Source organism: Archocentrus centrarchus, chromosome 9 (assembly GCF_007364275.1).
Source record: "Archocentrus centrarchus isolate MPI-CPG fArcCen1 chromosome 9, fArcCen1, whole genome shotgun sequence".
Classification (NCBI taxonomy): domain Eukaryota; kingdom Metazoa; phylum Chordata; class Actinopteri; order Cichliformes; family Cichlidae; genus Archocentrus; species Archocentrus centrarchus.
This window is the reverse complement of record NC_044354.1, coordinates 5518372-5638517: the sequence shown is the minus strand read 5'-3', so window position 1 is coordinate 5638517 and position 120146 is coordinate 5518372. Positions and strand designations below refer to the sequence as shown.

The window sequence follows — 120146 nt, the reverse complement described above, 5'->3', positions numbered from 1 at the left end:
CAATAGCTTTCATATGCAGTGCATTATGAACGAGTCTCAGCGTTAAATAACTCACAGCAGCCTATACTGGCTGTGTGTGTGTGTGTGTGTGTGTGTGTGGCAGGTATGTAGGAAGGGTAGGGCAGTTGTCTTTAAAAAGTGGGCTGAAACGTAACAAAGGTGTCATCACATAAAGAAAAAGGAGAAAAAGGGAAATTATTTATAACTTTTAGACATTCGCTCCACTGAAGAGCTAAAAACAAATCCTTCAGTGGCCACCATTAATTGTCCTTTTGAAGGAATGCAACACCTTCTCTTTGACTGACATTTGCTTTTAGCAGCTCTGGTGGGATGGGGCAGTGGGCTAGTGGAAGGGGATAGTGAAGGGTGGGGTGGGGGGAGATCCTCTGGAGATAAACCACCATGCCCCCTGTCCCTCAGACAACAAAGAAAGTGAGTGATGTTTGTCTGAAAACCAAGAGCCGCAATCCCTCGTTTTGATGTGTGGGCCACCTGGGATGCGGGTCTCCATCAGCACTCGGGCCAAGGAGAGAGGAAGAGAAACAGGACTCACACAGATCTTGTCCTCAGGACAAACAATCTCAGTGACAAGCCTGCTGCAATCCCACGGAAGTCACCCAACAGATGAGGCATTCAAACACACAGAAAAAACAAGGAGCGCTTAGGTGGCCACAAAAGGACTGGAGCAGCACAGCGTGGTTTCCTCAAAACTTCAAAGTTTGATCCCTGCATGAAACAAATTAATTTAATCTTATCTAAAACTCACAAATAGCACTGACCGTGCAGTTAGTGGTATCATTCTATGCATGTTAAGTTGGTAAACAGCATTTTACTGTTTAATGACTAATGTGGGACCATACATGAATCACTACAGTGACCTACAAAAACTACAGCTTTGCAAATTTGTGATCCTGCGTGAGACATCACATTCCCTCACACCGGCCTGCTCTGGAGAGCCTTTTCTGATTTAAGGATAACAATCTGTGAAGATCCCGGTTCATAAATCTGAAGCAGGGGATCACGTTTGAGGCGCTTCACAAATCGGCTTCTGAAACAGACAAATTTATGAGGCTTTTTGCATTTCCGCATTGCAGAAAAAAATTAAGAGATAATGAGGAAGTCTGATTCGCCAGTCATCCTAAACTAATGTGAATAAAGGCTTCCTTCTTCCAATAGGATTAACTGGAAAGAAATGACTGTGGCAGCTGTCTGGTTTGGTTCCCAAGAGCCTCAATTTCCACTTGATTAACTGACATGATCAAATTACACGTAGACATTTAGACTAATTTAATATTCTCTAATGTTCATGTGTTTTTCGTTGTTGTCTTTTTGTTCATCGGGTAAAACAAAACAGTTAAATTCAAGTTTAAAAAGAGCAAACACTCGAATGACTCATAAAGAGCACCATAACGATCACGGCATGTCGCTGCAAAGTGCGAGTGCACTCACTCTGCTTGGCAGGGGTGTAACTCGTTAAGATTCTATCAGGCCTGAGCTGTTCGTTAGTCTTACGGCTCGAATGCAAACCCTTGAAGGTCTACACAGGAGGGATTTCTCTGCCTTCACATTCGGTGTCAGGAGGGTCAACTCTGAGAAATCTGGAAACACAAGGATGATTAAAAAGAAGTAAATTATTGAGAAATCACATTTAAAAACAATATTTGTATATATAAAACTTCTTTTTTCCTTTGCTGAGATGAATAAAGTCCATATTACCTTCTCTAATGAGAGAATATGATATTTATTTTCCCTGTCTTCTACCCTAAAAGCAACTTAAAATGAAATAGACATAGTTAACAAACATAATATGTCAAATAACCCAAAAACTTTAACTTGAATGGAAAATCTTAACATGATGCTGAAATTTGTGCCACAATTGTGGTTTATCTGCAGCTGCTTTTGCATTCATCTTCGGATTAACCACATGAGATTTACACCTTCGGGGTAAACCAAACTACCACAAATAAATTAAAACTGGTGGCATGACACCAGTCAGAATGACACAGTGTGCCAAATTTCTGGACTCCATGTCACAGATCTGGAAACAATTATTTTGTCCAGAGTACATTTTGTCAGCAGCTTACATCATTTCAATGTGTTTCCTTCATTTGTGTTTGTTGTTCAAAGGGGCGTGAGAGCGCTGAAGCAAAGAGGAAACACCCCAAATAAACTCAGAGGTCCTGCTTGATAACAGGCTGGTATCCCTCTCATGAGTATCATGATGAGTGAAAGCTGCATCAAGGGTGATTTCTATGCAGCGTCACTGCATGAGGATCCTGACAGAGGAGAGCCCCCCCCCCCCGCTGCGCACTATGAGGGTCAGAGAATGGTGAGTGTCCTGCACTGAGCATCGCCTGTGGGAGGCAGAGTCGGGGTACAGGGCCCAGATGGATGTCAGGGAAACATCTGTTCCACCTCCTGGCTGGATCTTATCAGGAGAAATGCTGCCACACACACTGGATGGGAGAGGATGGAGAGAAAGCGGCATTCTTTTGAGAGTTTAAGAAAACATGCCAGCTTTTGTTTGTCCTGTAAACGAAAGTTAGGTTCCCTGTCAGGTCACACATTTGCATTTCACAAAGCTCACAGGCTTCATTTTGTGGTGCGTGATAGCGTTTGTTTATACCTCTGGTAGCATTTGCTTATGCTTGTGCTGTATGAGGTGCACTCCTGTCCCTATACATTTAGCAGCAGTTGCCAAAATATGAACATAATCCAACTAATTTCCAATAAAATAAGATTTTTCAGCCAAATATTCAAAAGCTAAACTGCTTTATGTAATAATCATCTAACCATCTGGCAAGAATGCTTCGGCTGTTTGTTGAATGCTGTCATGTAACATGTGAGCCAACTCTGCATGTATTTTTGAGCATATCTAATGTTTTTGGCAGACATTCAAGGACTTATCAGCACTGTATGCTGTTCTTCTCTTTGGTTTTCCTTCACAGAAACAAACTGAAATACAGATAGCATATATTCCATAATCTATTCTTTATTTTTAAACAAACCCTTTCAATTGTTTTTCAGTCACTGTGGGAGAGAAAGTAGTGAGTGAAAACACACCCAGGCAGTGCTGACATCACTCTGAGTCACAATGCAGTTTTGTTGAAAAAGATTAAATGCTGCAAACGTGAAATTATTACTGTACAAACCCACACGGCTTCCTCTGTCTGCTCCCAACAATGTTAAATATCCTGGCGTATCCTAAAAAGCTGAACACCACCCCTGTTTGAACCCCACCTGATGGAAGATTTCCTGTTGACTGCAGTGTGCGTACTCAACACACTGTAACCAAGTTGTAAATGTGAAAGAAAAAAAAAAAAAAAAAAAAAAAGCTCTGATAATGACGTGAATGCAGCACTCTTGATGTCAGAAAATCAAAACCAAAAAAGACAAACGATAAACTGAGGTGAAGGCTGCAGCTTCGCACGGCGGATAATTGCTTGTGGTTGGCAGCTTTGAACTGTGTTGCGTAAGTTCAGTGAGCTTCTGTGCAGCGTCAGCCTCCGTCCTCCTCTCTACGGGGCATTTTTCCCTGTTTCATCTTTTTGTTACAAATCACACCTTCACTTTATGTTGCTGCCAATAATTAGGCTTGCCACAGATTTTTAGATTTCTTTGCATCTTCCTCCCTTCCTGTCAACGATTAATCATTTCTCCTGAATTATAAGATCAACTTGCAGAGACTTGAATGTTATTTGAGACACTGTATCCATCACAGTAAACATCCAGTTTCGGTTATTGTTGCTAGGTAATGCCCTGTGAGCGCAGACTGCCTAGAACAGTCTTGACACACAACAGTAGTTTAACTTTGCAGCTTCATGCTGAGGGTCTGCTGCCAATAAGAGCGAGACACTCCCTGAACGCCGTAGCCAGATAACCGGCATTAAATGAGCAGAGCAGGTGAAGGGTTAGTGACAAGACTGCATCTTTTTCAGGGGAATTAAATCACCTTTACAGATGGAGAGACAGAGTGGGGAGAAGTGGATGAGCGAGAGTTCCCCTGCATCTCTTCTTTCTCCTGGGAAGGCTGCTTCTCTGAGGTCCTGGCCTCTTCCCTTCCTCTGGGCACTCGGCATGCCCATGCTGAGGGAGGGCTACTTTGGTGTGACCGAAGGGAAGCAGAGCGATCAAGAGTGAGACAGAGAGATGGAAAAAAATCTGAGCAAAGAAAAAAAAAAATATATAAGGAGAGGGAGAAAGAAGGACTTAAAATAGAAAGTGAGAGCGACAGGAAGAAAAAAGGGGGAGCGAGACGAGCGCAGCAGCCCATGGTTTGTCTCAGGGCTGCAGGAGCTTCCAGAGCTGGTGTGCAGCAGACTGAAGAGAAGCACGTCTGCCCCAGAGGCAGAGACTGGAAAACAGGATCAAAGAGTCGCCAGGGCAACCTGCATGACACACATTGTATTAAAGCCACACGGTTAATTTGAAAGAGAGGGAAGAAGGGCAAAAGGAGAAGAAAGGGGGAGGCAGAGGTAGCACAGAGTAGAGTATATTTATCAGGAACTCCTGTCTCACTCGGTTAACTTTCCACTCAGAACTTTCTTCAGCTGCTCCACTTTGACTCTCTCTCTCTTTTTTTAACCTCTGGCTCAAACTCCACCGGGTCATCTGCATTTTTCTGCTTATCTTCCAGCAGCTCAGGTTTCCACAGGTCACCCTAAATCACAAATCAGAGGTACTGTGAAGAAAATATTTCTACAAACACACGAAAACTTTAAACTCTTTAAATAATTTGTGCTAAAGTGTGAAACGCAAATAATACATTATACAAATAATTTTCCCATTCATACCTGTTTTGACTGAAGTTCTGCTTGCACAGAACTGAATGACATGAACATTATTCTGTGAATGCAGAAAATATTTATACTGTTTATCAAACCTAGAAACTGTCTATCCTTATTCCCATTATACTATTATGCATTTAGGTCTTAACAGCATTTAATGTAACAGCAAGAGGATCAATATATCAAACTCTACTTCAACAGTTTAAGAAGCAAAAGCAAACCAGGACAGTTTTTTTGCTACAACTTTAATCACCATTGTAGACAAAAAGCAAGATGAGACAATAAAATAACAACGACAAGAAAAAAACTGCTGTGTTTTATATTGTTTGTGAAATGAAATGAAAAGCCCAACACTGGTATAATCCCTAGTCAACAGATTTATTTTGCTTTCAAGCAAACAAATGCATCATTCACATCAGGTACAAAAAGTAGTTAAATCTCTAAAAACCTGACATATACGCTGATCAAAGAAGACCAAAAACAGAGTACGCAGCGAGAAGGCGGTTTGGACATAATTCATAAGCACATCTTGGGGACAACCACACACCTGTGGCACAACGAACATGAGTCATTTTTAAGAGATGTGGCGTCCACCTGAGGGCAGACGCACTGAAACTGGCTCATCTAGGACGAAAACCCCATCAAGCAGTAATGGAGACAGGGAGCGGAGCTGAAGTGGAGGGGTAGTGTTGGCTTGGGTGAAGCGGGGCAGGGGTACGTGATAAACAGCAGACAGGAAGGGGTCTTCAGACAGTTGGAAGGCATTAGAGTGTCGGACAGGGACTTGTCAGATGCAGCTGTTGCTGTGGCTGATTGATAGTTTGTATTTCACCCCGATGGGAGTCTGCAGTCACGAGCCAATGCTGAGAGGGATCATATCAAATTCAAAAGAAAAAAAATACTGTAAAAAAACAAAACAAAACAAAAAAAGAACCAAAAGGTGACATTTTTAGTGTTGAGCAACAACAACAAAATAAAGTTCATTACATTTCTCGACTTTCAGTCTTTGATTTGAAAAAATTCCTAAGTGTGACTTAATGTGTGTGTATGACATATAAAAAATCTGAATGTAGCTCTCAGAGGTTAACATACAGAGCTATAAAATATATCCTAAGTTGCACATTTACAAAAGCATTCAGACTCATTCCCGCTTTCTTCAAAAGAACTAATGTCTCCATAAAGTCACCTAACACTAGTCACATGATTAGTAGTACTCATGTATGGCTGCACAGAAGGGTACACAGCAATATACTTGTCTGCATGTACGTACAATACTCCATGAGATACTCAGACTACACTATTTGGATTAGATATTCAGACACGGTGTCAACACACCGATATGTAACTACCGTTCATAACACAAGGCTTTGGACTATGTACTCCAATCACATGACGGCGTTCGCTGTTGCCGAGTCAAAAGGAGAAGCACACTTGACAGCCATACAGTAGTTCTCAGTGGAAAGAACTTCAACCATGCCCACCCAACATCCTGCAAAGTAATTAGTGGAGATGTTAAACATATCTACAGACAACCTAGGCTCCACTCTGTGTGTGTGTGTGTGTGTGTGTGTGTGTGTGTGTGTGTGTGTGTGTGTGTGTGTGTGTGTTAGGGTTCAATAATGACCAAAGGAATGCAGTACATTCCAAATGCCACTGATTTGATCACAATGGCACAAACAGTAGTAAATAAGATTTCCATTGTCGGCAAAGTTCAGTGATTTCTCTCGACACGCGGCTTTACGCTGGGTGGGTTTAACGGTGGCTCTCCTCTGTCAGGCTGTAGTGGTTGACTGTTGCTTGTGCTCTTCCAATTTGAGAAATGAGACCGTAGTGAAGGGAGGATAACATACAATACACATCTCACAGAGAGAGAGCTCAACATCTGCTGTATTTCTGTGTGCGTGTGTGTACGTGTGTGTGTTTGTGTGTACATGGGCACTGGCTGGATGTGGTGGTATTTAGCCGCTAATGTCTCTTAGCATTAGCAGCTTTAGCATCATATCCTTGCAGGCTCTGTGTCTTTGTCCTCCAACAGGCTAATGAACTGACCAAAGCTCTCCTTCACTGCCTCCATGTTGTCAGTGGTGCTGCCCTCCAGGATCCAGCGCTTTCCTCGGGCCAGCGGTTCCAGCTCAAAGTACTTCTTGATCTGCAGCCAAAAACAATGCAATCAGTTAAAAAAAAAAAAAAAAAAAAAAAAGCTCATATTTTGCATCTAAGAAAAAAAAAAAACCAGCTCCTGCTTTTAATACAAATCAAAAATATTAATATCATCAGTTAAAATTTCCTGTAGAACATCTTTGATCAAATTCAAAGTACGAAATTTTGAAATAAAAGCAAAAACAATCCTCAAACTATAGCCGTCAAGGGCATGTAAGCTGGCACAGATAAAGTAGCTTATAACCCTTGTGATTTAGCAACACGTAGGATTGAAAACCTGGTAAGGCTTCAGCGTTTTTAGACCAGCATCACTTCACGTCTGCTGTTCTATCTTGAACAAAGGGTTAATTATTAAACAAAATAAGGAAAGTTAAATTAAAAAAAAAAAAAAAGCAGCCTCTTGATCTGAGAAATAAAAGGCTTGGCACTGCTCTTCGTAACAGTTATTATAAAGTTCATATGTTGGCTTTTGGCTGCTCTTGACAGTGGGGGTGCTGCGAGGTTTGGGGGAGAACCAGAACCAGCTGTTACGTAAAAACAAATCTCAGCAGAGGGAAACAATGTCTTAGACCTCCACTGAAGGTACTGCAGGTTGTTAGGGTTTCTGACATTTTCAAGCTGAGAGAAATGGAAACAATTTTTTTTGCCTGATGTGAACCCAGTTCAGCCATCTCCTCCTGTTTGTCTGATAGCCAGTGAAGAATGCACACGACCAAATGTGTACTGTCAGCAGCTCTCGGGGAAAAAAAAAAAAAAATCCAATGCTTCAAATGTAACAGATGCAATAAAAACACAATTTCCTACCTTTTAGCTAATTTAGTCAGTTACATGCTCAGTTTGACAGGGGGGGGTATAGGCTTGAAGGAATGCACACAATGTGTACAGATGCTGGCATTATATGACTATTTCTCAGTCATCGCTGTTTGTTAAAAGATGATGCTACAAACTAGGACAGGCTGGAAAGAGGACACTGCATTACAAACCTATGCCGTGAAGCCATTTTAAAACATCACATTAACTATTCTATTATGAATGAATTCATCTTTTTAGTGCTCATTTCTACACATTTCTGCAAATATTAAACCAAGATTGATGACTGTGGATAATGTCAGTAAACTGAATTATACAAGAAAACAGGGAGATATGTGCAGTGAATAAACACCACGAAATCCACAAGGATCGCCACACAGTCAAATTACTTTTCAACTTCAAGTGAAATTGCTTTTGTCTAGACCATGCTGGGCTGTCTAGCTGTGCCATGGTGTGTGGCATGAAGAGGATGGAGAGGAGGAGGAGGAGGGGGTGCGCACTCTTTGTGTCTGCTCAAACCCAGCCAGCCATGCCAGCGAGTGGGAGAGTGAGTGCCGTCTCTGCCCCCCTGAGCCGAGTCTCTGTCCGGGTGTAATGTGAGTTTAATGACAGATTAAGTCACCTCAGCCGCGTTTGGCTCAGAGGCCTGGCTAGAAAGCCGAGTGGACCCAAACAGTGTTAACAAATCTGTCTGGGTAACTTGAGCTGCCCTAGTCCAGGCTCTAGCCCCAGACCTAGACTGTAGACGATGTGGCTGGCTGCCTGTCTGGCTGGCTTACTTGTCTGTCTGTAGCCAAGGCCCTCTTCTGGAAGACTTTGGCCCCTGCACTGGCAGACAGTCAAAAGTCCAGAAGTGACCTCTGTGCAAGTGCAGACAGGCTCAAGCTTCTCTCACTTCCCCTCACGGGCCAACAGAACACACCCAGGGGGATCTCATAGTGTGACAAATACCTTCTTTAGCACTATGCAACAGATGAGCAATTTTACCAACGACAGCAGATGACTTTCCAAGTTTTGGTGCAGCTTTACACGTATGTATAACACCAGTCATCTGTGATATCAAAGAATCCCAGTTTTACCTAACAGCCAGCTGATATGAACAGCATCTTATGGGCCACATTTCATCGACACTGCATTATCGAATCCAGAGATTTTAATCACACGAGGCGGATATTATTTGCTGCTAAAAACACCGTCTCAGTATTACATGACTGAAGGATCCCCATGACCTCCCACGGGGTGCATCTGTACTGGCAGTCACCATTGTGGCCCAAACCAGTTTCCCTGAGATTAAGTCCTCCTAAGCACACTTATGCTTGCTTAAGGAATTGCGTGAGGCAGTGGTATGGGTAAGCCACACAAGACGTGGATTGCCAGATGGCCCCAAGGATGACCACTGGGTCATCCAGTCTAGCTTCTTCTAGGTCATACAGACTGGGGGCCTTGCCTTGTGCAAGTGAGAAAGCAGCTTATACATGCATGAGGGTGTCAAAAATTCTTTAATCACTTGTGTCTGTGTCAGCTGAGTTCCTGCTGCTTGGATCTGGTCATGTCAGCCAACACTCTGCACTCTTAGGAGGACAGACATAAAACCTAGAAAGGGAGAACTCATTGGTAACAGCCCTGAATAAAACAGTGTTAAAATATGAGTTTTGGCCACTGAATGCGGGAAAGGTGTTGGAGAATTGCCCGTGTTGGTGAAGTGTTTAAAGGTTCACTCCACAAAATATTAATTTGGATATTAATTTTGGCAAAAAGCCTACTCTGGAAATATATTTATAGCTGGCATTAGAAATTCCACATTTTGAATAAAAAAGGCAATTAAGAGATTACTTTCTGGAATATGCACATGGATTTAAAAAAAAAATAAAGCCACTTCATTAAAGATGTATTTTTAGGTTGTATAATTTGTGACCCAGTGTCGGCAGGGAGTGGCTATACCTCGTCAGCTAAGCTTAAGCTCCAACCCTGGCAAGCCTGCTTCGGGCTACTTAAGACAGCCAATGGGCATGTATGGCACGTGCATCCAGCTGCTCCCTGACCTGTGCCAGATTACTGCATGTATGGTCACTCTCGGCATCATGCCATGTCAAGAGGATCTCCTGGCAGAGTAAAAGAGGTTTAATGAGCACTGCTCTGGCCTCTTGACCAACTAAACAAACCATGGAGCCACATAAAGCGGAAAAAAAGGGGCAGGGCAGCTATGTAGATACCTGATATTGCTGGCTGATACTACATGTGAGGAAAAAAAAACCCTTACACATTTATGGCCTTCACAAATTTATATCCTCTCTTCTGCAGTTGTCTTCACCTTCTAAAAAAGTAGAGAAGGGTGCAGTGTGCGCAGATGTCTATATTTTCAGTCATAAAGCACCAAAAAACAAAGACAAACAACTACAAAAATAATCTTTTTTTTTTTTAAGATTATTTAGGTACACTGGTAGAGCTTCAGCTTATCCCAGGGTACACTGTATAACAGATGTCCAAATCCACACAGAATTTAAAAGAAAAAAAAAAAAGCTTATATTTATACAGACGTACCCACTCAACCCAGACTGACACTGAGCTTCTCTGTCACGCTGTCCAAAATTTCACATACTGAAAGTACACAATATAGGAATTTAGTTACCTGTTGAGTCTTGTACCACTAGCATCAAGGAAAAACAAAAAAAACCCCAGCTCCTAATAATAATAATAATAATACAACTTTTTCCTAAATATATTAAAAACATCAGATTGCTGAGAGAAATTGGCACTGTGCAAACAGTACCACAGACTACACAGGGAACCCATACATAAGTAAGTTGTATGCAACCTAATGTGACTCACTTTGTTGTAATGTTTCGACACAGGCACTTATCTTCAAAAAGTCAATTTCATGCATCATTTTCATCATTTTATTGGTACACAGAGTTCCAAATAGTTATTTCTGCAATTGAGTTTGTGCTTTGTGGTAAGTGCCTTTTCAACAGTTCGATGGCAGAGGTCCAAGGTACCAGGGTGACATTAACATGTTTAGGATCTTTCTGATAAAGACGTACTGTGGTTCAGAGGGTTTGTGCTATGTACTTGTATTTAAGAAATCAAAAGTCTTTTTTAACAGCCTTGCAACAAGGCCAGATGAAACAGATTTAGATGTGTTGGATAGATTGTAAAAGAAAGTTAAACGACCTCTGCTGTAAGCGTTTGGATTTCTCATCTAAGGTTAAGTTAGTTTGTTGAACCTGACTCTTGCACTTGCCCCGGGTTCTAAAACTCTGAGAAAAATAATTAAATTAAATTGCATAATATCAAATAATACTAATAACATCTTCCTGTTTAAGTAATAAGATCATAAATGGAACAGGACAGAATGTTAATCTGAGAAGAGTTTGCCTTTCAGTCATGTTTAAAAAGAAAGAAAAAGCTTAGACGTAAAGAAAAGCTGCTAAAAAAAGAGTCACTCAGTCAGATAAGTTATCCTTTCCTCCAGGCAACTATTAAAACTCATTCTGTGACTCAAGGAGAGCTTTACTCAATAAACTCATTGGAGAACAATGGGTTTGTTGCCTAGAGCTTTTCATTTGGCTAAACTCTAGCAGGGACCCATTTTCAGCAAAAATAGCATCACTTATGCTTATCAGTCCTATGAGTCCGTAAAGTGACCTATATGAAAGGAAACAGAAAGTGAGCAAAACACATCTTCTTATAATAAATGCAAATAAATGGAAAATATGGCCTCCAATGCCCTTCTCCTAATATTTACCATGACAACATATCTATGAAGCGTCACTGTCACATGTCAAAACCTCACCACACGACCAGGCGCATAACTGGAGAAGGAAGCAATGGGGGGTCTCTTAACCAGGGAAAGTGGCAGACTCAAATATCCAAGACAATCAATTACACCATCCCTTGACATGTTGGCCCCTGTGAAGATATCAGTCACTTGGAAAATGGCCCACACTGGCGACTGCATTGAAATGGGAGGGTAATGTGAGATCCACTCACCATATTATAGATATGCCTTTGTTTGCTTTTCCGGCTTACCTAAAGAGCCTTAAAGACATGAGAAAGCCTGGAGGTCCCCAAGAGAGGAACACTTGGGAAGCCTGTGAATAAACAAACACTGTGCCTCAAATTGAGGGAGGTGTGAAACGAAACAGCCCACTGGCCAGTAACTAAACCCAAAGCCTATGTAAGCACCTATTTAAAGCTGTAACACTTTCAGTAATGGACTGAAGATTTTGCATCCGAGGTGGACAAGACAAGGTGGATCAGGACCCGCTCAGTTCTTTGGTAAAAGTACTAGCTGTAAGTAGGGCATGAAGTGAGTACTGCAGGACCCCTCTCTGAATTTTGTCAGGACAGCTAGCAGCTGGCACAGCACAGAGAAAAGACAATAATAGGGCTCAACAGGATCTCCATACCAAACCCTTTCCTATTGTGTGCGCACAGCAATTTATATACCAAGGCGTCCCCCAACCAAAGACTTTCCCAGCAATTAGTTACGTAGTCGTTGCATGTTCATGATAATTATTAAATAATTTAACTATATTTTGTGGATTCTTCAGAAAATGGTTCAAGTTCCTGGGGTCAGAAGGGCTGTTACAGGTAACACTGTTGACACTTTGCTAGATTACACAGAACATGTCACCTTCTTGGGGTTGTCCCTCTCCAAATGATCCAAAACTTTAAATTTCCTATAAAACATAAATAATTATTCTTGTATATGTAGACTTGCATATGTTAAAGTTGCCACATCATGGGAAGCTCAAGGTTTTTGTGTGCATCTGTGACTAAGAATCTTTTCAGAATCAGAATCAGAATCAGAATCAGAAGGTTTTATTGCCATATGGGTGAACAGGTTCACAGCATTAGGAAATTGCTGCGGTACTTCGTGCTTACAGAAAAAAAACAAATAAGTATAAAAACTATAAGACAATATACAAGTATACAAATTGCAAATATACAGAGATATTAGAGCTATAACTATAGCACAATATTACAAAATTACAAAATATACAGTGCAGAGACTAATTAAAAGATAAAAAAAAATGTAGACTATATTCCACTAATATGTACATCAGTGCAGTCAGACAGGTGCATAAACATCGACTAACCTTGGGTCAGGTTTTAGGGGGCAGCCATATCATTTACATACTTGCAATGTCATGTGTGCAGGAGCTGTCATTACTGTCTGACACTGTAGGCGGTGCTGTAGATAGATCTATGACAAGTACACAGGAAGGTTGCTCTCAAAGTCAACAAAAGCCTGAACATATGAATAACTCCAAGTGCAACAATGTCTACATGCTACCATTGTACAGCAGAATAACAGCTTTGCCTTTAGATGCATTTTGTTCAACTTTGTGTACATACGATATATTAAAGTGCCCCAGTGGACCGACTGATGGTTTGACTTCTGGGCAGTGGACCTTTGCTGCCTTACCCTAAACTCTCCTTACTGTATGATGGCTGTCTAACTCTACACTGACTGACAGACAGAGGTGAAATGCCAAATACACAAAAACACATTAGCTATCTGGTAGCCATTACATTTTTGAAGGATACAGAAATGGAAACAATCAGCTTTTGGATACTACAGACCAAAGCAATCATCAATAAGGAGTGCAGTGCACAGCTGAAGACCTTGATGTTAAAAAACTACAGTAGACTGAGGGCGCACTCAGGAATGCAAAGAACCATGAAGGAACATACAGCTGGGCTTCGAAGAAAAAAAAAAAAAAAAAAAGTGCATGCAGGGGGTTAAAAACACACCAATGGTGTCAAAAAGACATATTAGAAAGAATATAAACTTGAAGCCTGAGCATCATAGCAGTAAGTGGGAAAAACAAAGATGTGGACTTTGAGTTAAGTCCTTTCATTTGCTGTGGAAACAATCCAGGTCTAGCTAGCACGTAAAAGCACTGAGGCCACCCTGGAACCAACCCAGAGTTGTAGAACTGTTGGCGCAGGCAAAAAATTGTCTGAAGTCCCAATGTCACAATGTAAAACCTGAGCAGCCTTTAGATTTACTGTCCTGTTGCACTCAGGTGAGACCGCAGGGCTTCCCCTGGGCTCAGCTCAGTGCGGGTTCAAAGTGATTCACTTGCAGTACACTTTTCTTCAAAGCCAACTGACCACTGCCAGATCAGAGTTATCCTCAGAGGCTCTGTAAATCAAGGATGCACAGGGGACATTCTTACAGACTCCTTCACTGTGCTCCTTGGAACAATGCTATTGCTTTTAAGAGGTTACACGGTGATAATGTTTTTTCCATATAGGCATTTTGAAAATTTATCTAAAAGATGTGCATGAGAAAATTCCCATTTGGACAATGAGCAGGTAGATCTTTCTTTTTTTTTTTGCTTTGTTTTTAAAAGCACAGAGGCATTTACTTTTATTTTTCTTGCAGCAAGTCAGATAACTTCCAAAAAGTCTGGCGTCCTCATGGGTAAATGATCTATGTCTCAAGTTTGTTAGTGGCAACATGAGATGCAGTGTGCTTCTGCAGAGTCCTCACTTACCTGCATATATGCCTGCACAGGGTGACAGAAAAAAAACATGTTTTGTTTTTTTTAACCATAGCATTACCATGGCATAGTGAGACAAGGGTCTAAAGGATAGACTAAAAAATATATATAATTGAAGCCAACTGACTAACAGAATAATGAATGACAGCTCAGTCACACTAGAGTAGAAACAGGAAGGCAAACTTCTTGTAACAAGGAAAAACTGTTGGTTGGCCAATGAATGCAATGAAATTCTTTCACATTCAGTGACTAACTGGCCTCCTGGGGGGAGAAAACCCGTTTCCAAATAATCGCAGTCCAACTCTGACTGATTGCAGTCACTCTCAGACAAATTGGCAAAGGTTTGCAAATTCATTTCTAATTTCTATTTCTAATCTAATAACTCCAGGAGGGAGATGTTATCTTTTTTTTTAAAGGGTAATGCATAACACTGAAACACTGCTTTTTTCACTGCTTAGCAGTGCACCATGTGAAAAGCAGAAAGTCTCTTTCAGAATGTAATAAGCTGATGTAGTAACACTACATGGGCAGTTAGTGGCTTTGAAGCTGTGGCTGATTAGTGTAGGTACTAACATTGGTACCAAGATCTCCAGAAGAACAGTTGAGGTAGAAATAAATGACATGCTAAAGCATACCTGAAAAACCAGGCAAACCTAATTTTATATGTTTCTGATGCATCATAACATCTAAATATAAATTCCCCTATTGGGTGTGGTCCCTGGCATATATCATTAAGTGAAGCTTAGAAATGTAGTGATCTTGCAGGCCAGAAGCATGAATGGCATTTTCTATAGAGTGCGAGCTGGGGGCAAAGGGGAAGGAAAACATCCGCCCTCTTATGTAGGCTGGAGAATAATTGGCAGGTTCAGTAGGTGGAACATGGCCCCTTCACCAGGGTTTGACCTGCAGGACACTAAGAAAAATCTGCGAGGGATGAATATCTGGGATGTGGGTGCAGGGGGGTGATGGGGTGTGCGTGTTTGCCTTGCCTTATTAAAGATTTACAGTATCTCAATTTATTAAAGGCCAAGAGCTCCCTGACAAGGAACATCTGGTCTATGGGACTTAAACGGGTGAGCTGGCGTCCTGCCCATGCTCCCTGCTGCAGGGGCCAATGTGCCAGCACCTTCCTTTAAGCCCGCCCTTTCTCTCTGCTTCTTGTGAAGGGGGCTGCCTTGGTGTAGCAGCCCACACAGAGGGTTCTCAAAGCCCAGGAGGTCTGTCCCAAGCCACCCCTCCTTCTCCAGGACCCCCCTAGTGGGACCGTCCACCCCTTTCACTCTGAGGCCCCCCTTTCACGCTCCAGTCCTGACAGTTAACCAGCTTGAAAGCTGCAGCAGGCCCCCGCTTCAGCACGCAGCACGCGGCATTACAATCAAAAGTACTCCCCTTCTGCAAAAGATTTAAACCATGCGTCAAGTTGGAGTCTGTACACAGACTCACACACAGCAACTCTCTCACAAAAACAGACGTGCAATCAAAGGCTATAAAATTTTTTAATTCAAGATTGCAGAGCTTTCATACTTATTTTTTTGCTTTGGATACCTTCTTGTATTTGTAATCGCAATCGCATATTTAAAGGTTTCACGTGTACATGTTTGTGTCTGATGTGTAAACTAATCACAGCAAGGCTCTTTTTTAAAAAAACACAACCAAATGGTAGACAAATGGGACAAAAGACTAATGAGAAAACAAAGGCTATGATGAAACTGTTTAAAACACACATTTCACGACGTGTTCCAGCTGCATTAAGCAACTTTTACTAATTAAAGTGCATATCAATCTACGAAACCAACATTCGGGAAATTTACACATCGGCCGTGTCTCTGTGGAGGGCTGCAGTGTTCTCTGGGCTCATCATCAAAAGTGAGGTTTGATGTAGTTCGAGAAATGTGTTTATTTTTCATGCACGGTTCAATTCCCTTTGTTCAAGAACTGCTTCTGTCTGGTTTTAATCTCCACCAGGAAATCATAAGAAATCAGTAGTATACCCGAGGCTGCGGACCAGTACAAAAACAAGAGAAGCCATAGCCACACATGAACATTTTCATACCACAACAGGCAAGGATGAACGCTGACTCTGCTCTCTTTGTTGGTATCAGTTAATTATCAATAAACCGAATAATGGCCATTAACACTAAAGCATTTAAGAAGTTAAGAACAGAGCCTGGATATAAATCTACCAGGAGTCCCACGTTTTTGAAACTGTGCTATACCCATCAAACTTTTAGAAAAGTTGTGAAAAAGGGTACATTTCAATGGATGAAAAACTCAATGGAAGAGCACCCCCCCCTCCAGAGATTCCCAGCGTTTGATCCATGTGAGTCAGCAAGGGAACCTGGGGGTCAAATCGCATACTGAATAGGCTTTTCGGAAGTCTTGTCCTGGCTTGTGGCGGCCAGTCGTCCGACCCTGCTTGACCAGAAAACAAAGGGAGGGCCACTGACCACAATTGGGAAAGAGGGGGGTTCTTTTCTCCTACAGAGGAAAGTAAGGTCCTGAATAGGGTCTGGCTGTCTGAATTGCGCTCCAAACAGATTCTGAGAGTGAGGACCCACTGGGGTCAGGGTTCAGCAGCATTTGACGTGGGCTATGGGAAAAGGCGCACACAGTGCCCACACAAACTGCCAACTGCCCTCTCACCCACAGTGCCCCTTAACCTCCCAGAGGGACAGACCACCTGCCCAGGGATGACAGGATGAGAAAGGCGGTATGGGTGGGAAAAGGAAAGAAAGCAGAGATGAAGGTGGGCGGGAAGGCTGCACTGGTAAGCTAGACAAAGATGTAAGCGAGATAAAACATCAAAGAAACAAGACGTTTCTAAGTAACTTCACATATTGGTCTTCCCAGGTTTAGCACACATTCTCCAGAGGGTAATCAATATGTGCTGCATGACTGATTTTCCAACTTTCACCTCCCAAGGTGGGCTGCATGAAGCACTGGTTACATGTCTGTAAGATCTCTTTTGACATCTGCAGTGCTTTTCTTTTAGTAATCACTCACACACTGCACATGAAAACAGAGGTCAATAGCACGATGGAAATGTATGTTACAGTACCCCTAAAAGTGGCCCATCATTTATCAAAGGCTCAGGTATATTTACAAGCTAAAACATCTGGACTCAACTCTACCCTTCTCAGGAGTACAGTCACATATGGGACCACCAAGCAAGAGAGTATGGAAGCATACAGAATTTATCAGCCAAATATGTTTTGAGTATTTTTTTTTTTTTTTTTTTTGAGAGCACTTTCTGGTCATCACTGTCAGGAGTGACAACATCCTAGGTCTTTTCCACTAACCGTAAGAGGATATGACCAAGCGAGAGCCAGGAACAGCGTAACACATGCAAAATGCAAATGGGACAGTCACTCTGGTGCCATCACCGAGGATAAATTCTTTTGTCCTGTTGTTAAGAAACAAAATTATTTCTTATTTCACAACCCCGGCTTATTACTGTCACCAATAAATATTAACGAATAATTAATCTCTATGTGCGTTTAGGGGAGTTCAAATGAATCAGTCCAAAGTGTAAAAAAAGAAAAATAAACAAAAACCTGACACGTTTGTTGAGCTCTAATAATGTTAAACATCTCTGCATTAAGTTACAATACTAACTGATTGAACTGCAAAAGTGAGAGCACAGACTGATTAATTGTAACAGAAGATGGAAAGGCAGACACTGACATTTACAGACAGCTTAATTGCAAGAGTCTGTTGGAAAATCAAGCTGTCAACGCCGTGTTTTACCAGAGAAGATAGAGTCGTCTAACTGCACATGGTGGGGCCACTGGCTGGCTGGAGACACCTCTTAAAAAACTATCACGCGCTGCTTTACATGGAATGTCACACTTCGGGGTGCCATACGGTTCACCTAATCAACTGTCGGGACGGGAACTGAGCTCAGAAACTACACCGGATCTTCTGCGGCTTGTGTAAAGTGTTGGCAAGCATATCTGTGTGAGATAAAATCCTCCATTTAGTGCATGTTGTAGAGTTTCATCATCACTATTCACAGTTTAGAAAACACCATTCTAATGTTTCGGAGTTACTAAAACATTAAGGAGTGCTGTACGGTAATCTTTTTTCCATCAGCTCATTCACACTGCAGGTTTCCCAAACAAATGATTTGTTTGTACACTGTAAAACAGCTTGGACCACATTTATGACAGGCATGTATAAGTAAATAAGTTTGTTGCTACTCTCATCTGTAAGAGGAAGTTAAATATTACTCATAAACTGAACATCAAAAGAGTAACAGCCAGCATAGTGGCAGGGTGAGACGCCTTTAACAACACCTTTAAAAAAAAAATACACACTGGATGGACTCTAATTATAATTAATGTAAACAATAGATCACTGACACATCTTTTATGTAAATGCGATGAAAATACTATATTTCATTGTCTGTTCATATTTCAGAGATAATTGCAACAAAAGAAAATGCTGTCAGCGTGTCCGGGGGCCTAAGTCAAGCTTGGCTTTCAGGACTTTGCTACATTGTGGTCAATATGTTTATTTTACACTTTGCAAGAAATGAGGGACAGAGATCAGCAGGGGCACCTGCTCCTCATCCATTTTTTCCTCTGTAACCAGCAACACAACTCTGGGGTTGGAGAGAGGGAGTTGGGGGTGGGGAGCGCTGGTTGCTGACCGGCTTCAGTCTAGACGGCTCAATACGCAGTTGACTTTTTAAACCCGCTTGTCTGGAAAAAGAGCAGACGTGAGGTAAGAGGGGGGGTGAGCTGCAGCAGAGAGGTGGTGGTGGTGGTGCATTTTGGCTGCCATAGCCAGCGGGCTAGACTCACTAGGAGCAAGCAAGAGGGAGAGAGAGAGGGGGGGGGGGGGGGGTGAAAGAAAAAAGGGAACGAGAGGAAGAGAGAGAGGAAAAGAAACAGTGAAAGAAAAGCAGACAGAGTGGCAGAGAGAGAGAGAGAGAGAGAGAGAGAGACACTATCAGAGAGAGCTATCAGAGCCAGTGGCTGGGGCTCCATTGTCAAGGTCAGTGAGCGGCGGAGTAAAAAGTCACATCACCTGACCCCCACCCCCACCCCCACCTCTGCTGCCTGTCTGCTTTCCTGCTGTTCATCCCCTGTCCTCCTGCTCAGTACCTCCATCAGTCTTGTCTGCTCACTCAGCATACAGCAAGGAAATCTGATCTAAGTGGCTGCAAAATATATTCTATAGTGAAGCTGTCATTACACAAGAGGTATTTTACTATTCCTTTCTTTACTTAGTTTGATAGGGTGAATGCAGCACAGCAAAAACAGCTGTATATGATTTTGTTTAACATCTGTATGCATTCCTTTCTCTCATGAAATAGACTGTTGATTCTCCAGATCTATGAACACTATGGTGGTCTCCCTGCTGATGCCGTTTTTAACTCTGCACCAGAAATTTTTATGCAACAGCTGGACCTTTTAAGTTCGGAGCACATTCATCTTCATTTGGCATCACGGAGAAAGGCTTTATTGGGAAATTAGTAGAATTCAAAAAGAATGTCTGTTAGAAATGCTGACTGCACTTGAGCTGCAGTTTTCATTAGTCCCAATCTTTGGCAGTCAAGCTGATAAAAATTATTTGACATTGCACAATGATCTCATCTTTACAAGACTGGCAAGGAGCCCGTTTGGAATTTGTCTTAATTATTATTCTGCAGAGAGAAGGAGAAAGATGAAATTGGCTCACTTTTACTTTTGCAACATTACTTAACTCTCTTAAGGCAAAAGCAAACCACTGAAGAATACCGACATCTGCTGAATCATTTGACGAGGCTGCAGCACTCCTTTACCGATGCATGTGATTAAATCTAGATGAAAAAACACTAAGACAGGTCATAGCTCGCAGACTGCCCTTGCGGTGATTAAGCACTGACCGAAGCCTTTTCTGCCCATGAGGTATGTGCAAAAACAAAGGGCAAGCCACGCAGCAGAGACACGCTGTGCTGCGTTAAGCACAGCATCACTTCTGTCGTGAGCATCAGTGCTTACAAACGAGCTGAGTTGAGCAAACAGTCCTTTCAATATCACCGGCCCTTCCTTTCCCATCAAAGGCAAATTGAGAGAGGACATCTGTTAGGATGCATCACAGATTTAAAGTCAGTCAGTAAAGAGACAATCAACATCATCATATAAATAAATAGCACAGCACACTTGTGATTAGATCAAAGTTTCCTTTTCAAAGTCCTGTGTCTGGGTAGAAGAAGCTGTTACAAGTTCTGTGAAAACAACATTAATGGTGTGAGACGGGCAGTAAACTAGTTACTTTATTTCCCCACTCATTCACACCAAATCTCACTGATTTTGTTATCAGCCGTGTTTTTTCAGAAGTTATCTTCAAAGAAATCAAACTGATACTTCCTTTCAAGCGCAAGACCACGTTTTAACTAAACATGACTGCATTCTGCAAAGTGATCGAGACTTTAATGCTCTGCTGCCCGAATGACTAATCTAACATTTTACTGAAGGACATTTTTAAGGTCAGCCTATCACATTTTTTTTTTTTTTTTAAATTTTGCACCTTTTTAAAGATGTAATTGCAAGTGTTTCTGTGTGATTGTTTGTGTTTTGTGTGTCTTTTTCCTCCTTTCCTCAGGTCACTCCTGCAAAAGAGCTCTTAACACTGAATGCACTAACTACCTAAAAGTAGTAAAAGCATTCTCCTTTTTGCTTGTGATAAGAACAGAGTGTTTTTCAGAGGACAAAAAGGAGGAGGGGGGAAAAAAAGGCTGGTACGAGCAGCCTTTGTAAGCTCCAGTTTAATAGATTAACAGAGGGGAGGACTTGCAAAAATACTTGGAAAAAAAAATAACAAAATTATCACCTTACATTATGACTTGTGACGTATATGATGTACAACTTTTATCCTGATGATTATTCTAAATGAGCTGGCAATTATTAGACATTTCCACTCAGTAATGACGCAAGTGCAAGGTATTATAAGAGTGATCTTAACAAGTTAGTTAGAGCCATTTGGTAAAGGAGTTGCTCACTCTGTGTTGTTTCCTTCTTAAGGTTCATTGATTGGCCCTTACCTGTGCCTCATCTTGCACACAACCAATCAGGAGCCACTGGGGAATTTTGAGCCACCAGCGTCACAGTCCACAATGACACACACGCCATGTGCCAGACGTTTGACGAAAGTTTCAGACACTGGGCGCCACATGAGTCACTGAGCACAGCCACCACCCAATGTGTGCCAAGACCTGCAAGTTCACCATGTGCAAAATGTGACAGAGGACAGTGGTTGACTAGCCACTTCCGTCTGGACTATTCCCAACACAGTTTGATCAAAAGTTATGAGAGGACTTTCTGCAATGTTAAATTACTCTCATGGACACTGAAGAAAAAAAAAAAATACTGTTCCAGACACAGAAGAGATCTATAGGATTTGTTTAGGACTGTGAGGGTCTTATACGATCAAAATGATATTCTGAGCCTGAACACAGACAATTTTAACAAATTGCCTGTTCTGATCATAACTGCCAGATCACATGCCAACACAAATTATTAGGAACCTCCTTACATTTGGATCACATTAATGCACTGCATATTCAAATAGCAAAGAGAAGGCAAGATTCAGCACCTGCAGGGCAGAAATGCATTACTAACGCGGCAGTGCACCTACGTACGTGCTACATGCTGAGATAACTTATGAACTAATTAATGGCTAAAAACAAGTGATCAACTGGATGCAACATTCAAGTAGCCATCTGCATGTCTACCACCTGTCGAGGGTGACTAAGAGCATTATGTGGCTAGGAAGAGATGTGTCATATTTCAAATAACAAGTCAGTTGATTTTACAAACTTTGTCCATTACTACAATTGTTAAAGGGCTTTTTTTTTTAATTAACTGATCAAGCCAGTAATTTACTCAAGAATCCCTTTACCTATCGATCATCTATGTCTCTCTGAACTTTCAATTGTAATCTCAGATTTTGCAGTGTGACACATTCACGTAATTCACGTGCATTCAATCCTGATTTAAACCTATATCCTGTGCTAACAGGTATAGATTGCAAACAAGGTCACATACTAAATTGTGGACTTTTCTATAGGTAAAAGAATTGATCAATATATTTCAGACAAAGCACACAGTTGAGTGTCCAGAATGAATATCTTTTACTGTCTGTGTTTTCTTTGTGTGAGCAGTAAAGACAGATTTGACTTGTGCTATCCCACAGAAATAGACAGATAACCAGAGGTGGCAGGAGTACAGATATTCAGTACTTAAGTAGAAGTACAAGTACTTGTGTTAAAAAAAATACTCTGGTAAAAGTTGAAGCACTGGTTCAACTTCTTTACTCAAGTAAAAGTAAAAAAAAAAAGTACAGGCTCTGACATATACTCAAAGTAAATAAGTAAAAGTAGCTCTCTGGAGGACGTTTCTAACAGTTATTTTTTGTGTAAAGCTAACTGAACCTCATTATATATTATTGTAATAATATAAAATAATACATCAGAATAGAAATGTTATTCCAATCTAAATTTTAATTCTAATGAATGTACTCAGCTTGAATCTGTCATGCAGGACAGAAGCTGTGAAAGGGAATTTAAAAACAGCTCTATTCTCTGTCCTACATTGTAGAGAGTGACTGTGCCTCCACCTAAACACAAAAATGAGGATACTCAGGGGTTAAAGTGGGATTCAGAAGGTGTGAGCTCCACTAAATGATGTTGGTGTGCAGGCTGTGATCAGCTGACCTGCTGCTGCTGCTCTGAGGTTTACTGCTCTGTGTGGATGAACGGAATTCACAAAGATGTAAGCCAGTATTTCACAGCTATATGAGCTGATCTCCATCCCCTACACTGACAGCATACAGGCTGTATACACGTTGAATTCAGTGAATGAATCTCAGCATCAGCAGCTTTGATTCAAACTCATCTCTGCTGCACTGATCTAACCTGTAACTCTGACCATGAACACAGACACCAGTCCAACACACAGCTTTACTGTAAATACAGTACAACAAGATGACCTGTTTATCATGCACTAAACTGCAGAGTATTTTCATACAATCTTTGAAGTACACAAAGTTAGCATACCTCAGTTTGTTTTGCAGTCCTTACCTTTAAATCTAACCTCTCTCCTTCCTCTCCTGTCCTCTTTCTTACATCTCTGAGTGAACTTCTCTCTCATTCTTTTCTCTCCCTGGAAATACAGCAGCCAGACCTTTAGCTAGCAGACACACTGTGTGACAAACTGCAAACACTTTTTGTGTTTTTGCTGATATTTGTTGAGCATTTAGAAACACTGCATTTAAAATTACCTGCCACACATTACTCCCTTAATGCTAGCTGCTTTTCAGCAGTGCTAGCTAAGATGCTGGAAGTACCGCAAGCACAACTAGACTCGGTCCGGCCCCCTGTAACCCCTGATTATAGCACTATAAATGATAAATTATATGGTTTTGCCTCTTTAATCTCTTTGTATGCGATAAACCTCGGCGATGGAGGATACGCCAGTAGGATCATCTCTTATGTGTTATTCTGGAACTTAGACGCAGATCACTTTGATTTTTGACAGCGCACTGACCAGAAATGCAAACTTCTCTCAGACACCTTAAACCTAAAGTAACGAACCTGTTTTGAAAATGTAAGAAGTAGAAAGTACAGATATTTGTGTAAAAATGTGGGGAGTAAAAGTAAAAAGTAGTCAGAAAAATAAATACTCAAGTAAAGTACAGATACCTGAAAAATCTACTTACAGTAACAGTAACAAAGTGTTTGTACTTCGTTACTTCCCACCTCTGCGGATAATGCATAAAATAAAACTAAAGTAATTATCATAAAGTGTTAGAATGCCTGCTAAGAACACATTACTCCATTATAACTACCAGATCACATGCCAGCATCACATCATCACACCACTAATCTACAGTAAAGACAGTTCAGGAGTTTCTGTGGCCTAAAGCTGGAAAACAGATCGAAAATAAGAACTGAATAAAAATAAAATAAAAACGAGATGTCTTTTAAACATGCACATGGGCATTGTTTTGTTTCATTTACTGTGTGAGATGAACAACATAAAATGTGTCTGGTGGTAAAACAACATCTGATTGCAATTCACTTTAACTCATTTAGCATGCCTGGTTCACAGAAATGGAGACAAATGTGATGGGAGTACACACAGTCAAGAGAGTCATCATTATCATAACGATAGGCAATGAACAACCACATAAAAATAAATAAATCACTGAAAGGTGAAGTGAGTAACACTGCTTTGTAATGTGATGATCAATGACTGGCTGGGGAACTTTTTTCCTTTCTGCAAATTTCTGCAAACATTTATATGCATCCTCTATATTGCAAAAGCTGTTCGAAAAGCATCACAAAGAGCCCAAGGCTTTGATCTAACCCGTACATTTCCCAGATGCACTGGAACAAATCTAATCCCTGAAGGTCCCATCACACTTCCCACAGCACCTGAAAACACCAGTGCCAGACACCACTGGACTCCCCAGAATTCTGGTGCCTAATGGGTGTTGAGTCTTGGCATCTTATGCTGTTTTTGGCAGCATAAGGAGGACCTACACAATACAAGGCAGGTGGTTCTAACGTCTGTGTATGTTACAAGCAAAGGTGACAAGGTATGAGTATTCCAGTAATTCAGATACTAAGAAATGCTGGTCTATGTGTGTTCTACTTGCAGACAGAACCAAGCTCAGGACAAATAAAAAACATTGTAGTCTGGGTCTTATATAATGGTGAGAATGAGTTTGTAGTGAAGGTGTCACCTCATTTTTTAAATTTCATGTATTTCATAAAGTAATGCATATTTTGTAGTGCAGCATGACTGATCCACACTAAAGAAATCCCTAAAATGCTCTGAAAGGCTAGCAGACATTCAGATGATGACAGAAAGGGAAGCCTCCACTGAGTAAGTGAGTCAAAGAAACATCTAAAAGGTAATTTATTATCTAAAGGTTACCAATGGAGAGAATTTGTTTTTCCAAAAAGAAAAAAAGGATATATCAATATTGTAGGATAATATATAATATGGTTATCAAATAACTTATCATATCAAGCAGACATTAATGAAAGTAACTAATAACCTCTGCCCTGATGATAACCTCTGCCCTGATGACAGCCTAGAGAATAGCTCTTCTCTGTAGAGTTATAAGCGATTTAACTTTGAGTGACTTACGTGAAACCTTCACCAGAGGGAGTGAACTGTACATTTCAGATGACATAAGTAAAAACTAAGAGCTTGCTGAGTGAGCAACTCTTGTGGCACTTGGATCACCTTCAAAACCTGATATTAACTTATTTATTTCCACAAAGATGTCTTCATTTTCATTTTCATTGTCTGGCTGTCTTTCCAAAGCTTTCATCTTTATTTATTGTGACCCTTTGGGTCTGTCTGTTCGGGCGAGTTGGTCTGTACAGAAGTACTAGAGGGGTATCACCTGCACCAGGTTAACAGCCACAAACACAGCTGAAAATAAGGTTGAGAAAGATACATTGTGAATAGGTGACTCCAGTTGAGGTGTCAGCTCTACTGTTTGGTGTGCGTGTCAGGTAAACAATAACATCCCTTAACACCCATGGATTACTTTAAAAAGCATCAATTATGAGAGATTATTTCAACGCATCCGTTAAGCACGCCATTATCCGGATGTATGCACATTTCAAAAATAATTGTGAGAGTTGGAATCCCATCCTCTCTATTGTCAATGACTAAGTTCATTTTCACAGATGATAAACAGATTCCATCTGTCTACAGGCTAGGATTATTACAGAAAAAGGGGAATAATATCATAAATGTTTTGCAGAAAGCTCGTTCTGCACAACACATGCTAATGAAGTCCTTTTAAAAGAACAGGAAGGAAAATGAAAGGTTTTTGGCTTTTAGCCAGTTTAACAGCACATGACATGCATCCAGTTTGTACTTCCACATCCACAGAAAGCTGAGCCTTCATCTGGAAGCTGACACCCAACATCATTTGATTCACTTTCAGACAGTTAGTGCCCTTAACGATTCATCAGAAACACAGTGTTCTGAGTGGATGTTGGCACTGAGGACTGGTCATGCCGCAGCCCACGTAGAGTTACTCTGGTCATATGGTCACTGGAGACCTTTAACATTTCACTATTAGCTCCCATTATGGGGTTTAGTCACATCCTTAGACATTCTGTTTATTCTCTCACAATTACTGGTTAACCCTGAGGGGTAGTGCCTAGGCTTTATGATTGACATTTCGTGCCACATGCAAGCAGACAGCATGGAGTCATACAGATTCACTGATGTAATGTTTCTTTAATATGATTAACAAAAAAAAAAAAAGAGAGAGATAGAAGAATCTTTGTTAAAAATTAATAAAGTTAACAGTTTTGTGTGTCTGCCTCCACTCTGCCAACCAACACCAAAAACAAGCCATGTTACCAGCCCACCATTCCTTCATGGTATAATGCAACATGGCACACTGACGGAAATGCTTTAAATTTGTGCTCACATAACCGTAATGATTACAAAAAACAAACAGGTCTGCTTGCAAATCTGGTACATGCTGATGGTACAGAGACAAATATGTGCTATGCCCACAGTTTAGGAGGCAAATTGAAAACAATTACCACCGCCCACTTTGGGACTGGAAATAATGCTGTTCTGTGTGGGAAATGAAAAAGATTTTCTTCTATATTTGTATTTAATAACAGGAGAAATGGCATCGTGATGCTTCGACTCTGATGTACACTACGGTGGCCAGCAATACTTTGATAACACTTTAGGTGTGAGAACCCAACTTAAAACCTCACTTAATACTTCAAACAGCAATGCATGGAAAACACTGGTAAAACGTGCACATTCCCAACTGTTTAGAAGAGTAATTTTATTTAATCAATAAAGACCAATCACCTTCATATCTTTATTTTGATCCCTTCTGAACAAGGAAACATTTTACAGCTGATGCAACATTGTTAATTTTAGCACGTGATGTTAATTTTGTTTTGTTTATTTTTTGACAACAAGAAGGCGGCAGCTGGGGAGAGGGGGGAGGGGGGGGGGTGTCTGGGCATCTCAGCTTAGACTGCTGCTCCCTGCGATCTGGACCAGTGACAGAAAATGGATGGATCTGTGGTATTTTCAGATGTTTTTTTTATTTTACTCAACAAAAACCCACAGACATTTTAGGCTACTGTTTGATAGTAAGATTAAAGTCTTATTTGGTGTTTTTAATTTTTATAACTTCTAAACATCTTGTGGTTTTAAAGCTACTGCCATCTGGGCATCAGAATTGTAGGCTGGCAACATTAATAGAAATGTCTCAGACTCCATGTCCCTCTGCTCTGCAGTGATGCTAAATGGACTGGTTCTTATTTTCTGCCCTACTTGAGGACTCAAAACACTTTATACAACATGCCTAATTCACCAATCCATGAAAGCAATTTTCTTTTTTTTTTTACACCTAAGTGTCTTCTATCCACTGTGAATGTTCACACTCCAATGAACACGTCGGACAACTTGGGGTTCAGTAGCTTGCCTAGGAGACTTTGGCATGAAGACTGGAGCAGCCAGGGATCGAATCACCGACCTTCCGATTAGTAGATGACCTGCTCTACCTCCTGAGCTACAGCCACCCCAATAGATACAATAGATGCAACAGAGCCTCGCTAAATCAGTTAACGTTACCAATTAAAAACTATGATTAAACAGAACCCTAATCAGAGTCATCTACTGTATTAGCATTTATCTGTTTGTATCTGTCTGATGTTGTACATGTTTGTACTGTTGGTCTTTGAGGGGGAGTGAATCCAAGTGTTTAAAAACTGCAGTCATTGTCTGTGTTCGCAGCTGTGAGACAAACATGGGACCATAACTCTGGCTTATGATGGGACACCACATTAATCCTGAAACGACCTTATTCCTTCTGACTGAAACATGAAAAATATCAATACTGTACATCTGATTCTGTGCTGATTTGCTGCAGCCTGACTTGTACCTTCCCACAAATTTAACTACCTGTCACTGCAGACTGAAATAACTGACTGTTGCTGTTTCATTCCTTCAGGTTTACACCGGTATCACAGACAACCTGTTGGGAATCTACCTGATGGATATTGATTGAAAAGATGGAGAACTACAAAATCCTGGTTTCTTGATTATCCTTTTGAATTATTATTGCAGTATTAAACAAGGTGGATCACAGGATTTGGTGTATTTGGGTAAACAAGTAGAAAAGAAACACATATTCATGACTGGGCTACTTTTCCAGAGTGCTTTTTGTTTGACTCAGAAGATGTTTGCATTTAAGAGTTTCACCGAGGTTCAGGTGTAGGCCCCGAGGCCTGACTAATCCTACTTGAAGTGCCAGTCCCATTAGACCATGTAATCAGGAATGCACTGCAAAGCAGGTGTGTTAATAATACTTATTAAACTAACGCCCATTTACTGCTGTCTGCTTTGGATACCTGATGTTTGTGATGTCATGACAGACACGGGATGGGAGGGGGAGACGAGGAGGTAAGGTTAGTGAGGAGTATTTTCACAGCCTGGCAAGTCCAGACAGAGAGGCAGAGCGAAAATAGCTCAAGGGGCAAACAAGGTAACCTTTTTTCAAAAGACGCTTCAGGGGGTGTCTGCCAAGTCCCACACAATACTGTCTGCAGTGAACATCTTTGTTGCAGTTGTATTGCGCTGCCGAACAAAATATCTTAAAACGTCTGGGTGCATCTTCTTAAGGCAGATCAAATCCACTGAAACAGCACCAAACTGCTCATCTAAATGCCAAAAATGCATCACCACCTGCAAAATTATCAGTTTTCTCTGCACCCCCCCCCCCCCCCCCCCCCCCCCAATATACCTAACCTCTTTATTATTGTCTAAATGAAAATAATTTAAGTACAAAATGCAACAGTTTCACCACAACTATTACAAATTTTTAGACATAAAAAGCTAAGTGCACGAAGTACATAGCATTGCTTTTATACCTTGAAACCACATTTTTTTCCAGGTTGACTAATGCAGAAAATTATGACTGTATAGGAAAAAAAACTACTTTAGAGTGAGAGAACAATGTTCAACTGCATGCACTTAGAGATTACAAGAGAAAAAGATCAAAGTACCTTATAGATTAAGTTTTAACTCTGTGATTATTGAGCGTTAACCACAACATTTATTTCTCTTACTGCACTCGTGTTTGATCACAACTACTGCTGTCTCTTTTTCCCCACCTGATCTACAGAAGTTTGGGACATTTTTTACCAACTGCAATGATACACACATTACACTGTGGAATGCAGACCTAGTCTCCCCACTGGTACCGTGGATTAAGCCAGGCACATAAACATGCTCCACTGAGGTCATGGATATCTCCTGTGTTCATGATATCATAACCACAGAATAAGCCGGCAACCCCTAGGATGTGACTATAATCAGAAGTCTTACATGGTAACTGCTGTCAAGAATAAGACCCAGAAAATAATACTGGCTAAATCACTTGAAAGATGAGCATATCCTTTCTAAGAAATCTCCATGATTCACAGGGAGGGAGGAGGTGGTGGTGGTGGGGACATGTACGACAAGTCTGGGCATATCCATGCCAGCCAGGACATCCCCATTAAGGGGCCGCTTGCTTCTAAAAGTGGAGAGAGATGGGGCATGTGGATCAGATGGCCAGTTGTTTACAAGGTGTGTTCCCACCAACATGGATAAGAACTGACAAGAAAACAGGTGATGCTTGACCTTCCTCTGACTCCAGGATCAGAGGAAGAAAAAGAAAAGGTGAACACGAAGCCCTGTTTTCACAAGTGTTGGGAATAAAAACAGAACGTCACCCCCTGAAAGAAGCACAAAGACAAATATTGAATAGTGATTACTAAATAAAATATCTGTTATATCTAATATGTGCTCATTTTCAATTTGATCCCAAAAGCACTTTAAAAAAAAAAAAAAACTACCTTGTTTTTTTTTGTTTGTTTTTTTTTAAAGAATATCCCATCTATCAGAAACAAAAAATGGAAAGGGGGTTGTCAATATTTGATGGACTCATTGGATTCTGTTTTTAGGCTTTCTAAGTGCTAGAAATATAACATTACCTTTAGTTGTAAAGAATGCATAAACCATATCCCTAACCTTATCTCAATTTCAATTTAAGCTTGTAATTTGCATTGCAATGTATAAGTACCTTGGACTTGTTGATTATGTGATGTCGTTCCAAAATACAAATGGACAAAAAAAGCCCAGAAATAACTCAAGTGAAGGGAATCTGAATTTAAGCTTTACAGAGTTATTGGCCATATTTTCTCTTGTGTTCTCTTAGACTGGCGGGTGCATCCTCTATCAGTTTACCAATGTCCTCTGGCCTCATTCATGGGTAATGTAACAGACAGAGAAGAATACTGCTTTTTTTTTTTTATTCTCTCTGCCCCGCCAAGGAAGTTCTCCCTGCCCATGTCTTTTTGCCAACTTTCAGTCAAGCTGACAGGGACACCAGTAGTAAATCTGGAAAGCCCTACCATGTTGTTCACAAAGCCCAAATAGGTCCATGCAACTCAACCCATTGCTTCAGAAATGAGAAGTAAACAGCCTTGGATTAAATTAAACAGGATAGAAACAATTTCAGTTGCTTATTTGTTCTTGTTCCATAAATCCTGCCCACCGTTTCTTTTGATTGAACAATTCAGCCACAGGGACTGTTTGAAGTGATGGTTACGACTGGATTTCTGTGAGTGATTGCTGTCAGCAACCTGTGTTTTCTTAAGTCCTTCAAGAGCGAACTGAAGAGTTCCACACTGGTTCTGCGTGATGAGAAGTGCTGGAACCCTATGCAGTGTTTACATACACTCACTCATCCATCTCTCACACAACAGTGACTGAGGAGTGTTGGGCAATGAGGCATTCAGATCTTCTCCATGGTCTATTTGTCTCCAACGAGCAGTGGCTTTTTAAATGCAAATAGCTGAAAATATAGTCATGTTTCCTGGCTACCACAGGTAAGGTGTAACGCACTAAAAATAAATAAAAAAATAAATGTGTCTTGTCTATAATAACTTGTACAATAAAATAAATGAAACTGCATACTATGAAAATAGTGATATAAGACAAACCACTAAAGACTGACCAGGTAAAAAGGAAAACTCGCATACTTTCTCTTCACTGTCTGTGTATAGTTATATTCAGACGTGGTTCAAGAGTTTAACAGTGTTTTCTTGAATTAGAAAGCATTCATTTTCCTACATTAAATCATTTTCTGAATACAATGGCATATACAGGCAGATTCTACTTTGACACGTACCACCCACCTAAACAATTTTGGCAGCACTCTCATCCAGCATGATAATGCACCACGCCACACTGCAAGAAAAAAAAAAGCTTGGGAACAGCTCAAGGAGCACGACAAAGACCTTAAGGCGCAATTTGGCCTCCAAACTCCCAGGATATGGCATAACACATCGGACCCGAGGGATCCACTGCCAACATCCAACGTAGTGCCAAACACTACGGGACATCTTCAGAGCGTCTGTGTCCATGCCCTGACAGGTCAGGACTGTTTTAGTGGCATGAGGGAGACCTAAACAACATTAGGCAGCTGGTTTTAATGTTGCAGCTAATATTTTTACTGTGATGAAATTAAAAACAACAACAACAACATCAGAGTAAAACTAATCTACAACAAACAAATCCTTTCTTGTGGTGTAACTCGCTCATGTCTAAATCACATTCTATTCTATCAGTTTTGACTGAGGTAGGAGCCACGTGGATTGTCCCTTCTCAGGACCCTTTACCAGTGACTTAGACCCCGACGGTGTCATGTACTCAGACAGACACAGTAAAAGAAAAGAAGGAGAAAGAGAAGAGCTGGCACAGGAGTATAGGCCACAGGTCTGGCATCCACTGTGGCTGGCAGAAACATAACTAGAGATGGCTGAGTGCATTCCCAGCCCTGGCAGAACAAATGGAGCTGTTGTTTGGGTTCAGAGGAGTTGGCCATCAGAAAGAACTCTTCAGGAGGGAAGTGGCAGGGTCGGCAAACCAGACAGGGACAGACGAGGACACGGGAGCTGGGCGGCAGGGTTGGATCGCTCACACCACCCACATCAGCTCCAACAAACAGCATCGAACTGTTCCCGGAGGGGAAAGTTTGTGAAGAAAACAACATAAAGGGTCAAACTGAAATGCAACAGATATTGTACCGCATATGAGGAATGTGATTTGCAAAAAAACTTTGAATGCAGTACAAAAATTAAGGAGTTACAAATAAGATGAAGAAGCACGTCGTGACATGCTACTTTCTCTAGGCATTTAAACTGTATAATCAAAGCCTTTTATGTTGACATTTTCTGAGTGGTAATGACTGCGAAGCAGTCTTTTGAATCAATGTTAAGACAATATTTAACCTCAAATTGTCCGTTAGGATAAAACTGTCAGAAATTTCCTGTCTTCTTTTGCTTTCAAGCACTTTAGGAGGGTAATCCAGATCACAACAAGCTGAGGAGGACCGTCTCATGTGGCACAGACAGCCCAGGGTGATTCATCTGTCATCAGGTGCGATTAAGACATAAACTGAGCTGGAACAGTAATACTGCCCAATGCACACACTACAAATTGTGACAATAAGATCTTTAGATTGCGTGTGGAGGTGATGGATTCTAGCTGACTTGAGGTAGTAGTTTAGGAGGAAAACAGTTACAGCTGGTCAGAGGCTTCAAGGACTTTCTGGTCCAAACAGTTTAAGTAACCGAAGTTGCTTCACAACAAGAATGAAAGAACACAATGTGTTTGCTTGAGAAGTAAAATTTTCATGCCAAACTAACGCAATCACAGTTTACTGTTAAGTGACTCCACGCTGGAAACTAAACACAAAACAACATCCAAATAGTAATACTGAAATATTCAGAACAATTGTGAAACTGTATCCAGAGTTATATTTTTAGGGTGCTGATAGCCACATGCAAATCATATTTAATCTCATAACTGCGTAGGGTCGGTGGATACTGACTGAAGAAAATCTAAAACACATGTGAGCAGACCACAATGATATTCTCTCTATCCATAAGAGCATTATAATTATTTCTAATCAGATGTACATGATGCAACAGCCCAGCCTGCTCACTAACTGGAAGTGATGTAGGAACTGTTTAATGGCGTACAGATTTGGTAAGTACAAAGCAGTCAGTATGGTTCAGTAACCCTTTTAGCGTGATATGCTATCTTGCGCGAAGAATGTTTGAGATAATGCTGCAGCTTTAATCATACCCAGGCAGGCTTGTGGCGCTCACAACACCTGGCTTCCAAATCCTGTCCGTCACATCTCCATTTTTGGTAGACATTTTTCAGAGACATTAAGAATACCTCAGCGTACGTCTGCAGACAGGGTGGCTATGGCTGTTTACCAGCTTTGGCACTAAAGCCGAAGACAGGATTTTATTACAACTCATCTTAGAGTCTGCATCTTTTTTTTTTTTTTTTAGGTTTATGAATTTTAAAACAGAGTTTTTTCTTTTTGCAAAATTGAGAGGAAAAATCCAGGCATGACTCACTAACTAATCTGCTCAGTTTTTTCTGTGCTCTTTTTTTGATGTGTAATGTAACTATGTGTAAAAGAGTTACACACAGCAAAAGTTACTGATGCTCATCATAACTAAATTTTTAGTGTATCTTCAATAACATGAGGTATTCCCATGTTATGGAAAAAAGAATATGTGGATCATCTTGAGTTTAACAGCTTCAGAAAAAACTGATCTAAAACAAATAATAATATATATCTTTTTTTTTTTTTTTTTTTTTTTTTAAATCAGCAACTAGACTTTAAGAAAGTGATATTTAACTCCAAGTTGCCCAACAGGTTCTCAGCTACTGTGAGGAGGTTGCGTAGCCCTAATGCAAAACATTTTGACAGATGTGCACAGACCTTTGTCAATTCCAAAAACGTACAGGTGTGCAAAGCTTAACACACAAGCACAAAAGCTCGTTTCCACACCCGACATCACAAATCTGTTCTCTCTTTGACAGCTACAACAGGTAAGGCCATATACTGTTTACATGAAAGATGGTGCTTGCTGATGCAGATGAGCACCTCCCACGCAGCTACCTCACTCCCCACCTCCCTCTTGGCAGAGCATACCAATTTCCACCTGGATGGTCTTCAACTATGTGCCAAGAGGATATCACGGCAGCTCCATATCCTCTGTGTGACAGTGTAATTCCCTCTGCCCTGCAGCCATGTCTGCTAAACTCAGACAGTTTACATGTTCATGTAGCTACATTGCACTGTGGAAGAATGAATTGCCAAATATTCTGTGCATTCATTTGACTTCTGGCACTCACCGTTTAACCCCTCCAACATGAGCTGTCACAAGCAAAGTCAAAGGGGAAGTGTGTTTATTCGTTTTCAGTTCAGAATATAAACAAATCCAAAACTTCAGAGTGATTAATGAATCTTCTGCTTTGTTACATTTTATTGTATAATTGTATTCTGTGATTGAAAATTTGTAAATATTTCAATTCAATGGAAAACTGCAGAGAAATGAATGTAATACATGACTGAATGGCTATGCAGTGCAGAGATGTATCAAATTCCATAATAATTAGGTAATATCGCATTTCACACTCCATCACAGTACAAAGGAAACTAGTTATATACATTTCAATCACCTAGCATCAACATTTAATTAAACCTTCCAAAACATGCCAAAAGCCTCAGATAACTGACAGCTGAGGTTTTTTGTTTTTTTAAGCTGTGATGAAATATGACGTGGTTTCAGTTTAACACAGTAAAGTATCAAAACCACATCATTCATTTTGAAGATTGCAAAAGCTCTGGCTTAGTTCCAGTAATTTACAGTAACTAAAAGTGTAATCCCACCTACACTGCACAAGTTAAAATAAAGTTTAGCTACAGTTGAATAAAGGTGCTGCAGAAAAGACAGCAGAGTAGTTACTGTAGGTGAATTGCTCCTTAACAGAGAAGAGGTCAGATATTAAAGGGGACCTATTATACTTTTCACTGTTTCCTGTCATATATACTGTTATGCTCATAGATGCTTATATTTAACAAGGCCAGAGTTTCAAATAATGAGGTTAACATATGAGCAAGAAATCCCTATGACCCAGAAGCTCAGGCTGCAGACTGCTCCAAAAGCTCAGTTACCCACCCCCCACTCATGGCTCTGTATGATGTCAAAGACAGTTGATATCCCTAATATGCCAAGCAGAGGAGATAGTTCCCACATGCATTAGGTTCTGCTGGCAGAAACTAGGCAAAGCCAATTAGAAGAAAGTTGCCTTAAAGGGAGGGTGAACTTAAAGGCAAGGGAGCTAAAGTGGCTTGATTCACTGAGCGTCAGCATCAGGGCTTGGTATAAAATAAATTGTTATGAATTGTGAGTAATGCTCAGCTATTCCATTAGGGTTAGGGTTAGAGTCCAAGAAGAAAAATAACAAACTGAAATAATAGGTCCACAAAATTAATTTACATCTCCAAATAGCGCCCAGACAATCAACTCAGAGAAGCAACTTATCATTTTGCCAGCCAGGATAATTTGTCCCTAAAAATGGTGACGAAGTGATGAGACAAACAGAAAAGGAAGTATATGTGTATTTTCTGTAATGCCTTTCCTACATAAATAATGAGTGCCAATTACATTATCACTAAAAAATTACCACCTTGCAGCTAGAAAGTCAAGATTCAGGGTTATCCATGCCGTAGAGACACTGAAGGAGTTTAACTGGTAGGCACCAATACTCTTGAGTAACTTGTTTCTATGCCATTTGAAAAACTGCCAGAAACATGTTCTTATAGAACATTATGAACTCATAGTAAAGTTGACCTACAAACTTTTGGATATAAAATATCATCACTTCATTATTTTTTCGTACTAGACAGTTGTGTAAAATGCTGTCATAATTGCTAAATTAATTATTGTGTTCTGGCCAAAAGTGTGTTTTGTGAGGTCAGTGTTCCTGACACTTGATGACCAAAGTCACATTTGCAGCTCATGTAAGAATGGGACCGACATGACGTTGTAGAGTCCCTCACCTTTGAGAAAGAAAGAAAGAAAAAATATCAGTTCTTCCTCAAAGCTTCAAGAGATGCAAATATAAAACCCAAAAATATAATGCCTCCAGCTACAGCTGTGGAGACATAAAAGTCTCACCTGATGTCAAGCATGACTTAACAAGCTCTGAATCATAATGCCACTGACCTTTAAATTTACAGCCTTTTTCAGATGCATTATATTCTTAAATGATTCACAGTGAAGAGAGAATGTAGCCTGACATTTGAAATAGTATTGTAAACATAACCTGTATTTTGGAATAACTGGATATTGACCAGTGTAAATGTAAATAGACATTGTTGATCACATACACTATACTGTCAAAAGTATTCGCTTAATCTTATTCTTAATCCATAGGGTTTAATATGATGTCAGCCCTCCCTCTGCAGCTGTAACAGCTTCAACTCTTCTGTGAAGGATTTCCACAACAACCCCACACCATAATCTCCCCTCCACCAAACTTTATACTTGGCACAATGCAGTCAGACAGGTACCGTTCCCCTGGCAGAGTCCAGTGGCAGTGTGCTTTATGCTGCTGCATCCAACACCTTGCCTTGGGCTTGGTGATGTAAGGCTTGGATGCAGCTGCTCAGCCATGGAAACCCTGTCATTTTACGTCGCCTACCACTTCGTGTCTGAGCTGCTGTCTTTCCCACCCTGCTTCCACCTTGGTCCATTCTTTCACAAATGTTTGTAGAAGCAGTCTGCATATCTAGGTGCTTGGTCTATACACCTGTGGCCATGGAAGTGATTGAAACACCTGAATTCAATGATTTGGATGGAGGAGTGAATACTTTTGGCAATATAGTGCATGAGTTATATGCCGATAATGAGTTGAGGTGGTTTGGGTATCTGATTAGGATGTCTCCTGAGCGCCTCCCTTTCCCATTTTCTGGGCACGCTCAACTGGGAAGAGGCCCTGTGGTAGACCCAGAACCTGTTGGAGCAATTATCTATCTCATTTGTCCTGGGAACGCTTAACAATCCCCAGGACGAACTACGGAGGAGGACGTCTGGGTCTTTTAAAAAAAAAAAAAAAAAAAAAATGTAGACTGGTGTCTGTCACTGTCAACCTCACTTTCCAATCATATCTACATTTAGTAAACAGCCAATTGGATGTCTTCAGACTTCTTTTGTGCTTAGATACTTTGACACTTACTCTTATCCTTGACAGGTTCCCAGACGGTATGAAAATTGGCTAAAGAATTTTTGTAAATAGGATGTTACACCCACTTGAAATAGCTTGAGACAGTAACAAGCAGAAAGGAACAAACAGAGGTATATGTTCATCAGTTTTTTAAACCGATTCTCTATCGTAGACAGCATCCAATATCCCCCACCCTCCACTTCGAGCTAAGGCTATCAGACAACTAAAGCTGCAAAAGTAAAATGACCTGGTGACTGTTAAAGCCCTTGAGAGAGTTTCTGTCTGGTTTCTGGGCTCATCCATCAATCCTTAGACTAGCTTATATATACACTGTTCCACGGAGTAAAAGAAAGGACTGACTTCTGCTGCACAGAGCTCAAAGCATGACATAATTTGATTTTGAGAAAGAAAAAAAAAAAAAAAGCTTTCTGGTTAGTGCTGATTGCTGATTTTATGCATTTGAGTAAACGTTACCAAAAATCCAGCCATGAATGAGCAACAGATGGAGAAAACACAACCAAATAAACCTGAAGAAGGATACATCACCATATTTCTGTGTTAAATCTATACATCTTTACCCTGATGTCTGGGAACACGCGCTGGGTTCATGTCCCTGTCTACTTCTATCTCTACACACACAGGCTACCAACAGCATTGTGGTCCTGCCCTTGTGGCCTTCAAGTCAGCGGACGTGCTGATTACCCACAAGACCTTGACACAAGACAAATCTTAGCGCTTTCATCTGTGTCGGTGGGTCACCTCGCAAAGCCTTGTTACAGGATTGGTGCTCGCCAATTAGCACAATTAGCTTCTGGCAAGCTGCCGAAGGCATCACATGGCACCAGCTTTGCACTGATGGTACCTGACAAGCCCGCAGAGCTGTCATGGTTGTTGGATGGACAGGAAAACAAAGAGAAAACAGACAGACTGTGTCGTGTGTACCTGTCAGTGACAGAATAAGCACACAAATTTTGGTGAAAGAGTCCAAAGCACAGTGGAAAAAAAGTCCTTTAGACCACTACTAGTTACAAACTGAAGCAGTATCAGGCAGTCTAAGATCAGTAAAAAACATTGCTTGCACTACAATAACGATATTACGGTACAGGTAACAGTCCTGAGGAAGCTTTGGTTGTGCAATGGACTCGTTAAGTTTTACTCTCGGTTTTTATAAAACTGCACAGTCATATATCCTTAGCTGTCATTTGCCTTTTAAGAGAGGGAGAGATTTTTTTTTTCAGGCCTAGTTCTCTTAATGTTTTATCCAGAATGCTCAGCTGAGGGGCTCCCACGTCTCAAGTCTTCTGTGGAGATAGCAAAACACAAAGCTTTGGAAAGTGCAGCAAATCATATCAATGTGATTAAATCTGCAACAGCAATATAGAAAAAAAAAAATCAGCTATCAAAGTCACTTTGTGGTCATAAACTCTCACACCAATTACACATACTTAAAAAAAAAAAAAGGGTCAAGTGGATGATAATCCTGAACCAGATGGCTGCCTAAGCAAAAAAGCCACTATACTGTTTATGTTAAGATTAGCTACATACACACACACACACACACACACACACACACACACAAAAAAAAGGGCTGCCATTTTCTACATAATCCAGCATACCGATCACTTTGTGCTACATAAAAACTGTGCAAAACTGTGGCCTGGATACAATTGTGTGCTGAAAAGAAAAAAAAAGAGCCCCAGACGATGGGCAGAGAGATAAGCAGAAGGGGAGGTCTGGGGCACTGACGTTCTGCCACAGAGCCGTTCTCATTTGCAGCTTTGTGTTTCCTTAGCCCTCTCGCTTTCCTTTAGCCCAGTCAGTGTAAACGCTGTGCTTGGCTACAATGAATATCTTAGGTAACACTGCTTGAGATCAGTATCTCCTCTCAAAACAAGAAGCCAGGAAGTGTTCCGTCTGTCTTTATCACAATTCACCCAGCACTGTGGTTTTCCTCTTCACATCAAATCCACTCTTTATGGTTTCCTTCTTTGTGTGAGTTACTGTAGTTTTTTAAACCTTTCCAGCTGAGAACAGTAAAGGAGAGCAGGACCACAGTGTCTGCGTGTGTGGGTATCTACTTGTGGTTTATTCAGAGTGCAGCTACATTCCTGAGGGTGAGCAGTGAATTGACCACATAACATTGTGGTGTGTGTGTCTGTGTGTGTGTATAACACAATGAGGAAGGAGATTATATTGAAAAAGACTGTTGATGTAAAACTGTTTGATTTCCACGGGTGCATGCTTGCATGCATAAATGAGTACATCCGCACAGCTGCTCATGGATGGGCGTGTTGCAACACACCTTGTCTGACAACACTCAGACGCATCTGGAGGTCTTGAAGGAGAGACAAGTTAAAAGGAGGACTTAATTATCTGGCCTGAATACCAAAGAAAATCTAATGAAAACATTCCCATCTCCTCCTCTCCTGCTCTTCCTGTCATGTCACTTCACTGTGAAACAAGTAGATGTTTGCTATCCACATTAAAGTCTCGAAATAAAGAGCGCCCCGAAACACCTTATCATCAGCTGTTAATTGCACTGGGAAAGAGCCTTTACAAAGAAACGAAAAACAGTGACCTCAGTAAACTGTACTGCAAAACTGTGATTTATGTCAGTGAAACAATAATCAAAGAGAGGAAGCTGAAAATGCAACCTTTTCTCATTATGTCATTATGTCCAAAACTGGTTTCAAAACAACTCTGTGAGATTTTTACACTCTGTAATCACATCAAATGGACCACCTGAAACAGTTGCTCCATACCTCGGGTGTTTTGGGGTGTCCTGAAATAATCTGACATGAGATACTGTTAATTCAAGTAGTTCCTGATAGTTCAGAAGGCTTTACATGAATTAATGAATATATCAATTCACATTAAATCATCTAGCTTTTCTGTAAAGGGTTGATTATGAATTTAAACTAGGCAGACTGTGTTGGCAATAGACAAATATTGCTCTTAACCAGTGTCTGTTTTAGTAAAATGTACTGTACTACAGCAGAAGTTGTGCACTATCCCACAATAATTAACATTAGACTGAGATAAAGGCAAAACGTTTAGGTTGATAGCATTCCTCTTATTCATATTTGAATATTTATTTACAGTGCTGCAGCTGCATCATATGCCTCTTCTCCTGTTACCCCATATTAGGTGACTGTTTGGATTAAGCTTATTTAAGCTGACAAAGATGTTGAAACAGCATCACTCTACTGATGTTGATTGCATGGTGAATGAAAAAGGCAAAACTACTTTTTGCATCCAGTGCCTAGAGCACACTGAGAACTGCTATACGATCTATTTAAAAAACAAGGCACCTAAAAGCACTACAGTGGCAGAATTAGTGAATTCTGGTGTGGTCAATAAGTCCAGCCTGACGCAATGCCATTAATGCATCTGTCTTATTCTAAGACACACACAACATCTGATCGTTACTCCTCCCACAGTGGATGTAAAAGGTTTGTAAAAATAGTCACTTACTATCTGATTTTTAAAAATATATTCATGATCTGCCTCGTCTGTCCTCAAAAAAAAAAAAAAAAAAAAAAAAGCAGCTGGAGTTAAACTTGAGGTCTTACATGGGTGGTGCAGCTGACCAACACCTCAACAGCTCAACTGTTTCTTCCAAATTGTGGTGCTGTGCATTTGTCATCTGAAAGTAAGTGTACCAAAGACAGTTTTATGACTGTGAAGCTTAACAATGAATAATTCCAAGTGTTGTTTCACAAACTGTTACAAGTTACTGTGCAACAATAGTAACACGTATGCATGTCAGCACCTGAATGTGTGGTTTGTTTTATCCGGATCAGTCAGTGAAGAGCAGTTTAAACGGTGGTCTGTTGGCTTTGCATCATCCTGCTTTATCACTTCACTAAGTCCCTTAAAAAGACAGTGATCCCACAGCTATCATCCCAGAATGCTGCTGCCTCATTTCCTTCCTGTCTCTAGCTCTTTGTCATTAGTCATAACACCTAATTTATTTGCAGCCAAAAGAGATAAACTATTAACAACACAGATAATCATCTATTTCTTTGTGACATCTTTGAACCACCAGAGAAAATAAACATGATGACTAGAAAAGAAAAATCTTTCTTGCCCAAAAAGTCAAAACTTGCTGACAATTCAGGTTAAAAAAAAAAAAAGTCAGGAAACTACAGTAATACATATTTAGAGTCTTTAAATCATTCTTAAGAAATTAAATGGAGAGTTGTTGCTAACTTGTAAAAAACAAAACAACACAACACAAACTTATCGAGGCAGTTTTCCACCAAGATGCCACATATTTGTGAAAGGGTGTAGTCTGGGTCTCGTTCCAACATTTAGTTTGAGCCCTGGAGACAGAGAGCATTGTTCTTACTGTCAATGAATGTAGTGCCTTGAAAACTTGGTGCATAAAGACTAAAAGAAATCTTTGGGCAGTGAATTATAATTCAAATATCATCTTTATAAAAATAAGGATATCACTGACTGCACTGGTGGAAATTTTCTATGCCCTTCTGAATAATAAGGATGCACACACTTTGACTAATGGAAATAACAGAGTTCAAATGAAAGAAAGCATATTGGTACAAAAATGTACAGATACAGTTCAGTCCATACCAAATGCAAGCAAAAATGCCCCGTACAGAAAAGGCATGCTTGTACTACTACTACTACAAAAAAACTTGTTTGCACCTGCTTGAATGTGAGTGAGCCAGCCTTACATTTTCATTTTTAAGATTTGCATATAGTGCATGTGCACACGTGTGAATCAGCACATCTTTCAGATTTGCTGCACCGCTCTACCTCCACTCAAGTGGAAAAGCACCCTCCACCCCCCCACTTTCCCTACAGCATATCCACTCTCTTGATAGTTCCCAGTCAAGATCCACCCCTGAAGCCCTTCCTAAAAAAAAATCCTTCAGGAGGTCAACAGAGAGATTAAGACCCTTCAAATGGGGTCATGGAGATCAATGATCAAACAGAATGCCAGGGACAGACCCCATACCCCCACTCCACCCACTTTATTTCAGAAAGCCTGATAATAGAGACAAAAAGGCTGGCTAACAATTACTTCCCTACACCGTGACCCAGCCACCCTCTTAATCTCTGGCAATGGCCTCACCTATAGCTGTCACTGAAAGTTCCACCAATCAGGGATTGGAACATGTCTATTTGGTGTGAGTCTCAAATATGAGCTAAAAAAATGCAAGTGAGTGCAAAGAAGATGGGATCAAACAGTAAGAAATACAATTTTTTAGCATAAAATTTTTAAATAAACTAATGCAATTCAGCAAAATGCAAAAAAGGGCTTTTTCAAAATGAGCTTTCCACAAACCTCTTTACATGGGAAGAAAAATTTGTTGGTTGTGGGGTTTCTATCATTGTGTGAGCCACATTCCTGGGGACCACAGGAGAATAGAAACTGGCTGCGAAGAACCCCACTCAGCTGTGGGGTTGCTGAGGATGTTCCCTGCAGAAAACTTGCCTCCCACTGAGTTATAGCTTTTCACATACTGGAGTGGGTTCAACATTTTTAGGAGGAGAAGTAGCATACTTGGATTGTAAAAGCAAGGAAAAGAAGACATCAAATAATAAATGACCCAAGGTTTAGCAGACCATAAGACTTACCCAATGGTTGCATCTTTTACCAAACGGCAAGGTTTGCATAAAACTGCAGGTGAGTAGAAAGTCCACTGCTATAGATTTCTAAATGAATTTTGCCAGTTAAGCTTTGACAGTTTATTAAATGATTAAAAGTAAAAGAAGTTTCAGCAGAAGTTTAGCAATAAAGCTAAGAAACAAATTTCCACTGTGAGCGATAAACCAGTAAAGATCCAAATATATTTTGATTTTGATTTTATCTCCTTTAATAGCTGGAATCCCTCTAAAGACTTGGAATTTCTTAAAAAAAGAAAAGAAAAAAAAAAGGTGAAAATCTATGCAATGCATATGTAAAGTCTCACTTGAATACTCATCAGATGGCATTTCACAATGTGTTAATTTTTTTTAGTCACCCCCTTGCAGCGTGTCTCTCATTTATACATAAGTTACAATGTAGACTACAGATGCAAAAAAAAAAAATATGGGGCCACAATGCCCAATGGCAAAGTAGGATTTCCACTTTTTCCCATTAGCTTACTGCAAAACTCATCCAGTCGACAACTTTTCTATCAAGTTGTAATTCGGACAAGCGAATCAAAGAAACTGAATGTGTCTGGATAGGTTTATGGTTACAGTACCATGTTAGCAAAAATAGGAACATTTGTGGGGAAGCATACTGGTTAACAGGAGACGTCACTCTGTGAGAGGGTTTCCCCTTGAACTATAAAAGCCAAACACGCACATCCAGCAGCTGAAGGGGTGCAGGAACAAAGACGACATCCATGGAAAAAGACAGTCCGCACACCGGCACGCTCCTAGAAAAATATTTAATTGCATTCAAGGTGAAGTAACATTTCGGGCATGGATGCCCGAAAATATTTTTCTAGGAGCGTTCCGGTGTGCGGACTGTCTTTTTCCAGGGTTTCCCCTTGACCCACTGTAGAAAAAAGAAAGCATGTTTATATAGGTCTTGAGCGGCAGCCAAAAGAAAATATTCTTTCAGTGAAATGTACTCCTTTTAGGCTCAGCTGAAGGCAGAAAACATGGCACATATAATGCAATGTCTGCGTCAGCGTGCCCGCCGGTGTCTCGGTGTATGTGTATGTCTGCCAGCCTGTTTCTGTCAAAACACGGCCAATTGATGATTAATGATTGTTTGCATGCTGGTTGGTGAAGAATCTGTCAGTGTCTGCGTCCTCCTTCGTACAGTTTTAATCTTCTAGAAAGAAAGGCAGGTTGGAGGAATTTTTTTTTTAAATTAATAATTAAAAAAAGGTCGAAAATTTTACTTTTTTCCATTACAAAATGCCCTTCAGTCGCACAGTATGATGCTTGTGCAATTGATGTCTGTGCAGTGTAACTGTGTAAACGCAACATCAGATTTAGCATGGTACACTTAAAACAGATGTGCTCCAATTCATACCAGGCCACAACGGGCTCAGAATGAAGACAAGAATAATGGACTCTTCAGGTTTGGATTCACTTGGAGTTTGAGTGTATGAGCGTGAGTGAGTGAGTAAATAAGGAGGGATTAAGAGTGTGAAAAAGAGAAAGAAAGAAAGAAAGAAAGAAAGAGGACAGGAAAGAAAATGAAAAAGACTTTATGGTGTGTGTATGTGTTTGTGTTGTGGGGGTTCCTATTCAATCATCTGGGAAAGTCGAGTCCAATGTTTCAGCGCCTCTGTCTTCAATCCTGCAGGGGAACCTTTCTCATAGCTCCCAAAGTCGGATATTGCAGCCTGCTCCTTCTTCCTCTGTTTACCAGATTTTTTGTGTTAGTTCCCACACCAGGCATCATGACTTAGTCCAGACCTCCACTGGTTTTCCCCACTCTTCATGTGCTGTATCATTGGTTTTTATTCCTACTTCTGTCTCTTCTTCAGAATGGGACCAAAAAACACCAATATCCACAACACGGATAGCATTTTCTAAAACAACAGCACCTCGTGGATGCATTCCATTACACCCTGCCATCCAAACAGGCCTGCTTTGTTGAGGTGTTATATCAACAGGGTGACCTCCCCTCTACACCTCCCTAGCTTCCTTGGGCCCCCCAATGGCAGGAGATTGATGTCAACAAGGAATTTTATCCCATGTTTCCTTCTGCCTCCTCCAGACCCACCCTGCTCCCAAAAACACTTGCTCCAGCACAGAGGCCCTCAGTCAGGCCTTAACAGGCTGGCTAAGCTATATTACCCCATTGCCACCTTCTCTCACCCCTTGCTCCAGCAGTGTCAGAAACACCCTTAGTCACTAATGTGAAACCATAAACAAGGAGTGCCCCAGAAAACAACACTAACAAATGCAAGCATGTGTGTGTGTTAAGGAAATGATCCTTGCTCTGTCAACAGTGTGGTTGCTGTGAGAAAAGGGTCAACATGGAGACGTCATTTGTGTATAGTGTCATCGCCAGAAAAGCTGCCAATAGAATTCAGACCGACTACATTTGAAACTGTTTCATGGGTGGTGCTTGTCAAACATTCACAAGAAGCAAGAATCTGCAATGCAGCTGCTGTCTTTGGAGGTTTGTAGCGTTCAAATGGAAACCTGCTGCAGGAGTAAGGGGTCTGCAATAGGACATTTACAAAATCCAATACATGGCCCAATATAAATCTGCAAAATTACTTAATTTTATTCATCTGTGGCCCTAATCCAATATTGCAATCTAGATCACAGACCTGCAATGACAGATACATGATACTGTTTTCTCTACAGGCTTCAAACAACAGCTGTAACATCATGAAATATACACTCACAGGCCACTAGGTTAGTTACACCTGTTCAACTGACTGTTAACACAAACATCTAAATCAACCAATGACATTGCAGCAGCTCAATGCATATAAGCATGAAGATGGCCTACTGAACTTCAATCAGAGCATCAGAATGAGGAAGAAAAGTGATTTAAGTGACTCTGAATGTGGCATGGTTTTTGGTGGCAGATAGACTGGTCAGCGTATTTCAGGAACTGCTGATCTACTGGGATTTTACCGCACAACTGCTAGTGTATACGGAGAACATCCCGGAAAAAAGAAAATATCCAGTGAGCAGCAGTTCTTACAGAAAAAATGCCTCGTTGTTGTCAGCGGTCAGAAGAAAATGGCCAGACTGCTTCGAGCTGATAGGAAGGCAACAGCAAGTCAAACAGCCGCTTGTTTCAGCCAAGGTATGCAGAAGAGCATCTCTGAAAACGCAACACATCAAACTTTGAAGCAGATGAGCTACAGCAGCAGAAAACCACACCAGGTGCCACTCCTGTCCGCTAACAACAGGAAACTGAGGCTACAACTCGCACAGGCTAACCAAACTTGGACAACAGAAGACTGGAAAATGTTGCCTGGTCTGGTGGGTCTAAATTTCTGCTGTGATGGTAAGGTCAGAATCTGAGATAAAACTTGAAAGACTGGAGCTATGCCTTGAATGACCGGTTCAGGCTGGTGGTTGTGCTACACTGGTGTGGGGGGATATTTTCTCGGCACACTTGCAGCTCCTTAGCACCAATTGAGCATCGTTTAAACACCACAGTTTACCTGAGTTTTGCTGCTTACTATATCCAGCCCTTTATGACCACAGTGTCCCCATCTTTTGATGGGTGCTTCTAGCAGAAAAATGCACCATGTCACAAAGCTCAGATCACCTAGAACTGATTTCTTGAACATGACAAGTTCACTGTGTTCAAATGGCCTCCACAGGAAGCAGATCTCAATTCAACAGAGCACCTTTGGGATGCAGTAGGATGGAATGGGAGGGCAGCATCGTGGTTGCGCAGCTGACAAATCTGTCATCACAACTGTGTGATGCTATCATGTCGACATGGACCAAAATCTCTGAGGGATGTTTCCAGTATCTTGTTGAATATGTGTCACACAGAATTAAAGCATTTCTGAAAGCAAAAGGGGGTACAGCAGCCACTTTATTAAGTACACACTAGGGTTTAATCCCGGGATCCGGGATTCCCGGGAAATGCGATCAGAACCATTTCCCGTTTCCCGGGAAACGTTAGACGGGAAACCGGGAAAAAAGTCGCGCGCGTCGATTTGACTTTCAGAAAGAAAAGAAAGCTTCAGAATGTTAAATTTATGGAAATATTGAGAGAAGGGTTCGTTTAATGCGAAAAGCATTACTCTTCATTTCAGGCACGTTCAGCCTCCGTTTAAGGCTTCAGCCTCTTCATCTCAAGCGTTTTAATAGAGATATTACACAGTTGTACTTTTTTCCTCTTTAATTTGTTAAAATCGTAGGCAATGTGTTTACCCTAAGGTATTTTGTATTATATAATTTTATATTATTATATATTGTTATATTGCATTATATAGCCTATAAAATATGCCTGCCCTGAACAATAAAGAAATATCTGTTTAACTTCGAGTGTTTCTTTTCCTCGTTTGCAGCCGCTTACTAACAATCATGAATTAGGATACGGGCCTAATGTGTGAAGAAATTATCATGAAATAGATTGCTTTAACATATTTCACTTTTAAAATGGAGTTGAGTAAAATGTATATTTTTTAGGCTATAAGGATTGGCCAGTTTTTCAAAAGACGATTCACAGCGAACCTACTTTAACCCTCAGACACGGTGTTATAAATTTGCTGTTGCCAGAATGGCAATGACCAAGTCGTAGTGCATTACTCAAGGCCCTGTGTTATGACATATTATAGTGTAGTAGGTAGTTAACTTTTCAATGACTATTACAGCGTTCCACTGGTGGAGATATAGCGCAACAGATGTCGCCACGACAGCGTGGCTGAGCCTTTATCAATGCTGTGGAGATGAACCGTATTGTTTTGCACCAGCAGTTGTAAAATATCTTGGTATAATTCCATGTACAATGGAGGAATATTCGAATTATATTTGTTAAGGGAGTGTTGAGGAACGATACAACACCGCATAGCTCGAGCACTCCAATGTCCAGATGTAGGTTTTATTGCATTAATCAAGCCGACGTTACCCCTACTGGGCATAACAGGACATAGCTGGAAAGCTACCTCTACAATATCACAATAGGTTAAGGCCGACACAGGCTACAGAAGGCCTAATTAAAATAAATAAATAAATAAACTTTTTCCCGGGATTCCCGGGAAATGGCTCGTCATTTCCCGGGATTTGATTCATGTCATTTTCGGGAAAAATATTAAACCCTAGTACACACAAAGCCTTTGACATGAATATGGGTCATGGGCACCAAAGGCTCGCTGCCTGGCACAGGGCATGACTGCTGGCCCATGTGATCTGATTACACATAAGAGGTGAGACAGCACAATTACCTGAAAATCTTAATTTTGGATATGACTACAGTCCAGTGAGGGTGAATCTGTCCACTGCTTGAGGTGCCTATGACAGGCATATAAGCATCAGAACTGGACCACGGTTCACCCTTCAGGTTCTATACTTACTTTTCACTTGCATCAGAATGCTTAATAAATAATGATTTATCACAGAAAATATATCTCACTTCAGTCTTAAAATATGCTTCCATATCCATTTACTGATGAAGATCCACTGACTAAAACCAATACTGTGGGACCCTTGGGAGAAATGGAAAAACTCCAGGAAGAGACTCCTGTGGATGCTGAACGAATGTTTAGTTAACTGAGTTTTTCCTCTCGGGGTTTCTTTTTCCACAATTTTTCCATTATGTTGTCAAAGATCTTTAGCTTCATATATAAAACAGAGAGAGAGAAAAAAAAAAAAATAATCTTTAACAGTTGGTCTAAAATTTTGCTTTGTTTTACGCAGAGATTATTTATGAGTCACTGAACATTAAGCTCCTTCAGTGACAAGGCATGAGTCAGATATGTGCACACAGGCATGGTAACACTCATAATGACCACAGAAATACAAACACATATAGAGACTACAATGAATGCAAACACACACACACAAAATCGCACATACATTTTTTTTTTTTGGTATACAAACTGGATTAACTGCTATGAAAAAAGTATATTATCAAACCATGAGAATAATTCAAGTGAATATTATCTGTCATCAGTGACAGCAGATTCCAGTACTTGACATTAATCACTAACCTGTCACATTTACTAAACAGGATGTACAAATACATCAGCATCTGTATGTTAAACAGATGTTTCCCTACTACAGCAGTGAGTTAAACAATTGGGTTTTCTTGTAATATGTAATTAACTGAAGTGCATGCACAACAAAGGCAGACACAGTGTGACAAATACACACAGAACAGCAGCATGGAAAATGTTCAAATTCCCAGTGACATAGTATCAAAACAACTGCATCAATACTAACACCAGCTTCCTCAGCCAACCCTGAACAACTAGTTTTATGTAATTCATTCACGATGAACTAAAATAGCCCTTCCAACAGGGTGCAAAAAAGGCCTTTAGGCGACTTTTATCCAACCCCTCCATCCCCATAAGTCAGTCTCACGTGTCATCAGTGTTTGCAAACAGTTCAGCAAAATCAGAAACTGATGACTGACTGATGAGGACACATCACGCTAAGACCGTTCGGAGAATATGGAAAGGCCACAGGCTTAATTAATCTGATATGTTATTAGGGTCAACAAAGGGACCAGTGTTGCTGAGCTTAAAGCAAGCAGTAGCCATTTAATTTATCAATAAGTTGAGTGGGTTTCCGTGACTATAGTGGCTCATGGTCAAGTGCATCCAATCCATACTAATTAGTTACATTAAGTTAAACCGATTCAGGTGGAGCTGGGCTCCAGAGTGCAACCAAAAATCTGTACTGTGTCTAAAGGTTTTCATTAGTTGCCTGACATGTAGCAGGTCTGCTTGTATAGCTTTTTTTGTGTGAGTGTTCCATTGCAGACCGCTAAATGTTTGCTCTATGCGTTGCTGCAGCTCATTCTTTCATTCCTTTCTGCTGCTCAGGGCGCTGCGAACACCCGCTCGCTGCTCTGTTAAACTGAACTCCTGTTTCATGCACTTTGACTCATAGGTGTTTTAAAAATTGAATCATTGCAGTTTGGTGTTCGATTCCTGCGTCACGATGCTGAGTACTGATTGCATTTGTGACGTTTGTTCGCGGTGGCTTAGCCAAGCCTTTTTAAAAACCATGCATCTAATTAGAGACAGCGCGTGTGTGTTTTTGGATGTTCTATTGTTGTTCATGAACAATGCAGATGTGACTCCATCTGGAAGTGGAAAACCAGTTGCAAAATAAATCTCCCTGCTGCTTGATCAGAGGTCATTGCCTGGGTTCAAATTAAACACCTGTAAGGGATCACTATGTCTCAAATCATCGCCCTCATAACAGCACAACACAAAGGTCTACTGGTTACACTTATTACTGTGGCACCAAAAGCTATACTTTGTTTCTCAAATTACCTGCTGGTGCACCTAAATGAAAAATTTCTGCTGCACAAGTTCTGAGCCCAGCAGAGTGACACCTTTGCTTCAATTACAATTACTTCGGGTCACAGAATCCACCTTAGAGCTTATCCCCCTTTTTCATTTCCCACAACAGATTTCAATCACTGACAAGCAGCAACACCAGATTTTAAAAATATATGGTACTGGTACTTGTACACTGCTTTTCTACTCTAACTGAGCACTCCAAGCACTTTTTACTACAAGCCTCATTTACCCAATCAGACACACACAATCATACAAGTGTTTTTTTCTATACCTAAGCACCCTGTCTAACATTTGCACACACACTTTCACTCTGATGGATGCGTCGGGGGCAACTCGGGGTTCAGCATCTTACCCAAGGAAATGTCAACATGCAACTAGAGTAGCCTGGGTATCAAACCACTGACCTTCCAATTGGTGGACGATCCGCTCTACCTCCTGAGCCACAGCCTCCCCACATATGTAGTGAACACTGCTAGCTATGACATCCTACATCCTACTCTAAGGCTCCTTCTGTGAGGGAAGGAGAGCAAGAGGAAGGCAAAGATATGGAAAAACACTGAGAGGGAGAGGTGAATTAGAATTTCCTGATTGTTTTGTATTTTATCCCTGACTCGCAAGCAGTGATCAGCTTCGTCCCAAGGTGAGGCAGTCACTAGGGCTGTACTGGGTTAAATTAAAATCATTATTGTGCGATATATAATACATTTAGTCTCCCTCGCTCTAGTTTCATTTCACAGCTTCATATACAACCAACACTTACAGCACAGACATATCTGGGTGTGAGTGTGCACACGCACACACAAGTTCATGCTCGGACTTCGGCATGCTTTGAAATTAAATTTAACAGAAGGATATTTCTGACTGTTGGACTGATTTTTAAATCAGAGCGTAATGTGACTGCACATTTGGAAAGCTGTAAGTTTATCTCATCTCCTTAATTTCTTTCCCAAACAGAAACGTGAAAAAAGGATGGCACGATGAAGAGTAAGGAAGAGGCAGGTAAAGTTCTGGGGTTTTTTTACGTTTAGGCCACACATTGTGCTTTGTGGTGGGCGGACTTTTTAATTCCAGATGATTCTTTTTTTTTTTTTTTCCGGCCACAAAACTGAGTCTAGCCTTTCACTGGGGACCAAACTGCCTTGGGAGATCAAACCTCAGGTGCTGTCTTCAACAAAGCTCCATGAGCCAACACTCCACCACCAAAATAAATAAATAAACAAAACCAAAATACACAGCAATTCCATAATTATTGTTGTTTTACAGTTTTCAATATATGACAATATGTTAACATGCCAAGAGTCATAATGTTGAACTACCCCAATGGGCCTATTGTATAGTAGAAAGTAAGTTATTTCAGCATAAAAAGAAAAGGCTGACCCATGTACATGAAAATTATTTATATATGAGTGTGTGAATGTGTATAATGAATTATGCAAAATGATGTTTTTCCTGATCAAGCCAGATGTGCAAAGGGCAGTGTTTATATGTGCACGACAAACTGAACTTTAAGAGAAACATGTGAGGGAATAATTAACAACAGCACTGAAACCAAACTGACTCACCTGGTTTGGTGTTCTTGCTGCAGGCTTATCCTGGTGATTGGCAAGGATGAGAAAAGGCAGTGTGCAGAGCTGTGGGTGCTGCAGGGCTGAGTGGAGCTCATTACGCGCTGCCTCAAGATCCTCATCTGATGATGCACTATCCAGTACAAAGACTACACCCTGTGATCCTTGATAGTAGCGACTCCAATACTTCTTGATGTTGTCAGCTCCTGTAGACAGATGTGACGGTATTGAATGTAGTCACTGTGAGAACTCTATATTAAAAAGTACAACACTTATAACTGTTACCTTTGTAAGTAACCTTGCTTGAAAACAAAATATACTTTTGTATTAAATGCATGCCAACACTCAAGTATCTAACTAATGGAATATGGAACCTGCTTGGTGTAAAACTAAAGCAATCAAACTTTGAGTTTCATGTCACTTTCTCTACAGGTTAAAGTCAATGCTAATTTGCAAATGCTATCTCTTCAATGGATTAGTTAGTCATAATGAGACTAAATGGATATTAAATGTATGGTGAAAAACAAAGTTGCTTTTTGTCTACCAAAGGGGAGAAATGTGTACTCAGAGTGATTTACTTCACAGCAACATTACTCGTGTGGGTAATTTGAGGAAGAGACCGACATGCTCACAACATGAGTCAGTCGTGACCACCGCCTCCCATTCTTTCTCACACTGACAGCACGGGCAGGCTAGTAAAAAGGTCATAAAAATAGATTTGCAATAAAAAAAAAGATTTTCTATTATTTTCATGACAATGTATCATACTTACCTTAATCAGTATTTATTTTCTAGCAATTTATTGAACACAGAGAGATTCCCCTCCATTCTTTTTAATTCAAATTTGCATACACTATATGGGAAGAAAATTTCCCGAACTGACTTTTTGCAGTGGTAGCATCCTATAATAATTCTCTTTCAAGATGTTTATAAAGGCACAATGCATGACTAGGCGCTTGATTTATTACACCTGCAATGGGACTGAAAGCACCTGAATTCAAAGATTAAGAGGTGTGGCCCATTACATTTGTCCATATAGTGCAGACCATTGCACGGCCCTCAGGCCACAGCCGGCCCTTTAGTTGTCCCTGACTGGCCTATGTGAGGTTAATGGGAAATACAGATGCAAACATAAATAAATCTACATCATGCAGTTTTACCCACTATTTTTGTTGCTTTTATTTTGAAGGCCACTGCTATTACACACGTATGTGTGTGCAAGTGAATGCAAACTTGCTGTAAACATTTGATAGATGTGACTTTGCTAGCCCTGAAAAACGTCAGCTCACACTAAAGGCTGAGGCAGAATGTAAAGTTTTTAATTTAGTTTGGACTTTTAAGTATTTATTTACTGAAGTCAGAGGGAAAGTTGTGCGCTGACTTGGTAGAGGGCAGTTTGAATCGCCATTATGAGACTAAACAAACAGAGAAATACAAGAACTTGACTGATGTAGAGTTGGAACAATAACTTGTTGCACTTTTGGAGGAGCATGAGAATAGACATGGTGACATAGGCCACCGCACAGCTGTCAGATGGTTCAGCCTGTGCAAAGAGCTAAAACCTGAACCTGACTTTAATGCAGTTGTTCAAACCCTAAACAGACTAGATTTTTCTCACTGAACAAGAAAAAAGATCTGAAAAACTGCAGATGATGTAATTAAACTACAAGCAAAATAGCAACAGCACTTTGTATAAAGTTAATCTTTAATATTTTTGCAAAAACATGAACATTTTGTTCAAAACTGTTTTGAATAGTGATAACATTTTGGCATTTTTACTAAGTCTTTTTTTTTTTTACATTTTCATAACTCAACTGTAAAGTCTACTCTCATGGTAGCAGTTTATAAAAATTCGGTCAATATTAATCATTTAATATTGAGCAAGAACTGAGTTCAGCTTATTGGTGTGGTCCTCCACAACAGTCCCAGTTTCTCACACGGCCCCTTGGGAAGATTAAATGCCCACCCAGGATAGTGTATCATTCATCATTCATCATCTGTCATCTTTGTGTTAGACAAACACTTAAGTTTATTAAATATGGCACTGACTGTTGGATATTTACTTTCATCACAAAGTACTATCATCAACACACTGATTATTAGAGAACTATCTTCAGCAACAAGAAGGACAAGGGAGCCTTGGTGCTTATATACCACAGAGCCCTGTTCTCAACATCATTGAGTCAATCTGGGATTATAACAGGAGACAGAAGCACTTGAGATAGTCTAACTCACACTTTATAATAAATTAAACAAATAAACACACACATTTTCAACTAATAAAACCTTCTGTCTAAATCTAAGTTGTATAGACATCAATCCAATCCCACCCACTGCCTTGATCATAAAGTATGTGTGAATGCTGGCCTTCATTAAATTTTTCCTGACAGGCTAATTTACAATCTCCACTGAACACACGCCTGCTAAAAATAATAATCTCAAACAGCAGCGTCCAGCACACAAACAAGAATCAACCTGTTACGTATTAGCGCTGCAACACAAACTCTGGTCTGATGTCTGAATAGTTCAACTTCAGTGCCCTTTTGCAAGCCCATCTACAGCATTTCTTTGTGCCTTTGTAATTATAGCAAAGTCGAATCATGGGTGGCACGCCTCACAGCCAGAAAACATGCATGTTCGGTTAAACTGCGATTCTAAATTGACCACGGATGAGACGCAAATAATGTGCCTAATGGTAGAGAACAAAGCATTGTGTGAATGTATGGTTACATGTGGCTTGTAGCTGAAAGACTAGAAAAAACACTATACATGTATGAATGCCATTTTTTTACTCACATTTTATTCCAAACAATCAAACCAAATAAATGTTTTTCTTAAGATCAGTAAGGAGTAACCACAATGGCTGATTTCACCCTCTCACTCAGCACAAACTGTGATTACTATCCTTTACGCCACGGTCCTCAAGCATTAGGAGCTCTCCCCCGTCTTGTGAAATAAGGAAATTAATTTTAACTCACTGAATCCAAACTGAACACAGCTGCTGATCCTCATGAGGAAAGTATGATAAGGAAAGTACAAATTTTCAACCAAATTATGAAACAAGAGGAGTTTAAAGCTTTACAAATTCAAAGCACAAGTAATTGTTGGCATTTTGCCTCAGTCAGTGATTTCTTATGTGAAACACACAAGAGGCTGAAGCTGCAACAACACTCGCAGTTTGAAGAACAACTTTACTGCCTGACCACAGAGTTTTGGCCTGTGGCTTTCATCACATCCTCAATGTATGAGGCACATCACATTATAAACAGAATCGTTTTCTGATTTTACACTTGTAAATATAATGAACTCAAATGAATACTGACATTTCCACATGTTTCCTGTTAACAAGTATTAAATGTCTGTCCTATGTGCTCAATAAAGTTGATGTTGCTGTGTACTCACGCAAGTATGTTCACTTGCTTTTAGAAGACGTACTTTCTCTGGTTAAAATTATCCCTCCCCGTCTGGTGAGGTTACTTCCTTTGCAATCTTGTGAATTGTTATTTTGTTACAGTTGCTCATAGTAAGTTAATTGCCAAGAAGTGACGAACTGTGAGGCTGGCAAATGTTTAAACATCACGAATTGCTCTCAGTGACATTTACCTCCTTTCCCTCATGCTCTCCCTCCCTTCTTTCTTTCCTTCCTCCCCCACTCTTTCTACTCACACCTCTCACTGGAGTGGAAAGCTATCAGACAAAGTGGCACTTGAGAGATTGACTAGGAAGCTTCTCTCAACTTTGCCTGGAAATGGTGGAATGTCTGTCATGTCCTCGTCGGATCTTGTTGGCAGCTTCTGCCACCTATTGGTCTGCAAGGAGGATTTGCAAACATGATGTCATGATTCTTGGAGGAAGTTACTCATTTCATTAATTTAAAAAAAATCCAGACCTCATTTTTTTTTTGCTCATTTTTCTCTCTTCTTTTTTGCCAACTTTCATTCATCACTTATGCTTACATCCTCTAAATATAACATAATAATAATTTAAAAAACATGTTTTATGGTTTTAGACTGCAGTCAGATAAAACGAGCTGGAAGCTGTACCACGAGGAGTTAAAAATAGCAGGTCAGTAACAGTCATGACTCCTACTGAACTTGTCAAGTCTTGACTCATGAGCTGGACTGCTTCTTACCTTACTCATTCAAAAAGCAAATTTGATAAAAGTAACATTAAAATGACTGCCTTTAGCACGACAGATTTCCTGACTGAACATGAAAAATATGGACAATCACTTTTAAATTAAGTCTCTGGATTTGGCTCCTTTAAAGAATCTCACTTTGTACAGTCAAATCTTGTGGTATGTTTAGCTGGATGCAACATGATTTAAGTTACAATTGGCTTTTTTCAAAATGTGCAACATTGTTTCCACTTGCCTTCACAATTATCTGCTGGTTTGTGTCCATTCAAAATCTTCCCTTTCAGGAAGAGCTGATGCAACAATGCAGTGATGAAATAGACAGGACAGCTGATGGTAGTAGCATTACATTTACAAATGATCCAAGCTGTTCTCTTAATTGTTGTGCCCAAATATCCATGTTTGGCCAATGTGCATGAAGATAGTCATGCAATTTAGAAGTAACCCAGGCAATTTTCAGTAGTATAATTTACAAATGTAAATGCTAATCACCTGATAGACACTACAATTCAGTGTTCCCTGAACACCTCATATGAAGCCAACTGGTTGTTATGAAAGCATAACAGACAGAAACAAGCACATAACAAGGTTTTTAAAGAGAACAGTCATAAGGATGCATTTACTGAATGGTGTGCATGTGGATGTGTGTAATAAATACAAAAAACCCTGAAGTGGGCCTGAGGACAAAAACACATGTTGGCCAATAAAATAATCAAATGGAGACTGGCCTTGTCTCAGTCACTTGCTTTGACAGACACAGGAATTAAGTAGCTGGTGAGCATCACTGTATTTATTCTTAGTGTGCCCACATTTGATGGCAGTGTCACACAGGTTGAGAATCTGTTAGTGGTGGTGGGTAGTGCAGCTGAAATCACAGATGCTCTCTAAACACCTCAACTGTGTTGATTTCAAAACTTCTGGAAATTTACACTGGGGAAAAAGCTTCGTTGTGAGTCTGACGTCAGAGTCGGTTCCCTGGAATTAAATGGCTAGATAACAGATCTGAGCTGCTTACCCACCAAAAGAAATAAATAAACACTTATCGTACATGGGGCTGAAGCAAGGAACGTACTAACTCATTCAATGTACTGCATAAAATAATAAAAGATATGAAAATATGCATGGTTTGAGGTCTGGGACACATGAATCTTAAATTCATGCCTCTCAGACCTTAAATTGTAATTATAGTGTATAAACACTTGCTGTGTTTTGTATGCATCTGATGATTCATTGCACATGCACAGCTAACTGCTACAGGTCACGTATGTGAAAGTTATCATGCATTACTAATGCAGCCCATAAAACATCTTTATATTCTTTATCCAAAGTTATATACTGACGGCGAACTTTCATGGAGGGTTTTCGAGCTTTTGAATTTAGGGGGATTTCATGGCTTTTAGAACTGAAAAGGAGATTAATTAGTTAATCAGCAATAAATAAACAACCAGCTGCTTTTTTAAACAATCATTTCATTATTTATCTCACAATTCGAACTACAAACATTGCTCCAGCTTTTCACGTGTGATACTTGGATTATATATTATATTTTGCCTGTGGGCAAAACTTGGGTTTGAAGATATTCCAAAAGGTATTTTGACTCATTTTTGTTATTTTAAAGACCAGATGATCACAATTAGTCCATTAATCAAGAAAGAAAAAAAATTTGTAGATTAGTGGAGAGTAAAAATACTGTCTTAACTGTATTTACTTCACAAAAATATACAGATAACTATTTTTACCTTGGTTCACTGGGGCATAAACTAGCCCATGCACATCCATTAATTTATAGTGATGTATTTGTTGAAGTTTACTTACACAAAGTATATTTATTTGTTTGAAAGATTAAGTGGTTAGTCTTTAGAAACACTGCAGCAAAGAAAAGTTAAAACACACTGCAAAAATTAAGATTCTGTTAGTCACGATGTGGGAAAAGCAAATATTTGCTATTTGTACATATGCGACAACATGTGCTGATTTTGTGTGTTTGACTTTTAATTAACGAGCAAATGGCAGCAAAATGTCAAGCAGGACAAAAATTTAAAGCACCTTTAATCCAAGCTCTCTTTCAGTTGTGTTCAATTTATGAATTCATCCACAAATTGAAACAGCATGTCGTGGTCTATATTTCAACAATAAGTGAAACCCTATACTTCTTCTGGTGTAAACAAGCCTACTGTTGAGATCTGATCTTTTTGTTGTTTGGTATTGAGACAATTTTGGTCTCAGATTTTCTGTCAGACTTAGCAATAACTTATTAAACATTTCTGCTACTCCGTTAAAAATTCCTGGCAGCTTTGACCTTAAACAAAGGGCAGTATTTGGTCTTTAATTTTTGAAAAAAGAAATCCCCAGAAAGCAATCCTCTTTGAAGTCACGCTAGTGCCAGACACTGAAGAAAACGGTTACAGCAGAGTGACGAGAGAGCCCGCTGGGACTGGTGAGGGAAGCTGTTGTAATAAAGTTTGGTTACTTCACTGAGGAATGAGCTGGGGCTGGAACTGGAGTGAGAGTACTGCTGTCAACCTATATGGCAATCCTTCTCATTTATGCACACAATTAACAACAACTGTCTACAGAAATGCAGCACAGAATATTCACAGAATATTTGAAATGATTGTGTTACTACATATACTTTAATAATTTGGCACATGTTGTTGTTTGCAATCACTTGACTGACATTTTTATATGTAATATTTTGGCAGGACTTTCGCTCCTTGGGTGTGTAACCCTCGTCTTCAATGGTTGAGCCATTATCATCATGTGTCGCTGTAACTGACACAGCTGTTTCTGGCTATGGAAAAGTAATTTGAGTGGTTCAAAGTGTAATAATCAATCACCAAGTCATTGCTGTTTATATGACACTACCCACCCCTCTTAAACAAATAGTTTCCTGCACTAATGTGAACAAAAAATTGTGTGTACATGAATCTTGCGGGTTTCTGATCTGGAACATACCTTCAAAATAAAATGTTCAGTATTTCAGAAATTTCAGCATCAAGAGCTGGTTTGGCCAAAGCGCTCTGAGGATATGAATGAGTTCCTTCTTATAGCATCTGTGATCTACCATTTAACCACAATGAACAAGAAGGAAGGCAATATCGTTGAGTACGGCTTCAAATAGAGATCAGTTACACTCCAGACCTCAGAACTCCAAAATCAGAACCGTCTGTTTGCCATCATCTGCTTTAAACCCAATGCAAATGATTTTACTGTGGTTGGATCTTTTCCTGCACAAAGGAAAAGCTTCTTTTCAGGGCAAATTTACACACACTGTGGTGATATTTGATAGGAATGAGAACCACATATGGTCAGCAGTAAGCAGTTTTGTTGTGAGACGTGCTCGGCCTGCTGGTAGTTACAGACAACTGTTAAATTTTCTGTCATGTTAATGCATTTTGCTCGTCTCCCGCCCAAGTTCTATGTTCCATGAAACTCATAGTGCCCGTGTCCTGGCCAAGGTACTGTTCTGGGTTGATTCAGACCTACTGGGACAGGTTCAGGTGCTTACACTACTCTGTAAGGGTTGAGGGGAAAGAGAGAGAAAGAGAGGGAAAAAAAAAGAAAAGAAAAAACAAAGCAGGTTTGGGTAAATGACACCCCTTAACACCGGTAACCCTTCATGTTGGAAAACAACAAGTTGGGAATGACATCCACATCTCATTACTGCCCTATCCTCATGTGTCACACCCCACTGCAAGGTATCTTATGCATAGATCAGCGATATTGACAAAAACACTTTGGTTTAAATCCCAGGGATGAGAGCAGCCTTCTTTTTCTAGTTATAAGCTAAAACCATTTAGGTAGCCGTGTATCTACATAATATATCTTAATATTCTTCCTATTGTTCCCAGAAAAACTTTTTTACAAAGATAATCAAGTCTGAGTGAGTCAGAAGAACTACCATAAAATTTGTTTAAAAGGTACAAAACAAAGAAAACAAAACAAAAACAGTCAAATGTTATGACTAAATATGATTTCACTAATATGGTATGTCATGACTCATTCACTGTATGTGAAGCAGTGCTCTCCCATTGGTATAGCCTATATTACCTTCTCTTGACACTGGAGGTGAAAAACAAAGTGTCTCCTCAGCAGAAATCTGTCTAAAAAATACTTCTGCCAACACACTTTATTTTCTGTTATCGCACACAGTTTTGGCTGCCAGTGACTACAACGTTAAATTATTGGGGACTACTGACACTAGAAGGTCGCTTCTACTGATGCTTGCTTGTAAGAGGCAAACACACTTAAGTACTTTTAATTATATTTATTTGCAGTAATTCTTTTCCTTATCTTACCAATTACACACATAATTTTTAATTAGTCAATTTCCACCGACACCTGACAAATGTTGGTGAGCTTTTAATTTCACCATGTGCACTGATCATTATTCAATTAAGTCAATGAAATCATCATCCATTTTTCTGTTTATTATTTTTGCTTTTACTTTTGCACTATTTTTAATACAACCATCGATTTAATAAAATGTTATGGTTGTGCTGTGCTTTACCTGGTAAGAGGAATTTGAAGAACTATGGTTTCTTCAGGGATTTCTTTTTTTCAACTATATCCTAATAAACTGCATGCCACACTTGTATGTGTTCACACACACGCGTTCATCTAAAAATAAAATCTCAAACTTCACACGGTGAATCAATAATCATTAACTACTACACATTCACTATTGTTGATAATGAAATACTGCAAAGTACGGTAAAGCCTGGTTTCAAAGAGCCTGCAGGCTGTTTAAACAAAACCTCTGTGTGTACAAATGTGTACTGCTGTTATTCAAATCAGCAGTCTCAGTTCTTAACCCCAGCCACATCGCTAGAACAACAGCAATGTGTTGTGACTATTAGGGTCACTTCATCAGCTGTCCCTGCGTGACATGAATGCACACTGTGAAACGGCCCGTCTAGACTTGACGTCATGTCACTGTCCACACATACGCGCGCTCGCACACACAGACGCTCACGCTCACACTGGAGGTGCCCTTCCCACCTAATCCCTATACCTGGCACAGGAGTTAATTTGTGTCAGACTAAAGATGAGTACAAAAATAAAATGATGCAGTTTTGCTGCAGTGTTGTCGTCCGCTGAATAAATGAACAGTATCAATCTCTTCATGCTTGCCATACTACAATTAATAGGCACAATTCTCTCTGGGTATTTATTTATTTAACTAGATTATAATTTCTAATTAGTCCTAAGAGGGTAATACAGCGTGCCATGCTGGTGACACTGACTATATCAGTATTTGAATAAAAGGCTGCGACAGAGCACAAGATTATCTGGATTTTGTCACCTCTGAGGGCAGACAGACTCTGCAGTGAGATCATACTTTTGGTCTTTTAGCATGCACATTTGTCTTAATTTACAAATAACCTCCTGTTAAGAGGTGCACCCAACTTATTTCGATTTATCTTCTCCAAGTGAAGGTTAAATCAGGCTTTGGGTGTGATTATTGTTGTCCTTTCATCTTGTCATAATCTTCTCATGGCAAAGTTTTAGTCAGCCGTGCAAAAGGTGGAAATAACTAGGCTATTTACATGCTAAATACAACGATTGGCAAGACATACAAGTCCCGTCTGATACATGAGGAGCAGGGTATTTTATCAAAGCCAGACAATGTGTCTAAATCAATAAGAGAAGCTTGACAAGAGTAAAACATGAGGCATTTAAAAAAAAAAATTCTCACAGACACAATCTGAATGATCAGAAGGTACGGTAGGCAGAAAGAAAAGACAAAAACAGAGCCAGAAACCAGAGTTAAGGATGAGAGGGAGAACAAATTCAAACAAGACAGTGGGGATCTCAATAACAAATGCATGAGTGAGACAAACATATAGTCCAGCTTGGCAGCATATACCAGGGGACGCCTTCCCACAGGTTGATTTGTGCCTTTAGTTTATAGTACAGCTTGCAGATATGACAATCTGGTCCAGTGCATTCAAAGAATGGCGAGTTAAAAATGCATAACCAGACTTACACAGTGTCTACACAGAAGCTACAGCGCAGTGGCACGTTAGCAGGATTGAAGCAGCAGCTCTGGAGCCCCATGCTATGTCTAAAGCAAGTTCATACACAGGACTGAGCTGTAGGTCACATGCATTTTAATATTCTAGTTAGTTCTGTAATATGCAGGGGAAAAAAGCACTGAAGCCTAAAAAAAAAAAAAAGTAAGCATTTTAACCCATGTTTATAGGAGCGTCAAGTAAAATATAAGCCAATTATGCTTTCAGTATAGACTTACTGGCTTAGGCAAATCAACAGCATTGTACCTATGCTATGTGAGTGATGCAGAATTCATGATACTGCATTTGTGTCCATTTGCACAGGTCTTTGGCTATAAAGACTGAAGAATTTTGGGCATGCAACCAACACACACATGCTTGTGTGCAGTCCTCAAAAACAAAACAAAACAAAACAAAAACAAAACAAAACAAACAAACAAACAAAAAAACTGCAGCCTGACAGTGCAGATGGTATGCATTGGTAGAAAACAACAGCAGAGTTCACCACTAACAGAAAGAAGTATTTGGGGGTGGGGAATCAAACATTAAAAAAAGCATGCATGAAAAGCTGTTTTCAACACTTGATTTCATTTCAGTGCAAAAAGTTCTCCGTATATTAGGACCTCTGTGTTCTCTGTGGTGGGAGTAAGCTAAAGGACCAACAACAGCTAAAACACAAACAAGAGTGGCTCATATTAATGGTTGTTGTACATATTCTGATGCACATTGCCCCCTGATGACAATACACAGATGGACAAATATATTGTTGTAAATATTGTGGGTCACAAACACTTACGAGTCTTTATATTACTAAAATGATTATAGCGTATGTAGTATGCAAATATGACTGTAGGTACCCCATCTCCTCCTTAACGGGTGGGCCAGTCTGAACAAAACTTTGCAAGAACATTGTCACGCATACAGCAATTATTAACATCTATGTTTTATTATAAATCACAATTCTTTTGATTTTACTAGAGATTGTGTTCATTTCACCATTATATGCCCTTTTCTACTCTACTTGAGGGCTCGAGGCACTTTATACAACATGTCTCATTCACCCAGTCGCGCCCATTCATACAAGCTCTTTTTTCATTATCGGTGCTTTCTATATAGCATTCACACACATTCACACTCCGATGAATGCATCAGAAAGCAGCTTGGGCTTTAGTACCTTGCCCATGGATACTTTGGCATGCAGACAGGAGCAGCCAGGAATCAACCCACCAAACTTCTGGTGACCTGCTCTACTTCCTGAGCTTATGACACCCCATGTAGCTTGCAAAAAGGATGAGTAAATATATGTGTGTATTGTTATATATATTGTTACATGTACTGTATATGTCGTTCTGTTGTTTAGTTACGAAGATTTTGTCATCTGACTATACAGAGTGGCAAAACAAAGATATTAAGAATAACAAACTTTAATGTTTTACAAAACAAAAGTACTGCGCTACTTACATCTATGCTATGTTACATCTACTCGAGCTGCTTGGACACCCATACCGTGAAGCTCCCAGCACCCAGTATTTGTGCTGATGTTAATGCCAGAGGAGGTCCGAACTCTGCAGTTATTGGGTGTCAGCAGAGTGTTGGTGACTTTTACATACAATGCGCCTCAGCACTCGCTGACCCCACTCTGTAACTTCAAGTGGTCTGCCACCTCATGGCCGACTTGCTGTGGTTCCTAAATACTTCAGCTGTGCAATAATACCACTTAAACTTGATTGTGGAATATCTAGGAGGGAAGATATTTCACAGTCTGACAAACTGTGGCATTCTGTTACAGAACGAAACTTGAATTCAATGAACTCTTCAGAACGACCCACTCTTTCACTTTCTTGTTTGTAAAGGGAGACTGCATACCTAGGTACTTGATTTTGTACATCTGTGGTAATGGGGCTGAATACACCTGAATTCAAAGGTTAAGAGGTACACCAATACCTTTGTGTATATATGTTAGGGTCACTCCATGTTCTCTTCTTTATAGCCACTTTCACACATTCACTGCAGCCCTGAATTTTCCTAGAAATTACTCAATGGAGGCGATTGTGAGAATCTGAATCAGCTGCATTGGACATTAAGAGACCTTTAAGCTGCCAGCTGCCTGTTTAAGACAGTCAATAGTCCTGTGAATTCAAAACAAGCAATTGGGCATCCTGGATCCCACTCATGCACTGTACACAGCCAGCAGCCTCACCTAATCCAAACCATTTCCTACTGTATGCTACATGTGACAAAGGACAATTTCAGATAACTTAAAGATTGTATTCTCCTCATATTTTCAGGAGTTCATATGTGCAACAGGTTATGAAAGATTTTCCTGCACGCCAGAGGTGTTGAACTTAATATACTCCCATGAGCCCTCTCCCAGTTCAGCTGAAACTACCTTTGTCTCCCAGATGAAAAAGGTTGAGCAATAAGGCTTACAAAACCAAGGACATAAGGGCTGAAGCACTGCACGTAAAAAGCTTGAAGGCTTGGGTTTTTCTGAAGAAGTTTTATGTTACTTCACGTCTTTTAAATGGTCTGTGTGAGCTACACAAAGAAGCAAATACTGACAAAGGTCATTTGACCTAGGGCACATACGTCACCTACATACGCAAAACTAGCTTTACCCTTCTGACTGTAAAATGTCAGTACCTCACCGATGTGTCTCGGCTTTCCAGCGAGACAGGAAGGAAATACACGGGAAGCGCTTCACATCCTAACACTTCTCAACAAGAGCGTCTTCCTTTGCCGTAGTCAAGAATGAGTAAAGAGAACAAGCCACAGAGGCATTGTGCAAAACAAGGGTTTCGGGGTCAGGAACACTGATGTCTGTGCGTCACATCTTGTATCATTTTTCTGCATCATTGATGCAGTACAAAATAACAAAACTAAACCAGGCATGTTTGCTTGTTTTAAAGCCATAGGGAGAGGGAAGGGAAAAAAAGAATACACAGAAATGGGAAGTGTTGAGTAAGTTTCAAACTGTGCGGAATCAGAAGACACTCTGATGGGGTCTTTATGAAAACTGACCAGTGGGAAATTATGCAAGAGCACAAACTCTTTCAATTCCATATCTGCGTCATATACAACTGGAAGAAAACGCGGATGCCTGCGCAGAGAAAACAAAAGTGCGGCAAATCAACACCTTAACTTAAATGCAATATATAATATGCTGCAAAAAAAAGGAATAAATAAAACATTTAAAACGGTACTTATTAGCGGCGTCAAAACATCATGTGCTTGTTTTTACCGTCTCCAATACATCCATATCGGATGGCACCATAAATCACTCAAATTCCTGTGTTCTGTGTATTTACAAGAAAAGGAGCAGGGGAGTAAGTGTGTGTGTGTGTGTGTGGGGGGGGGGGGGGGGGGGGGGGGGGGGGGCTAAGAGAAAGACAGGACAGATTTCATCATGCTTTTCTGTGGTGGCAGCCTATACTAACGTCTCTAAATCAAGTGTGTCATCCATGGGACCAGTGTTTTTCCAACCACAATCATGTTACCACCACCAGACTGGCTTTGACCCAATCCAGAAAACCCTCTTTTGAAACTCCCCCCAATGCATTCTGTCCAAATTTGGTAGCTCCCTCGTTGGTGGTCCCCCCCCCCCAGTGCCTCTTTTTGTGTGTGTATGTGTGCGAGACTGTGTGCGTTTCATCTTTTCAGAAGGCTAAGTTGGGTGATCCTTCAAAATATGCACTGCACCTGTCATGCACAAGAAACAGAAACTGCAAAACAAGACTCGCTTTAAGGACTTCGATTGCATCTGCTCTGCTTATTTATCCCATTCTCCACCTCAGGTTGCCTCAGCGAGGTGTCATTTTTCCATTCGTGACGTACACACCTGTTTGTGTAAACAGTTACAATAACACTGAAGAGATGGACGACATCAGAATGAGTTTTATTATGGAAGAGTAGCTGTGTAATGTGTGAGTGTGAGGAACAAAGTTGCTCTGTTCACTGAGGAACAAAACATTTCAATAACATCCTTGGAGAAAGAATACAGTGATGGCTCGGTGGTAAACAAATCATCCAGTAATGATTTCAAAAGACAGCTAAATCAAAAAAGAAAACATTTAAATATCTAATGCATTTACTGCTGGACAGTGGCCAATTAATGACGGCCTACAGTTACTCCATTACTAGGCAAGTCTATTTCATCTAATACAGAAATTTATGTTACAAACTTGAGTTCATGCATGTGCTTCTTACCTCCAAGTTCTTTTACATTCAAGATAGCATTTGGAAATGGTACTGCTTTGATGCTGAAACCTGAGAGGAAAAAAAACAATGAAAAATTCATCATTGTAATGACCAAAAAAAAAACTGTACTTCTCTCTGTGTATATATGTGTGTGTGTGTGTGTGTGTGTGTGTGTGTGTGTGTGCGCGCGCATGTGTGTGTGGCCAGCACATGTTAGGAGTGATGAGAGTCAGCTTTTAGGAATGTTGGCCACATTGACTTTTCAATAGTGAGAAAGTAGATTTAAAAAAAAAAAAAAAAAAAAGACAACCAAAAAAAAAATTATCATTAAGTTTCCCCGGGATATTTGGTGTACCTTTTCCAAACCACCAGCTGGTGAACACACACAGGACTGACAACATATTTGTGTTATAAACATGAAAGAAAAACACTTTGTGTGGTCCAGTTTTAGAAAAACAGAAAAACAAGAAAAGCTAAACAGAAAAGTGTTTTGTTCTATGTTGGGGTTAGCGGAGGATAGAACTAAGCGCCATCGTGTATTATGTGGTTTGTTTATGCGGCTGCATACGGGAAATAGTGGGAAATGGTAGAGAAACCCACTAAAGGGCAAGATTTAATTTTGCTTAAATTATGCTAAATTGTTTGGTGGGAATTCATTTCCTGTCAACATTTACAAATGTGAGGAATGATGTGAGACATGAGCAGATTATGATTTTCCAAACATATAAATTAATCACTAAGCACATTACAAAAGCGCACAGTTATGAAGTAGGAAGTGAGAAGAGCTGCAGGAGAGTTCCCCCTTTATTGGCCTTCATGTTCTTCCTTCTGCACATTTGGCAGACGGACAGTGCTGACAGCTAAATCTGCTTTCAGAGACAAACACTAAACTAATTCTCTGCTAAGGTAAGTAATCAACATAATTTATCTATTAAGGCCTTCTCATCAGCAGGCACAGACAGTTATTCACTCACCAAACACACCCCCTGCCACGGAAAAATGCACACTAACTGTAATAGGCAGCACATTTGGGAATTACTTTATATTTAGCTTCTCCTGGACAAAGTGTAAATCTAAAGTGGGACTTCTGCAACAGCTCAACACTGCTGCTGTCAAAGCCAGGGAAGGAGGTAGGAATGTCAGGGTTCTTGAGGGATTACATATATGGAAAGCAGAGTGTTGACTACCAGGAGAATGATGTAGTAACCATGAAGCCTCCTTCTCTTCTGGACCTAACAGCAGCCTCCCACTCGACTGGAGGGGAGAAACCAAGTATTGGCGGGTGACATCCTGACATCCCTTCTGGCACAAATACTGAAAAACTTCCTCCCTCCCTCTATTGGAAAGCTCCAGTACCTGGATAGTACTATCTATCTGTGATTCAAATCTGAAGCACATCATGTTCTTGAAACAAAAGGCTTCGAAAGATTGCAAGAACACATGTGAGGGAAGGGAGATAGATACAACTGTGGAGGGTGAATGCTTATTTTTATTTTTATTTTTTTAAGTACACACACTTTGCTTCTGAAAAACAAAACAACAACAACAAAAAAACCCACTCTTTTCCACTCATCCATGTTTTATATGCACATACCTGTTGTAGGAACTATGCCATCGCTGCCCTCACTACAGAGGCGTGAGAGCAAGCTGGTCTTTCCAGCACCTGTCAGGCCAATGCACACCACATCATACTCTGGTCTCGGTGGCGGGGGTCCTTTACAGCACAGTGCCCGAAAACACTACAACAAAGCATACAAAGCAATGAATGCATTGGAAAACAATCCAACTCTGGGGGGGGGGGGGGGGGGGCAGGGAATTTGGGAGGGGACTACAATTCTGCATTTGCAATCAAAACAGTTCTTAGAATAAACTCTTGTCTCTCTAACTCCACATGAAGACTCTCAAGGGCATTCCAGCTGTCTTCATAAGACGACAAAAAATTCACACCTCATGTCAAGAACAGGTTGAGTATAGGGAACACTTCCAGATTGTCAGTTGATGTACAAGGAGCGAAAAGTATAACGATGATCCAGCAGAAAGCTAATAAAAAAAGAATGAGCCGTGACAAAGGATGGCACTACCATGAGTCTTACATATATGATTTAATTTAATCAATGATATAGAGAAAAAGTCTATGACAAAAGATAATCAGGGGGTTAGATTGAAGCATCTAAGTGCTGGTGCAACATGTTTTTTTGCATGTAAACCTTGTCTGATTGGGCCCTTATGGCAGCCAGAAGCAGACCTGTCACTCCATGAATCACAGCCTGGGAGTGAGGGTCTGCTGTGAGACATTAAGGGGAAAATGCAGTGTGAACCGTGAATGAGAACTTTAAACTTGTGCAGGGAGATCAGTATCCAAAAATAAAAAGAGAGCTCTTTTATTAGCAAGACAGGAACCAGTCTGGACATGGCAGGGCAGACACACACACACACACACAAACACACACATGCACGCACACACAGTCTCCTACCCATCTACTATATTACATTTCAAGTACGAGAACATCAACGCAAGATTTCCTACTGCTCATGTCAGCGGATGACCCTCACTGTTACTCCCCTCAGTCAAAGACTTTAACAAGAAGCAAAAACATGCACGAGTCTACGTGAACTGCTGCACATCTGTGTGCATGCTCTCCAGGTGTGCCATCAAAAAAGGAATACCTCAGTGGGCAGAAGCAGTTAAACAAATATTCAGCATCAGTTTTCAAGTAGGTCTGTATGTTTTCTCTGCTATACCTTAGCAGGGAAAAATGATTATGTTTCAGGTTGCTATAAAAATACTTTTAATCTTGAGTTTAAAGAAGCTAAATGATCATCCAATAAAAGAGCAATTTTACAAAATGCATCCATTGCCTCTTTAAAAAATTTGAGGGAAGCAAAACATCACCCGAGTGCTTCAGCCTCAGTTCATCTACAGACCCCAAGACATCAATGACTGCCAGGGTCAGTTTTCAGAGTCATGCCAAAACAGGGCTGCTGTTTGATGGAGATGTGGGGAATCTGCTTCAGCAGAACCAGACGTCGGCTGAGCAACCCGAGCCCCCCGACTCCTTGGTGAACCCACCAGTCTGCTCAAACAGGAAACATTCTCCTCTTCCAGAAAAACTGTAAGATCAGAAACACACGCGTGTCAGATGGAAGAGCACATGTACAAACTTGGTTTGATTAGGTCATTCTAGTGTCTTCTCCTCTCGCCACCTCTAACAGCCTTCTACCCCCCCCAACCCCGAAGCTGCATGTACAGGTTTCTGTAGAAGATGAAATCTACCCTAACTGTCAGCCAACAGAACTGACAGCTGATGTTTCAAAAGAAGGGCTGAGGAAAGTGAAGATGGAAGAACTCGAGGAGATATGAAGTGGCTGTGAGTTGGATAACTTAAGTATTCAGAGTCTTATGAAATAATTTATAAACCAGGTGTAAATGATAAAAAAAAAAAGGCAGCGAAGAAGGGAGCTGCTCCATTGCGGGAGCAGAATGAGAGGACAACTCCCATCAGAGAGTTGAGATTTCACAACAGTTACCAAAGGAGCATCCAGGGCCTGACCCTGGGGTCCTCACATACACAGTGGTCCCTGTGAGAGAGGGAGATGGCAGCTCCCACCTCTGGCCCTCTTTGACAGCACAAGATTGACGAGGAGAGTTTGGTCAAAAGGCTCACAGGAGAAAAATAAATATGTCGGAAGGCCTTTGCTTACTTCGAGACATGCCCCCTCCCCGTCAACCCCACACTCAATGATTTGAGAGTCAGTGTGCTGTGTCACTAAGAGCTCAACAGAAGCTGTCCTACGATGACTACTTCCATAAATTTCCAAGGCATCCAGACAGACAGCTGAAATGGAGATTGTACATTGTCACATCTGCTGTCATATAGAAAAACACATTTGGAAGCTTATCAAAAATAAAACCTATGAGGCCACTTGTCAATCTTCCTGCCAAAACACTCTACATAAAACGCTTGTCATTCCTAGACTCTATTGATTAGCTGCCTCTTATAGAATTGGACATGTTTTAGTTGTGCTTTCCTGAAAGACCTGCCTAGACATTACCTCACTGTTGTGGTGAAAGTTGATTAGCTAGGCTTTATGTAAATGAGAATCATATCACAGAAGACATAGCCAGGCTGCACACCCCCCCCCCCCTCCCCAAGAGAAAGATGCATGACAGAAAGATGGAAAAAGAAACACCCTGCTCCCTGGCCTCCAATTTAAAAAAAGATGCCAAGACTTTTAATGGGTGACATAATAAGGCCTCCTGGCAGCAGAGCATAGCTCAAGTAGACACTGAACTTATTAGCATTTAGCCTCATCTAAATAATGGGGGGTTCCCATATTAAGAGTTAAAAAGACATTGATGTATGAAAACTGCTGCAGCTCTTTTTCCTCCCAATGTTTTACTGCACATAATGCTCAAAGTCACACCACGTGGTATAGCGAGCACTCCAACAGTGTCTCCGCAGACCCTGTTGACCTCCAGTTTGTTCATTTGCATACGGTTAACACATGACATATGCATGAATTTTTAGACTTAAAAGGATCAAGGCAGTAGGTCCAGTGATTCCAAACTAAAGGGTTCAGATAGACTTAGAAAAAAAAATTAAAGAAAAACCTTTTTGTCAATGACACACAATCCATCATGGTGTAAATTCACCTGACGTGGTTGGATGGAAAAGGAGCCAGGCTCATTTTAGAAAACGACTTTGTATTTTTAGAGGTAATAAATGTGGGTTAGAGGGAAGCCACTACACCCACAGCAGACTAGTTCATGTTTCACTCTTGTGCTCTCTTGCTACTGTTGAGACACCACAGGACCAGAAAATAGGCAGTGGCATGACAGCATGTTCCAAATCGAGGCTCCCCAACAAGCTTTCAGTTTTCATGGACTGGCTTTGTCCCTGTTGCAGTTGTTAAATAAAACTTTAGGGTTGTCAAAGGAGACAGAGAGCAACTAGCAAACAAACATGCCTGCTGGGTATACTGATTCTATGCCTGGTCTGTTAAAAAAATTATATATTTAGAAACAGTACCATAACAAGTATGGTTTCTGCACATTGCTAAAATATCTAAACAGGTGTGCAGCAGCGACTAATGCTGCTACAGAAATAATCAGGACAGCCACATAAATAATGCCCTGTAACAATCTTTCAGGATCTTTGAGTCATAATATGTTTATCAGGATGTTTGGCCAACATTGCCCAAACTTAACAAAAATCCCGCATAACTGCTTTGCTAGAAAAGTCCAGATACAATAGTATTTTACAGAAATACAGTAAGAGGTGATAACATTAAACTTCAATTATTGAATTATTGGAAATATTTTCTGCAGTATTTAGCGGATGGAATTCTTGTATCAGATTCTCCGTCCTGGCCAATTACACGTGTAAAACACCATTTAGAAAAGTATATTGCTCATCAGCATACAAGTCTGAACTATTTGCACTCATCACAATTAGAGCTAATGAGCACAATGATGCCTGTTAGAAACTCCTGTATCACATTTACCCCATGGGAGCACTAGGCATACCAAGAAGTAACTGTGCCCTCCTCCTTGGCTGCAAATGCATATGCTGCATATACTGACTTCCGGTACAACAGCAGGGACAAGATAGAAGAGAGGATACACAAGACACTGGCTTCAGTAGTCATGGCCACTGTAGACAGACAGACACAGAGCACGGGCAAGCAGGCTTTTTTTTTTTTTTTTTTTAAACTCCAGACCAAGTGTCGGGACAACACTTGCGTGCAGGGCTCACTCCTGACCTTTAGAAATGACAGTCCTTTATATGGGTATCCCAATGGAGGAGCAGCACTAACAGCTATGTGTGTAATAACACACCGGCTACAGTCACAACACAGGCCTGCAGTGGAGAGGATGTACAGGAAGGCAGTCTGTGCAGTATGAAGGTAGTGTAGAGAGAAGCAGGGAGGTGGGGAGCGTGTACAGGCAAAAAGGAGGTGGTGGGGGTGGATGGACACATTCATTCATCCTCATCCATCTTCTCCCCCCTTCGGTTGTTGTTATTTGCCACTTTGAAGCTGGATGGGGGGGGGTGTGGGGGTGTGGGTGAACAGTGGGACACAGTGCGGTTCTGTACAGTGAGGGAAGGGGGTGTGTGGGGCGCACTGCATGCCATTCTCGTTAAGGGGTGAGAGAGACATGGTAGACACAAATCGACTCACTGGACTCTTCCAATGCTAGGTTGTTACCACACCAGTCACAGATTGCTTCAGGCCTGTGTCTGCACCTCACCTCACCTCACCAAACAAACCTCCACTCTCTGCTTCATAGCATAACACATATTTCTAACCACTAAGTGTGGCTGCTTAAGTGTTCCCAGCATTTTTCTGATCAGACACCCCTCTGATAGCGGTAGATATTCCTCCACTGGTGCAGGCGAGATGATACCAGCATGATACCTATGATGACAAGCGTGAATGACTGTTTTCTTATATCTTAACTGCAAGAAAAACAAATGAAATATGGATTTGGCAATGAGAACTCTGACATGCTTTCAACTGTAGCTGCAGGTGATGAAATACAAGATTTACTGCATTTCAAAAATGATGACCAGTTAAGGACACTAAACAGGTGCCATTCATTACCCTGCATCAAAAATAGATCCTTGAACAAACAGAGACACCTACATACACATGCACACGCGCGCGCATACAGACACACTGAAAGAGTACACTGGAACATTTCGGGGGGATACGCATCTCTCCCGTTCCATGCCGCGACAATGCACATCCAGTTGTGTGGAATGTTTTTGATGCAGGGAATGCTGAATATGTCTTCTGTTGACTTCAACAGCTTAAAACAAAATATCACAGAAGGCTGCTGAACTGAAATGACAGACATACAGCAATAATAAGATGACCCTGTCTGCACCAGCTCAACATCCCGTCTGGTGAAGCAGACCGTGTCTTACTTAAATCGACAAAACAACCCACAACCCATTATGCCCGCTTGTCTGTGTGTGTACGGGGAGGTCCTGTTTTAAAGCTGATTTGCTTGTCACCGTTTTGCAGGCACATCATCCCTTTATTCTAAAGCAACATCCACTCTCCTTCTCTCACTTTCTGTCTCTCTCCCCTATCACCCCCGCTACCCAATTCATTCATCCCACTTCTGTCTGTCTGGCCCTCGTTTCAGAGCTCAAACACTATTGCCCTGACGCTAAGGTGTCTGGACAAGGAGACAAGCTGGAACACACGCGCGCACACACATACTCAGAAAGTCGCAGAGTGAAGTTAGAGCGCCCCCCAGCTTTTTGCTGGAACATACTACATCTTTTACACTGCAAAGGAAGAAGCAATGCTTTGCTCTAACTCGGTTAGTCCAACTGAAGGAACAGGAAATAGCTCTAAAATTTTCATATATCACGTTTCCATTAAGAGAATCAGTTTCATGACAGCAGACACAGAAACATACAAAAACTGATGGCTGCTGCCTGCCACTAAGGAACAAAAGAGAAATCCCTTCATTAGGCTGGTTGAATGAGTTGACATGACAGACTATTTGAAACCTTGAGTCCAGTTTTAAGACAACCAAGATGGAGCTAGACTATGGATCCAGATTTCAAAAACAAGCTGAAGCATCTACTTGCCCCCCCTCCCCCCTCCCCTCAGGAAGCAGCTCCAATGTTAGCCTTCTCCTATCTGGCCTGACATGGTAGCTTGTGACCCTGCCTGGCTGAAGAGAAGGCCACATCAAAGGCAGAAGAGCAGCCTTGGAAAAACACTTGGGCTGAGAATGGACGGGATATCTGTCAGGAAGCCTTTCCCACTGGGCTCACTAGTGCTAGAGCCCAAGGATCAGGTTACCACCCAAAAACGCCGACATGAAAGAGGGGGAGACGCTAATCCGCATACATGGGGCACTCTGTCTGTCCTCCAGTTGCACTCCACCACCAATAATGTATCCCTTCTTCCCCTCTGCTCCATACCCTCTAAAATCTCCACCGCTCAGTGTCTCTGAGTCACCGCCAAACCACACCAACTTAACTTGCCCATACACCCCCCGGGCTTCTCTACACCACCACCTCTCCCTGCTCCAAAACACCCCGAAAACACTCAAGCTTCATCACAGAGGATTAACAGGAAACCCTGACACAACCTATTGTTAAGGAGACAGAGGGGGCTTGGGTGGTTTTGCCACCCCGAGAGGGTCTTTTTTTTCCACTGGGGTTCTGATGCAGTTAGAGGAGGAGACTGGAGGACTTCATGTCTCAGCCTTCTTAGTAACCTGAATGACAAATACACACAAGAACTTCCACAGCTCCCAGCTGCATAGACGAGGCCTGCTGATGGGTAACAGTTTTCCAGTAGCAATGAGCAGGGACTAAGAAAAGACGGATGCAGTGAGAAAGGGGCAGGGAGGGTGCATTTGTAGGAGTGTGTGGGATAAAAGGAGAATGAGGATGGCATATATGTGTATGTGTGTGGCAGGGAGTGGGGGGTGGGTGTCAGTGCTGTAAATCTTGATGTCACTGACAGGAAGACTGTTGCAGGACCATTACCATAAATCTGACAAACGCTAAGTTGATGGGAGGCTGTATCTGTCTGGTCAGGGACCAGTCTAGACGGTCCTATTGAGGGGTCCTACAGCGTAGCCCTGTTTGTTTCCAGCACCATCTGGATGTGGCAGTAAGTACCCGCTGCTATGGTTCACATATGCAAACACAAACACAAAGTATACAATGTGCACCATTCCCATAGCCACTGCAAAGGCCCTGATCTTTGTGATGTCAGACAATAACAATTTATTTGTGTAATGCATTTACAGAAATCCCAGAACAAGTTACAAATAATATTTCATAGTTCTACGATCAACTTTCTCGTATAATTATTACATATATATAAATACTACTGTGAACTTGGTTGTTCTTTTGTGGATGATAAATTGCTAAATAGTGGTTGACTATTTAACGACCTCCTAAGGCCTTTTGTCAGGTTAAAGCAAACCTACACCACATACACTAACCAGCCACAACATTACAACCACCTGCCTAATATTGTGCGACTGCATCTCATGTTTCTGTTATGGACACTGAAACTCCACGGTGTCCTGTAGTGTACGGCAGTGGACGTTTGCATTGAAAGTCAGGTATACGCCTCGGGCTCCATTTTGTGTTCCTCAATCTGGTCCTGAACAGTTTTGCCAGCTGGCACGACTCATTCACTTGGGGAAGCTGCTGGTGTGCAGAAGTGTTGTTGTTACCATGAAGTGGGTGGCATATGTCACATAACATCCAGATGAATGCCCAGCAGAACACTGCATGGTAACAAAATTACAAATCTTATTCACTTCACCTGTAAGTGGTTTTAATGTTTTGGCTGACTGGTCAACAGTCTCATAACTCTGCTGAGGAAGACATGATTCATTCATACCGATTACCTCGCAGACATGCTATTATTAACAAGGCATGTTCTCAAGTTTTAAAAAAAAAGCATCTTCCAAGAAATTGAAAACAAAAGTGAAATACTTCTGCGGTGTTAAATGCTTTTTTAAGCAACTCTCCCAGAAGTCACTGTAACACAGATTTTACAAATGCATTTTGTAGACTGTGTTTCCTGCCTAAAATTTTATGTTCATTTTCTACAAGTTTGAAAAACAGGGAACACACACACATCTCTCGTTTAGCTTACTAAAGATTTTTTATTTTTCTATTGCAAAAAACAAACAAACATCAAAAAAAAAAACATGTTCTCTTTCTCGTCCTCTCTCTCTCTGATTCGCTCTCTCTCAACAAACCATGCAAGAGTTCACCTGAGGAGAATCTGGGACTGATCCAGGAGCTGTGGAGAGTTCAGCCAGCACTGCACGGGTTCCACATTTTGTCCCCTTTAGAGAGGCCAGACATGGGTCACAGTGCAGCCTGAGGTGAACACTTTCACTACAGTTTATTACTTACACTTTGTTTTTGACAAATAGAGAAGTGTCCCCTCATTAACAAAGTCCACCCCCCCCATTACCATTAAGGCTGAAACTTTTTAACAGTAAGAAGAAAAGGAAGCCAAAGAAAGAAGGATAAATTAGGATGTGCCTTAAAAGTAAAAAATCTGCCAAACTGAGAGAGTTCACTATTGTAATGGGCTGCAGATAAACAGGGTTTGATGTAAGGTGTAAGATACTGACAGGAAAAAATATAATCCAAGCAGCAGGTCCACTGGACACCCCCAGCCAACACATTTATCTGTCTGGAGCCTACCTTGGAGCTTCTGTGTTTCACGACATTTACTGGAAAATTACATTAGGCTGAGAATGAGAGGGACAGCATTAAGGGGCCCACCCACAGGACTGTTTTCATGTTCTCCTCTTTTTGTAAAAGAAAGCAAGAGGGTGAGGTGGTGGCAAGGCAGTTGCATTCACAGTGGACACCTTAACTCCATGGGACATACAGAGGGTAGATAAGGAGGCCACAGAAACGAGGGGGTTGAAGGGGTTCCACTAGGCGCCATTACGGTAAATAAATCTTCTAATTGGGGAGGGTGATTAGCTTGGCTGCATTAGCATACTGTGGCGGCAAAAACTTTGGTTTCCTGGGCACAGTGTAGGGCAAAAAGATGTTTTTCTGCACCCATATAGAGGATCAAAGCTTAAGGGGCCCCCTTTTGAAGGCCCTGAAACTAGTGTGCTCGAACCAAGGGGGGGGGGCGCCCCATCTCACAGACATAAAAAGGATGGGTGGATGGGGAGGCCACTCATCTCACTTTCATCAGTTAAAGCTCATTTTCATACAGCATCTATCTATCTATCGATGACTAAATACATTTTTGATAAAAGCAAATCTTAGGGCCCCGTTCTCCCAGAAAAACGTGTGGGAAAGTTTCAAGATTAAGTGTCATTAAATGTGAGAGACACCCCCCCTCCCCATTAGCTACTTCAAGGTCCCTGTGAGACAAAAAGCTAAGGGGACCATCAAACAATAAATTTATTTTTATACACTATATGTATAAACAAGAGACCTGTTGGCTTATAGAGCTCCACTGTCAAATGTTTTACTTGTACAATATGTGACGTAATGGAATGGAAATGAATTTGGCTGTAGGTGAACGATCATTGAGCTGACACTTTTTTATTGTTTACAAATTTCAGCCAATAAATTACAGAGAAGCCGTCATTGAAGTAAAACAGGAATGTGCTGTTTATCTTCAAACTATAAAACATTTGTAAAAACAATTAAAAAAAAATAAGAAAAAAAATTGTCTGAAGCATTTTGCAGAGCTTTGCACACTGAGTTTCACACCAAGTTTCAAAAGGATATGTCCAGGAATATGGGAGGAGTAGGGATTAAGGGTAAACATCAATGTACAGCATTTCTAGAAAATTTTGAAAATTCATTTAGAAAAGAAAAAAAAATTGAAAATACATCTCCCCAATTTTTGTAGAGCCTTAGCCAAAGAGTATTTGCGCCAAGTTTCAGAAAATTTCAAATATATTTGATCGAGGAAGAGCCAATTTAGCAAAAAGTTGACGGACGCTTGGTAACAGAAAAGCTCAGTTGACGGTCGTCGATGGCGGAGCTCTGAACATAATATGATAGAAACAAGATCGAACCACAGAATTAAAATCTCTAATGAAACCATCAAAGTGTGTGGATTAAGAGGAAGAATAGAGAAAAGCGGTCTCTAACTATACAGAACATGAAGATCCCTACGAAGGGTGGTAAATATAAGGTGTCTTGAACGAGCAAAAATAGCTCGTGGCTGACAGTCTCATCTAAACCCAGCATCAAATCCAAAGCTTTCTGAACCCTCTTTGAGTTGCATTAATATTAATGTAAGAAACTAAATTAATAAATAACAAGAAGCACTCTGAGAACGCAAACCACTGACAAGGCAGCATTTTGTCTTGTTTGTTCTCTTTAACTTTAAGAAATTTGTAGTGCCGTAAAAAAAAAAAAATTGTAAATTTGTAATTTGTAAATAACTGGACATAAATATATACATGAGTATATTTCTAACAGTTCATTCTCTTTCTACTGACAACTAGGGCTGCAACTAATGACTATTTTGATAGTCGATTAGTCATCGAATATTGAAACAATTAGTCGACTAATCAGATTATGAACCACATAATTATGAAATGGCACTTATTTAGCTATCAGCTTTTACATTTAGCATAAGGATATTTAAAATGTGGTAGTAAACACACAGAAGATGGATACTTCATTCAAAAATTGTAATCAGGTTTGCTATGTGATATGTGAGGTCCGCTTTGCAAATGTTGCAGATGTGTTTATGTTTTCCTCTATGGAGGGTCCCAAACCTTGGATCATTTAGCAGGCTGTGTTGTTTCACTAATAGCCGCCAAGACTAAACATGCCACTGAATGCTATTGGGCATGTGTGAAGCTCGCCAGAGATAGACGGACAGGAAGATGTCTTACTCTGTTTAAAAACAAAAATCATCAGTAATAAAAAACGACTATTAACAACAATTAAATTCGTCATCAACTATTTTTATTGTTGATTATTGTTGACAATGTCGACTAATCGTTGCAGCCCTATTGACAACACTTACTTTCAAGATTTTGTGGTCAAGTTGAAAGAAAGGTGTGAAATTTAAAAGTGAGATCAGAGGTCTGGTGTGACATAATAGCTGGATGCAAATTATAATGTGATATATAGAATCCTCATATATCATTCCCTATATCTCTATATATTGTTAATACCAACAACAGAAGTAAGAAACATAGTTTTAAATAGCTCTATAAAGCATTATTATCACTTTGACCTTCAGTTCGATCTGTTGACCTTGAAGGAAAGGTCAGAAGTCAAACGTGACTTTTCACAGCACTTTCTATATATTGATAATACACACCAGACTAAGAATCATAGTTTCTAATTTGTACGGCTTTTTGTCAATTTTCTACCAATAAATCATCAAGCTGATCTTGAAGACCTTGGTGGATGTAAGCCAAATTTTCATGGATTGTCAACATGACCCTGCTCTACACCTCTATGAAGTTTTATAAGAATTAATTCAAAATTCTTCAAGATATCGTGTTTACAGACAATGACACGCACGCAAATGCTACCAAAAACTCAAGATTCTAGCTACTATTCTAGCGACATTAATAAACACTGACATTTCTTATTTAGTTTAATTAATGCTTACAACCTATAGCCCAGACCTAGTAGCCGATGCTATTAAATGTTGATTGTTACTGAACACAAACTATGAGGTTAATTAATAGTAAGTTGATAAAACTGGAACTTGAAGCAGTGGTATTTTTTTTTTGTGCTGGAATTGTGCTGTTGAACTTCACTGCTGGATACGGATGTGCCCTTTCACTCATAGACAGACTTTGCCAGAGTTTAGTCAGGGACTTGGACAGTGAGTCTCAGTATAGTTATTACAAAATGTGTGATTTGTAACACACAAATCTGTGTTCCCTGTCGAACAGGACTGGAATCCAAAGGGGAACAGCTATTGGATCGCAACCTTAGGTGTGGCACTAACAGTGATGCCAAAGAGAAAACAGAACATTTTCAGTAAGATAAGGATCACGAGTACTGCAAGAGATGGAGAGACTAACATCATTACACTTAGATGAAACTCTATATGTGTGAAACTGATACTTGGTGTTATCACAGATGTGGAAGGCCTTTGCAGTATCTTGCATCTAGAATGACTGCGTGTGTGACTGAAAGAGCTTACAATTCACACATAGCAGCAGAAAGGGTCTTAAAAGCAGTGACAAACTGACAAATTAGATTTCCTTTTATCTACAGGAAACTAAGTGTGACCCAAAAACAAACCTCTGCACATGGCGATACAGTGAGAGACGGCGAGGCGTCAGAAAGCGAGCACAATGCCTTTGATTCTGCATGGATTTGATTTGGACGTCTTGTTGAACTACACATTACAGCCAAAATTCTGACAAGAGACATAATGCATACACAGTATACGATACAATTACATGCATCTCTGGCCACTTCAAAGTAGGTACAATATGACCACAAAATCCTTTTTTGTTTTATACACGACAAAAAAAAAAAACAAAACAATGTGGACTTTTTTTTCCCCCTCACATGACCTCAACATTAAGCATTATTCGAAATATGACATTTTATATGCTGTATATACTACAAGGAAAAGCAGTAGGAGCGGTTGTCCAATAATAACAAAATATAAGAGGGTACAATCATTTCTGATATAAAATGCTAATGCACCTGCAAGTCCCTACCAACTCGTTCCTTTATGAAATTTACGAGCCCAGCGAGTTCCAAAACTTGAACTGTTTTTAGTTGAGATTGAGTTCAGCAGTAAAAAAAAAAAAAAAAAAAAGCTATCTTTGGATGTTTCAGAGTCAATAACACCCAGCTTCAGATGATTTGTAAAAGAAACGGATGCTTTAAAAAAAAAAACAACAAAAAAAAAAAAACCTCTGCAAAGTTTCATGGTAAGCTTTCAATACATATATGAAATTTTCCTGTATAACCACATAAAGTTTCTAAATTCATAATTAGTAAGTTATTTAAAAAAAATTAAGAAAGAGATCAAATTAAGTTGAAAATAAGGAAAGAATAATCAATCATTCCTGAAATGTTTTGAAATAAATGTTTTTATGAAGACAAGTCATGATTGAACCCATTTATTTACCCTGCCGCTCGCCCTATGACAGCTGGTCATTGTCAGCGCACCAAATATTTCTGGATTTTTTTTACTGACAAGGACAATATTAAAATAAAAAAAAAAAACAATTTATCACATATTCCACACAGCTTGTTGTCCTCCTGGATAGTGATAATTGACTTACATGTGAAACCCAAATATACCATGCTTCCCATAAATATACTGTCTATAAAATAGACTACTGCTCAAAAGCGTGAGGTTGCCTAGGCATGTCCTTGTTTTTATAAAAAGCAATAGATGTGAGTAATTGAATGTCTAGCTGCATGGAAAAGTATCATTACTATACTGTATTATTATTATTGTTGTTGTCAAAAAAAGGAAGGCAATTCTATGCAGGAAACTACCACAAAACTGAAGATTTCATACAAAAGTGTGTACTATTCCCTTCATAGAACAACTCTCACCTCAGCTTGTAGCTTCATTAAATAGTACCTGCAAAGCACCAGTCTCAACATCAGTGAAAGGCGACTCCAGAAAGCTGGCCTTCTGGAGTAGCAAAGAAAGAGTTTAAATAGTTTAAACTGAACAGTGAAAGACGGAAGAACGGTAATCAGACAAGAATATCTGTGACAGAGGGAACAAACGGCAAAGGCCTACAAGGCGGTGATTCCTGCAAATGGGCGACTCTTTATTGAAAACACATTCTGAAAGGACGAAATTAAGGAAATGACATTGTGTATGTCTCAACAATCAGTACTCAGTTGGGTTTTTTTTAAATATTACAATGACAATTGAGTGATTGGGAAAAACTTTTATTAAAATAAATAAATACATAATGAGGGATGAGACACCAAAGCCAGCCATCTTGTGGTATTTCAAGTCACAGGTCATTCTGTGCCATAACCTTTTCCACTGAGCATGAATCTTTAAGAGTTTGGGGCGTTTCGGCACGTTTGTCGGACGTTAACCAGACACATTGTTTTAACCTTTGCCGGAGGAGCTTCTGTCTCATTCCCAGGGGCTGGCTGTGTAAAAGGGTCAATGACTTCAATAGGCCTTCATTAAGCACAGTTAGTGTCAACAGTTAATTATGCAAATTAGGGGACCCCTCATGTGGTTTGTGTGTCCCTGGGCTCCCCCCTTTCATTGCAGCCTCACACACACAAAAAAGCACCACCCTGCAGACACACACATACTCCATATAGCAGATACATTCACGTACACACAGTATGCCATTCACACGTTACTTTTCCTCCTCACTCATTTCTTGTCAGGAATCAAAAATAGAGTGTTATGTGCCGATACATAAATGGAGGCCAATGAGGCCCCTGAGGTCTCCAGTGGCTTTCTTGCCATCAAAGGACCTCCGGAAGGTTCTTGCTGGGTGAAGCTGAAAGCCCACCAAGTTCTCCTCATCAAGGCTAGAGAGTGGGGGGTGGCATCCATGCTCCCTCAGAAACAAAATGGGGGAAAAAAAAAAAAAAAAAAAAAAAACTGCATCAAAACAGTCAATTAGGCAAAAATGCATGACAGCCAAATTCGAGCATTGTTTCTGTGATGGTAATGACAGGCCTCTTCCACACATCTGATGTCTGCGGCCCCCTGATTTTCAAATGGTGGGAAGCCATCAGTAATTAATAGTCACACGCTTTGGGCCCCACAGTTGTGACTGGCGGATTCTTTGTAGGGCCAGGCTAAAAAAAAAAGAAAGAAACTTCAAATCCACATCTACCTACCTCTTGTCATCCCATCACTGCTAGTTTGAGTCCATCTCCCTCACAAATGGATCTATCAGTGCCTGCTGTTTGGTCCATGTACATTGTTTATCAGCCATTTCAGTGGCTCCACTTCATTGTAGGGGGATTGTTATAGGCGCCAATTGTAACCGGCTCCCCCTGAACCCTCCATCTAAACCCATTCAACTCCCACTAATTGTGGAGAGATATGGTCTTTGGGAGGTTTAAATGGGTGGCTAGATGAAATGGCCTCCGTTGTGGACTGAAAACTGTTCAAACACCACAGTTCCTTTTGGAACCGATCTCTTGTTTGTTATTTTGTTTTTCTTAGCTTTTTTTTTTTCCCCCCAGCAAAGAAAACTTCTCAAAACCAGAAGTCTCAGAGTGATTATGTAATAATAAATGAGAAACAGATTGTAGCCCACACTGGTCCAAATCCACCAAGTGAAGCTCTGGGAGCGAGTCTCTATTCTTTCACCATGTGAAACAGGTGTCATATTTTTTGTGGCTACAGGAAAGAACATCTTGCAGGAACCCCATAACCCCGCAGCAGTCTATTCCTGAATCATGGTGAGATATTTCAATGCCAAGTTGAGCAACGATGCCTGCGTTACTGGTTTTCATTTGGATCATCCAGTGGCATGCTTGCACAGCCAATTCCAAAATAAACACTAAACATGTAAAGATGTCCATATCTATAACCAGTACCTGTCAAAGGTTTGGACACATTCGCCCATTCATATGAATGAGTGTGTCCAAACTGTACAAGTTCCAAAAGATGAGGACTGAGCATGGGCCAGGAGGTAGGAAGGGTTGGTGAAACTCTGGGGCACCTAACTGAGTGGTACGCATTCATGCAGCGATCAGCTGCTGACAAAGGCACGTTGAATTTAAAATAAAACAACACGTTATAATGCTGGAATTTTCCAATTTTAAGAAAATGCATCAGAGCAGCGATCTGGAAATTGATCTATTATGTGATGGCCTTGTTTTTGTTCCTGGTATATTTTTTTCCTAATTATTTGTTTTTAACGAGCAAACTGAAGCACTTTTGATTGGTTCAGTTAGGTGCCCAAACTCAAATGAACCGATTATGGTTTTCAATTGCTGAAGAAACTGAAAAGTTCTTTCAACAACAACAAAAATAAAATAAAGAGGGCTGCAGAACAGGCCTAGTTCATCACCAGGGCAACAAAACATTTGATATGATGGTTTCATGTTTCTCTTAATGTCTTCAGTGATCTTACCTCCTAATTTTATCTCCTAATGTAAGGGGATATTAAAAAAAATAATAAATCAGTTAATGGGTTATATTAAAACTGGCTATAAAGACACAAGGATGTACATCTTAACCTCGCTTAAAATAAAGCTAAGAGTCCACAATCAACATCACAAGACATGAGCCTCTGATACTTTCTATAGGTGTAACAGCCTGAAGAAACATAAAGAAGATAGAAAAGGCTGAGCTGAGGGAAATGTGCCTCTGTGTGTGCGTGTGTGTGTGTGTGTGTGTGTGTGTGGGCTACCACTATACAAACTGTATAACTAAATCCCACACAGGGAGCGTTTAACTTAAGTCAATGGACTCCACATGTCTGTCCTACTTCAAAGGGACAAAAAAACATCATACAAGTTTATTCTCCTCATTTACAAGCACAGAGTTTAAACTATTATTATTCAGCTTAGACTTAAACTGTTTCACACATCAGCAGTCTTTTTTTTTGTGACTGCAAAATATCAAAAACTTGGTAAATGGTGGGTTAACTGTATGTGAACTTCTTCACCAAGTCTATTTTCAGTTCATATTTGCTCTGCATTATCCTGACACCTACTGGATGACTAAATATTGTCAATACCTCACAAGTTGAAAAGAAAGAATGCCTGAAATTGCACATCAACACAGTTACTTTGCTGACATAAGGTGGTTAAAAAGAGGAGGAGTCTTCATATGCATGCATGTTTGAGTTACTTTGTTCAACTAGCCTTCTGCATGCTTGGGGGGGCCCAAGAAAATACACCATCAAGTTTGAGGTCACTTGGCTTGAAGACTTTCTCTGCTATTCTTTTAAAACTGAAAATTCCACTAATCGGGTTAGTTTGTTAAATGAGAATCTTCTTCCTTGTAACTACGTTTTGAGCAATCACTGAGGAATTGTTACTGGTAAATGACAAATAAATAAATTCCATAAAAGACAAACCCAGTTAAAACCATGCAAGACTGCAACAGCTTGTTTTGATCAAGGAAGTTTCAGCATTACTAATAAAATCATACTTTACCGGAAGAAGAGAAAGATGCGCGCGCACACACACACACACACACACACACACACACACACACACACACACACACACACACACACACACACACAGAGTGAAAGCCAAGGCTGATGGACAGATGTTGCGTGTATGGAGCTATTGCGCAAAGAAGCTTTCATAAATGACTGTGCACAGAGGGAAACATTTACTTAGTCAAAGGCAGGAAAGAACAATCAGAGGCCAACTGTGCCACGATCCATCACAGGCCTGCATATGACAGTACACAGTGCAACCTGATTCAAAGGTAGCCTAAGCCCTTCCTGAGGCCAGCCCCCTAAAGAGAGAGCACCCAACCTACCAGTTTTGGATCAATGTGTCAGACAGAGGACAGGGAAAACATCAGCATGTCAGAGACTACTACAGAGATCTAAAGGGTCTAACTTGAAAGAAAGCGCCTTATGTTAACCTGCCACAAAAAGATGGAAGGAATTCAAGGTGTTTCTAATTTTGAAGAGTATAGGAACTGATTTCAGACTGTAAATGCTAAATAATCTTTAACTGGTGCTGACTTGAAAAGAGAAAACCGTTTTCAAGGTCAGGTCATCTCCTCTCAGTTTTGTAAAGTCTTCATGTAAGGAAATGGATTTTAATATTTTTTAAACATCAAAATGAGCACATTTAAAAATGTAACTGACTCCTCTCTATTTGCTGATTTGACTTTCTGCTGCTTCTTCTTTTTTTTTTTTTTGTTAAGCGGCGTAACACATTTGATGTCAAAAATAAAGCAGAAAGAAATGCAAACATGCATCTTTTACTTCAGACTGAACAATGTTTAAACAATGCCTCAACAGACACAGATTAATTTTGTGACAGGGGAGTCTCTGAATCTACAGATGGAGGTGAAATCACACGTCACACTAGAAAAGAGGAAGTTTCCATCACCACCAATCAGAGCTGCAGCTGATACATACACGCACCTACAGCGGAGTCAGTTGACCCTTTCCGTGAAGACAAAAGCCAGATGTTAGTGAGTGTTAGTGGGTTTTAAGTCCAGTGTGAAAGGGGCTCAAAGTATCAAGAACAGGAAAGGAAAACATTGAGAAAAAACACACACACACACACACACCCAGAGGGTAATGGTTTGAGTAGAGTCTTGGCAAACACATCCAATGGGTAACAGTTTATGAAAATGTGTTTTTGGGGACTTTTTATTTCTGTTTTAAATGAGTGAAAATGCTAGCACACACTAAATCAGCAAGAAAAAAGAAAGTGTTTTTATTAGACAAAACCCCTTGAATAGTACACTTCTTTGGTGTGGCTTTGCATGCTGTTACATCCTGCCTCAAATTCCACAAACTGCCATTTTCATTTTGCTCTCAACGGCGCAGAGGTTTTCCATACATCCTCTTAAAATGTGCCTGTTTAAGGAAACCAAAGTGTGATGTAAAATATTCATCAAAAGGCTAAGTTAAGTAACCCCGGGTCACCCCATAAATACCTCTTAAATAACTTCTGCTTCGCTTTGCATGCTATTAAGCCAATTGTCTAAGTTCAGGTAATACCAATGAACTAATCAAAAATTCATGCTTATGTTATACATTATAAATGTACAATGCAATGTATTCAAGACATGAAATATCCAGAAATAATAGTATCAGCTACTAATAGCTGAAATGCACATTTACTATAATAAATTCCATTGTAGTAAATGTGCATTTCAGCTAATAAGCCCAAGAGTGACTGCATGGCTCCACCCAGAGGACACAAGAGTGAATTTTATGGATTAAATCTTGTGCCTCAAATGAATTTAACTGAACTGTCTTTAAAACAAATAAATAAATAAAAAAAATTTAAAAAAAATTTAAAAGTCAGTTCTGAAAACAATGTTTATGATCTGACACAGTTAAAAAATAAATAAATAAAATAAACTTTTTTTTTTTCCTTTTTATTTTTGTACAAAACCATCAAAACTTGCATCTTCAAAAGCATTGGTCACATACCCCTCTCTCATATTTCAGCAGCTTTTAGGTAAGGACTACAGTACCAGTCAAAAGTCAAACTTTGACTGGTACTGTATATTCAAACTGCATTACAGGTCAACAGGAATAATTTTCAAGCCTGTCTCTGTCTACTGCATTCAAGCAGCTCTAAATACAGTTCTGTTCTCACTATAGATTTATTTTATTTGCACGTGGGTAGGCTTAAAGTAAATAATTAATTTGTCAAGTAATCATTTAGTATAAATAGTTCTTCAAATATAAGCATGTCCTGTTCTTTTCTACTATTAATAAATGAATGCATTCCTGTTGAGCTTGCAGATTACTTTCAAACAGCTAAGCAAAAAAATAACTGCTAGATGAAAACAATCAGCAACTAAAGTTCTAGTCAAAACAGTCAACTTACTGCTAAATAAGGAAAATGGGACAAGCATGTCAACAGAGAAGGAATAAATAACTAGAAGGGCAATCATGAGAGTGCATACCTACGTGCAATACTATACCGCAGTAGATAACACCCAATATAGTCAACGTCATCATAAATGCTTATCATGCCCTCATGTACCTGTTTACAAAATTTCATCGCAATAGATGAAAAAGTCACTGAGATACATTTTTTTTTTTTTTTTTTTTAAATAATCATCATTGGCATTCCAGGCCCCACATATATGACGTCACAGTCAAATATCTATACGGTGATGAATTGTACAGGATCGAGGGCATGCAGAATTAAATGAGGATTTTAAAACTGTCAACCTTTGTAAGTAGTGCCTGCGATGAACAGTTTTAGAGTTGTAATAAAAAAAACAATTTTGACCAATGGCGTCATGACGTCAAAAGAAGCGTCACTGATTACGTCAGATTATGTCATGTAATAGAGAACGCCATCGTATACCTGAGCACCACATTTCATCGTGATAGATGAAAAATTCACAGATTTGAATTTTATGATTTCACCAGTGATGAAGAGATGAGGATTATTTTTTTTTACATTTTTGAAAACTTTTGGTGACCTTGACCTTTGACCTCCAAAATGAAATCATATGTTTGCAGGCCCCTGAGGAATATTTCCACAAAGCTTCATCAATTTTGGTTCAAAACTTTTGGAGTTACATTGCTAACAGACAAACAAACGAACGGGTGAAAACATAACCTCCCTCCTCCTATCGCTGGGTGAGCCAACAAAAAAGCAGCAGTAGCTTCCAGTAAACTAGACCCACATGTTAATATTTGCAGATATGCTGACATTCATGTGTCTTCTGTTGGCATAGTTCACTATTTTATCCCCCACAAGAAAAACTTTCTGACAGATGAGAATGATTTGGACAGTAAATATAGTGTCCAAAACTATTTTCCTGAAGATTTCTGTGAACAGGAGATCCAGTCTTTTTTAAAGATATATGGGAGCCAAATGTCTCATAAAAACACTACTGCATTTGTCTACTCACATTTAAGGAAAAAGCATCAGCCTGAAAAACAAGAATATCTAACAAGACAAGTCCTCACAGTGAGCTCATATTCATGCACCATTAGGGAGTTGTGCAGAGCAATCAGGGAGTCAAATGGCACCAACTTAATAAATGGCTGCCAATAAAGCTACACTGCGGGAGTATGGGGTGTCTGGCCCATTGTTGCGGGCCATTCAGTCCTTGTACAACCACAGTGAGAGCTTGGTCCGTATAGCCGGTAATAAGTCGGATTTGTTTCCTGTGGGTGTTGGACTCCGTCAGGGCTGCCCTTTGTCACCGATTCTGTTCATAATTTTTATGGACAGAATTTCTAGGCGTAGCCAGGTGGCGGAAGGCTTCTTCCTTGGTGGCCTCAGAGTCTCATCTCTGCTTTTTGCAGATGATGCGGTTCTGTTGGCTTCATCAGGGGGGGGCCTCCAGCTCGCAGTGGAACGGTTCGCAGCCGAGTGTGAAGCGGCTGGCATGAGAATCAGCACCTCTAAGTCTGAGGCCATGGTCCTCAGCCGGAAAAGGGTGGAGTGCCATCTCCGGCTCAGGAACGAGTTCTTGCCTCAAGTGGAGGAGTTTAAGTATCTCGGGGTCTTGTTCACGAGTGATGGGCGAAGGGAACGGGAGATCGACAGGCGGATCGGGGCTGCTTCTGCAGTGATGCGGACGCTGCACCGGTCCGTCGTGGTGAAGAGGGAGCTTAGCGTAAAAGCGAAGCTCTCGATTTACCGGTCGATCTACGTTCCTACCCTCACCTATGGTCACGAGCTTTGGGTAGTGACCGAAAGAATAAGATCGCGAATACAAGCGGCAGAAATGAGTTTCCTTCGAAGGGTGGCTGGCCTCTCCCTTAGAGATAAGGTGAGGAGTGCGGCCATCCGGGAGGGGCTCAGAGTAGAGCCGCTGCTCGTCCACATCGAAAGGAGCCAGTTGAGGTGGCTCGGGCATCTGATTAGGATGCCTCCTGGCCGCCTCCTGGGTGAGGTGTTCCGGGCATGTCCCACCGGGAAGAGGCCCCGTGGTAGACCCAGGACACGCTGGAGAGATTATGTATCTCGGCTGGCCTGGGAACGCCTTGGGGTCCCTCCGGATGAGCTGGAGGAGGTGGCTGGGGAGAGGGAAGCTTGGGCTTCTCTGCTTAGGCTTCTGCCCCCGCGACCCGGCCCCGGATAAGCGGAAGAAAATGGATGGATGGATGGATGGATAAAGCTACACACATGTTGGACCTGAAGCAGCTTTTGCCCTTCTGCAGACATGATTTCCATGCAGAAGCATGGAAAATGGCTCATCAGGCAATGCAGCTTTTAAAGACGCAGGTTTCACGCTTCTTACACCAGGTTGTGGAAGCTGAGGAGTTGATCAACATGGTCACGTCTCTAAGCCCTTTTGTTAGCTTCAGTTCACAGTTAATGAAGCTGCAAGATAAATTTCAATCTTACAGTTCAGTGTTTAGTAAACATCTTCTTCAAAATGCATTTATTCAGTCTCACAGCAGTACATGAAATAATCAGAACGTCTAATTCTGCAGTTTTGGTTTCACATTTGTGGACACATATTTTCCACCCTTATTTTAAAATCCCTGAACAGTTTTTTCATCTGTTTGGTCTCACATGATTTGTGCCCATGTACACATTTTTAAAAAGGACAAAAAGTCCACAGTTGGTTTCCTATTAAAATATGTTAGCCATCATAAATCACGCTAACATTAACAAACGTGACTATTTCTGTCCATGAACAAAAACAAATATATGACTTATTTGTGACCATTTCACATTTTGCCATGAGACATGTCTGACTAGCGTGAGCTATAACCTCTCTGCCTCAGCTGTCTTTGAGCATTTCCCACAAAAAGCAGCAGAACATCCCTTTTAGTAACAGGCAGACTTGTGTGGACTTGTTTTTAAGCCATTAGCTTCTGATGTTTTCATGTTGTGTTGTTGCAGTTAGTCTTCATTACTCTGTTCTATTCTTCGTTTCAATACCTCACTATAAAACGCTGTGTTAACTTTGTGAACCAACTCACTATGTGAAACAGCTTTGGAGTATTAGTCTCAGGAAAAGCAGCAATTTGGGTTTGACCACTTAACTCTTAACTACCGTTTTCTTACACAGAAAACCAACATAAAAGTGATGACAGTCATATGTGGTAACACTGGGTAAAAAAGCCAATAGAATGACTGCTTTTGTAATAGCAAAGTAGTTACTACAAAGATTATGTCCTTTTTCATGTGGTAGTGCCAAAACAAATACCACTAAATTATATGTCGAGCTCAGAGAGCCGTGCAGGTAAAGCTGGAGCTCGACTTTTAGTAGAATGTCCCGCTTTAAAGAATGGTCAGCGGGGGCGGTCTGTCCCAAAGCAGTTCCCTGGATCATCTTTGTCAGTAACAGCAGTGTCTGCTCAATAACAGAAGAGGGCGCCATTACCCTTTCTTCAACTCGGCAGCTTGCGCAATCAAATCAAGCGTGTCCAGACAGGAGTCCAGTCCTCGTTTCCACACCACCGGTGGGAAGCTTGTTGGGAAAAACTGATCTTGTACAGTTTAGATGCCCAGAGAACTGATCCTGGATCTGCAGTGTTTTAAGTGGAAGTCTCACAAACAAAATCATAGGATGAGATCAGCTGACATATGTTGTGACATACATAGTGGGTTCCACATCTGAATGACCTACATACACCCATGACCCACACTGTACTTGTATTTAGTCCAACGTGTTCCATTTTTTCCCTTTTATGAGGGCTGAACAATGCATTGTTTTGAGGAATAAAACATTTTTCTATTAATCTGTTTCAAATTAAACAAAAACACTCAAACCTCTAGATTTCTAAAATAACTCTGCTTAAATAATACTGTCTAAACCTGGAAAGCATGACTGACCTAAATGAGTAAGTTGTTTAAAACATAAACACAAAGAATCTGATTTGAGTTTCAATTCCAAATTTTGCCTGTTGACAGTTTTCAAAATTCAGTCCTGCAGGTTTATTTCAGCCTTATTCAGCATGAACATCCTAAGATAAGCCAGAACAGAAGGCTGTCCCTTCAGACCCCTGTGTAAATATTTCAACTGTCAGTCTAGGTTTTATTTTTAACATTTTTTTACTTCAAGAAGAAAGCTTTCTGTCTTTACAAATGATTACGGTAAATGTGGGTTTGTGCATCCGCGTGTGCCCGCATAGACATGAAAAGCACAGCTGCCCAAATCACTTTACACTTCCTCCACATGATGACAGAAATATCTGTGCTCAAAGAAAAAAATTTGGAAGAGGAAACCCTTTTTTATGGGATTGTGTCTCTCTCGTCATTCATATAAAACAGGATTACATCTGAGGCGGATCAGGCCTCAGTGGACACATTTGTTTGTCACAAGTGATGCCTAATATCTTCATTTCACAGGCTTGACAGTTAACATTTAACTGTGGGGTTCTCAAAACCATTAAAAAAAAATGTTTCTTTAAAAAGTTGACCTAATTTCACGTTTGTGGTATAGCAGTAACATATTTCATTACTTTAAGGAGAGATGCCCATTATAAGCAGCTGCAAAAAAGAGCCATCAGAAATAGTAAATGGAGCGCAATTTTCATTATAAGAGTCCCTCAGAGATTGCACTGCCTGTGATGCTGGCAATCACGGTGAAACTTTTCCTGGTGCTGTGAGCGTACCTGCAGTCTCTGTGAAAAAGACTGAGCAAAAAGTTAACATCTTCTTAACTACCGCCATCAAATGTATCCATTTAGTTATTGTTTTATTTATTCCAATGTATTCAAAAAGTATGTTTGTAATGCTTCAAACCGTTCTTTGTTTTTAACTGAGTCTAAATGAATGTTAATGTATGTTAAGATAACATTGAGAACAGTATTGTAAGAGTGTGTCAGAATAATACCTATGCATCTCAAAATAATTGGAAAATATTCTAAAAAGAAAAAAAATTGCACAGACCCATGTTTCTCCACGTGCACCAAAACAACAGAAGCAAGTGGGTGAGACGAAGCTGAGCAGACCCATGTATACCATCATTAAATACTATTTTGTGGAGGATTCACATAATAGCCTCTGGACCCCGGAGAGAAAGCTTCTAATGTTTTTGTAGAGTGAAATTAAGAGAGATAAGGCTACAAAGCACGGATATAAATGGGTGCACCAGAAGCCGGTGGCTGATATAAAAATATGGGACAATTAATACAACTGATGGAAAGGAGTGGACTAGATTTGCATTCACTTTGAGATGGCATATGGAAGTCAGTCATGGGCCAAACTATGAATGACACATGCAGACAGGTTACAAATTAAAAGGAAAAAAATCTACACACTGACTTAGAAAGACTTAGTTGGGCCTCCATTTGCTTTCAAAATAGCTTCAATAGGACTGGTTTTACAAAAACAAAAGACAATGAAAATAGTGGTAAAAGTCTCTCTCCAATAGAGGTGGGAATCACCAGACAGACTACACTATAATATTATCATTAAACAAGTCAAATAGAATTCCCAGAGTATTTAAATGCCTTTAATAAAATGGGGACATTTAGTCTCCCTGTATCGATATATCGCCACGCAAAATATCGTGATACTATGATGTATCGATTTTTTTCCTCACACCCCTACTGTCTAATTCATTATATCACAATATTCCAGAGGAGCTCAGTTGGGTTGAGTGACCATAACATCACACTGTATTTATTAAGCAATTCACTGACCTGTCAATAGAAGGGAAAGAGACATCCTTCATCACAGAATTAAAGTACATAAAATGTCTACTAATTGCATCTCAGTTCAAGAGAACAAATATGTGCAGAGGTTTACCAGATGCTTATATTTCTTACTGACTCTAACAACAGAATAAAGCACAAATTTAAATTATCAAAAGCGCTACTAAAGGATATAACATTAACAAATTAAATTATATTTCAAACAATCAAGGGGAGACTCAGCTTTGATTTTTTTAAAATATATATATACATTATTATATTTCTAAATCACATATTTTCTCATTACTCCTGACTGAACAAAAACTGCTGACAATTATATGCCTCACCCAACAGAAATACATGAAACTCACTTCGATCAGCATGTACAAGATCCGGGCAATCAACACCTACGCCCTGCCAGTCATCAGATACCCTGCTGGGACAATAAGCTGGCCAAGGGAGGAGATTGAAGCCACTGGCATCAAGACAAGAAAGCTCCTTACTATGCAGGGAGGGTTTCACCCCAAATCCAGCACCCAGAGACTCTACGCTAAGCGGAAGGAAGGAGGCTGATGACTAATGAGTGTCAGAACCACTATCCAGAATGAAACAACAAAGTTGTTTCAGTTGTAAATAAGAACATGTTCTTAATCTGTCTGCCTGGTTAAATAAAGGTTTAAAATTTTTTTTTTTTAAATTCATGAGTACATCTGGAAGATGGCCACAAAGGATCAACTGCCTGGCAACATGGAAAGCCAGAACCAAGTGGCTGGCATAGTATACAGAAACATCTGTGCCAAGTATGACCTGCAAGTCCCGAGGTCAAAATGGGATATGCCCCCAAGGGTGGTTGAGAATGATCAAGCTTAAGACCCTGTGGGACTTCAAGATACAGACAGACAAACTAGTGATGGCTAACCAACCGGACATCGTAGTGCAGAACAAGCAGAGGAAAAAGGCCATAGTGATGATGTAGCAATACCAAACAACAGTAACACCAAGAAGAAGGAACACAAGAAGCTCGATAAACACCACAGCTGAGAGAGGAGTTAGAGAGGATGTGGAAGGTGAAGGTAACAGTGGTCCCTGTGGTAATCGTAACATTCGGGCAGTGGCCCCCAAACTGGGAGAGTGGCTGCAGCAGGTTCCAGGAACAAGATCTGAGATCTCTGTCCAGAAGAGTGCAGTCCTGGGAACAGCTGATACTGCACAGGACCCTAAAGCTCCCAGGCCTCTAGAAGAGGACCCGAGCTTGGAGGAGGACAAAGACCGCCCACAGGGTGAGTGAGTGAGTGAGTGAGCGAGGGATGGATGAATGGATGTTGTCTTAATATTAGTATGTATGATTAAATTGAAAAAATAAAGTGGAAAAACAACAACACATGAACTGCAGTATAGTATATCACTTATAGCAGTACCATGTAGTTAAACTAAATAGTTTCAATAAATTGGAAAAAAATGTCCTGTTGCATTTACAGTCTGCATGTAGAGATTTCTGAATTCTCTTGCATTGTGCACTAACAATGATGTGTATTAGAAAAAAATCTGATAGAAAAAAAAAGAGTCCTTCTGGCTTGGATTAGGAATTTGCATCCCACTTGTGTATTACAATGTCTTGCAGATAAGCGTATTACAATATGTGCTTCAGGGTCTGAGCTGGGTGTGAAGATGGGTCCTTGTCATGTCAGGTGGACAAAGACTGTGGAATAACAGAAAGACGCTTTAAGGCGTCCCCTAACAAAAGTCCACAGGGAGAGTTTTCAGATTCAAGGGCGATGTAAGGGAGGTTTCTGCAAATATAGGCCAACAGAACAGATTTATGCAGTGAAGAAAAAAAACAAAAAACAGATGAATGATAAATAATTTAGTTACTCAAAGAAACAACCTTTAGCTGCAAGTTGTCAGACTTTACTGAGAAGCACTTTTTGCTGTGTAGACTAATACTACATTCATTCAAAATAAAGTCTAAATCCAATAAAATCCAATAAAAATATGATGGTCCAAAACTTATTTTTTTCCTGTATTGCTGTTACAGTTTTACCCATGTGGAACTGCTGCTTCTTTCTATTCTATGATGTTCAAAAACTAAAGTCAAAACATTCCATTTCCACCAAAAACTACCCAAATACTTTTCCTTGCCTAACCCTAACCAATGAGTTTCTAATGATAATTAATTTACTTTAAACATTAATAGTGACTTACACTACCATCAACCTCTTCAGCCTCCAAATGTGGATCATTTTTTGCCCTTTAAAAGTGGAAAACATTCATTTATGTCCAGAAAAAAATATCAATGTGCTGAAAGCTGTGTCTACATCACAAACTGCCATGAGCCTGTTGTATTAAAAAACCAAAAACATTATATTCTGACCATTAATCTGGGATCAAAGCTTCACTCAATATTCAAACTACAGGTTTACGAAACTAGAATCATTTATTTCAACAATTATAAAATCAAAAAAATGTGCAACAACTTGAATACAACTAATGCATAAAATGTGTAACAAAAAAAAGGGATGTGATCCTGAAAAAAAGTTCTCCCAGTTCCTGGCATACAAAGGTGAAATGCGGCATCGCCCCGCTCTGTCAGCCAATACATCTCATAGAGGAAGTTTTTCTTTGTTGTTTCTCAGCCGGCCGGAGCTCAATTCCTGCCCAAAATGTCCTTGACAAAACAAAACAAACTGCGAAGGACTGGCAGACCAGTTTTTAGGAAACCGCACTTGATCATCAGGGAGTGACCCTTGCTGATCCCTCAATCATCATCATCCAGGCAGGTCCTGTGGTTATTTTAAAGGGTGGTATATTTATGGCCCAGGCTGGGGCAATAGCTGCTCCCATCCTGCCTTTTAAAAGGACGGAAGCAGTTTGGAAATTAACGCAGCTCACATGCTGTGAGAAGAAAGGTTTATTTATGGTGAAAAAAAACCTATCTGGCATATGACATAAGAAATTATTGTGTGTTTGTGTGTGTGTGTGTGTGTGTGTGTAGGCTGAGTCCCAATGGCTTTCAAATATATTTTTTCAGTTTCTCATTCACTGAGACACAATTCAAAGGGGGAAAAAAAGCCATGAAAACATAATGTCACAACATGTTTAACTGCTGTACAAGTTGACATTCATATCAATGTGGTTGGATTACATCCAAAATTGAGGTATCTCGAGATAAGGGAGCTAAAAATACATCTTCCAGAAAACAGGATGACTTTTTCTGCATAACTATAAACACAATTTCAAAGCTGGGAATTGGGATTTCCTGTAAAAGTGGCTGACTGAGCCACCGTGCCACAGTTGTGCATAAAAAAATTAAGTGAATGACTCCAATGATATTACCATAAGAAAAGTATTATGGTTTATAGCTAAAATGCTAACCTATTTTATCTTCACAGGGTAAAAAGGACACCAAGTGTTACCACTGTGATGGCAGCTGCACAAAACACTAAAGTTTAGGATACTGCTTCATTTTGGGCTTTTAACTTGGCATCACACAGTTTTGTATATAACATAATTCTAAATAAAGTGGGTGTACCTTGTTCTATCTACTATCTGTATAATCAGTAATGTGTTTCTGATGTTTAGCCTACCTAAAAACTCTCATCTCCAGAATTTGAATCAAAGTTGAATCAATTCTTATCTAAACTGAATATTTTAACATTTATGAAATGTAAGATTTACTGAAGTGTTGTTTTAGTAGACTGCATCTAGTGGTAACTAAAAGAAAATATGGTTGTTTACTTTGATTCTGAACAATTTAACTGATCTGCTGCTTCTTATAAAGACAACACTAGCACAGCACCTTAAACAGCTCTTGCAACTGTCCAATAAAAAGACTTATTTTCCAACGTTTGGTTCAGTGAATTCTGCATTAATGTGGAAGCATTAGTATGCTGCTCCAGGTTTCCGGTAGTGGGCCACCTTGTGTTTTTTCCCCCCAATTTAAGCATAAAGCAGTCTTGAGTATCTTGATCTAAATAGTGTGACCTGGGCCTGAAGAACAGTCCCAGCAAGTCTGAGGAGCACTTTTCCAGTCCATTAATAACATAATGAGATAGCCACAAAGTGACTAATACGATCACTTAGACCCTTAATGGTAAAGGGTCCAAAGAGCAGTAGCTATGGTCCCAGAGCGCGTGGCCACATACTAACGTCACATGACACCTGCTGTTACAAAGAACTTAACGAACATCTAACGGCACTGCTGTAATGAAAACGGAATAGATAAACGGCCAGGTTTGAGCCTTTTCCCCCGGAAAAATAAAGGATTGAATAAATGAATAAATAAACAGAAGGAGCAGAGCGTGACAGAGCACAGTTTTCAGTGAAAATGTAAATGTGTACAACTGAAAAGAAGCCGGTAACTCAAGATTAGGGATGCATTGATCTGATATCTGGCTGATATTAGTCTGTTCTCAAACAGGTGAATCAGGTATCAGTGACAACTTGCTGATTTATAAGGTCAGTCAATTCTGTGGTGTTCTGTCAACTACTCACACAAACAGTTGTGCACTAGATGCTAGTGGGAGAGCTAACTTGCAGAGCTAACAGTATTTCAGAGGTCTTTCATGCCTGTTAAGCCAACAACTTTTCTTTGACAAGACTAAAAAGCTCAGATGACTGTGGGTTTCTCTCCTCGTACTTGATCATTTGTACTTTTTATGTTTAGTCAAAGACATTAGATACAATAGAAGCGCTGAGGATTTTAGTTAAGCGTACCACTTGTTGAGGAGCATTTATTACACTTAACGTAACATGGTGTATTGCCAACTTAGTTAATATTATTTCACTTAAGCTGTCTCTTATCAGCTCCACCCTGAACCGTGTGTGTGTGTGTGTGTGTGTGTGTGTGTGTGTGAGAAAAGGAGAGAAAAACACGACTGTAAATGAGAGCATTGTGAAGCAACCTAATGGCTATCACTTTGAGCTGACATGAGACTAGTAGATATACAAGTAAATAAGATGGATGAAGCCAATAAATACCTGAAGACAAGGTCTCAACATCTAATTGGAACTGGAAAATGCTGGATCAGTGCATGCCCACTCTAAATAATTCAAAAACTTTACGTTTCCTCCACCAACACAAACATACATAAAGAAATTACAGGCAGTCACAGTTTTTGCTGTCCCAACACAGCCCCCATAGACTCAGTGTCTACTGACATGTTAAACAGGCTATCGCATCAATAAGCTAAGGTCGACAAAAATCAATCGATGACACTTTTTTATTCTCTAGCTTTCTTTAACTTAGGTGAGAGGCCTCACTATGAAACTGTGCTGGAAAAACTGTTGGCTCAGTGGAATACCATGAGTGCATTTCTTATTGCAGTTCAACTGCTCTAATTTTGGGCAAATCTCCATCAGTGCAAAATAATGTTTCAATCTCAATCTGAGAACACTATGGGATTACCACTTGAATGAATTTTTTTTTTTTTTAAGTCTGCTGAAACTGTGATTATACAATGTCAGTTTAATACTGTCTACGTGAAAATTTTTAATATGCTGCCTCTTCTGATATTTTAAGTACATTTGAGCTGGTGACTTTCCAAAGAACAAGCAGCAGAAGCAAGGACGAGGCCAAAGTGTTGCACCTTATTAGCTATCCAACAGTCAACCACACTCAAGACAATTATGATCAAACAGTTTACGTGATTTAGAGAGAGCTTCTTTACTTTTTTCTTTATAAATTTATATGAAGTTAGTCATTTTTGTTGACCTAATTATGACATGTTAGTTTAAACTGTTTGGTGAACTTTTGGGGGTAAATAAGAACCCATATTTGTCAACCAGAAAAGCGATTTCCTTGTTGCCTCAGTACCTTCTGTTTATGCAGAGCTGGTTCAGAGCTGCAGACAAGACTAAATGGCAAAGAATACTGAAAATGTGGTGTAAAATAAGTAAAATAGTAAAATGTTAGGTCATAAAACCAAGTGGAGGAGTTTAAGGCCTCTCAGTAGGACATACCCAGAACACTTACTCAGGAGGCATCCTAGGCAGATGCCCCAAACCACCTCCGTTCAATGTGGGGGAGTAGCGGCTCTACGCTACCCTTTTCTGGCTAACGGCCATGGCCTCAGACTTAGAGGTGCTAACTGTACCTGCCACTTCAGACTCGGCTGATGAAGCCAGCAGAACAACATCATCCACAAAAAGCAGAGATGAGATTCTGAGGCCACCAAGGCAGCCATCTGTCCATAAAAAATTATAAAAAGACTCAGTAACAAAAGGCAACCGTGGCAGAATCCAATACCCACCGGAAATTATTCCAACTTATTGCCGGCAATGTGGACCAAGCTCTCATTGTGGCTGTACATGGACTGAATGGCTCGTCACAACAGGCCGTACACCCCATACTCCCTGAGGAGCAATGCCTTCTCAAAGTTCACAAAACACATGTATACTGGATGAACAAAGTCCAACGCACAGTCAAATATCCTTGAGAGGATAAAGAGCTGGTCCAGTGGTCTGCGACCAAGAGGAAAACCATATTGTTCCTCTTTTTTGCATCCAAGGTACGAATCCAAGTTGTGAACGGACAAACTCTCCTTTCCAGCACCCTGGCATAGACCTTCCCAGGGAGCCTGAGGAGTGTGATCCCCCAGATCTCCATGCAACGTTGCAGAGGCGTGTCAACCAAGACAACCCTACAACATCCAGAGCCTTCAGGAACTTAAGCAAATCTCATCCAACCCAGGGGCCTGCCACCAAAGAGTTGTTTAACCACCTCAGTGACCTCACCCCAGTGATGGGTGACTTGTTCCCAGACTCTGCTTCCACTACAGAAGGTGCATCAGTGGGATTAAGGGGGTCCTCAAAATATTGCATCCACTACCCAAGTATATCCTCAGTTGAAGTCAGCAGTCCCCCACCCGCACTATACACCATGTGGGTAGACCCCCACTTTCCCCTCCTGAGTTGCCTGACAGTTTGCCAGAATTGCTTCAAAGCAGTCTGGAAGTCTTTTTCCATGGCCTCACTGAACTCCTCCACACACCAAAGTTCTTGCTTCAGCCACCACCTGAGCCACATTCCCCTTGGCCTGCCAGTACCCTTCAGCTGCCTATGAAGTGCCACAGGCTATGCAAGCCCAATAGGATTCCTTTAGCTTGATGACTCTCATCACCTATGGTGTTCACCATCTGGTTTGGGGATTACCACCTTGACAGGTACCAACCAACTTGCAGCTGCAGCTCCATGCAGCAGCCTTAACAATGGAGGTGCGGAACATAGTCCATGCAGATACAATGTCCTCAGCCTCCCTCTGATTGCTGTTGAAGTTCTGCTGGATGTGGGAGTTGAAGAACTCATGGACTAGAGCCTCTGCCAGGCATTCCCAGCGCACTCTCACTATACATTTAGCTGCGCCAGTTCCTTCCAGCATCCTCCCCTGTCACCTGATCTAACTCACCACTAGATGGTGATCAGATGACAGATCAGTTCCTCTCTTCACCCGAGTGTCCAGAACATACAGCTGCAGATCTGATGATATGATTTCAAAAATCGATGACCAACCTGCGATCAACCTAGGGTGTTCTGGTGCCATGTGCACTTATGAACATCTTTAAGTTCAAACATGATGTTCATTATAGACAAACTGTGGTTTGCACAGAAGTCCAATAACAGAACACCACTCGAGTTCAGATCAGGCAGTGTGCCTGTGTGAGCACTGAAGTCTCCCAGTAGGACAACGAAGTCACCAGATGATGCACCCTTGAGCACCCCACCCAGAGACTCCAAGAAGGCTGGGTACTCTGAACTGTCATTCGGCTCAGAAGCACAAACAACAGTCAGGACCTGTTCCCCAGCCCAAAGGCACAGGAAAGCAACCCTCTCATCCACCAGTGAAAACTCCAACGTACAGGCAGCAAGCCAAGGGGATACAAAAACACCCACTCCGGTCTGCCACGTCTCACCGAGAGGAACCCCAGACTGGAAAAGAGTTCAGCATCTCTCCAGGACATTGGTTCCAGAGCCCATTCCATGTGTTGAGGTGAGCCTGACTAGATCTAGCCAGAATCTCTGGCTCCTTCCCCGCCAGAGAAGTAACATACCATGTCCCAAAAGCCAGTTTCGATAGCCGGGGATCAGTCTGCCAGGGCCTCTGCCCTTGGCTGCTGCTTGACACGCACTGCACCTGACCCCTATGGCACCTCCTGCAGGTGGTAAGCATATGGGAGAGTAGGCCCATGTTTCCTCATCAGGCTGTGCCCCAACTCTCCGACTCCATCTTGACTTCTAAAAACTGGATGTGACGAGGGGGGATGGGTCTGATTGTGAAACCACCAGCTCATAGTCCAGTAAACAATTAACAACTTGCCCAAAAAATCAGCAGCCCAAAATCTCAGCAGAAAAGTATTTATACGGGTCAAGCCAGAAAGCCATTTTCCCAACGATATATATAAAGACATGGGACCAAAAGTCTTTATGCAACCGAAGCTTTCGCCATCTGGTGGCCATCAGACAGAATGCAGATTTAAGGCACTTCGGCATTAGCTTAATTTTTCTGACCTGGAAGCTACATCTATGTTGAATATGGGCTATGGGACTGCTATGCTGAGCTCTCCAACGTTCCAGAGCAGAACAAGGGCTGCAGTCACCATGCTGTAGCCCAAGATCATGAAGTTCGAGTTCATCTGCAGGAGGAGAGGCTTAGGGAGTCCACACAGAAAGACACTTCCAGCGATGCAGTGAACACAGACTATCATAAAATATCAATTAAATTCTGAGATAACAGGCAATATAAGTCTGCAAAATTGAACTACACTTTGCAGAGAGAGACTGAAATGGGGCTGACAATAGAGGTGAACGATCCCGTTGATCAATGGGGTGGTAAATCTGTTTAAGCTCAACTCCCACAAGGTTCGATACAAGAAATCTTTCCTACCACATACCACATATTTTCTTAGATTTTTACCTATTAAGCTCCTTATAGTATAACATATTTTTATTCATTTAACTAATTTATTAATTTTTTTTTCTATTTAGCTATGCTTCTTGTTTTTGGGTTTGTTTGTTTTTGTTTACCCAACTGAACTATTTGTTTTTGTCCTACTGTATTTGTTTTACTGAGCTGCTCTGCTTTATTTAACCTATTTTTTTATAGGTCATATTTAATGTTGTGACACAGTAAATTCCCAACTTTTTAGTAATTGTAAAATATATCTTAACTTATACATTAGCAGATAACAATCAGCTGCAAAGTGATTAATTGCTTTACATGAGAACATAACTGTACTGGAGAGGCAGCTGATTACATTCCTCCATGTACTTAATAAAGTATCAGCAGAGGGCAATATCCTAGGTGGCATTATTTACTAAATTACTGTTGAAGTTGTATGGATATCGATGGTGTTTCGAGGATTAAACATACTGATAGAAGAAAACATGGCTTGAGCCTTGAGTGAGACAGAATAGTGAGGCTGCAAAGTGACACGATATAAAAAAACAGATATTATATCAATAGGTCAGAAAAAGTCTGTCAAACAGCAATCAAAAAACTGTATTACCAGTTGTTACTTTTTTAATTAACAGTGTCTGTTTAAGTCCAATAAACCTAATACCCACATCTGCTGAGTCCCACTCATTTGATTCATCCATGGCTGAAACGATGAGTCAAGGATGAGGCACGACATTTTATGAAACAAACGTTCACTGTTGAACACTCTTATTTCAGAATAAGCCTCTCTGTTTATGTTCATTGAAAAAGCTTCACCAGCTGGTGAGAGACTAACAGAGGACCAGACAAAATGCAATGTGAGTCATCAGCTGCAGTTAAAACTATTTTAAAACATGTAACAAATACTGCAGTGGTACTAAAAAATATGTTTGTTTATTTATGCTAATTCATTTCACTCTTACAAGTCACATGGCTTGTAACACAAACTACTTCAACATTTATGACTGTTAGAATAATACAGATGGATTCATTCACAACTATGATGCATTTAAGACTGCCTGAAGCCAGTTGCTAGGAGCTAAGGTACAAAACAGATAATAATCTATCTTTTTGCTTACATCCACCTTTTCCATCTTCATATTAAGCCAGCATACACTTGAATGCAACAGAGCATACTCTCTATTCAGTGACCAACCATCTGTAAAACAGCAGCTACTGCTGCTTGGACAGTATCTGTTTCTAAACACTGCAAGGAAAGATTAAATCACACTGAAACTAGCAGCATTCAACCTAACGCACAAACATACACACACAGAGTATCCTGCCATTCTCCTGCAAACAAATACCAGCATGTACGCATCTTCTTACCGTGTAAAGCCCAACCCTGCACAAGGCAAGGGACAGCTGCATGTGCTCCGACATTGTGCTCAACAACAAGTGTAACCCCCGGCAACAAACAACCCAAGCCTCTGGAGTAAGTGAATGGGTGGAGGAGGATCAGGGATAGCTGAGCACAACAGCGCCAGGTCAACAGCATGAGTCCTGTTCTCCACTGTGTCACAGTCAACAGCTCAAATCCACAATTCAATTCTTTTTTTGTTTTTTCACACTTCAGATTTACAATTGAGTTTTGTATGGGTGAAGATGAGCAAGACTGAAGGTTGTCCGGTGTTTACTCCCTGCATTCATTCACTGAAAAGAAAAAAAACTATTACCACAAGGATCAGCAGACTGACACAAGCTCAAGATTAGTTTGTGAGGATCTCTCTCTCCACAGAGATTAAGGGCTGTCTGACAACTACAGATCCAGAATAAGACTGCAAATTGGATTAGTCACCATTACACACCCACACACTATGGCCATACTGTTCGCACAGCTTTACAGAGATGAAAATATTGCTTTCTATGCATGGAGGAGGATAAAAGGATCGACCACTTGAGTCTGCAGCGGTCGTGGGGATTTCAATCATTGTTGCCGAGCGTTTTGTTGGAAGTCTGTTAACTGTGAGTCATGTTCAAATCACTCTGAGCTTTGGTCAGCTCAGCAGTCTAGTTACAGCTGCTGCCACCATCTACTGACATAAATTTGCAGTTATAAAATGAAATATTCAATATTAATTCAATAAGCTACGTGATAAATAATTACACCAGCAACAGGCAGACTTTAGATTTAATTCTTTGAAGAGTGCAAATCTTATGTATGTATAAAACATTAGAAATATCTATACAGACAGCATATGTGGATATATGTCAACTAAACTTCAGATTTGGGTTCCATCTAGTATGACACTGACAATTATTCAGATTTTGAAAAGGTAAAAAATGACAGTAGGACAAGGACTGCTGTAAAATGCAGCTTAGCTGAATGAATACATCAACAAAGACTGAATCTGGCATGCTGACCTGTTCACCTTGGTGTTCAAGGATAGATAAAGATCTTCTGTACCTGTACTAAGAAAAAAATAGTCTATTGTTTGGTTATTTCTACTTTGAGTCAGCAGTTCACAAATGGTGTGCCTTGAGGCAAATCTAGGTGTGCCTTTGGATTTTCTGTCAACCACATCCTCCAGCACAACTGCAAAAAATAATGAGTGATACACATTTGATACACATTAAATGCCCCGCCTAACAGGGCAAAGGTCCTGATAATGAGAAGTATAAAATTTGTTAAAAAAAAAAATAATAATAATAAAATTGTGTGGATAAATGTCACCCAAGCCACTTAAAGTTTTAAAAAAACAAACAAAAAAAACTTCATTTCATGGATTCAGCTGCATCAGGGATGTCACCAGCCTTCAGCTTGAGTGCCAACAAGGAGACAAGTAAGCTGAAGAGAAATCTACAAACCAAAGATATTTCTGAGAGAAAACTGGCCTACTGTAAAGCATTTGATCTGAACCCAAGCCGGCAAGAACGTTTGTTGGATTGAGTGAAAGCGTCTAATAAGGGGATGGAGGAAAGTTATGTTTGGGGTGCTTATTGCAAACCAAAAACAACCTCAAGTGACAATCAAAACTGCCTTGCAAGATTATTTTCTGCAGATATGGATATAAATGGGACTTGAATTTTTTTGCCATGCTCTTTGTTGTGTCTTGGGCAACAAAAGTTTAAAAACCGCTGCTTTATATAACATGAAGATTTCTGGGTCATTCCATATAAAGTCAAGCAAATCTGGAAAAAGTTCCTACCTGTCCTCAAAATCAGCTGTTTTTTTTTTTTTGTTTTGTTTATTTGTTTGTTTGTCTGATTGGTTAGTTGGTTGGTTTTTTTGTACAGTAACTTTAGAACATTTAAAAAGGCATTGAAATTTGAAACTGTGAAAAACTGTGAACACCAGTGTTTTTTCTCCTTTTCACCACAATAAGCTGATTTTATTAGTATCAACACGTAGGTAAAACAGACTTTTCTATGTCAGAACATGTTATGATAAACCACCTATCCAACATGTGATATTACCCTTTGTTTACCCAAAATGAACTTTCAAGTTTTCTCCATTAAATTATTATAATATTATAATATCAACTGTACCAATGCCGTTTTTTTTTTTTACTCTGCAGCATAAAGTTTGTGCTGTCTCATTAGTGAAATTCTGATATCCATCCATCCATCCACTTCCGCTTATCCTGTTCAGGGTCTCGGGGGGGCTAGAGCCTATCCCAGCTGACATAAGGCGAGAGGCAGGGTACACCCTGTACAGGTCGCCAGCCTGTCGCAGGGCCAACACAGAGAGAAATTCTGATATATCCTTTCATATTGTTGTGCAAAACTGGTTATAGAAAAAAATTTTGGAATTGATTTGACTGCATTTCTTTCCACTGGCACCCTGTGCTTTTCACAGATGATAGCAGGTTCACCCTGAGCACATGTGAGAGATGGGAAAGGCTCTGGAAAGCTGTAGTGAACATTATGCTGCCTGTAACATCATTCAGCATGACCAGTTTGGTGGTGGGTCAGTGATGGTCTGTGGAGGTATATTCATAGAGGAATGCACAGACCTCTACAGGTTAGGCAACAGCATCCTGACTGCCATTAGGTATCAGGATGAAATCCTTTAACCTACTGTCAGACTCTATGCTAGTGCAGTGGATCCTGGGTTCCTGCTGATGCATAAAAATGCCGGATCTCATGTGGAGTATGCAGGCAGTTCCTAGAAAATAAAGGACTGATACTGTATCATTGGCTGGCCCCCAAGCTAGCCTAACCTAAATCGAATAGAAAACCTCTGGGACATTATGTCTCGGCCCATCTGACGCCACCAGGTTGCAACTCAGACTGTCCAGAAGCTCAGTGATGCCTGGGAGGAAATCCCGCAGGACACCAAATATCGTTTCATTAGGAGCATGCCCTGATGTTGTCAGGCATGCACACAAGCACGTAGGGACCACACAACCTGCTGAGTATCATTGGGAGTTGCTGCAATGACTAGCCTTCCGTATCATTTTTTTCCACTCTGATTTTCAGGGTCTTTCAATCCCCCTCTGTAGGTGGATAATTTTCATTTCTATCAAACAATGTAGTATCCTTTTATTCCTAACACATTACACAATCTACATCAGTACAGATATCAGGATGATTTTTTTTCCCCCATTGAGCTCTGATATGTTTTGAAAGTGTTCCCTTACTTTTTTGAGCAGTGTTTATGACACCCCACTATAAAGCACTTTATTCAATGATTGCAGGTGAGTAAGGCGCACTATTCAATGGAAATCTTGACTCAGTGATAAAGCTGATATCCAACTGCACTTGTTTTATGATTTGATAGATCAGCCACTTTTTATTCTTACAGTATTCTTTAGTAAAGGAAAAAAAAAATCCAACAACATACTTTCACATTTACATATCCTTAATATTTTCCCTAGTAAGGAAATGTTTCATAGTGCCTAATACATGACACTGTTTATGGACTGAGAGAAAGTAAAGGAAGTGAAATCCAATAAAACATATCAGAAGTCAAGATAAAAAAGGAAGTCAAGGTGCCAGCATTGAATTATGATCCATTACCTTTAACAGCAACACTGATCTTACTCCAGCCCAAGATACTGATCAGTGAAACACAATGAGCTTAATGTCTGCATGCTTCTTATAGGTTAAAACCAGTGACTGCGGTAATAAGGAATACTCAGAGTATTTCTTATTACCACTTCAGAGTATGCACTTTAAACAAGGAGACATGTTTTAGGAACAGTGGACACCTTACTCAAACTTTACATATAAACTCAAAGTGAAACCTGAGTAAAACCTGGCGGATTAGGTAAATGATTAAACATCTACCCAGCAATACAAAAAGCACATACATTGTTGAAATACTTTGAATGTTCTTATCTGGATACAATAGGCCATTTTTGTTTGCATCTGGAGAAAGAAAGAAAAAAAACCTTGGCACAGATCTTTGCCAACACCAGTGAGGTGTGTGACAGTCAGCCCGGGGACAAAACCGAGTAAAGGAACATCAGCCTTGTGTCCCATATGCCAACAAAATATATTCATTATGCCAACAACTTCCCATCAGCTCTCTTTCCGCTGTGAGGTGTCAATCTGCCACAGCCTGCTGTGTGCCCTTGGAAAGGACATTTTCTCAGCCAAAACGCATGCAAGCTTTAATATTTTTTTTTTAAACAAGGTGTGACGCTAATGCTGACTGCATCAAAAAAAAAATGGCTATTTTATATTTTTTTATTCCAAAATGCTATATACTTGATGTTGTATCCTCCTTCTTAATAAAATCTATAGAATACCAGAAGTGTAAATTGAGCTTTTAACTCCTGTAAGCGAGTGAGATCAAGTACTAAAATGCTTTCAGTGTAATGATAGCAATCATCAGAAGATATCTCATATTAACAATGGTATCACAATACAGTGAACAGGAAGTATAGCTTTTCCTTAAGACTGCACCCCCTCACCTTATGAATATCTTGTTCTTCACTGCTGGTTAGTTAAATATTGTGGTACTGATATTTTGTCCTGCCCTTAGGACCAGTTTGGAGGTCATTACTCAAAATAAAGGTAATGTTTCACATTACTCGTTATGTTTCTTAAAAGTAATGCAGCACATTGCTTAATCACTCCTCAGGGAAAGTAATTTGTTACACTACTTGTTACATTATGTTTTTTTGAACACAAAGTTGAGAACACAAAGCAAAGTTAAAAAGCAGTATGGGTAGAAATGGAGGCTACAGTGCTAAAAGCCTGACTGCTCATCACTGCTTTTGTAACCTGTTAAAGATCCGACTCTGGCTGCTGGTCTGGGGTCTGCATGCACTCAGCTTTAATATCACTCTGGGTTCTTTGCTAGCTTTGTGTTAGCGTGCTGTCTGTGCAGATGTTTGCAAAGAGCAAATGTTGTGTTAGCAGTCTAATGCAGCTGTTTCTGTCTTGTTAGTAATTTGCACTTTATCATCACGCTCCTGTCCTTTCCTTTTATAACAATAAAAAGTTAATGTCCATGTTTCCAGTCACTCAGATATGTTACAGATATCCAAGTTTATTTTTTATCCATCTGAGAGAATACACAATCCCCTTGCTCTAATTTTACAAATTCAATCCAGCGAACCAGCTAGCCTCAGCAGGTTGCTGTTGTGGCTCTGCATATCAGTCAGTACCTTGTCAGAAAAGGATCTTGACCCACTCCACTGTCTCGGACTGCAAGACATTCTTCAGTAAAACTGTTAGCGTATTTACAGTAAAATACAAACGTTTGCTCTGTTAACAGTTAAGCAAAAGATGAAGTGATCTCCAAAAAGGCATAAAGCTAAAGATAAAACATTCTCATTTGCACAATTTTAGAGTGAAAATGTAAAGGAGCTTCATGGAAACGTTACACTTGTCAAGTTGTGGTACCTTAATTCATTCATTTGCAACCATCACAGGAAAAGGCAAAGACGCGAACATTTCAAAGCTTTATAAATAATACAGTATTACCTTGTCCAGCAAAGCAGCTGCCTAGCATTTCAAAAAATTTTAATAATTCATGCCCAGGAAGCAGAATAATGCTTCTTACTACAAAATTGAGTATCAAAGTTTGGAAATTAACATTTACACAAGGCTGGTTCACACTGGAAGCAAGCCCTACGCGCTGATGAAGTTAAGTTAGAATTTACAGGCTGCAATAAGCAGAAGGGTGCACAATTTTATGAACAGGAAACCTCTTCAACTTTTAAGCACACAGATTATCAATTAAAATTCGGGCTTGTGTTGCAGCCAAAGGCACAGAGAATGTGTTACTGGTAGATGGAAGAATGCATTCAGTTAAATACCAGCTAACTATGGAAGCAAACATCACAATGGGATGCTGTATGAAGCAGGATAATGATCCTAAACACACCATAAGCAGCTTAAAGTTTTGTAAGGGCTTTCATAGTCCCCTGACCTAAATATTATCAAAAATATATAGACAATCCCCCAAAGAGGAGTGCATCCAAGATCAAGATGGCCTGAGGGTTTTACATAAGTTGAAGCCTTTTTCATGAAGATTGTTTTTAATAGATTTTTACCCTAACAGAAAATTTCTTAGCTGGTTACAAAAAACTCTTTTCAAGCTGTATGAGATTTGCCAGTTCAAGTGCAGGGTGCCCAAACCTTTTTCTTCTTTTTTTTATTTTAAAATTGTAAAAGACAGAGATAATAAAATTATCTACAACTTCAGTCCCTGAGAACGGCTCTTTTTACTGGGTTAGCTATTCACAGTAAAAAAAACAACAAAAAAAACTTTTACATGCCACTGTACCCATCTCATAAATAGATTTTTTTTTTCTTTTTACAAACTGCAGATTAAGGTCTTAAATTCTAGCTTTGTGCTACGTCTAACTTATGTGGATTGAACCAAATATGACTCCAGGATTGCTTCAGCATCGAGGCTCTCTGTTTAATAAAGATCATAAACAATGCCTGTTTAATAATAACTATCACAAACAGTCAGTTAATTTACAGCTGAATTATCTTTAAGAAAAAAAAACATGTAATGTTAAGCACATTATATAAAAAGATTTAAATACTGGGTTTGATATTTTCTCCGACAAATTAGCCTGACGATATAAAGTGGACAGAAATTCTGCTTTTTCAAAAATGCTATTGATGGGTATAATTTATCAAAAAGCAGTTTAAAAACTTTTTGACTGCATTTGCCCTGTCACTACTCATAAACCCACTGTTAATTATTAAAAAAAACAAAAGTCATCAGGGCATAAAAGTCACTCAGTAAAATAATTGTCAGCACAATTGTTGAAATGAAATCAGGAGATATAATAAGCTAAGAACAAGGTCACATTTTAAAATCATTTTGTTTAAGCTTTGATTCTAGTCAAAATCTTCTTTTCTGTACTGGCCAGGAGGATGACCTCATACATGACAGAGAATGGATACATCAACGCCGCTATCCAGGAAGGTGGATTCCCAGGCTTCTCAGGAAGTCTGGAACACACCGAGGTTCTCAGTCAGATGATCCGGGAGGCCAAAGCCAGCAGAGGCAACTTAACTGCTGTCTGGCTGGATTTGTCCAATGCATATGGATCAATGCCCTCATCAATACAGCATTAGGCCACTACCACATCCCTCAGCACATCAAGGGAATGATCACCAGGTACTTTGATGGAATCGCCACCTGTACTCACCCAAGGAATGTATAGGTGGCGCCATGACAAGGTGCTCATGACACCTGCTAACACCTTGGAGCAGGAGAGAAGCAAAAAAACACCAACCACTCCAGAAAAACGGCATAAATCCAATTTGTAAGGCAGGGGGAAGAATCCACCAACCACAGCAATAACAAAGAACAGTCTGCTATAAAAGGCCCAAGCATGGGAAATGAAGGTCAGCTTGGGAAGAAGGTTGCAGTTTCCCCAGGTTGTACGGACAACCCTGAGGTCAGATGTGGTACTGTGGTCTGAAGCGGAAAAAAAGATCATCCTCTTAGAACTTACAGTTCTGTGGGAATAGGGGTGCGAACAGGCCTTTGAAAGGAAGAGCGTCAACCACCAAGACCTTCTGCATGACTGCAGGTGGAAAGGATGGCAGGCGTGGCTGTCCTGGTCGAGATTGGGTGTAGAGGGTTTCCCGTCCAGTCACTGTGGAGAATGCTCACAGCCATTGGAGTAACGGGGAAGGAGAGAAAGGCAGCAGTTCGCAGGATGGGGGGAGGCAGCAGAAAGAGCCTCTTGCTGGTTATAGAGCAGCAGAGAAGAGTTAAGCTGGAAACATGAAGGAGCAGATGGGCAGTGATTTGGCAACCACTGCCAACCCACCATCAAGAGGGTGATGACATCAACTCCTTCTAGGCCAAGGCCACATTCACTTAAGGTGAACGAAGGTGAAGCATTCTTAGATGTATTTGTGATCTTCTCTTAATGGTACTCTTGTATATTCCTTCCTGAATATGAGCCACATGAGTAAAGTTGTAGACCATGTTATCAGCAGTTGAGGTTCTCTTATCCCATTTTTTACCGTATGGCTTGAGGTCAGTGCCTGGCAGTCACTGTCACTGACTCCTTTGCATAACCTAAATTCCAACGAAACAGTACTGCTTGTTTAACATAATTTGAATATTTGTTACAGCATCACAAATCTGTCTTTGTAAAGTACAAGGCTAAAATATTACCTGAAGGTCAGTCCATCCAGGTTTAGTCATTCATGTATAGGATGTAAATACTGTAGCTCACCATGAAAGGCAAATATTGTGTAAGATTGAAGGAAAAAAGCCTGTAAGCTGTGAATCTGCTCACACCCATAAATGAGAAGAATTATTCCTTAATGCGTTATATTTAGATTTCTATTCACTGAGCCCTTTAATTAATTTCACTTTTTTCTAATTTTGGTTTAACTTTGCTCCTTATTTTATGTTTTTTTAAAAAAAACTTTTTCAGCTACTTTGTCTTGTCACATATTTATTTTATTGTGTTATTATACTTTGAGTTTTGTTGTAAAAGTTTGTGTTTAATGTGCTGGCTGATGTAACACAGCAATTTACCAGCTTTTGGGTAGTATATCGTATCTGAATAATGCATAAAGCCCAACAGTCTATTAAGCAAATTACATTGCATTTCTATTTACAAAAATGATTTCTGCTACAATAATATTAATAACACTAAACGAAATGCTCTTGTGTGAGCTATAGAAATTAGCTCACAAACAGTACTGACTTGTTTGTGTTCTCACATACAGATGTGGTCAGAGGTTTACACACACTCATCTGAAATATATACATACTGTCCTGTACATTCACTTTGGTAGTGATTCTGATTGACCACAACTGCTAGTTTTTCTTTGCCAGCATAAAAGGATTTGTTTGACAACACTCAATGGACTGACCAATACTCAGAACAATGGGAATATCCAAAGAAATCTCCTAAGGGGGAAATTGTAGATTCACACAAGTTGAGAAGGTCTCTTGGAGCCATTTCTAAACAACTGCAGATTCCAAGATCATCAATTGTACATATGTTATTTAGATGTGTCACCATTTTGCCAATATCTGGAAGAAGACCCAACCTGTCGCCCTAAGATGACACTGGTTAGGATGCTCAGAACAACCCTGGAACCACCAATGTTCCAGCATGCCATGAACTGAAAACTGCTGGAGCACCAGTGTCACTGTCTAGAGTGAAGCGAGTTTTACATCAGGACTGAGAGGGTGCTGACCCATAAAGAAGCCTCGGCTCCAAAATTGACACCTTCAAGCTCAACTGAAATTTGCAGCTGCCCACATGGACAAGCCAAATGCCTTCTGGAGAAAAGTTTTATTGTCACACGAGACAAAGATTGAGCTTTCTGGCCACAATGACAAGAGGTATGTTTGGAGGAATAAAGGTGAGGCTTATATCTAAGAAATCTATCAAGCATGGTGGCGGCAGCATCATGCTCTGGGGCTGTTTTGCTGCCAGTGGTACTGGTACACTGCACAAAGTGGATGGAATAATGAATGAATAACTCCAAATTCTTCGAGTTCACCTCAAATCAACAGCTAGACAGTTGAAACTTAGACACAATTGGGTATTCCAACAAGACAATGATCCCAAAACACACATCGAAACTGGTTTTGGAATGGATAAAGCAGGCTGACATTACCGGTAAGCTTCTGGAATGGCCTTACCAAGCCCTGACCTCAACCCTATTAAAAAATTGTGGACTACGCTTAAAAGCCGGGTCCGTGATCAGAAACCTATCAGTTTAAATGAACTATACCAATTAGAGCAGTCAAATTTCCAGCCAGAATTATATTAGAGGCTTTGTGATGGCTACCAAAAGCATCTGGTTGAGATGCAACTTGCTAAGGGACATTCAACAAAATATTTATGGAAGTGTGTGTGTGTGTGTGTGTCTGTGTGTGTGTGTGTCTGTGTGTGTGTGTGTGTGTGTGTGTGTGTGTGTGTGTGTGTGTGTGTACATATATATATATTTTTTTTTAACCCTATTTTGTAGCTTAGAGAAAATCTAGAATAAATTCAGGAGCACTTTGAATTGTGAACCCTCATTTATCACTTTTACTGCACCACGGAGTTTTACTGCACTACTGCACTACTTCTACTTTGCACTACTAAACCCTCCAGACTAAGTATTTTATTTCACTTCAGTATATATATTATTGCTCCTGTTATCATACGCTCCTTTTTTTTTTTTAATCACCGCTCAAGCACTTCTGGTTAGATGCAATCTGCATTTCATTGCATTGTACTTGTGACATATGCAATGACAATAAATTGACTCTAATCTAATCTGTACAATCCTTCCACTTTGGAAAAAAGAACACTTCAAAGAAATCATTAAAAATTACCATGAAATTAACACCCATGATGAACGTATATAAATTTCTGACCACAACTGCCCAAATTACCCAATTTTTGCTGTCACTCCACAGCTGTCTGATAATGTCTACAAAAAGTTAACATTAAGAAAGTTAAGAAATGGCCAAACAGTGCAAGTGTATTTTAGTATGGCTGTGTCATGGCAACAACTATCACCAGATTCCTCTCTGGATACAGCAGGTTTGTGTGGTCTTTTTTTAAACACCACGCTGACCTTGCAGAACTACAGCCTCTTCAACACGCTCCAGCTCCCAGCTGAATCCACCAGATCTCGACTACTGTCAAAGCTCAAACCACAGTTATTACCCAGCAATGTGCTGTCAGCTTCCATTCCTGTTCATCCCAGCACACAAAATCTGATCTAAAATCTGAACAAATAAAGCTTGAACAGAATGCAAGACTCACATAACTTATTAGAAGTTTAGCAAAATGTTCAAATTAATATAAGAAAGCGAGAGAGAAATTGTTTTGGTCTAAGTCTGTGCCAGGGCTCCAGTGTTGCACAGCAGGAAAGGAGGCCCTGTGCCTATTGAGTGCCTGACCTCAGAGGACGGCCAAGCACTCAGCTCCAACAGTCCACAGAGCTACAGCTGTGCTTTCCACACAAAACCTGTTTGTCACACAAAATCTTAAATCCTTCAAGCATGTAAGCTGGAAAGTGTTTACTTCCCTGTCTACTTACATATGCTTTGTGCTTTATGATGAGCAAAATATATGGCAGACTGCTTTGGCACAGTTACCACATTTTGTGAAACTATTGTGAAATGCCGTCACATCCAAGGAGCACCTGCAGGGTTTTTGCTGGCTCAAAATGGACTTTTTTTTTTCTTTTTCTTTTTTTTTTTTTTTTGAGGGGGGGGGGTGTTACTGCACACATAAGCATGTTTAGTCCTCATATAGTTGAGGCAAAGAGTCTGTGTTACCTGACTTTAGAGGAATTTCCCTGTTATTTTGGGGCATTTGACAAGCAAAACTGCATTTTAAGCTTTAGTAAATTAAACCCTGAGTACAAAAAAATGCTTATGTGGTGAGAAAAACCCTGAAATCAGAGAAACAGGAGATGTTAGGGCAAGCTGGATTTCATTCATTTCATGCCACACAGTTGCTATTTTTGACAGCAGCGCCTTTCAGGTTTATCCTTTGATACAAAAAAAAAAAAAGAACTTTCCATTACCATGTAACAGGGTTTACAGTATAACTCAAGTAAACTACTAAGGTGTCACAGAAGCCACAAGCAAGCTAGACATTAACAGTACAGCTGTTCGGGTGGCAGCTGCTGGATGGGACTTTGTAATCTCTGCTCGAGAAATGTCCCAACGAAGCCAAAGTTCGAAGTTCCTCTTCGGTCACATCTTGGGAGGCCCACTATAAACAAGCTGATAACACTGGGTGGGCAAGTTCCTTTGCATTTCACACTGTCATGTCCCCCCATGTGGGATGACAGCACACTGTTTGTGTACACGTTTTCCTCCAGCTTCATGAATTCCCAGGGAAAGCCTTCAGTTACAGCTTCCTCTCCATTGTTGCACTGTTTCAACAGCACCCACCCCTACAATGTGGGCAATGTGGGCAAAGACCCAAAAACCATAATCTCACGCCTCAAAGCTGGTACAGTAGCCTGGCTTTAAATCAATCTTTCGTTCTTTTTTTTTCCTTTCTTTTTTTTATTACAGGTATTAAAAGTATGCAAGGGGACTATTATCTCAAACCAGTGCAGTGACACATTGTGTCACTTCGAATAGCATCTTGGCTCCAAATCCAACATAGTGCAGCTTTATTCCCAGCAGCATCAGCTAGTGTTGGAGAGCATACCAGCTTCGTGGCACATTAGAAGTAGATGTCTATTCGTCTCGTTTCACATGTAAACAGACTGGAGACTGGGTCGACCAGTTAGAAACGGCTATTGGGTGAAAAAACCCCGAGGCTACATCTGACACCTGACAGAAGCATAAAACAATAAATGTCACTACACGTATAGTTAAACACAACTACAATAGTAATAAACACCTAGTTGTTAAAGGTCACACATCTGCGTGACACCGCGGCTTCATTAGAAAACCAAGTGCCAGGAAAACTAACGTCAAAAGCAGCCTTTTATTGGTACAAGGAAGCCCCGTTGCATTTCAGTTCACTTACTTACCAGATAATCCATGTACTATCGCTGACCAGTCACAGCAGCACGAACTGGCTCTTTAGTAATCCCGTTTTTCCTTCAGTGAGTCCAAAATTTAAAGGAATTTTCACCACACGTCGCTTTGTATCCCCCGCCTTTCGACAGTCAAAGGAAAATAAAAACCAGCCCTTTCGGAGGGTTTGCAGGCAGGAATGTAGCCGCCTTCTTCGCCAATAAACCAAGTTTCAGTGTAGCGGCGTCTCCGGTTGTTCAAACAGACGAGGGTCGCCGGGGTGGGGAGTGTATTTCTGAACAAACAGCCCCCCTTTTTCGCCGGTGGACTTCCAGTTTTTATCACACAATATCAGTTGAGTGTTTGGTTGAGGAAATTGTAACGAAGCCGTCCACGATACGTCACGCGCATTTTGCGCACGCATAACCGGTCACGTGACCAAACACATGGGTCGTTTATTTTCACTGTGAGACGGCACACCGCTAAATCGGTCTTCTGTTTATTTTTATTTTGTACAATTTCATTTTATGGATTTTCAGTGGATTTCACAGATTATTTCTGTTTATGTTTTCATCGCGATTCTTATTATTTAATAACAAATAATCCCTTGGCGTTGAAGATGAATAGATTTTGTCATATCCTAATCTGTGTTACAGCCAAACGCCAAAGTAGGGATTATGGACTATACAGAGATCTATAAATTATTAAATCATTATATAACATTAACCATTTGGCTCAGATGTCATTTTCAAAGGAAGGGGGCGATTCTGGCAGCATGCTGCCTGGAGTACTAATGTCACGTCAACTTAAAAAAAATAAAAAAAATAAAAAATACTGTACTTACATTCCACCAGATCACTGATATTCACACATATCTAACACATATTTTAATTTCAGCTGCAGTTTTCTACAATATTATTGAGCTTTCAATCAGACTAAAACAACTTCTGTCATATACATACACTATACATAATGAATAAGAAGAGATCACATGGTACAGCTGTGAGTCTGAAGAAGGTAGTTAGAAGAAATAATACATATACAGTTGCATAACAGCCTACCATAAAGAGTCATGTAAAGGAAATCTAATGTAACTTGAAGAAGCAGGACAGGTTTATTGCCTACCACTATGGCACCCCCCGGGACTATGTAAACATGCTTTAATCCCATTACTTTCCCCACCAGACTCCAAATTAAACTCTCAGTGGGCATAGCTTCAAATTAGCAGGACAAAAGTAGCAAGAATTATCTAGAGCAAAGAAAAATTAGAGCTCACGCAATGCAATTATGTGATATCAGTGTAAATCAAAAGGCTTCTTATGTGATGCAAGCTGCATGCTGAAGTCATTTTTAGCCCTGGAGACCACATCCCTCTTCAATATTTAATGTGATGTGCTATTAAGGAAACCTCCCTGAAGTCAGTAAATTAAGGTGAAATGGATGTCCTGTGGACAAGTCTGTAAGGTGTAGAGAAGTGGTTAGAAGACTCAAAAGGATAAAACTGCTTTTGATATAATTTGCAGAGAATTTCAAACGTGCAATATATACATTAATGTTCTCCTTTTCTGGAAAGCTGGCTCACTCAAATGTGAGTGGAGAGACCCCTGGTGGCCTAAAGGTACATACATGGTGGTTGAGATAACAGCACATCGCATTCAGAGCTTCCAACACCCCCAAACACACACACACACACACACACACACACACACACACACACACACACACACACACACACACGCAAAGTTTCAAGGACAACCCACATCCAGGAGAGAAGGTCAGAACCACAAACCTGGCTCATAGCAGATTTATTTGACTACCTGAGCTCAGAGTCACCAGATCCCCCCAAATTTATATGTGTAAATAGTGTTTGTGTGAGACAATTTGGGACATGTTAGCAATGCTGGGGAGGGAATCTGAACTTCCTCATTTTAAAATAAAAATACAATAAACTGTGCAGGGTGACAGATACCTTTTGTGAGCCTTTAGCAATCTTTAGCCACTTATGATGCACATTCATGATATTGTCAAAAGTATTCAGTCACCCATCCAAATCATTGAATTCATGTGTTCAAATCACTTCCATGGCCACAGGTGTATAAAACCAAGCAGCTAGGCATGCAGACTGCTTCTACAAACATTTGTGAAAGAATGGGTCACTCTCAGAAGATGGCCCCTTCCTTCCACCAGTGCACAAAGCAGCTCCATAAAGACATGGATGAGTGAGTTTGGTGTGGAAGAACTAGACTGGTCTGCACAGAGTCCTGACCTCAACCCAACAGCACACCTTTGGGATGAATTAGAGAGGAGACTGTGAGCCAGGCCTTCTCATCCAACATCAGTGTCTGACCTCACAAATGCATTTCTGGAAATCCTTCCCAGAAGAGTTGAAGCTGTTATAGCTGCAAAGGGTGGCTGGCATCATATTAAACCCTATGGATTAAGAATGGGATGTCACTCAAGTTCATATGCATGAGAAGGCAGGCGAGTGAATACATTTAATATAGTGTATACTGTGTCATTGCACGCCATCCATCCATGTGTGAAAATCAAAAATCACTCTAGCAAAAGAGACAAAAATTCTGTTTATCTCTGTATATACTACCACTTCATTTTCTTGAAGTGGTCCATCATATTCACCAAAATCTGCAAAGCTTGTTACTTTTTGGTGACTTTTTTGATGGACATCGCATTAGACAGGCTAACCTTCACTTGACTGTAATAAAAAGCCTTCTGTGCTTTCTTCACATGCGTTGCGTAAAAGGTGAACTTTGGAAAAGTGCATATCCTGCAGAGCCAGTCAAGATGTGGGACAGGAGGATACGGGATAAAAAGGCTGTGTAGCCCCACATAAAAAGAGCATCTGGTCACCCTATACCTGAGCGACAACTGCCTCCATAATTTTGTTATAAGTCCATTCACTAAGATGATATTCCTTTCATTTCATGTTGAGTGAATTAAAAAAGTGATTAAAACACACACACACACACACACACACACACACACACACACACACACACACACACACACACACAAGCACAGCTCATTTATAATTGAGTTCAAATGCTTTCTTTATTCAGATGTTTATTGTCATCACTGATATTATTTGCTTCTATAGCACTTTGGATAATGTAAAGCTTTCACCGAGAAACAAAACAAAAGAGAGCCACAGGGGGGCAGTGTCTGCCAAAGCAAACTGGATTTACAGCCCTGTCTGTGCTGTCCAGTGCGCGTCTCTCCCAAGAAAATGCTTACCTGCTGTGTGTAACGCCACGTAAACATAGCTTAAAAGGCTTGATTTAATAAAATCTAGTGTTCTGCATTCCATGTAGAATTATATTTTAACAGGTTGTAAAAAGCCTACAGACTATGGGACATTAAACAAATCACTGGAAGCAATACTTATGAGTTAATTAGAAGCTTCATCAGTTTGCCAGCCCTGAAGCTGCTGAAGTAAATTGCATCCTTTCTGCAGAATCAGATCATTAACATGAACGTTATTTCTATTTCAAATAATACCATAAATCTTTATGGGTGCTAAAACGTCAGCTCCTGCTCAAAAAGGGTAAGCAAAGCAATAATCTTCCTCAGTTTTTTATTAACACTTTTGCCCTTTTTGGAACTTGACATTAAAGATTAGTTGATGGGATAGAGTTTTATTCATTTTAAAGCTATCGGATTGGCAGCGGGTTTTGGTCTTTAGATCAAATGCAGTGTGAACTGTAGGGCTCTGAATGATTTATGCCAAAAGTGTGCGCTAAAGGACTCATGAATAAATGTTACAATAGTAATTTTGTTGCAATAAACCAATCTGAGGAGAGCATTTTAAATATTTGGTTGGCCAAGTCGTGTGCACAATTATGATTTGATTTGTATAAAATATAATAATATGCTGGATATAACAAATGAACATCCAGCATGCAAAGATGTCTTAAAGAAGACATAAGTAATTCCACCACTCAGCCATGAACTGAAAGTGGTACGAGTGCTAAGAATGCGGACCAGTCAGTATATCGGTATTTTGTAGGCATTACTGTTAAGATCCTGAGAAACCACAGGATCCCAGCCTCACATCTAATCTGGCATATCCATCAGCTGCTGTCTTATCTCGAACTGGTGGGTCTGTTAGTAGTGTTAGCAGTTGCTTTGATAATTTTAAAACCACATGAAGTGACACATTTTCATTCGTTTTCTAAATACATTTACTCTTGTATTTCAAGAATGAGAAAACTGATTGCTTTGTAGGTAGTTATAATTTACAGGAAATATATTTAAAGGATAAAAAAAAAAATCCATTCATTGCACTTGGATTGATGACTTCTCTGGTTCAAAAATGTTGAAATGGCCCTCTTAATAACTTTAATTCCAG

At 40.3% G+C, this 120146-nt stretch overlaps 1 protein-coding gene across 3 annotated transcripts; it reads right to left on the bottom strand.

Moving 5' to 3' along the window:
- Nucleotides 1-5015: 5015 nt before the first annotated feature.
- LOC115785515 (ADP-ribosylation factor-like protein 15) lies at nucleotides 5016-116172 on the bottom strand. Of its 3 annotated transcripts, none has more exons than XM_030737215.1 (5): nucleotides 115795-116172; nucleotides 67851-67995; nucleotides 66266-66325; nucleotides 51908-52116; nucleotides 5016-6936 (listed from the first exon to the last, which is right to left on the bottom strand). In XM_030737215.1, the coding sequence occupies exons 1-5, from the start codon at nucleotides 115804-115806 to the stop codon at nucleotides 6784-6786; spliced, it is 579 nt and encodes a 192-aa protein (XP_030593075.1). In that variant the 5' UTR covers nucleotides 115807-116172; the 3' UTR covers nucleotides 5016-6783. The 3 variants fall into 3 exon arrangements, with proteins under 3 accessions (XP_030593075.1, XP_030593074.1, XP_030593076.1); XM_030737214.1 differs by lacking the exon at nucleotides 115795-116172 and adding an exon at nucleotides 103231-103582; XM_030737216.1 differs by lacking the exons at nucleotides 5016-6936; nucleotides 115795-116172 and adding exons at nucleotides 29987-30047; nucleotides 103231-103583.
- Nucleotides 116173-120146: the final 3974 nt, after the last annotated feature.

Coding starts and splice junctions, on each gene's coding strand:
- LOC115785515 (XM_030737214.1), bottom strand. CDS start 103,284: ATGTCGGAGCACATGCAGCTGTCCCTTGCCTTGTGCAGGGTTGGGCTT. Junction 66,326..67,850: donor TGGCATAGTTCCTACAACAG/GTATGTGCATAT, acceptor TTTTCCTCTCAG/GTTTCAGCATCAAAGCAGTA. Junction 6,937..51,907: donor CAGCAAGAACACCAAACCAG/GTGAGTCAGTTT, acceptor TTTTGGCTGCAG/ATCAAGAAGTACTTTGAGCT.